The sequence below is a fragment of the Hemicordylus capensis genome, chromosome 2 (genome assembly GCF_027244095.1).
Source record: "Hemicordylus capensis ecotype Gifberg chromosome 2, rHemCap1.1.pri, whole genome shotgun sequence".
Lineage (NCBI taxonomy): Eukaryota > Metazoa > Chordata > Lepidosauria > Squamata > Cordylidae > Hemicordylus > Hemicordylus capensis.
Window position 1 is genome coordinate 260,818,346 of NC_069658.1, and position 142,064 is coordinate 260,960,409.

Below are 142,064 nucleotides of genomic sequence, written 5' to 3' on the forward strand. Positions count from 1 at the left end.
GAAACTAAAAATAAGGTCAGTCAAGCACTGCAGAACGGACGTCTCATTGACTCCTCTTCTAATTGTCTGTACTTACGTCACTAAAGTGAATTGTGCCTTACCATTATGAAAAGTTCTTCTCCACTCATTTGTTTGCAGCAGGGCTTATGCCTCACAGAGGAAGTTGGCCAACGTTCTTTCTGTCTGGCAAGCAGTTCAATGGTTTGATGGCTGAAGATCAGAATTTCTTCAATCATCCACTTCACAATAGACAACATCACCAAGGCATTCAGTCTTTCCTCTGCCATGGTATTTTGCAGAATATCCGCTCTGCTTCTGCTGTTGCCGTTGGCGTGTGGTGATCAGGATTTTAAGCAATGTGTAGCAATGTGTTTGCTCCAAAGTGGTCTCCAGATTGCTCTTCCCATAACCCCTGGCCACTGTGGCTAGGGATTATGAGAGCTCAAAAACAGCTGGGCGGCCTAAGTTGAGCAGGCCTGAGGTAGAGAAACTCAGCATCATCTTCCAGCAGACAAATAAACCCTCCTGCTGCTTGGAAAGCAGTGTGATCCAGCTTCCAAGCATTTCCTGGAAACATTCAATCAGTTCCAGTCTCTTCCCAAACACTGTTTTTGAGACGCTGCAGCCAGAGCTAGGTTCCTAGCCTGGCTGGGAACGGTCTCTCTGCCTTTTCAAGCAGAGAAAGGTGCTCCCTGCCATGCTGCAAACACAGAACTGGCAGAATTTTACTGGCAAACAGAGTGTGCGGCCCCATTCTAGCGTGTGGGAGTAGGGAGGTCTGTAGGGGACCGGACTTCTGCTCGGATGTCCAAGGGAAGGGCACTCCTGGGCTATCTTCTCATCCTAACTCATTCTCTCTTATACCTCTTCCTCCTGCAGGAAAGCCTGTAGTCCGGGAAACCTCCAAATGCAGCAAATAGGTGTAACCTTATTCGAAATCTAGCAAACACAGAACTAATTTAATCCCAGCATATTGTTTAGCAGTCGCCAATCTCTCCATCCGGAAGGCTCCATGCAAACTCTGTGCTCAGGGTGGACTCTACTTAGCAAAGGGGATAATTCATGCTTGCTACCACAAGACCAAATTGCCTCCCACTACCCTTGGAAGGGAGGGTAGTTCTTCAAATACAGGGCAAACCTGCTGCAGGGAACATCATACACGTGACAGTTCTGCCTCCAAGGTCACAAATATTTCACAGTAAGCAGATCTAGTTCTAAAGAAAGCTGTGGTGCTTCTGTTTTTTGAGCAGGGGGAGAGCGACTGGCCGTATCCAGCCCCAGCACAGCATCTATCCAGTGGCTGTTGCTGGAGTCTATCTTACGTTTACAGATTGAGTCCTTTGGAGACAAGGATTCATTTTTTAATTATTTTTATTTGGAAACTTTTGTTGAAGAACTTGAAAAGTGATATATAAATATTTGTTGTCTTCGCATTCATATTTGTAGAAGCGGTATATAGATATATAATTTTGTTGTTGCTGTTGCCAGATCTGCACCATCCTTGTCATTGCATTTCTTTCCATATGTACCAGATCCTTAAACATCCTGATGCTGCTGGTCTGTGCATAGAAATAAGCTGACTGGGTTTTCAACATTCATTCCAAAGATGTCTGGATTGTAAACCAGACAATGTTTTATTGTCTTCTCTCCGGTGTTGTTTTTTAGAATTGGGGGCATGGCAGCTCAATATGGGGACTTTTGCAGTGCTGGTTTTAAAGCATTCCAAGGCTCCAAAAAGGCTCCATGGTGGGTCCATGCTCGAGTTTTCCTTCTGCTCATCAGGGGTGTAACTATAATAGTGCAAGGGGAGACAGTTGTCTGGGGGCCCACTGCCTTGGCCCCCCCCAGGCAAGTCAAATGACTGACTCCCCCAGCTGTGCACCTTCCCCGGGGTTCCTTCAGTTGTAGTCATCCTCTGAAACTGATATGAGTGTTAAGACCTGGAGCTACCAGAACAGCATGTCTTTCTCTAGTGCCATTAAATGACTTGCATCATCCACAATTTACAAAAGCTTTTAAAAAATAATTTAGGGTGATGTTTCTATTGTGGCACATATGTAATTTTACTCTGCTTTTTGTTACTACTATTCAGCCTCATTTAAGATTTCTTTACTTCATGAGCTGAGCTTCAGTGAGGTGGGGGCATTTTAAAATCTTCTCTCTGGGCCCACTCCAACTTTGCTACGCCCCTGCAGCTCATGGCTTTGATTTCTTGCCATCAGCTTCTGAAGAGTGCAGCCTTGTTCCTCGGAATCCTCTTGGGTCAGATGAGGCAGCTATGGTATGCGTGTGAAGAGGTGCACCTAGTTAATTTGGGAGCCTGAACCTAAAGGCCTTTGGAGCCTCCTGCCTCGGCTGCAAGTTGCACAGTATTTTTAACACGTGGGTTCTTGAGGGCACAAGCAGCTGGAACTCACAAGAATGTAAGCATATAACGCAGCTCCCTGGGCAAAGAGGCACCTTTTACCGTGGTGATTCTCTTTATTTAGCAGGGGGGGAGTAACTAGCCCTATCCACCCACAGCACAGTACCTCCAGTGACTGTAGCTGGGGTCTATCTTACGTTTCTTTTTAGAATGTGAGCCCTTTGGGGACAGGGTTCCATCTTATTTGTTTGTTATTTCTCTGTGTAAACCGCCCTGAGCCATTTTTGGAAGTGATTCCATGGAAGTGGAATCACTTCCATTTGGAAGTGATTCCTGATTCCATTTTTGGAATCTTTTTCTTTGAAAGAAATTGAATTATTATTATTATTATTATTATTATTATTGCAAATATGCATTAGCAGAAACATTTCAACTCACAACTTAACATATTCCCACATATTTCTTTCCCCACTCCCAGTCTCTGAAGCACCCTAGTGCAGGTCACAATAGCTGCTCCTGGGCCAGCAGGGACCACAGCACCCAGGACAGACTAAAGAGGATTCAGGGACCCCCAGGGGGTGTGGAGGCCCTGCACTTCGGCAAGAAATCCCGGAGTAAAAGCGCCACTGTGTGTGTCCGTGTTGGACTCCCCACCAGCACCCCAACACCCCCTTGCCTGAGGCCACCACCTCGTTGAGAGGCAGTCCCTGAGGCTGGGGGGCGGGGGGTGGGGGGGGTGGAAGCAAGGCTCAAAAACGCAGGCAGGGAACGGGATCTGCATTCCCCGGCGGCTGAACTAGTGCAGTGATCTTCATTGCGCGGGCGGCCGAGTTGCCTCTCCCTGTGCCCGCCCCCGCCAACCCGGAACTTGAGCTCCCGCGCGCCTTCTGCCCTGTACGGTGCTCCGACCGCCAGCACCTTCTGCGCCGGTCCTCCCCGCGCAGCCGCCGCTGGGAATCGTACCGGTGGCAGTGGTGGCGGCGGATGGCAAGCTGACAGACCCGCCAGAAGCGGGTGGGGGCGAGCCGGTGGGGAGCAAGCCGGAGCCTAAGCCGTCAAGATCACTGAAGTGACACACAAGGGAGGGGAGAGAGTATACTCACAGCAGCGAAATATAATCTTATTCCAAGGACTATCCGTGGTTTCGCAAGGCGTCAGATAGTAGGCGGGTACTCCACCCTCGAAGCCGAAATAGTAGCTCGCAGGGACAGGGAGGATACGTGAACGCCGCCCTGCCCCGAAGCAAAGGCTCTGGGAATAGCCCGAGGAGGAGCAGGGCATGGTAAAGAAGTCCGTGGTGGGCGAAATAGCGGCACCCCTCCCGCCCCTGATGGGTCGCGCAGGATTAGGTGCTCTTCCCTCGCCAAAGAAGGCGGGTGTTGCTCCTCAGAGCGGAAGAAGGAACATTCGAAGTCTACCCTGTAAAGTGTTAAATTTTGAGAGCATAAAAGGGATTCTTCTTGATCGCAGCCAGGATCTATCTCCATCGGCTCTTCCTCATCGCAGCCAGGATCTATCTCCATCGGCTCTTCTGGACCAGCTGCTGGTGCAGAGGCGTAGTTACAGTTGAAGAAGGTGGGGCAGCAGCCATTGAGCCCCTGAGGGGGGCGTCGAGCCCACCACCGGCTAGGCAAGATCTTGCTCCTCCTCACTCTCCTCCTCCTCCTCAGAAGAAGATGAGAGGGCCAATCTCCACTTCTTGTCCCAGGGCGCGCTCCAATTTTGCTAAGCCGGTTTAGGTTTCTGTACCTCCTGGACGGACCAAAGGACGGGCTGCCCTGGGGAACACAGGCATGTGCTGCTTTCCACAAAGCACAGGCTTTGGACTTGACCGGCATTTGGTTCGCTTTCTGTGGCTTCACTTCTTGTGCCAAGGTGCACGTCAGTCTTGCTGCAACCATGGCTGAGTGGCTCTTCTTCTTCGCTTCTACCATAGACGCTGCCAGAACCTGAGGGGTATACTCGTGAGTCAAATGGGCCGTAACCCAGAATTTGGTTTAAAATAAGCCAAATCTGGCAAACCTGCTGAGTCTTGCCCATTTATACTACATTCACTCTGGGTGGAGCTACCCTTGCCAATCACCCATTGGTGATCTTCAACAGTGCCACCTACCAGCACTTCTGCTTTTTTTGAGAGAGAGATGCTGCGATCCAGAGAGACAGCAGAAGTAAGTTCTTTTATTTTTGAGCCTCCTTAGACTTGAAGAAAGCAGAAACTTAATCATCCCCACTCCACAAAAGCACAATGTACTGTACATATAAAAACAGAGCAGGAGGTGTGGGGTGGGGTGGAGGGAGGGTACTGAAGGATATTCTTTGCTATGGGATGTTGTGATGGCTGCTGGCTTGGATGTCTTTAAAAGGGGCTTAGACAAATACATGGAGGACAGGTCTATCAATGGCTACTAGTCTGGTGGCTGTGGGCCATCTCCAGCCTCAGAGGCACAATGATGCCTCTCAGTACCAGTTGCAGGGGAGCAACAGCAGGAGAGAGGGCATGCCCTCACTTCTGGCCTGTGGGCTCCCCAGAAGCATCTGGTGGGCCACTGTGTGAAACAGGATGCTGGACTAGGTAGGCCTTCAGCCTGATCTAGCAGGGCTGTTCTTATGTTCTTATTGTTGAATGAAAAAGTTTAAAGAACTTCCTTTCACTTCCTCTCTCCATTGGAAATAACTGGCAGAACTTACACAGTGATCTTGAAATCCTGTCCTGTCCCCCAACACACTGCGCTTAACTGAAAATACATTTCAATATGCATTTGAGATCCAGTGTGGTGTAGTGGTTAGAGTGTTGGACCAGGACTGGGGAGACCTGAGTTCAAATCCCCATTCAGCCATGAAACTCACTGGGTGACTCTGGGACAGTCACATCTCTCTCAGCCTAACCTACCTCACAGGGTTGTGAGGATAAACAACCAAATACACCGCTCTGTGCTCCTTGGAGAAAGTGTAGGATATAAATGTAAAAATAAAATAATAGCAGCTTTAAAACAGCGAGCATTTACACCATCAGTGATTTAATTGTAGATATGTCAGATTGTACTTTTCCTGACACAATGCTGGCTGCATAACACACATTGCAGTGATGGATTTTTTGCTCGCTCTCTCCCAAGGAGGCTGGAGCAGAGTTTCCTGTTTCTTTGCAGGATGCATACAGCACTATCAGAAGTAGTAATACAGGTGTTGTAGGCCAGCAATGGATTTTATTACCATTCTTCCATCTTCTGTTACAAGGAGTATTCTCTGCCCTTTGTGGTTGACAATCTCTAGACTGATGTTCTGAGTGATTAATCACATGAGATCCAAGCTCTGTAGGATAAGGAAACTAACCTTGACTTCTTGTAACAGACCTCCACCTCCTCTCAAAGGTGCATAAGAGGGCAACCAAGATGATCAAGGACCTAGAGCACCTTTCTTATGAAGCTAGGCTACAACACCTGGGGCTATTTAGTTTAGAAAAAAAGACGACTACGGGGTGACATGATAGAGGTCTATAAAATCATGCATGGTGTGGAGAAAGTGGATAGAGAGACATTCTTCTGCCTCTCCCATAACACTAGAACCAGGGGTCATCGCATGAAATTGATTGCCAGGAAATCTAGGACCAGCAAACGGAAGTACTTTTTCACACAACACATAATCAGCTTGTGTAATTCTCTGCCATGAGATGTGGTGACAGCCAACAACCTGAATGGCTTTAAGAAGGGTTTGGATGACTTCATGGAGGAAAGATCTATCAACGGCTACTAGTCAGAGGGCTGTGGGCCACCTCCAGCCTCAAGGGTGTGCCTCTGAGTACCAGTTGCAGGGGAGTAACAGCAGGAGAGAGGTCATGCCCTCCACTCCTGCCTGTGGCCTCCAGGGGCATCTGGTGGGCCACTGTGCGAAACGGGATGCTGGACTACCTGGGCCTTCTTGGGCCTGATCCAGCAGGGCTGTTCTTATGTTCTTATGTTCAGTGAAAGAGTTAAGGGCATGATAGTTAAAACTCTGTGGTGGCTGGGCTGGCCGGGGTATCCCCGACAGCGACAGTGTCTGGAACGGGCACCCAGGCAGGCCAGCTGTAGCAGCAGGTCGCAGCTCTGCCCAGGAGGGGCCCATCCCGTTTCCGTTCCTCCCACCCCACCGGAACTTTTGGCAGGGAGAAAGGGGAAGGGGAGCCATCTGCGCTAAAGAGGCTCCAAGACAGAAGACTCTTCTTCTTCTCTCCCCAAATATTTGGGGTGGAAACCTGGAAAGTAAGTGCTGAGGACTGTGTCTAAATCCTGTTTAGGGAAAATGTGGTTTCCCTCCACCCACCTTCTTCAAAATACTGCCAATAATTAAGAGGCTGCTGGAATGAAACAAGGACAGGGAGAGGGAGAGAAAGGCACTGAGATGGGGTGGGCCAGAGCAAGAGTGAGAGGGCATGCAGTGGAGTTAAAACCTAAATGGAAACATGATCTCAAGTGGCTCCAGTTGCAGCTTCTTAACTTTTTCGGCTTTGGAAGATTCCCTCACAAAGAGAGGGGCTGGTTCCTGGACCTTTGATTACACTGGATCAGAGGCATCTTTTTAATCTCACAAAAAAGGCACCCAGTTCAGATGAAGAGCTGCCTTAGGTAACATGAGCAGGCTGGTTAACTAACTCCTCTGCCCCTTTCTCCATCAATTAATCTAACCCAGGACTCTTAAGATTCAGCAATAATGTTCTGTTGGATTACCTTGGCTGTTATTAATTTATGTACTGCTTTTCAAGTTATCAAACTAGTTTACACAGCAAAAAGAATGAGTTCTTCCCCAATCTTTTGAACTAGGAAAGATTGTCATACATTGCAAACAATTAACTTCAGTGCAAATGTAAACATGTGAATTCATAAATATTTTAAAACTAAACAGAAGCTAATTTCTTAAAAAATTAAAGAAATATATTAAAGATAAAAGGAAGATATCGTAAGGATGAGCAATCCTTGTGAAGTTTATACATATATTACAGTTTATGTTTAAGTTCATTATTGATGAACTCCTACACACCAGTTGTAAATAATTTACTTGTAATAAATCCAGTTTTCAACAGAAGGACTTACATTCAGGTAATATGTTTAGAAGGATTGTAAGAGATTATAGCGTCTGGATTTCTTCTTCTCTAAACAGAGAGGGCTTAATCCAGACAAAATTAAGCAATTTTAAGAAGCATTTATTTCAAAGGGAGAGAATTAAGAATCTTACCATCCCACATTTAATATGCTCACCATCCTACATTTAAATAACTCAAAACTGCTTCATTTTGCCTAGACTAGTTTGCCCCTAATGCTGTGATTGGCACTTTTAAAATGCTGCATCCAAACATGTAGGATTCAGCATCCAGCATTTCACTAAGATGACACACACAGAGAAAAACCACAACTTCATGAGCAACCCAATCCTGTGCTTGTCTACTCAGAAGTGCCACTGGGTTCAGGGGGCTTACTTCCAAGTCAGGGAGTATAGAATTGCAGCCTTACTGTAGACAGTCATAGCCTTATCAATGGCTACTAGTCTGAGGGCTTTAGGCCACCTTCAGTCTCAGAGGCAAAGAAGGTGCAGTTATAATTTTCATCTAGTGCCCTAATTTGTTAATTAAAAGATAAATGAGCTTGGCTTGTATGTTTGAGCTGATATTATGGTAAAGTTATCTGAAAGGCGGGTGACACATCTGGGTGTCAGATGTGGACAGGGGCGCAATTTCAGTGCTTGCCCTGGGCACTATTTTCCCTAGATACACCTCTATACTGAGCTAGATGGACCAAGGGTAAAAGAGTAAAAGATGCTGCCATATACGGAGTCAGACCATTGGTCTATCTAGCTCAGTATTGTCTTCACAGACTGGCAGCAAATTCTCCAAGGTTGCAGGCAGGAATCTCTCTTAGCCTATCTTGGAGAAGCCAGGAAACTTGAAACCCTCTGCTCTTCCCAGAGCAGCTCCATCCCTTGAGGGGAATACAGTGGTCCCTCTACTTACAAACTACTCGACATCTGAATATTTTGACTTACGAATGAAAAAAATGGCCGCACGCTTACGAATTTTTCGACATTCAAACGGTTTTAGTTTTGGCGGTTTTAGATGCGGTTTCCTCGACTTACGAATTTTAGATGCGGTTTCCTCGACTTACGAATTTTTCTCGAAAACTGCTTCTCCCATGGTGTTTTGTGTATGGGAGGCTTTAAAACCCCTGTGCCATGCTTCCAGACCTCTGTGGGTTGTACGAGGCGTGGAGTGAGAAGGTGTGGAGCGGCGTTGGAGAGAGAGAGAGAGAGATTTGGAGCCAGTTGGAGCCAGCAGTTCTCTATTGCTGGAAAGGTACTGTAGGTTGCTTTTCCTTCTCTTTACTGTGGGGGTTGCGGGGGGGGGGGTCTTATGTGTGTGTGTTCCATGCCATGTGTAAAATTTTTATCCTTGCCTGTGGTCCTTGCACCTTGATGCTAAATTTTTCAGGCTGGCCATGAGGTTGTGTTTAGGTTTTCTGAGCAGTTTTAAGGCTCCTTTTTGCTTTCTGGCCCTTCTGCAGTTTTAAGAGTTTTTTTGGTTTCTGCTCTTTGCTTTCTGGCCCTTCTGCTGTTTTAAGAGGTTTTTGTTTTTTGTTTTTTTTTGGTTTCTGCTCTTTGCTTTCTGGCCTTTCTGCTGTTTTAAGAGGTTTTTTGGTTTCTGCTCTTTGCAGCTTGATGCTAAATTGCATGTCTGGTTAAACTGAATTTTTTTCCATGCCATGTTAAAGTGCACTTTCTGCCCTTTTATCTTCAGGATCCTAATGATGTTTTTTTTCCTTCCTAGTGTTTGTGGCGTCATGGCACCAAAGAAGCCAGCAGAGTCCGGGAAGCGCAAGGGGGAGCTGATTCTCTTGGAGGTCAAGCAGGACATCATCCGCAAGCATGAGCAAGGCATGCGAGTGGTGGACCTTGCAAGAGAGTACGGCAGGAGTGCTTCGACCATTGTGACCATCCTCAAGGACAAGGAGAGGATTATGGGTTGTGAGACAGCCAAGGGTGTCACGATCCTTACTAAGAAGCGCCCTGCCATCATGGACGAGGTGGAGAAGTTGCTGCTGCTGTGGATCCGCGAGAAGGAGCGTGCAGGGGACACTGTGACTTCGGCAGTCGTGTGTGCCAAGGCCAGGGCCTTGCATGCTGAACTGATCGCCCAGCAGCCAGGAACTTCGCAAGAAGAGTTCAAGGCAAGCCACGGGTGGTTTGAGAAATTCAAGATGAGGTCCGGTATCTGCAGCGTCGTCCAGCACGGAGAGGCTGCAAGTTTGGATCTGCCTGCAGCGGAAGAATTCGCCACGGAGTTCTTGGAGACCGTGACTGCTGAGGGCTACCTTCCGGAGCAGGTCTTCAATTGTGATGAGACTGGCCTCTTTTGGAAAAGGATGCCAAGGAGGACCTTCATCACACAGGCGGAGACCAAGATGCCTGGCCACAAGCCGATGAAGGACCGCCTCACCCTCCTCTTCTGTGCAAACGCCAGGGGTGATCTGAAGGTAAAGCCTCTGCTGGTTTACCATTTGGAGAACCCCCGTGCTTTCAAGAAGCACAAAGTCAACAAGGAGAGGCTGAGCGTCATGTGGCGGTCCAACGCCAAGGCCTGGGTCACACGGGTCCTGTTTGTGGACTGGGTGCACCAGGTGTTTGGTCCAACAGTGAGGAGGTACCTCCAGGAGAAGAACCTGCCCCTGAAGGCCATCCTCTTGATGGATAATGCGCCTGCACATCCTCCTGGGCTGGAAGAAGACTTGGCGGAGGAATTCAAGTTCATCCGAGTCATCTTCCTGCCACCCAACACCACCCCCCTCATCCAGCTGATGGACCAACAACTGATTGCCAACTTTAAGAAGTTGTACATGAGGGAGCTGTTCCGGCGTTGCCTGGACATGACGGATGGCTCAGGCATCAATCTGGCTGACTACTGGAAGCACCATTTCGATATCGTGAGCTGCCTGCAGATCATCAAAATTTCGTGGGACAGTGTCAGCCAGAGGAACCTCAACAGTTGCTGGAAGAACTTGTGGGCAGCCTGCGTTGCCTCCACTGAATCCAGCACACAGGAGCAGGCCGTGGTAGAGGAGATCGTCTCCCTGGGGCAGACCATGGGCCTGGAGGTTTCAACACAGGACGTGGAAGAATTGGTCGAGGGACACAACCTTGAACTTTCCACCGAGGACCTGTTGAGCCTGCAGGAACAGGAGAAGCAAGGGGTGCAGCCAGACACACCTGAGGAGCAGGAGGAAGAGCCAAGGCAGTTGCCTTCGTCGTCTTATAAGAGGGCCTGCAAACTGTGGGGAGAGCTGCAGACCTTTGTGAACGATCTCAGTGAGGATCAGGCTGCAGCCCAGGAAGCTGTGGAGTACTTTGATAATGTGGTCGTTGCCCCATGGCGAGCAATGCTCTGCAAGAGACAGAGGCAGCAGAACATGGACCGGTTTGTGCTGAAGCAGGCAAGGCAGGAGGAAGAAATGTTGGCTGAGGATGAGGCATGTTGAGTGTGCCTGCCTGCCTTTAAAGTGCCCTGAGGTGACCCGCATCAGGTCCCAAAAAATGATAAAGTGCTGTTGTAAATGTTTATTGTTGAAAAGTAATGTTGCTGTGCAGTTTGCATGCCTTTAAAGTGCACTTGATAAAGAGTTTTGCACAAAAAACTGGGTGTCTGGGTCTTTTTCCTAGGCTCCGGAACGAATTAATCAGTTTCCAATGCATTCCTATGGGAAACCGCTTTTCGACTTACAAACTTTTCGACCTACGAATGTGCATTCGGAACGGATAAAGTTCGTAAGTAGAGGGACCACTGTATCTTACAGTGCTCACACTTCTAGTCTCCCCTACCACAAGACTCAGATCTCAGAGGCAAATTTATCCGAGGTTATCAGTGGCAACCCTTGAAAAATAGGGGGCATGAGGCAGGCAAGGAGATGGTAGAGATAGCTGATCCCTACTTGATAAGGTTTGAAGAATATATTCAAATATCTATGTTATATACAAAAGACCACTTTTGTAGATATCCATTAATTTAAAATACCTAACTAAGCAGCAGATCCATTTATTCCACATGTCAAAAGAGGAGAAGGAGCCACTTTTCTACAACTTCTTTAGTCACTTGAATAGAAGGGCAACAGAGGCATTAAGGCCACAGCTAGCCCGCATCACACAAACTGCAGCAGAGCCTCGTTTCGAAAATGAAAGGTACTGGGGCTCAAACATAAAAGGAAGCCACGCGCTCCCTGACCGAGAAGCCCACTGCTTACAAGTCCCCGATGTGCACGATCAGATCGCAATCCATAGTGATGAGGGAAAGAAAGCCTCCTGGCACGTGCCCAGAGGCTTCTTCCCGTTAGTGCTACTTGACCGTTTCCAGGGCTGAGCCCTGACACAGGCAGACAATACAGGTCCAGAGCCGGAGCCTGGCTCCTCGTACCTATCCACCCCACCCTACCCTCTGGGCACTTTAATATCAGGGAAAGGCGCGAGTGACGCCAATGGGGGGCGGGGTCTGACTCAGTATGTGGCAGCTTCCTATGTTCCTATGCCCCTGTTAAAACTTGATGGCCCGGGGGATTTGTGGTTAAAATCCCGCCCACCTCCCACTTTGTGTATTGGATAATTCCTCTTTAGTGTGGTGGAGAGAGTAGTCAATAAAGCAGCACACTCCCTTTTCCTTTGATACGCAGAGCAGAGATCTGTAACCACAGAGCAGTTTGAGACCAGGTTTTGGAAGGGATATTCATTCATTCATTCATTCATTCATTCATTCATTCATTTCCCAAATTTGTAGACTGCCCCAAACCTCCATCTCTGGGCAGCCCACAACAACATCAAAAATTAAGACCTTAAAACAATTAAAAACTACAGTCCAGTTAAAAAGCTTGGGTGAAAAAATAAGTCTTTAGAGACTTTAAAAAACTTGTCAGAGATGGCGAGGCTCTTCTTTTAGCAGGGTGCGCATTCCAGAGTATGGGGTAGTAGCAACTAGGGATGTTCATGAATTGGTTGTGTCCAGTCGCTTCAGCTGAAGCATGAGTAAAGCAGGTCCTTACCTGCTCTTCCGTAGCCCCCCCACAACATTTCCTGCTGTGGCGCTGTGCCACTCAGAAGTCCGCATGCAGCTGTGGGGCTGCACCCAGCAACCTGCCCATGGCAGCGGGATGCTCAGAGCCGCCATGCATGCTCAGTGGACATGTGCATCCCACCACCATGTGCTGGGTGGAGCCACATGCAGACTTCTGAGCGACACAGTGGCACAGCAGGAAATGCAGTGGGGAGCAGGGAAGGACCTGTTTTACTCATGCTTAAAAACACAGCTCCCCACCCCACTGAAATGATTCATACACATCCCTACTCAGGGCCCAAGCTGTTTAGGGCTTTATAGGTTATAACCAGCACCTTGTAATCTGCCCAGAAACATATCGGGAGCCACGGTACTTCTTTTACTATAGCTGTTATATGGTCTCTCCAAGATGACCCAGAGACCAACGTGGCTGCTGCCTTCTGCAGTTTCTGGATTAAGTACAAAGGCAGCCCCACATAGAGTGCATTGCAGTAGTCAAGTCTGGAGATTACCAGCATACACCAGGGCAAACTGAGACTGAATCCAGATAAGACAGAGGTACTTATTGTGTGAGGACGGAACTCAGGAGGTGGGTTTGATCTGCCTGTTCTGGATGGGGTCTCACCTCCCCAGAAGGAACAGGTACACAGTCTGGGGGTGCTTCTGGATCCAAACCTCTCCCTGGTGTCCCAGGTTGAGGCCATGGCCAAAGGTGCTTTTGATCAGCTTTGGCTGATACACCAGCTGTGTCCATTTCTTGAGATTAAACGACCTCAGAATGGTGGTACACCTGCTGGTAACCTCCAGACTTGACTACTGCAATGCACTCTATGTGGGGCTGCCTTTGTACATAATCCAGAAATTGCAGTTGGTCCAGAATATGGCAGCCAGGTTGGTCCCTGGGTAATTTCAGAGAGATCATATTACTCCTGTGTTGAAAGAGCTACACAGGCTGCTGATAAGTTTCTGGGCAAAATCAAGGTGCTGGTTATAACCTATAAAGCTCTAAACAGCTTCGGCCTTGGGTAAGAGTACGCCTTTACCTCACTGCCCACTGAGATCAGGAGAGGTTCATCTGCAGTTGCCACGGGCTTGTTTGGTGGCAACTGCTGAAATAGGAGCATCCCTGATGAAATAGGAGCCTCCCTCTGACAACTTTTTAAAAGGCAGTCAAGATGTATTTGTTCACCCAGGCTTTTAATTAGATTTATAGTTTTTGACAGTTTTTGAACATTGTTTTAAATTTTAAATTATTATATGTTTTAACCTTTTTATTTTGTTGTAATTTGTATTTTTTTAATTGTAAATCTCCCAGAGCCCTAAGTTTTGGGCAGTATACAAATATGTGAGTGAGTAACAGTATAGCATTGTTCTGAGGTCATTTATCGATAGAAAGCACCTTTGACTACTGCCTCAACCTGAGACATGGGGAAAGGTTTAGATCAGAAGTCCCCCCCTCATACCTGTTCTTTCTGGGGAAGTGTGACCCCATCCGGAACAGGCAGATCAAAATCACCTCCCATCCCAAGTTCTAACAGAGCATAATAAGTGCCTCCGTCTTATCGGGAAAGGGAAGCAAAACCAAACATCCATCTTATTTGACGGGAAATGAAACTGAAAATCTGAAGAGCCCACATATGAATTTTACCTGAAATGATGTATTGTTGAGGAAGTAATGATGTTGCAGCACCCGAGAGACCCGTGGGGAGGGGGGCAGGGAGCGAACAGGATGCTCCCCCCAGGTTTGGGGAGAACAACTAAGGTAGTAAAACCGGTCTCTGTTCTTTTCTAGCAGCCGCCCTCGCCCATGTTCCCTGCAGGGATTTTTCCTAAATGCAGGGAATTCTAGCTTCAAAAATCAGGGAAAAGGGAATCCCACCTAAAAAGTGGTGAAATGCAGGGAAAATGTAGGGAACAATTCAGATGATGCAGGAAATTTTAGACAAAATTTATTTTCCTGTCGTTCCTTTATCTGACTAGAGGAGATTATTTCTCTCCTTTTGAGCGACTACGTCTAGACGCCATGCTGTTGTGAACCACTTTCATTTTCATTTCCAAACTCCTGACGTAAGTAGGTATCATATGATTGCGTATCCGTATTTGCAACTGCAATACTTTCCCTGTGGGAAAAAGAACACTTCGACTTGCATACACCGGAGGATACAAAACACTTTAAGGCAGGCTAAGGGCCATACTTGGAACGCCAGCGGCAGGCAGGCTTTAGTATGAAATTCAAAAGAGCCTTCTCTCCCGTGCTTAAAAGGCGGCCACCACAGTCCCGCGATCGAAACCTCTCCCCAGCCAGCCCTTGCCATTTCCTTGACGTGCGCGTTTCAAGCAAAACAAGCAGCCGCCTCCCCCGCTCCCGCCCCAATAGCTGCTATCAGAGGAGTAGTAGAGACAGAGAGCGAAGCGCGCGCGGGGGGGGGGGTTGTGTGTGAGCAGCGGAGTCTGCCTGGGGGGGCACAGAGCGCCCTGATTGGGACCCCCTAACCACAGCCCTCATCAAACAGTGGCCATGAGTCGGATCACGGTGTTTTACGTTTTATTATGTTGTCGTACAACGCTGCAGTCCTGTGTACACACTACCTCACAGCAATACTACTAGTAGTAGCTTCATTGTTTCAACCGTAGGTCCGAATAAACAAGAGACACAAAAGCCAGACAAAAATGGCGTGCTAATAAAATAAAATAAAATAAAATAAAATAAAATAAAATCTCACAACTCTACCCGATAGTAAAACCCCATTGAAGCAAGCGGGAGTTCTCTTCGAGTAAACACGCCTAAGAAACGCTGGGGGACAACAGCGGGGCCCCGCACAATCGCCCGCCCGCTGGCAAGGAACGCTTCTGCGGAGGTTTCCCCCGGCTGTGGGCAGCGGGAAGAGAGACTTCCTAGTTGGCCTGTTTATATTGTGCAGCGCTCCCCCTTGCCTCCAAAAGATTCAACGGATCTTTTAAAACCAGCTCTAAAGCAGCAGTATGCTGAAGTTTCATTCATTCATTCACTGGCGAGATTACATCCATAGATTGCACTGACTCCTAATTCGCTGTGCTTTGGCTGTGCCAGGTGAAATAAAAAACCAAAGCCCGGGAAAGGTGTGGGCAAAGCAGGGGGAGTGGAGAGAGGGAACTCTTGCCTCTTTTTTAAAAAGTCACAATTTAATGTACATACATACTAGTTATTCAATGTTCTTCCAGCTGTCCTGCTGCTTCTGAGACCAGGGTTGGAAAGGTGCCTCAGTAGGTGCGAGATACATAGGTGGCAACGGAACATTCTACCACACAAGTAGCTCAAACCCTCCTATCCTATTGCTGGACTCCTGTGGGCATGGTGAAGGAAATAATTCCAAGCACTTTTCTGTAGTTTTATCATTGTATATTAAAATATCACTCTACAGAACAATTCCTCAGGGCCCATTTCCCCACGCAGGACAATGTTCATCCACTCCTGGTGCTGATGATTCAGGTTTTAAGGGTAGCTGCAAGAATCGGAGATGTTTGGCAAGATATTGAAGCTGCAGATTTTGTATGCCAGGCAACTGAGAAGGTTTTCCTCCCACACCACTACCCCATTTAAATCTCCCCCTTGCTTCCTTTTCCTTTTCCCACAGATCACAGAATCGCTTGATCAGAGTGGAAAGCAGGCTGTAGCAGAGAATATTTTTCATCTCAGTGCTTGAATAACCACAGTTGGCCTCCTCAACAGCAGCCCTGGGGTGGCGTTTCAAGGCAGTTCCAGCACCTCCCCCTGATAACTGAACCCTGGGTCCCTGCCACCACCTGAGAATAGTCTCAGAGCACAGATCCACAGTCTGTATTTGGGCCATCTGAAGAAACATGAGCAGAGACACACAAAGGGATCCCATCCAAAAATAACTTTCGGCTGCAGCATTTTATTCTGTTACAATAGTATATATTCAGAAAGGTTATTTACAAATATAGGCTCCCACTTCTTTGTTGCACCCACTTGTTCTGCTCCAGACCTAATGGCACTGGGTGCGGGATAGTACCATTTGAGTGGTTGGATTTATCTCCATTTGTCCATTCTAGCATTTGTCAGAAATGGGTGCATTAAACAAGAAGTAAAAAGAAGCTAATTCCAATAAGGGTGTTTTTTTATTTCACCAATCCATTGGTACCCTGCCCAAAAGGACTGATCACAGCAGCTTAGCCTCAGCAGTACTACAGCCTTTTGCTGTCCCCAAACCATTCAGCTGCACAAGTGTGGCTGCACTTACAATAGGGACAACATCATGCCCCACATCCCAGCCTTTACTGCTTCCTGAAACACTGCATTGGGCACACCACTCTTTCCTTACCAGCATTCATTCAGTTTAAATGCCTTTCCGACCAGAGAGAATTGCCGGCTGGTGACAACTTTTTAACCACTTCACTGCTTAATCTGTAGCTCTCAGAGGCTTTTCATAGTTTTTAACTCCCCCTTCTTGGGTGGAGAGGAAACATCAGGCAATCCCCACTCAGCCCTCTACTCTTCACAGAACGTGGGCATACTCTCTTTGGGTTACCCATCCAAAGTTATGAGGGGAGGAGCACAATAGCCCCCCCACCGCAAGAGAAGGGGGATCTGGAACGCCAAGTCAGGAACTGTGTTTCTGCCGCTTCCAGAAGCGCTTGACGTCTGAGTGGCCAGCTGGGGTCACCACCATGAGCCGCTTGGCAGGATTTTCAAAGACAAGAACCCCAAGCTCCTTAGCGTGGTCACGGAGCAGCTCAAAGTCCACCTGGGACAGGAACTGGTTGTAGAGGACACCTAGGAAGGAGCGGAGACACAAGAGGGTGCAGATGTATCATGGACCATGGGCTTCTGGGGGCAGGAGGCTAAGTGGGGCAATTGCCCCTCTCCCAGGTTAGCCAGTCTCATTTAACTCAAGGGGGTTTAACTCCCAGGTAAGAGGGCGTAGGATTATAGCCTTTGGCCCCTTGTCACCAAATATGTCCTGCAACCGCTGATGCACCAAGCCAGGAGTCAACCCTGGTTGCATGTGATGTCCTTGAGTCTTGGGTGCAAGCTGTTCCTCTTTGCCTTTGTGGGTGAAGAAGGACTCTACTTCTAATTCTAGATCAGGACAAGCCAGATTCTCTTGTTATGTCAGAACAATCCTGGCTCATTTTAGCCGGTGTTTCAAAGTAAACCAGGATCTGAAACTGGGATTGTATTCCAGCTTCAGATCCTGGTTTATTTTGAAACTCTGGCTAGAATCACCCATTTTTGCATGCTTATGTCCAGACCAGCCCATAGTGAAAAGGGCAGAAGTAGGAAGCTCAGTGACTACATGGTGCAGTGGTATCTTCTGGGCTATACTGTACCCTGTACTAGATCACAGTGCAAGCAGCTTCCCCAAGGGCCTGCAGAACCTTGTCTTCTGTCACCAGACAGGGACCACTAGATCCCAAGGCCTTATGAAGAGGACAAGTAACCCATGGTCTTTGTGAATGTGAAGAAAACACACCAGTTAATAATTCTTGACAGTACTCTGGAGTACTGTCTACTCCTGCAGTAGAATGAGGTGGTAGAAGGGACTGTACCATTCCAGATCATAGAGTTGTGTGTGGGGCTGGGATGGGGGTTTGAATTGTTGAATAGTCTCCTATGTGAATGAATGAATGAATGAATGAATAAAAATCTTCTACTAAGTGGAAAAATAGCATTGCAAGGAGTGGGCTGGCCTAGAACCTCTCTGTGACATTTTTGTTCTTGCAAGGAGTTTTCACATGGAGAAACATTCAGAAATGGTATCTCTCACCTGAAACGTGTGGTGTAATCCATTCTACAGCATGTATAAACCAGGCCTCATCTGGTGGCACAGATAAAGTGGCTGGGTTTGCAGAAAACGTTGGCAAGTGTGCAGAAAGTGTGGACAACTCAAGCAACACATGTTGAATAGATAGGGGGAGCATTGCAAGACGCACACACAGAGCCTTCCCCTTAAAAAAAAAAAGTTTTACGTGGCCGAGGGTTGGCTGCGGGGGGTGGGGGGCGGAGCAGACCGTTTCCCTTTCCCCCTTCCCCCAGCGGTGGTGGGGTGGTAGCGGGAGAAACGCTGGCTCCATCTCTTTGGGCCAGCGTCTCTAAGCAACTGTGAGGTGCGCCTGCACAGTTTAGAGATTGCCGCAAGCCCGTGTCGTGGACTTGCAACGATCACAACTGCACAGGCACACCATGCAGTTTTTTAAAGACGCTGGCCTGAAAGGATGGGGCCAGCTTATCTCCTGCTACCACCCCACCACCGTGTGGGGGCAAAGGGAAATGGGCTGCTCTGCTCCCCCCGCCCCGCAGCCAACCCTCGGCTGCGGTAAGACTTTAAAATAAACCCGGAATGTGGGTGGGGCGGGCACAGGGTGGCTCAGCTGCTGGAGGCTCCCGGCCTTGGCCATTTGGAAGCTCCCCCAGACTTTGGAGGACCGGACCAGGTCCCCAAGGTCCGGGGGTTAGTGCGCCTCTGACTGTGGATCACCTGGGAGCGCACTTCTGTGTTCCTCAAAGCTTCTTCTTGCTCGTCTGGGAGGGGGGAAGGTGAGTTGGACACTGTCTCCCCCCACCACTGCCTGGTCACGTGAACAGCCTCAGTGGAAAGAAGGATGCGAGGAACAAAGGAAGAAGAGCAGAGGAAGAAGAAACAATCTGGAAGAAGAGCCAGGAGGAGGCAAAAAGGAGGGTGTGAATGATGTGATGCAAAGAGGGAGAAAGTGGCAATGAAGGCAGGAATGTGGAAATAAGGTGAGAAGGGGAGCAGGAAAAGCTACTGGCGAGGGGAAAGAAGGGTATGTCAAAACGTGCAGACCTGTGTGATGGAGATAACCTCTATACCCTCTCGTCACATTTCCCTTTCCTCCCCACCACCCTCTTTTTCTTCCGTGGACACTCACCCTCAGAGAAACGCAATCTGTCCCGTTCCAGCTCCCACAGCCGGATCTGATCTGTGATGGTAGGGGGCAGCACTGGGGTCTGTTAGGAGTAGATCAGAGAATGATGGGCACATGGCAATGCACACCTTTCCCAAAGTGCAGAAGAGCATGAGCTCTTCCTATAGCTAAAGCAGCTGTGCCTTGGCCAGCCCAGAAGCTCTTCTCCCAATAATAGGCCTTTCCATCTCCTTGTGGGAGATGCCTGACTTACAAGAACCAGAAACTCTATTATTATTATTATGAATATTTATATACCACTTTTCAATTTAAAAGTTCTCAAGGAGGTTTACTTAAGCCAAAAAAATGGAAGTGATTTCCAGTTCCTAAAGACTTACAATAAAGAAAAAACCCACCCCAAAACACTAAGGGAGACACCAATAAGCAGCCACTGGAAAACACTTTACATGCCAGGATGAAAAGGGAGAATTGCATATCCCCCTGCAAAATAAGGACACCATTACTTGAACTGCCTAGAGCCTTTGAAGTCAGGTGATATATAAATTTAATAAAATAAAATAAAATATTTAAAATGTGCTTTTTTGCGTGGTTAGGAAGGGATTCACCCTGTTATTTATTTATATTCTGCCCTTCATTCTAAGCCTCCAGGGTGGTTAACAAGATTTAAAAACCCCAATAAAAACCTGAACACAGATGAAATACAGCTAAACATTTAAAAGGAGCAAGTCACAGCTCATTGGCTAAAAACCTGAATAAAAAGGGCAGTCTTCACTTTCCTCCTAAAGAAAGGGAGAGAGGGAGCCATGCGGGTCTCAGCCGAGAGTGAGTTCCACAGTCTGGGGGCAATAACTGAGAAGGCCCTGCTCCCCGTGCTCAACAAACAGGCCTCAGCAGGTGTTGGCGCATGGAACAGTGCCCTCCCAGCTGATCTAGGGGAGCAACATCAGGAGAAGGCATGCCCTTGTCTGCCTGTGGGCTTCTCAGGAACATTTGGTGAGCCACTGTGTGAAACAGGATGCTGGACCTGATGGGCATTGGGCCTGATCCAGCTGGGCTGTTCTTATATTCAGCTGGGAGCAGAGGATCCCTAAAGTACCTGGTTCCGGTCCTCCTAGGAGGGTTGGGTCCAGAAGGTGTTGCTGGGGAACAATAACTCATTTTTATATGCTCTAATCCACAGGGTATCCCCCTTTCCTACATAAAATCTGGAGTCTCATCTCTTTAACCCAGTCCTCACCTGTTTCAGCATCACCAAGTGAGCTCTAGTACGTAGGAAGTGAATGATCTGTAGAAAAGAGAGAGAACACAATGAATGAACCAGAGGTATTCTTACACATTTTGGATTATAACGTTACTTGAAAAACTGTATCATTCCCAATGGAGGTGGTGACCAGGCTGAGAAACATCCAATGCGGAGCCCCCCAAAAGAAGAAATGTACCATCCCAGCAGACACAAGCAAACTGTACCTCCCTCCCGCCCCTTAAAACTGGCTTGCTCAACAGCAAGACAATCAATGGAGTTTTAGCTGCCTCCCCCGGTTCTTACCTGATCTGCTGTGATGCCATTGGCAATAGCCTGCTGCACGCTCTCCCGTGTAACTTGAGCCACTACCAAGTTGGGGAAGCGATAGAGCATCTCGGAGAAGAGGGCAATGAGCGCGATCTGTAGCTCGGAGTCTGGAAAGGGAAGCAAAGAGAAAAAGTATCAACTTTTTATTTCCAAAACAGGAAGTGAAGGGAATGATCAAGTCTCCCTAGAAAGCATGGCCTCTGACCTAGAAGACCTTCCCTAAAATCCTGATTTAGAGTAGTGAGAGAAAGGAACTCTGCACATGCTCAGATGCTCATGTGTTTCATGGCCAAACCCAGGAAATGCACGTACATTCTCAATTGTGTTCCAGCAAAACTTGGTGTAAAGAGATTCCAGAAAGGGGAGAAGGAAAGGAGAGAGCCTGGATAATTAAGGGCTCTTGATATGCTCTTGTTTCATCTCAATTTAAGCAGACTTGCATTACAGCATCAACGTCAGTCTCTTGGATTTGCAGAGGTGGGTTGTAGGTCAGCATGCTGAATTGTGACTCAAGAATGATTCAAGATAAAAAACAAAGGAAAGATAAGTTAAACTATATGAACGAAGCCAGTCAATAGGTCAGACCTGCTGCCTTTGGCCTCTGACCTGTGTATGCATAGATCCTGTAGTTAGTCTCCACAACAATGAAGCCCTGGTTGTGTGTGTCCACCGTGGTACCCGAGATGCCAGAGGAAAGGTTGATAGCCAGGCGGGTGGGGTAGTAACGTCTTGATTTTCTCTGGAAGAGGGAAGGACAGACAATGGTAGCAAGACCCTTGCCGGCTTCAAATTCCAAATCACTCCACATCTTACCTTCCTCTGAAAGACCAGGCCGAATTCCCGAAGGTGCTGAAGGAAGTTCAGCAGAGAGTCGCTCATCCCTTCTACAGAATAATCCTATAGGTAGGTAGAAAGAAAAGCAGGTTTTGGATCATTCATGTGGGTACATGATGAGATTACACAATATTTGGTAATTGTTTTTTTAGCTTAGAAAAAATGATGACGGACAGAGTATGATTGTGGTTTGTAAAATTATAAATGGTGTGGAAATTATGAATAGAAGAGTCATCCAATACACTGACTGGCTTCGAGGAAAGTGAAAGTACTTTTCATTACAACATAGAGTTATAAAATCTACTTGTTCCTCCTCCTCCTGTCTGTTCTTAAACAGGTTCTGCTTAAAGAAAGTTGATCCATATATATATTTCTCTAAGGCATACCCATTGCTAATCCCATGCGTGGCAGCTCTCGCAAGATTTTGTGAGCAAGGGGAGGGGAAGAGGAAGGCGAGCGGCCAGTGAGAGAAAGCGGCGGCCCGACCAGGTGGCTGCCGGGTGGCGAGAGGAAGCGGTGGCCAGGCCGTCCGTCGAGGGAGAACGGCTGAAGGGATGGGCGGGGGAGACAGGGAGAACTAGGGCGCAGATGCTCTGTGCCAGGTCAGCTAGTCGATATAAGTTTTTCTCCCTCTCATAACACTAGTACACAGTTTTATGGGGGTTATCCCATGAAACTGATTGCCAAGAAATTTAGGATTGGCAGAAGGAAATACTTTTTCACACAAACAACCAATGGAATTCTCTGCCACAAGATGTGGTGACAGCCAACAGCCTGGATGACTTTAAGAGTGGTTTAGATAAATTCATGGACAAGTCTATCAATGGCTACTAGTCTGGTGGCTATAGGCCATTTCCATCCTTGTAGGTAAGATGCCTTTAAATACCAGTTGCAGGGGAGCAACAGCCAAAGAGAGGGCCTGAGCTCAGCTCTTGCTTGTGGGCTTCCCAGAGGCATCTGGTGGGTCATTGTGTGAAACAGGATGCTGGACTGCATGGGGCTTGGGCCTGATCCAGCAGGGTTTTTCTTATGTTCTTAAGGTTCTCTTTCTCACCTTGCCGAGAGTAGAGAAGCTGAGCTGAAAGAGGAAGGAAAGAATCTCCACCAGATCCATGCCCCGGGTCTGAAGTGAACAATGCAGAGAAAGAAGAGAGTCAGACATAAATGGGAGACAGACAAGAGCGGCTGAGGTGGTGGCGAGCAGTCTCCTTTTCTGCTCACCTCAGCTGACTGGAGATATTGCAGCATGAAGTACCAGAGCTGCGACGAGGTGTCCAGCAACAGGAACTGGAAGCCGGAAGAGGTGATGCAAGGTGGTTCTCCAGGTTCACTGCTGAAAAGAAAGGGAAGGCATGCAGGAACTAAATGCAAACAGCATTACTTCAGGAGGATGTTTGTCTGTCTGTCTGTCTCTACTGAAACAGATTTTCTTACTTCCAGAACTATTCTGTCACACACAGGCCTATTCACATATTCTGTTCAACTCTCATGCAATCTGTGTTCACAAGTACAGTTATTCACATGTGATGGTAAACACGGGTATAGCAGCACACTTCCATCTGTATCCTGTGTTTCAGGGGGCTTCTAACCAGGATTGCTTTTAAAATGAACACAGATACAGTCATTCACGCAAAAATCTGTACGTATGTACAGACATCTCATCTGGTTGTTGACTGTAATACAAGCTTCTTCTTCTACAAAATAATGTCTGAATAGGGCTGAGATCCCAACACTTCCTGCTTTCAAGATGGGAAGTATTCCCCTTCGTGGTGAATATGCTAGAAAGGATACTCCTCTGGAAACATTCACGTGAGTTCAGGAGTAGAGAACTCTTTTCAAGGGCACAAATTCATATTCTCATGATCTCTTTATTTTAACTCCCTTCCAAGGGACAGAATACACTTTGGGCTGCAGAGAAGCCTGCTTTACATTGTTTGCTCAACTTGAGCCATCCTGCAGCAGCCAGTACTTCCTACACTGGCCAGGATCCAGAGCTTCTATTCCTCAGACATGGGGATGAACTGTAGGTGTTATCCTTCAAGGGTGAAAAGGAGACCCATGACCTGAAATGCCCTTTAGGACCAGGCTCCACTATAGCTGGAACAACAAAAGCAATACTGAGATTCCTCCATCCATGATTCATTTCCAGTCTCTTAGCCCTTTCATCCATCCTCTTGGTCTTCTACTTCCTCTGTCCTTTGCCACTTACCTCTTCATTAACCCAGCTTCAATGAGCAGCTGAGCCAAGTCTTGACTCACGGCTGCACTTGGAGAGCCCACCATAAAGTGTAGGATGACCTACAAGGACACAAGGTGGAGAAACAAGAGTGGGTCTTAATCTCTTAGGCTCCATTCGCACCAATACATTTCAACAAGTCAGCTCAGCACTGGCTACTCACCTGGGCACATACACAGTAAAGCCCAGTTTTCCATCAGCTGTAGTCCTACTCATAGGGCTGAAACCAAGGAAAGTGAATCCTGACTAAACACTACTGAAACCGATGATAAACAATGTCATTAATTTCAATGGTGCTTAGTCAGGATCCACTTCCTTTGGACACAGCCCATAGCAAATGGTCATGAAAACAACAAATCTAGGAACATAGGAAGCTGCCATATACTAAGTCAGACCACTGGTCCATCTAGCTCAGTATTGTCTACATAGACTGACAGCAGTTTCTCCAAGGTTGCAGGCAGGAATCTCTCCCAGCCCTATCTTGGAGATGCCAGGGAGGGAACTTGGTACCTTCTGTTCTTTCCAGAGTGGCTCCATCCCCTATGGGGAATATCTTACAGTGCTAACACATCTACTCTCTCATTCATATGCAACCAGGGCAGACCCTGCAAGTCATGCTTGCTACAAGGCCAGCTCTCTCCCCATGTAAATGCCCAGATTGACTGAAGAAGTAGCATAACAGAGTCCTATGACTGGGCCTGAGGGATTCTATACCTGAAAGTGACAGCCGCTCTGGGGCAGGCTTCTGAACCAATCTGCAGTTGCAAATCAGCATTGATTGCTTTTCAGTGCTACAAAAGTGCCTCATAGGTCAGTAAGAAAGGTAGCTAGAAAAAATAACTCCACCCAAGGACTCATAATCACAAAGCAATTAAGAGGAACACGGAAAGGTGATCCATCCTGAGTGAAGGATCCAGCAGTATCTATTATATTAATTCTCCTAGACGTGCCTCTGTGGGGATGCGTCCCTGCAACCCAGCGGATTCGCTGGGCGGTGGAGACGCTGGATTGGCTGGCCACTTCAGAAGTTGCTCGCTAGAGGGAGGGCCATGCAGGAAGGAGGCGGCTGAATGCTTGGCAGCCTGAGTCCGACACTGGGGACTGGAGGAAGGAGGAGGCAGCAACAGCCAGCGGGGAAAACACAAGCAGGCTAAAAAGCGTGGCGGGGGGAGCACGAATGAAAGAGAGAGAGAAAGAGAGAAAGAAAGAGGGGGAAACGGAGGAGGGAGCAAGAAGGCGGCTTGGGGGGAAGGGAGTAGGGCAGAAGGTGGGGGGAGTGTACAGAGTGAGAGAGAGAGGCGCTGTGGGGGGGGACAGAGTGGGCGAGAGACTCACATGGGGGGAGAGACAGAGCGAGCGAGAGAGGCGCTGTAGGGGGGGACAGAGCGAGCGAGAGAGTCACGTGGGGGGAGAGAGCGGGCGAGCGAGAGAGGCACGTGGGGGGAGAGAGCGGGCGAGCGAGCCGCATAGAGGGGAGAGACAGAGCGGGCGAGAGAGGCGCTGTGGGGGGGGACAGAGCGGGCGGGCGAGAGAGGCGCTGTGGGGGGGACAGAGCGGGTGGGCGAGAGAGGCGCGCGGGGGGAGAGAGCGGGCGGGCGAGAGAGGCGCGCGGGGGGAGAGAGCGGGCGGGCGAGAGAGGCGCGCGGGAGGAGAGAGCGGGCGGGCGAGAGAGGCGCGCGGGAGGAGAGAGCGGGCGAGCGAGGCGCGCGGGGGAGAGACAGAGCGAGCGAGAGAGGCGCTGGGGGGGACAGAGCGAGCGAGAGAGCTGTTGTGTGTGTGTGCGGGGGGGGGACACAGAGCGAGTGAGAGAGCTGTGGGATGACCAGCTAAACGAATTCTCCCAACTAAACCGAAAAAGGAAGTGAACGACTGCACAGATGCTCTGTGTGGGTTCAGCTAGTAGTGTTTATTTGGTGTTCTCCATTAGGAAAGAGATAGTCTCAGGGACACAGGTCTGAGGGCTGGTGGATGGGGGGTTGGGGGAATCCTTAGGTTTCTCCTTTCCTTCACTTCTCCTGAAAAGAACCTAATAATCTTAGGCAGTGAGTGAGTGCAAACAGCAGTCTGAGGGTTTACTTGAGGCAAGCTGTACAAATCTCAGTACCCAAAAGGGTACACTTTAAACTCACCAGAACACAAAGACAACAAATAAAATTGCTTACCTCCCACCTCTCCTCAGCATATTTATCTAGAGATGGGACATCCCGGGCATGCTTATCTGGACCTAGTTGGCTGGTGTCATCAGACCAGGCCTTCCCTCTACAGAGATAAACAAGGGCAAGATAGGATGAGGAGCATGAAATGCAGTCAAGTAGTTCCAGAGCAGATATCAAGGCAGAAAAGGGATCCTCTCTCTCAGAGACACCAGTCTCAGGCTAATATAGGAGGGCAAGGATTCTAAAACATGGTCCAAATGGCCTCCTGTAGGTATGAGTGAAACAACAATGCCCTCAGCTCTGACGAAGAGCCAGAGGGCAGTCTGTGGCTAAGTGGGAAGGGAAATCTATGGCTGTGAACTTTGCTCCAAAAGCTTCTACATTTAAGACTACCATAAGCTGCATTTTGTAACACAAACTGCCAAATCCCATGATCTTGAATGATCTACTTAGCTTCACGTGACCATGGGGGAGTGACAAGGAACACACAGAATGCAGGCCCCAACCTGCATTGTGTTATTTTATTTTTTTACCCCACTTTTCCGTCTAGATTGGCTCTCAAAGCAGCTTACAATTCAAATCCACACCAAGGTAGACAGACATTGGTGTGTGTTGGGGAGCTCCAGTCTTTCTTGCTCCCTGACAGTTGTGACACAATCCAGGTTGCAGAAGGAGCTGCAGAGAGACTCAGGAACTGGACAGTGCTCAAGATGAGAGCCAACAGAAACAGCCTATCTATCTATCTATCTATCTATCTATCTATCTATCTATCTATCTATCTATCTATCTATCGCCAAACACAAGCATCTCACGGTGATTTATAGTTGGTTAAAAATATCTTTAAAACAATAAGAACAGGTACAACCAGATAATTAAAATCAAATTTAAATTTCAGCTAAAAGCCTAACTGAACAGGTGGGTCTTCATGCTCTTCTAAAGGCCATCAGAGATGGTACAGCTCTAACTTGGACCACGAGTGTGTCCCACAGCACCAGGACAACTACAGAAAAGGCTTGCCACCCGTGTGCCCTGTATCAGGGATGCCCAGATGTTGTTGACTACAATTCCCAGAATCCTCAGCCAAAGGCCATTGCAGCTGGGGATTCTGGGAGCTGTAGTCAATAACATCTGGAAATCACTGTTACAGAGAACCCTGCTTGCCACTGAGTTTGATTCATTAGAAGTAGTCTCACAAGGAACAAGAGACTCATTTAAGGTACAAGAAGCTGTTTGTTCAAATCCTGTGCCTGGCCTTCAGCTGCTGGGGAAGACGACAGTTGACATCTCAACTGGGAATGAGGCTGCAGCTGAGTGGAGGATCATCTGCTTTGCAGGGACATAGTCCCAGGTCCAATCCCTGACATTTCCAGGTAGGGCTGGGAAAGCCTCCTTTCTGAGACTCTACAGAGCTTACTACCTGTCACAGTAAATAATACAGCTCTAGATGGAGCAGTGGTCTAACTCTAAGGCAGCTTTCTATGTTCCAGGGGCTAGCTGATGGTAAAGATGTCAGTCCACAGAACCACCCCTATGGTTAAAGCGAACCATGAAAAGGAATGGACATTTGCCCACGAGAAGAGTGGGAGAATGCAAGACTTTGCAAAGTGTGGTTTTCAAACCACCCAACTATAGCGGCACTCGGCCATTATAAAAGAATATGTGATAGGATCTTAACACATTGCAATCAAGTGCAACTGCTACAGACTTTTCTTCAGAGGACGGAATGCTTTCAACCTCCAAGCCTTGATTCTCAGATCACAGTTATCCTCTGGGCTCTAACTTACCCTCCCAGCAGGGCAATGCGCAAGTTCTCTTTGAAGATGGGGTTCAAGATGATTCCCTGGAGTCCCCCTGGCAGCAGCTGGGTGTGCCAAAGCCTCAGCCCCAGCAAGACATCTGAGCTCTTCTCCTGTTCCCTAAAGCACAAGAGCCAAGCGTAAGTCAAGCAAGAGCACACCCCTTCTCTGCTCTCAAGATCTCAGGCCAGAAATGGAGATGGCCCAAGCAGGATATTTCCTCTTCAGAGGGAGGACAAGAGCATCAGACCACTGAGGAGATAAAATGGCACCCACAGATGCATATCATATACATTTGTGGCTTAGTTTACACATGGATTTTCCTGCATGTAAACTCCCTGCAAACAGAAAGCCAACTCAGTAGGCAAGTTTTCTGCAGGGCTAATTTTCTATTTCCAGGATGCTTATGTGTGGGGAAACACAGTATCTCTCACCTATGTTCTGAAGTGGTTCAGTTCATCCCACCACCTCATTTTGTAGATCCAACCTTCATTGTTTTCCTGGAGCCTTACAGACAACTGCTCATTGTGCAATTAGGACTATTTTATATGACAACCACATGGCAAATCCATTTCTGCTTACATTTAGGTGATTCAGAAGATTCCAGGGGACAGAATGCAGTATATTCCTGTCTCTCCATTCTAGAAAATGATGTGCTCTTAAGTGGGACTGCCAGAAGCTTCACTTGATGCATACTCTAAATTGAGACTAAGTTATTCAGAGCAGGAACCAGTCTTTTGAGTATGCTATTCAGCCAAGCATCTTGTATACTGATGGTGCTGTACAAATAATACTCAATCTGTCCTGGTGGGAATTGTATTCTAAAAGCAGAGTGTGCCAAAGCAGTACCTGCACCAGCTATTCTGGGCCCAAGGTGCCCAGAATAGCTGGTGCCCAAGATGCTTGCTTGGATTTATAAAATCTGAAATGGCTTTGGGAAGGCTTTGGAAATTGCTGCCTCTTCCTCTACCTCAATTGTAAGATTACAGCATGCTGAAGGCCAGTGTGGCATTGTGGTTAGACTAAAACTGCAGGGACAAAGGTTCAAATCCCTCCTCAACCAAGAAGCTCAGTGGGTGGTTTTGGCCAGTCACCATACTGAACCTAAACTACCTCAGAGTTGTGAGGAAAAAATGATGCAGGCAGGGAGTAATGTATAGCACCTTGAGCTTCTTGAAGAAAGCATGGGATAAAAATGTAATGCTGACAACAGCCACCATTAAGCAGGCTTGGAGACTTTTTCATGTTCATAGAGATCAGTTATTTTAATGCATTATTACTGTCCCTAGCCTTTAGGAGGGGGAAGGACAGAAATGGAAACCAGTAAGAACTTACTTGATGTATTCTTTCTTTACCCATGATGCCACAGCTGCCTGGGCAAGGGGCTGTTCTAGGAAGAGCATCCGCATGACATAGTTCTTGGCCAATCCTGGTAGCTCACTAAAACATGATAAATAAAATAAATATATACAAACATAAGAACACAAAGACAACTGCTTGGGCACTAAATGTTTACCTTTACATTTCATACCTTGAAGATGCCATAAAGGTTTAATAAGATCTCTCACGGCTTGGTGGCAAACTATTCAGTTTACGTGTCTATACCCCAGTCTTCTATGTGCAAAATCAGACAGACTAAAGTCCTAACCAGACATTATGTTGTATGCGTGTGCAGATGTCTGTACACTCATATGTGTTGTATCTGTGTTCATTTTAAAAGTGATGCAAATTCACAGTACAGATAGGAAACATTCTGCGTTCAACATAATGTCTGAATAATGCACAGATCTGTACCTGTGTACACTTACACTCCTTGAATGAGTGTTCAACATAATGTCTGAAGAGGGCTGAAGTTACTACCCATATATCCCTTATCTTCTCACATCACCACGATTGCCTAGGACAATTCTGAAAACTACAATAAGAAAATCCAACATAGGGAATTCAGGAATTTGAAAAAAATTGAGCCAGAATGAATTGGTTTTTAAAAAAAAAGCATACAGGATGTGCTTTAGTAAGAAAAACTGTTTTCAGAAAAAATCTTATTTGCCTTGGAAAATGTGGTAAGTGTGGCATTTAACTTGGGAAACAGTAATTTTCCCTATCAGCCTTTTGAACAATGGGTATTGAATTTGGATAATGGGTACATGTTTTCCTGTTGTGGTGAATACAGGTAGGCAAATACTAATAACACTGGTATGCACAAAAACATTTACCAGGGCAGCATTATATACTCTCAGTATCTTATTTAAAGCAGGTTGACTTGCTGATACATGTTGAACTGTGAATCAATGGTTAACTCAGAGTAGTGTTTAAATGAGGCTCAAATGGGCTTATGAGCTGTCTCTGCATCTTTATTCCACCTCCAGGAAGCAGAGAACAATTCCCCCATATTTGGGAAGAAGAGATTCTCACTTACTGAAAAACTGCTAGACAAGTGGCAGGATGGTTATAGAGCCGGTCCAATATTGCAGGGCTGAGGCCCCGCAGGAATTCATGGAGGTTCTTGCATTTCAGCTGCACTCTTTGTAGCTTCATCACAGAATCCATAATAATCTACAAGAATAAGGAGAGAGATGAGTGCTCAACATAATGTCTGAAGAGGGTTTAAGTTACCCAGATATTCCTTAACTTCTCACATCACTACTGCTGCCTAGGACAATTCTAAAAACTACAGTAAGAAAATTCAATGTTAAGGAACTCAGGAAAAAATAAAATAAAATACTAATACTAATAATTAAAAAAAGGCTGGACCCATGGGCAGGCAGTCAGGGCTCCTGGGAGAAGTGCTGGTCTTGTGGTGGAAAGCATGAATTGTCTCCTATGCTAAGCAGGGTCTGCCCTGGTTTGCATTTGAATGGGAGACTAGCAGTGTGAGCACTGGAAGATATTCCCCTTAGGGGATAGAACCGCTCTGGGAAGAGCATCTACATGCATACAGAAGGTTCCAAGTTCCCTCCCTGGCAGATAGGGTTTGGAGAAACTCCTGCCAGTCTCTGTAGACAATACTGAGCTAGATGGGCCAATAATCTGACTCGGTATAAAGCAGCTTCCTATGTTCCTATGAGGGATTCTAAGATTTTTCATAGAAGGTCACTGTAATGAGAAATATAAGATGTCAGCTTTAAAAAAAAACCGGATAAGAAATGGCTGACACACAGCAGCATGAATTTTCCTCCTTGAAATGCTATTTGCAGCCATGGCTGCACACCTAGAATATATCTTCAATATAAATATTTTCAGTTTTAGAGTCTATCAAACATTTAGGGAAAATGCAAGGGGTTTGCCCCTTCCTGATTTAAAGAAAAAATGACAGTAAATTAATAGTTTAAGTGTCCCACTTTTAATCAGTAATCCTGCACTGACTTCATCAGAAACTCCATGGTTTCTGATGAATGCTATCCTATTCTGATGAACACTATCCATGGTTTCTGATGAATGCTATCCCGAGTTCACCGTGAAGCCCATTTTGCTCAAATTTGGGGATACTTGCCCCAGCCCAATTTATTCTGCACTCTAAGATATCAAAACTGCCATCGGACTGGTTTCCCCCCCTGCAAGATGGTTACAAAATCCTAACTTTTCATTGCTACTACATGTACAGGGGATATGGATTTTTTTAAAAAATCTGCATTTTGCAGTCTGGTGGTATGGCTTAAACAGGGCTGTACAACTTTGGCCCTCCAGCTGGGAACTCCCACCATCCCCAGCAAGTGGCCAACAGTGAGGGATGATGGGAGTTGTAGTCCAACATCAACAGGAGGACTGAAGTTGTGCAGTCCTGGCTTAAGGAGACATTTTTATGAACATGTAGTTTGGCTTGCAGTCTTTGCCCACAGGGCTTCCAAACTATGCTAGACAGTAGTCCTCTTTATACATTATCACACACACCCAAATTCACTGAGGACAAGGAGAAGGAGAGAGAGAGGGAGAAGTATGCTAGTTTGTCACACCCCTGGCCATCGATGCTTTTCTGCAGATGCAAATCCTGAATACAAAAAGGCTAGAGGCATGGCTAAGGAGCAAGTCAAAGCAAAAAAGTGTGGCTAGTTGGTACATTCTCATTTCCCTCACCTTATGTTCTAATGTGGGGAGAATAGTGTATAGAGGCGGCTGGTGTCCAAGACTGTTACGTCAGCACTCTTGGGGGAACAGAGAAAAATTAAACAATAGGGATGGGGTAGAGGAGATATTGTGTAGGTTACAGTACAGGCAAAGGTACAGTCTAGATCAGGGATTCTCAACGTTGGGTCCCCAGATGTTTTTGGACTTCAACTCCCATAATCCCCAGTCAAAGGCCACTGGGGCTGGGGTTTATGGGAATTGAAGTCCAATAACATCTGAGGACTCAACGTTGAGAATCCCTGGTCTAGATAGCTGCCTTCTCATTGTGTGTGTGTTTTGTAAGAAAAGGTACCTCTTATTTATTTATTTGTATTTATTTAACACATTTGTATACTGCCCAAAACGCAAGTCTCTGGGTGGTTTTCTTGGGACGCTGCCTAGTTGGAAGTGTGTGTGTGTGTGTGTACACACACACACAAACGTGCAAGTCACTACATGGATGTTTCTCCCCCTCCAGATTCATCATGGCAGTCAAACTCTCCAGCAGGAAGAAATGACCTTAATCCTGGAAGCGACAACCCACAAAATAAGCATGACCTTTTTACTGCCTACTAGTAGAAAATCTCCAGTTGCATCCAATCAGGAATTTTTTTAACTGGGGTGGCGGTGTCAAATCTATAGGACATAAGGCCAATTCACATTCTTCTTTGTTCAATGATGCATTCTGGTTGTCTTTAGGGAGGGAGAGTATTGGACACGACATGCCTGTTCTACATTTGCAGTGACACTGTTGAGCAAACTGATTTTGGAAAGGCACAGAGGCAATCACATAAATCAGTGCATACAAATCAATCCTACAATGGGAGGAAAAAGAGGTGATAGATGCCTTAAAGGACACTTAAAGGCTGCTGGTGAGGGATCATGTTTTGGAACACTCCAGCAAAACTTTATTTCCGATGTGCTCATTTACTACATGCAGTTTTTGGTTCGGTTTTTTTTAAACTTGGGGGACGTGCATCCCCCATACACAAAGCATTCTATCAACTTACTGTATTAGGTTGCATGGATGTGTCCATCCGTTCTAATAGGTTTATACCCGGCACTGCCTTGAAACAGGAATGAGTACTAATGGTTAGGAAGTTCTATGTATTAATCAGACAGGAAGTCTGCCTCCTTTCCCTTTGTTGGCTTTAACTGCCACCGCTCCCATTACAATTGTTATTTCATGTAGCAGCACTTCTCAGTTCACAAAGTGCTTGCAGTCTTGGTGAGAAAGACCCTTTCCCGCACCCAATTCTCGGACTCCCATTCAAATCCACCGATTCCAGCAAGGCAGTTAGTTTTCTAGTTTTTGCAACACCTCTTTCTTTCTAGCCGCAGCCCCTACCCTCCCGCTTCTGCTGCTCTGCAATCAGGCTTGAACTTCTCCTCCCTTACCCTGTTAGCATTTTCGGGTGCTCTTCAAATCCCCACGCCGTCTCTCTCCGCCATGTAGCAGCACAGCCCTCCCCTTCCTGAGCTCCCGTCATGCCTCTCACCGACAGCTACAGGAAAGGAGCCATAGAGACGCTGAATGCTGCATGTTATTTCCTTACTTCCCTGGCTAGCAAAAAGGCCCCTTGTTTTGGACAGCCTCATCAGACAGTGCGCGTTTCTGCTCTTCTTTGCAGTCGAAGGTAAGCTTTCTGTTCTCCCTTATGACCCTGTTGTGCTGGGAGCCGCCGGACTCCTGGGCTCTGTGTTTTGGCTTCTCTGATTAAACGCTGGAGTGAATAATTGCCAGTTTCTCCTCCGCCTGGATCTTGTGCCTTTAATAACGGTGTAAAAAGCTTTTTCCGTTGCTGCATCTTTGTAGACGGAGAAAGCGTTACCTGTTGGTTTTCTGCTTGTCAGGCTGCTTTAAAAGGTAGGAGAGCTCGCCTCTGCTAGAAACCAACACATGTACGGATTGGTAATCATAATGATAGCAGAAGCGGGGGAAGAACGTGGAAGTTAGGGGAGCTCTATGACCGGATTTCCTTTAACTGGAGTTGCCAAGGTCTGAACAACGTAGGATCGTCTGCATGCAAAGCATTTGTTCTTCCACTGAGTTATGCAAATAGCCCCATGTTGTTCAATTAGTTGAGTGAGATAGGAACAGGAGCTAGCATAGGAAATTAGGCTTGTCTCACCAGTGTCACAAAGTGACCAGTCCTTTATACAGTGACCATGTATAGTCTGGGCTGGAAGGGAGAAAGAAACCAAACACTCTTACATAATGCAATGGGCTTTATTGAGTATAAAAGATCGTCAGAGCAACAGCAGTGCTCCTAACTACCATATGTGTGGAAGCCTGTCATCTCAGTAATTATTCCTATCTAGCAAGAGATGGAGAAACTGGAATGGAGAAGGGGGAGGGAGTTGCTTGGAAGGGGGAATAGTAAGGGTGTAGTAAGGGGCAGGAAAGTTGGAGGCAAAGGCTGGTTCTTGAGAGAGGCATATTACCAGCTCTTGTCGTGGAACAGCAAGTGTGCATAACTTGGGTCAGAGACTGGAGAGCATTGCAAACAGGGCTTCTGGTGGACTGCTGGTGCTGGGGTTCACAGAGAGAGTTCGCCGTTGATTCTTCGCCCAAAAGCAAGAATCACAGAGCAGTCTCTTGTCTGCAGGTCCCAGGCCTCTGCTAGCTCCGCAGCTAGGCAGCAGGCACTTGGGGTGCGCACGCACATGAGCAAGTATTGCTTGTTAGGCAAAGATCGCTGAGGCTGTGCCCAGAGAGCTGGATTCTTATAGTTGTTCAATCATTTGATCTCAACGTAAGAGTTTTCTGAAGATATCAGCATCCTTCATGAATCTCAAAGTGTTAATTGCTCATGACAATGTCTATTTGTCTGTCAGAGGAAGGTGGAGGAGATGAGGCCCATCTCCTGCATAGTGTCAGTCAGTCTGTTACCAGGAAACAATCTGCATCTCTGAGCTTTGCAGATGGGCATCCTCTCTGGTCTACAGACTTCTGGCGTTTCTTGCTCCAAAGAGTGTTTAAAAAGTCAAAAGGGGTTGTTAACCCCTTACGGAAGAAGCTAGGCTATATGTGTTCCCTTAAGGAAGAAGCTAACAATATGTGTGAGACAGCAATTAAATTACTTCTTGTGTACATCCACCTAGTGTGTAATTCTAAAAAACATTCCAAAGTAGCAGCAAAAGGACATATGTCTGAGACTAGTTAATCCGTGCATTTGACTAAGGCAAAACAATATAGGTGACATTAACATGGTAAACATCCTGTCAGAAGACATATAGGATTATCTTCCAGCTTGTCTCCTAGGAGTCAATCATTTCACTCAGTGATTCCTTGCAACAGGGAATCTCTCAATAGAATTGCTGGCAGAGACACAGGCCTCAGACTGGCCCACTGGGCTATGAGTTCTGATCCAATATGAGTGACCTGGGCCACAACACTGCCTTCTGCCAAGTTGGACCATTAGTTCACCTAGCTCAGTATTGTCTACACAGACTGGCAGCGGCTTCTCCCAGGTTTCAGGCAGGAGTCTCTCTCAACCCTATCTTGGAGATGCCAGGGAGGGCACTTGGAACCTTCTGCATGCAGATGTTCTTCCCAGAGCAGCCCCATCCCCTAAAAAGAATACCTTACAGTGCTCCCCATGTAGTTTCCCATTCAAACACAAACCAGGGTGGACTCTGCTTGCTATCACAAGACCTGCAATCCTCCCTTGATTAGGTTAACTCTTCCTACAATGATTCAGCAATAATTCAGCATAGAAACAGTGGTACAAATATATTGCTTTCACTCTTATTGAACATGAGACATCCCGGAAAGGAATTGAGCAGGCCCAGTTCTCTAACACAAGCATTCCCAAACTTGTTGGACTACAGTTCCTATCAACCCCTGCTCTAATTCATCAACAAAGAGTTCAGGTGTTGGGGTATGTATTCCAGCTTCCCTTTTCAGTGAAATCAGGATTTACAACAAGCATCGATGAACCGTCAGAAGTTTGTGAAACTGAAGTTACTGTTTATGTGATTATGGTCTTTCCCCCCCAATTTGTTGGTCTTGACTTTATGCAGATTCTGTTCCCTGTAAAATGGAAAGAAAATGTGCTTCTACTAGCAGTGTGTGACTGGAGTTAACCGAGAGAAATGCATCCTCCTTCATCTACACATGCATAAGAATTGACTGGATCCACTCCCCAACATGCTGTTGGCCAGATTTAATTCAGGCACAAACTGGCACCCTTGTTCTTTCTGCTGTGGGCTTCTCCGTGCTGAGAAGAAGCAATGGCATGTGCCTAGTAGAACTTGTTCTCAAGCAAACAAGCCCGAGCCAGAGAACCAGCTGAGGAAAATGGACCGTCTGAAAAACAAGGCTGAGAAAGAGAAGCGGCAACGGGAGAGGCTGGAGTCCATCGAAGCTGGGCTGGCTGCTGGGCTGAAGGTGAGGCAGCCTGTGGCAAGAAGGGACCTTGATGGCCAAACGTTGAGGAGTTTGTGATTAGGAGCAAGTTAAGATGAATGTGGCAGGAACTGTAGAGCACATGGGAGGGGGCAAGGGGGTGACCATGATGTAGCCTGTTTTTACGCTCTGCTGTGTAAGTTCTTAAATTGTACCAGTGCATCACTGTGAGTTGAGTTTCAGTTATGAAAGTGAGCTAATGCTCTTGGGTTTTGCTTTGGTTTAGGATGGCTTTGAACAAGCCCTTGCACTGAAGAGTTCTGGCTAGGGATGTGCCCAAAGTGTGCTTCGAGCACTTCTAGGGAAATTCGAAAGGGACCCTTAACAAAACAGAGCAGGTGCTTACCTGCTTGCCACCTCCCCTTCCATCTTCCTGCTGGGGTGGTGTGCATCCCTGCACAGCATCAGCATGTGTTCCTCTAGCATACTCCAGAGTGTGCTGGAGGGACAAGCTATAAATATTTTAAACAAACTTATTTGAACATATAGTTGCCTTGTACTGAGTTGACCCCTTCTGACTGGCTAACCTTTACAGGATGGTTCTTTGCTGTTTAGCAAGGGGAGTACTGTCCTTAAGAACAGCCCTGCTGGATCAGGCGCAAGGACCATCTAGTCCAACATCCTGTTTCACACACAGTGGCCCACCAGATGCTGCTGGAAGCCACAGGCAGGAGTTGAGGGCATGCCCTCTCTCCTGCTGTTACTCTCCTGCAACTGGAACTCAGAGGCATCCTGCCTTTGAGGCTGGAGCTGGCCTATAGCCCTCCGACTAGTAGCTGTTGATAGACCTCTCCTCCATGAAGTTATCCAAGCCCCTCTTAAAGCCATCCAGGTTGTAGGCTGTCACCACATCTTTTGGCAGAGAATTCCACAAGTTGATTACGCGGTTGTTGGCTGTCACCACATCTTGTGGCAGAGAATTCCACAAGTTGATTACGCGTTGTGTGAAAAAATACTTCCGTTTGCCGGTCCTAAATTTCCCGGCAATCAATTTCATGGAATAACCCCTGGTTCTAGTGTTATGTGAGAGGAAGAAGAATTTCTCTCTATCCACTTTCTCCACTCTATGCTTTTATAGACCTCTATCATGTCTCCCTGTAGTCATCTTTTTTCTAAACTAAAAAGCCCTAGGTGGTGTAGCCTTGCCTCATAAGAAAGGTGCTCTAGACCCCTGATCATTTTGGTTGCCGCCTTCTGCACCTTTTTCACTTCTACAATGTGGTGATTAGATGTGGTGACCAGAATTGTAAACACTACTCCAGGTGTGGCTGCACCATAGTTTTGTATAAGGGTGTGATAATATTAGCCGTTTTATTTTCAGTCCCCTTCCTAATGATCCCGAGCATGGAATTGGCCTTTTTCATAGCTGCCGCACATTGAGATGACACTTTCAACGAGTTGTCCACCCATGACCCTGAGATCCCTCTCCTGTCATCAACAGCTCAGATCCCATCAGCATATACTTGAAGTTGGAGTTTTCTGTCCCAATGTGCATCATTTTACACTTGCCAACATTGAACTGCATTTGCCAATTTATTGCCCACTCCCCCAGTTTGGAGAGATCCTTTTGGAGCTCCTCACAATCTGTTTTGGATTTCACTACGTGAAAGAGTTTGGTATCATCTGCAAATTTGGCCACCTCGCTGCTTACCCCTACTTCTAGATAATTTATGAATAAATTAAAAAGCAGTACAGATCCCTGGGGGACCCCACTTCCTACTTCCCTCCATTGTGAAAACCCTCCATTTATCCCTACCCTCTGTTTCCTGTCTTTCAACCAGTTAGCAATCCACATATGTAGTTATCCCCTTATCCCATGACTGCTAAGTTTTCTCAGGAGTCTTTGATGAGGAACTTTGTCGAAAGCTTTTTGGAAGTCCAAGTATACTATTTCAACTGGACCACCCTTATCCACACACTTGTTGACACTCTCAAAGAATTCCAAAAGGTTGGTGAGGCAAGATTTACCTTTGCAGAAGCCATGCTGGTTCTCTCCCAGCAGGGCCTGTTCTTCTAGGTGCTTTACAATTTTATCCTTGAGGATGCTTTCCATCAATTTGCCTGGAACAGATGTAAGCTAACTGGCCTGTAATTTCCCAGATCGCCCCTGGATCCCTTTTTGAATATCAGTGTTACATTTGCTACTTTCCAGTCCTCCGGTACAGAGGCCGATTTCAGGGATAAGTTATATATTTTAGCAAGGAGGTCGGCAATCTCACATTTGAGTTGTTTGACGACTCTTGGATGGATGCCATCTGGCCCTGGCAATTTGCTAGTTTTCAGTTTTTCCAGACAGTTTAGAACATTATCTCTTGTCACTTCTATCTGACTCAGTTCTTTAGCCTCCACCCCTTAAAAGTCTGTTTCGGGAACAGATATATGCTCAGTATCCTCTGCTGTGAAGACAGACACAACAAACTCATTTAGCTTCTCTGCAATCTCCATATCCTCCTTAATAATCCCTTTCACGCCCTCATTATCCAAAGGTCCAACCGCCTCCCTGGCAGGTTTCCTGCTTCTGATGTATTTAAATACATTTTTGTTATTCCTCTTGATGCTTTTAGCTAAATGTTCTGCCAACTCTCTTTTTGCCTCCCTTATTGTCACCTTGCATTTCTTTTGCCAGAGTTTGTGTTCCTTTCTGTTCTCCTCATTTGAGCTGGCCTTCCAATTTCGGAAGGAAGTCTTCTTCCCTTTTATGGCTTCCTTGACATTACCTGTTATCCATGCTGGCATCCTCCTAGATGCCTTATCCATCCTTGTATAGTATTTTTTTCAGTGGTTATTGCTTGTATCTCTCTTGGGTTTTGTCATGCTCTTTGGTAGTTTATTTGGCCCATAGACCTTTCCATGGCAACATATAGATAAAACAAATATCAGCAAAAATACATAAAAATAATGAACTGGGATCCAATTTTGATTGCAGCAGCAAAATAGAAGACTGTATTTTTGGTTACTGCTTTGTCCAGACTACCCAGTAAATATGGAACATAGAATTCTATTGTCCTCCCAGGGAGTGAGATTAATAATGGCATTGTAAATTGTTTCCTTACATTGATATAAAATTTACATTCTGATAAAATGTGTTCTGCTACTTCAAGAACTCTCAATTCACAAGGGCTCTGTCTTGGATCAAGAGAGATATTCTTAAAATTTTGCTCCTTAACTGCTGTAGGGAGAGAATTAAAATGAGCTGTAATATACGCTTTTCTATATTTGACAATAGTTAAAACATGGGGATATTTTGCTGGCAAATAATCTGCACTAAAGTGGGCCTCTTCTCCACTTTAATGGCGAGCAGACACTGTTTGTGTCTGACAGTGATTAACATGCTGTGCAGCAGTCTGTCTGCCTTGTAACAGAATGTGCACACAGTTGTGCAAGAGCGCTCTTACACAAAATGCAAGAATTGTAACTGCAGCTGCACAATGGATTTCCATTATTTCTAATGACTGTCCAACATGCAACTGCATTCACACAATTCTTACATTTTGCTCAAGAGTTCTCTTGTGCACCTGCGTGCACATGCTGTTACAAGGCACATGGGATGCTGCACAGTATGTCAGTTACTGTTTCCTGAAAATGGATGTCCATTTATTAATTTTTTGGTCCCTTAGCCTCTGTGTATTCATATCTCTTCAGATGGAGTAAGGATAACACAGTCAATTTGGTTTCATTGTTAAACCAGTTCCTGCCAGAAGAAGTTTTAAGTTTAATAACATCAGTGCTAGATAACTAGTGGAAGCTGGAGACAGTGGTGATTCTCTTTATTTAGCAGGGGGAGAGCAATTGGCCCTATCTATACCCCGCACAGCATATGTCCAGTGGCTGTTGCTGGGGTCTATCTGATGTTTCTTTTTGACATGGTGAGCTCTTTGGGGCAGGGATCCATCTTTATATCTATGCAAACCGCTTTGGGACCTTTGTGGGAAAGCGGTATAGAAATACGTCATTTTTGTATATAAACACTCAGTGCATACATCAAAAGCTAAGATGTTAACTGAAGCGATCTCAACTTCCAGTATTAATGCAGCACTAGCACTTGCAGCACAAATGTATAAACTCAAAATATTTTTCAGAATTTTCAACTGGCATTTTGCTATACCATAAGTTATACCCATGATGCAGAGTGGAATATCTAATTACCTTGGTTGACACCTTGGCTCTGTATACCGACAACACCAAGTAGGGATGTGCACAGAACCAGGTGTGGATGGCTTGATGGCAGGGGTGTCTCACTTTAAGGGGGGAAGGGTGCACTTACCCCTCCCTCCACTCCCCCCCTCCACTTTCCCCCCACTTGGGCCCCCTATTTTACAGGTCCTACGGGGCATACTTCCCTGCCGCCCTGTTTGCTCTTTGACCAGAAGTAGCTGGCGCGGATGAAATCAAGTACAGCCGAGAACAATCAGCTAGCCTCTTTCCCAGCACAGAGTGACTCAGGTATTTTTGTTTGTACACTTCGTTTTACCAAAGGATAGTCAGTGAAATCAGGTAAAGCCAAGAACAATCGGCTACTCTCATTCCCAGCACAATGTGACTGGTGCATCTTTGTTTGCAGACTTACTTTTCCCAAAAGACAGCCAGTGAAATCAGATACAGCTGAGAATAATCAGCTACTCTCTTTCTCAGTACAATGTGACTCGTGCATCTTTGTTTGCAGACTTCCTTTTGCCAAAGGACAGCCAGTGAGGTTAGGCAGGGCAGCACCATGTTCCCAGAAACACAGCTGAGAACAATCGGCTACTCTCTTTCCTAGCACAAAGTGACTCATGCATCTTTGTTTGCACATTTCCTTTTACTAAATTACAGTCAGATGCATGAGTCACATTGTGCTGGGAAAGAGAGTAGCCAATTGTTCTCAGCTGTGTTTCTGGGAACATGGTGCTGCCCTGCCTGACTTCACTGGCTGTCCTTTGGCAAAAGGACGTCTGCAAACAAAGATGCACGAGTCACTCTGTGCTGGGAAAGAGGGTAGCTGACTGTCCTTTGCCAAAGGACAGTTAACGAAATAAGGTACAGCCAAGAACAATCAGCTACCCTCTTTCCCAGCAAAGAGTGAATCATGCATCTTTGTTAGCAGACTTCTTTTTGCCAGCCAGTGAGGTCAGGCAGGGCAGCAACATGTTCCCAGAAACACAGCTGAGAACAATCTGCTGCTTTCATTCTCAGCACAGAGTGACTCATGCATCTTTGTTTGCAGACTTCCTTTTGCCAAAGGACAGCCAGTGAAATCAAGTACAGCCGAGAACAATCGGATACCCTATTTCCAAGCACAGAGTGACTCATGCATCTTTGCAGACTTCCTTTTCCCCAAGTACAGTCAATGATATAAGTTACAGCAGAGAACAATCCACTGCTCTCTTTCCCAGCACAGAGTGACTCATGCATCTTCATTTGCAGACTTCCTTTTGCCAAAGGACAGTCAGCTACATCAGGCAGGGCAGCAACATGTTCCCAGAAACACAGCTGAGAACAGTCGGCAACTCTCTTTCCCAGCAAGGAGTGAATCATGCATCTTTGTTAGCAGACTTCTTTTTGCCAGCCAGTGAGGTCAGGCAGGGCAGCAACATGTTCCCAGAAACACAGCTGAGAACAATCCGCTGCTTTCATTCCCAGCAGAGTGACTCATGCATTTTTGTTTGCACACTTCCTTTTGCCAAAGGACAGCCAGTGAAATCAAGTACAGCCGAGAACAATCAGATACCCTCTTTCCAAGCACAGAGTGACTCATGCATCTTTGTTTGCAGACTTCGGCCAAAGGGCAGTCAATGAAATTAGGTACAACTGAGAACAATCGGCTACTCTTATCCCAGCACAGAGTGACTCCACTGCTCTCATTCCCAGCACAGAGTGACTCATGCATCCTTATTTGCAGACTTCCTTTTGCCAAAGGACTGCCAGTGAAATCAAGTACATCCAACAAGAATTCGCTACCCTCTTTCCCAGCACAGAGTGACTCGTGCATCTTTGTGACCAGACTTCCTTTTGCCAAAGGACAACCAGCTGAGAACAATCGGCTACCCTCTTTCCCAGCACAATGTGAATCATGCATCTTTGTTTGCAGACTTCCTTTTGCCAAAGGACAGCCAGTGAGGTTAGGCAGGGCAGCACCATGTTCCCAGAAACACAGCTGAGAACAATCTGCTACACTCTTTCCTAGCACAGAGTGACTCATGCATCTTTGTTTACACATTTCCTTTTACTAAAGTACAGTCAGTAGATGCATGAGTCACATTGTGCTGGGAAAGAGAGTAGCCAATTGTTCTCAGCTGTGTTTCTGGGAACATAGTGCTGCCCTGCCTGACTTCTCTGGCTGTCCTTTGGCAAAAGGAAGTCTGCCAACAAAGATGCACGAGTCACTCTGTGCTGGGAAAGAGGGTAGCTGACTGTCCTTTGCCAAAGGACAGTTAATGAAATAAGGTACAGTCGAGAACAATCAACTACCCTCTTTCCCAGCACAGAGTGACTCGTGCATCTTTGTTGGCAGACTTCCTCTTGCTAAAGTACAGTCAACAAAATAAGGTACAGGCGAGAACAATCAGCTACAGTCTTTCCCAGCAAGGAGTGAATCATGCATCTTTGTTAGCATACTTCTTTTTGCCAGCCAGTGAGGTAAGGCAGGGCAGCAACATGTTCCCAGAAACACAGCTGAGAACAATCCGCTGCTTTCATTCCCAGCACAGAGTGACTCATGCATCTTTGTTTGCAGACTTCCTTTTGCCAAAGGAGAGCCAGTGAAATCAAGTACAGCCGAGAACAATCCACTGCTCTCTTTCCAAGCATAGAGTGGCTCATGCATCTCTGTAGACTTCCTTTTTCGAAAGGACAGTCAATGATATAAGATACAGCTAAGAACAATCCACTGCCTTCTTTCCCAGAACAGAGTGACGTTTGCAGACTTCCTTTTGCCAAAGGACAGTCAGCGACATGAGGCAGGGCAGCAACATGTTCCCAGAAACACAGCTGAGAACAATCGGCTACTCTCATTCCCAGCACAGAGTGACTCATGCATCTTTGTTTGCAGACTTCCTTTTGCCAAAGGACAGCCAGTGAAATCAAGTACAGCTGAGAACAATCGGATACCCTATTTCCAAGCACAGAGTGACTCATGCATCTTTGCAGACTTCCTTTCCCCCAAGGACAGTCAATGATATAAAGTACAGCAGAGAACAATCCACTGCTCTCTTTCCCAGCACAGAGTGACTCATGCATCTTCGTTTGCAGGCTTCCTTTTGCCAAAGGACAGTCAGCGAGGTCAGGCAGGGCAGCAACATGTTCCCAGAAACACAGCTGAGAACAATCCGCTGCTTTCATTCCCAGCATAGAGTGACTCATGCATCTTTGTTTGCAGACTTCCTTTTGCCAAAGGACAGCCAGTGAAATCAAGTACAGCCGAGAACAATCGGATACCCTCTTACCAAGCACAGAGTGACTCATGCATCTTTACAGACTTCCTTTTCCCAAAGGACTGTCAATGATATAAAGTACAGCTGAGAACAATCCACTGCTCTCTTTCCCAGCATAGAGTGACTCATGCATCTTCGTTTGCAGACTTCCTTTTGCCAAAGGACAGTCATCGAGGTCAGGCAGGGCAGCAACATGTTCCCAGAAACACAGCTGAGAATAATCGGCTACTCTCTTTCCTAGCACAATGTGACTCATGCATCTTTGTTTGCAGACTTCCTTCGGCCAAAGGGCAGTCAATGAAATAAGGTACAGCCGAGAACAATCGGCTACCCTCTTTCCCAGCACAGAGTGACTCATGCACCTTTGCAGACTTTTCCCAAAGGACAGTCAATGAAATAAGGTACAACTGAGAACAATCGGCTACTCTTCCCAGCACAGAGTGACTCCTGCATCTTTGTTTGCAGACTTCCTTTTGCCAAAGGACAGCCAGCTGAGAACAATCTGCTACCATCTTTCCCTGCACAATGTGACTCATGCATCCTTGTTTGCAGACCTCCTTTTCCCAAAGGACAGTCAATGATATAAAGTACAGTTGAGAAAAATCCGCTACTCTTTTCCCTAGCACAGAGTGACTCATGCATCTTTGTTTGCAGACTTCCCTTTGCCAAAGGACAGCAACTGAAATCAGGTACAGCCCAGAACAATCAGCTTTTCTCTTTCCCAGCACAGAGTGACTCCTGCATCTTTGTTTGCAGATATCCTTTTACCAGTCAGTAAAGTCAGGAAGGGCAGCAACATGTTCCCCAAAACACAACTGAAAATAGTCCGCTACTCTCTTTCCCAGCACAGAGGGACTCATGCATCTTTGTTTGTGGGCTTTCTATTGTCAAAGAAGGGCCAATGAGGTCAGACACTGCTGCGAACAGGCCACCATTCTCCCTTTGCCTTCCCAACACTTTAGTCTTTGGTTGTAGGCTTCCTATGTTCCAGTACTCATCAGTGAGGTCCGAGCAATTCTTTCTGCTAGTCACCCTTGAAAACAGTTTATCGTTCTCACTTTGCCTTTCCAGTACAGACACTCCCTTCTTGGGTTTCTTTTAGCTTTGTGCATCCTTTTGGTACAGAGAATCACTTCTTGTTGCTTTGTGAACTTCTTTGGAAACTTTTATTGAAAATAAGTTTATTAATATTCAGAAGTAATAATAATGTTGGTCGATCTAAGTTATTTTTGTCTACCGACCATGATCTAACAAGGCTTGTACAGGTACAGGGTTCTTTAGCTTGAATTGGGGAGATTCCAGGGGTTGAATATGGGGCCTTCTGTGAACGTGCTCTACCAGTGAACTATTGGCCTAGACCGTTCCTTGCAGGAGGGCACTCTCTACTCCTCCCGCTGAGTATTGGTGATCATAATTGTATTCTCCTTCAAAACAAAACCTGAATAACTGTGTGTTTTCTTTTATTAGAAGGCGCCTTGGAGCGAAGGCACGGGTCAGGCCTTGAAAAACATGGTTCTATACAAGATTCCCACTGTAGCTGGACAAAAGAAAGGTATGGTGGGAAAATGAGAATTTCTCGGCCTTCTCAGTGCCTGCTTTATACACACCTATTTATTTATTTATTTATCATATTTTTATACTGCCTGATATGTACAACTCTAGGTGGTGTACAAAATTTAAAACAATATAAAAAGTGACAGATTAAAATCCACAAGACACAATTAAAAATCACGTAAAACTGTAATTAAAACACATTATTAAAATTCTAATTAAAAGCCTGCGAGAACAGGTAAGTCTTGAGGGTCTTTCTGAAAACAAGCAGAGAGGGAGATGCTCTTATTTCAGCAGGGAGCATATTCCAAAGCCCCAGGGCAGCCACAGAGATAGCCCGGTCCTGGGTCACTCCCGAACGAGCTGGCGGCAACCGTAACCGTAACTCTCCAGAAGATCATAACAGGCTGCATGGTTCATGGTAAAGAAGGCATTGTCTTAAATACCTTGGACCCAAGCCGTTAAGGGCTTTATAGGTAATAACCAACATTTCTCATTTTGCCCGGAAACATGCTGGCAGCCAGTGCAGTTCTTTTAAAATTATTTGTTATGTGGTCCCTTCGTGTTGTCCCAGAGACCAATCTGGTCGCCGCATTCTGTACCAATTGTAGTTTCCCAACTATGCACAAAGGCAGCCCCACATAGAGTGCATCACAGTAGTCAAGCCTCAAAATTATCGGCATATGTACCACTGTTTTAAGGTCATTTGCCTCCAGAAATCAAAGTCGCTGACGTATCAGCCGAAGCTGATGAAAAGCGCTCCTGGCCACCACCTCAACCTGAGAAAACAGGGAGAGCTTTGGGTCCAGGAGCACTCTCAAGCTACGTACCTGATTTTTCAAGAGAAGTGTAACCCCATCCATAACAGGCAGATCTAAACTCTGTTTCTGGTCCCAACCCCCCACAATCAGTACCTCCATCTTATTGGGATTCAACTTCAGTTTGTTATCCCTCATCCAGCCCATTACCACCTCCAAGCAGGCATTTAGGGAAGATATGCCATTTCCTGATGAGGTCAACATGGAGAAGTAGATCTGGGTGTCATCAGCATATTGATAACACCCTGCACCAAACCTCCTGATGATCTCTCCCAGCAGTTTCATATAGATGTTAAAGAGCATTGGAGACAGTATGGAGCCTTGTGGAACTCCACGCTTTAGTTCTCGCTTTGCAGAACAGTCTCCATGCAACACCATCTGGAATCTACCAGAGAGGTATCAACAAAACCACTGTAAAACAGTGCCACCACCTCCTCCCGGTGGTCCAGAAGAATACCATCGTTGATGGTATCGAAAGCCACAGAGAGATCCAAAAGCATCAGCAGAGTCGCACTCCCTCTGTTGATAGCCAACTGGAGATTATGCATCAGGCCGACCAAGGCAGTCTCAACCCCATAGCCCATATGAAAACCAGTTTGAAATGGGTCTAGATAATCTGCATCATCCAAAACTGCCTGGAGCTAAGAGGCCACCACATGTTCAGTCACCTTGCCCAACCATGGAAGATTAGAAACAAGTTTGTAATTAGCTAACTCTGAGGCATCTTCAAAAGTGGTCTAATAATAGCTTCCTTAAGACAAGGAGGCATCCTGCCCTCCTTCAGAGAAGCATTTATAATATTTACCAGACCCTCTCTGATAATATGATTACCAGATGAGATAAGCCAAGTTGGGCAAGGGTCAAGAGAACAGGTTATAGGATGCACTGTCTGAAACAGTTTGTCCACATCCTCAGGAGTCACAACTGAAAATGATCCAGTCTAATCCCATAAGAGGAGTTTGCAAAAGGAAACTTATTGAGTACAACCATGAAACCTCTGGAAGGTGCTGAAGCTCAGTGGCAGAACACAAGCTTTGCATGCCGACGATTCCAGGTTTAGCCCCCAACTTCTGGTAGGACAGGGAAAGACTGGAATAAAGCCTAGAAACCTGGAGAGCCACTGCCAGACAGTTGTGATAATACTGAGTTTGATGGACTCAGTATATGACAGCTTCCTATGTTCTTCCTGAACCACCTAATGGCGCAGCAGGAAAATGACTTGACTAACAAGCCAGAGGTTGCCTGTTCAAATCCCTGCTGGTATGTTTCCCTGACTATGGGAAACGCCTGTGTCGGGCAGCAGCCGAAAGGCATCCTCTCATACTGCATTGTTTTCTAAGCTGACCATGGGTCGTAAATAAATATCTAATCTAATCTAATGTTAAACCCCTCCTGTATTCTACCAAAGACAACCACAGGGCTCTGTGGTCACCAGGAGTTGACACCGACTCAATGGCACACTTTACTTTACGTTCTTCCTAATATTTTCTTCCAAACTAGTACACCTGGGCTCAAAAAATGTTCTAGATTCTATACTAAGGAAACTTAAATTCTGGGATCAACATGAATTGTACTAGTTTAGCAGATGTGCAAGTTCAAATTTGTCTGGAATATTTTTATTTCCAGATGCTAGGTTTTAACGAATGTTGGTGAGTGTGGAGAGGGGAGTGGAGATGGATGGCCTGTCTGTGAGATGAATATGGTACTTTAAAGACTGACCTAAGCAAAAAAGAAAGATCCCTGCCCTGAGGATAATGCATTATAAAATCTGACAGTTGGGGTGACCACAAAGAGAGAGTAAGAGAGAAAGAGACAAAGGAAGTCCTACTTCATCTCCTTCCAGGACCTGAGACTTTGTTCAGATGTTTCCCAAATATTCTCAAGGAAGATACTTCTCTTCAGCCAGCTAGAAACTTGCTTATTAAAAACTGAAAGCTAAGAAATTCAGGATGCTGGTTTTCATTTGAAATTCTGCCATGTTACATATGCAATGTGGGATAGACAAAGTTCTGCTTTAAAATTTCATTCTCTATATTGTAATCTTCCCCACAGATACCTCAGGACCACTGCCCACCTCCTATAGCCCACATTATGTTGAATCTGCTTGGTACGCTTGGTGGGTGAAAGAAGGATTTTTCAAGCCAGAGTATCAGGTAGACAAATAACTCCAGTAGATTAATTATGTAGTAGATTGATTCTGTTGTAAATAGGTGAGATAGGGACATTTCTCTTTGCATTGATGGGTGGAGGAATGAGTTAATCATTGAATATTAGCTATGGTGGCTGTGGATTATGGGAGTTGTAGTTCCATAACAGCTGGAGGTCCGAAATTGTGCAGCCCTGGAGTGAAGGAGCAACAGCAACAAAATGACTAAGAATATGTTCGGTTTATAAAATAGTATTTGATATGGGACTGGTTCAGATGAACACAGCCCTTCATATGCAATAACTTTGGGGCCATGCTGAGAACATGCCTGCTTTGGCATCACCAGTAGATGTGCTGACACATTCTCAACCTGTCCTTTAAATGAATGAGAAAGGCATTTCATATGGCAATTAAAGGACGTGCCAAGGTTGTGTCAGCATATCTGCTGGTAACGGCAGAGCAGGCACATTATTGCCACGGCCCAGTGTTAGTGTGTGTAAAGATCTGTGTGCATTTGAAGCGGCCCTTGGAGAAAGCTGATGGAGAGAACTTTTTCTTCCCTCCCATAATGCTTGACCTAATTTCATTAGGCTAGACCAGGCCTGCTCAACTCCCCCCACCCTCAGCTGTTTTTGGACTACAACTCCCATAATCCCCAGCCATAACCAAGAATTATGGAAGTTGTAGGCCATCATCTGCAGGAGGACTGAAGCTGAGCAGCCCTGGGCTAGACCTTGCCTAATGAAATTGATAGGTGGTGGATTCAGGACACTGCCACAGGATGAGATGTGATGATGGCTGGTGACTTAGATGGCTTGAAAAGGGGATTGGGCAAATGCATGGAGGAGAGGATGATCAGTGGCTACTATCTGTGAAAGCTGAATGCAGCCCCCATGTTCAGAGACAATATGCCACTGCTTACCAGTTCCCAGGGAGCAGTGCTAGGAGAAGAGGGGTTAGGATAACTTCATGGAGGAGAGGTCTATCAATGGCTACTAGGCGGAGGGCTATCGGTCACCTCCAGCCTCAAAGGCAGGATGCCTCTGAGTACCAGTTTGCAGGGGAGTAACAGCAGGAGAGAGGGCATGCTCTCAGCTCCTGCCTGTGGCTTCCAGCGGCATCTGGTGGGCCACTGTGTGAAACAGGATGCTGGACTAGATGGTCCTTGCGCCTGATCCAGCAGGGCTGTTCTTATGTTCTTAAGGCTGTTGTCTTCATGTCTTGCTTGTGCACTTCCCAGAGTCATGTAGTTGGCCACTATGGGAAACGGGATGTTGGACAGAGAGGCTTTGGGAGCAGCAGGGCTATTTGTATGTTCTTCTGAATCTCCCAGTTAGTGATGTGCTCCAGTTTACTGACTGTCTTGCTCTGACCTCAGGTAATTGTAATCTCTCTTTTCTTTTTTCTTTTCTCAGCATCAGTTGCCCCATCAGAAGCCAGAAACATTTTCCCTCTCCATCCCCCCACCTAACGTCACGGGGTCCTTGCACCTGGGGCATGCCTTGACTGTGGCGATTGAAGATGCTTTGGTACGGTGGTAAGTGATGTCCTGGAGGGCCTGGGAAATGGCTAGGTTGATGTGCTTGTGACTCCAGCGGACACCGGGGGCCCTTGCAGCTTTGTGGTTACTGCTGATGCATTTATTTTATAGTCTCCAAACCCCATAAGGCTGGAGGTGCTTACAGTAAACACATATGGACAGTATATAGAGACATGAATCGTTGACCCTGAAGCCCTTGCAGCCTAACAGGAGGAGAACACAGAATTAATTATAAAATCTTCATCCTTTTAATTATTTAAGAATGTAGATCCCCATCTTTCAAGGTCATCACTTTGTTACATTTCATGCACATCTGGCAACTCAGAGGCAAGCTTTCTCTGTAGCTGCTCCTCCTGGTCTGTGGAATGCATGCCCGGCAGAAATCCGTAGTTTGAATTCATTATTGGTTTTCAGGAAAGCCCTTAAAACCTGTCTGTTTGGCCTGGCCTTCCAGGGTTTTTAAACTGTTGTAAATGTTCGGCCTAGTCCTCCAGGGTTTTAAAACTGTTTTAATTGTTAATTGGTTTTATGTTGTTTTCATAGTATTTGGTTTTAATTATTTTAATGTAAATCTTCCTGAGCCATTTTTGGAAGGGTGACATAAATCAAATAAATAAATAGATAGATAAATGCTCTTTAGAACGTATTTCTAAATGTTCTGTTCCCATGCCACTTCAATTTTGACCTCAATTCTCCTTTTCAATCCTCCATTTTGACCTTGACTCTTAGACTCTGGAGCAAAGGCAGGGGTTCTTCACTGCTGCTCCCCTGTTGAACTGTAGAGTGTGATCCTCAGAGCTCATGGCATGGTTCTAGTCCTTCCAGCAATTTTGAAGCAAAAGGGTGCCAGTAGTGGGGCTATTTAGTTAACTTCTAAAGATACCTGCCCTTGCTATCCAAAGTCCCAGTTTGCCACTCTCCCCACCACTATCCCAGTTTGCCACTCCTCCCACCTCCTATTTCCTGCCCCGATTCCCTTCACCAGCTCTCACCTGCCAGCTTCTCCTGGGCCAAAGTATCCACTGCAACTCCCTACCACCAGTGTTCCCTCTAACAGGGATTCCCAGATGTTGTTGACCACAACTCCCATAATCCCCAAGAAAAGGCTATTGCAGATGGGGATGCTGGGAGTTGCAGTCAACAACATCTGGGAATACCTAAAATTGTCTTGCATGTCAAAGCAGCTGCCCCTCCATCCTGCTGCCTTCACATCCCCATCAACCAAGTCTTTTTCTCCAATGGTTGTGCCCCCTCACACTCCACATCCTTACTCTGCCCCCATCCCTGCTTGCAAATGCTGGTGAATTGCAAGTCCCACCCTCTCTACATGTCTTAAAACCTTTGCTGCTCATTTTAATTGAGATGGGGAAGAGGCTGTTGTGAAGACCCAACAGAGTAACTGCTTTTGGGAGGTCAGCCATACTGCCCTACTAAAGGCCATTGCCTAGCCTTGATGGTGGTTCAGTGATTTGTGTGTGGGAGGAGTGTTGCAGGCCTCATCTGGACCTCATATTTGACAGCCCTGCTTTAATGGTGATGGCAGGGATTGAATCTGAGACCGTTTCCTTTCAAAGAACGGGCTTTGTCATTGGCTGTCATTTCTCCCTAGGGAGTTGGGGCTGAGAGGCAAAGCCTCTCCCTTTAGAGCTGCTAGTTCTGATCTGGCATAATATCAGTAGGTCCAGCTAGCTGTGTACATGTTTAATAACTATATGATAACGATACTTGTTCAGCTTCCATCTGCTCAGTTCGTTGTGATGTTGTTGTCTACTTGGTATGTTACAGGAAGCGGATGCAAGGCTATAAGGTTCTATGGGTACCAGGCTCAGATCATGCTGGAATTGCCACTCAGGTGAGAATGATCAGTTGAAACATCTTTATTCTACGTCATTAGAGTCTGAACTTGAAAGTGCCTCCACCACCCCACCACCCCCAATATACTGAAAATATTGATGAGATTAAAGATCTAGTCAAGTCTCCCCTATCCAGCTTTTCATTTCCTCCAAGTTCTTCTCTGGTTTGTTCAGGCTGTGGTGGAAAGAAAGATCTGGAAGGAACAGGGAGCCTTGCGACAAGACTTCACACGAGATGAATTCCTGCAGGAAGTCTGGAATTGGAAAGAGGAGTAAGTGTGCATGGAGATAGGCCCATAGCTAGACATTGGGTGGTGGGGTCCAAGACTAGTTTTGGGAGCTGGGGGAAGTTGTCCTGCAAGGTGAAACCTAAATACCCATACTCAAATATGTTCATAATAAAGGCATGGGCAGGTTTACTTCTTACTGATTAGATGAGTAAACTATTGCCTGGATTCCACACACACACACACACACACACACACACACACATCTCTGCAATAAAAGTGGCTACAAAAAGGAGCTGATAATACAGGAGAACCTCAGTTTTCGCGGAGGTTCTGCTCTCTGCTACTACTGCGGATACAGAAACAGTGAATACTGAGCAATTGGAGTAATAGAAATCTGGGGGTTAGGTTCCCAGTGGTCGGGAAAATGTAAAAGAAAATGGGGGGGGGAGTGGGTGCGTTAAATGGCCCTAGGAATGTGGGGGGAAGTGGCCTACCATGCTCTGCCAGTCCCCAGCAGTCCAGCAAGACTTCTCCAAGAGTAAAAAAAACCAGCAGAAAATCATGGGTTTTGGTGGAGGAAATGAGCCATAAAATGGCTCCCAATCTCTCCCAAACTCAAAATGGCAGCCAGAAATGACCTCCAAGGGTTTAACCCTCTTTAGGCCTCCCCCACCCCCACTTATACCAGGATCGGGTGTCCATTACCTGACCACGGATACGCAAAATCGTGGGTGCTAGGCCCATGATAAATAAGGTTCTCCTGTACCATGAAGGGTCCTGGAATATCCTTGGTGGGAGCAGACCCTCTACTGTTGCATGGACTTAAATGAGTGTTATCTAGGGACATTCTGCAAGAAGCCAGCTCTTCACAAAATCCTTATGTTTTGTGGAGATTCTCTACAAAAATTAGTTGTGTCAGGGCAGAAGTATTGCCAGCTTGATTTTCAGATTTCAGTAAGTTGTGTTTTTTTTCTTTCCCCTTTTGAAATCAGAAAAGGAAATGAAATATTTCAGCAGCTGAAGGTGATGGGAGCATCGCTGGATTGGGACAGAGTCTGTTTTACCATGGACTCTGTAAGTAATAGATACTGGAATATAAACATATTTCGTGTCCCAGGGTGTCTAGGTTCTGACCCCCAACCCCAATTCAAAGAGGATATTGTCTGGGCTTTGGAATTGAGGAGGGGAGACAAAATTCATAAACTCTGTCGTTAGGTGTGCCACTGAGTTGCCCTGAGACCTGGAGCAACTTCTTTCTTCCTTTCACACCAGGTATAAAGTGTGGTTAATTTCCTCCTTGGTAGAATCAGTCGAAAAGACCCAGTGTGAGTAAGTGACTGTAGTGGTGGATCTGGACATGGGAAAATTCAGGTTCAATCCCCTGGCCCTTAGCTCAGTGGTAGAACATCCACTTTGCTTGCAGAAGGTCCAAGACTCAGTCTCCAGGTTGGGCTGGGAAAGAATTCTGCCTGGAAACTTGGAGAGCCACTGCCAGTCAGAGTAGACAGTACTGAGCGAGATGGGCCAGTGGTCTGACTCAGTATAAAGCAGCTTCTTATGTTCCCCTGTCAATAATGAAACTCACTGACTGGCCACTGTCTCTTGGCTTGTCATTGTTGTGAAACGAAGACATTTATCTTTGGAGGAACAGCAAGATAAATATGTAACGAATAGAATGCAACTTTTTTTAAAAAAAGAAAAGAAAAGAATTCCTACGTACAGTATGGTTGAAAGTGCAGCATTGGTGTCTTGTATTGGCCCTCTGATTGGCCTAGAAACTGACAGGTGAGGCTTCCGCCCTTCTTTCTCCTATAAATTGGCTTTAGCCATAATAGCCCTCTTCCCCTGCTCTTTCCTTTCTTTCCACAGGGCTTCTCCCAAGCTGTGACTGAGGCCTTCGTGCAACTGTACGAGCAAGGCATGCTGTATCGGGAGAGGCGCTTAGTGAATTGGTCATGCGCCTTGCGATCAGCCATTTCGGACATTGAAGTGAGTGGGATGAAGCTGGTGTTAAGTTGAGGGTGGGAAAGTCAGATGCTCTTTGTACAGAGGCAGCTTGCAGTTTTCTCTCCCGTGATAGGTGGAAAACAGGCAGCTGCAGGGACGGACAGAGCTCTCGGTGCCTGGATTCCAGGGCAAGGTGCCATTTGGAGTCTTGGTGACATTTGCCTACGAAGTAGAAGGAGAAGCAGGTGAGTGACAGCGCTAAGTGGGGTTGAATGAGGACAAATAAGGGGCGAGAAGAGCTGGCAACAACCTGGATCTAAACTTAAAGCCCTCTTCAGGCATTAATCTTTGAAGCGCCGTTCATGGTTACAGCCCCGAAGCAGGTGGGAAGTCCCGCCCTGGATCCGTCACTCACTCCCCTCCAGCTTGACTGCTCAGGGTTACAGCCCTGTTTGTGCGAAGGGGGAATGCTGTAACTCTGATGGCCAGCAACGTCAGGAGATCCAGGTTGCTGCTCATAGAAATGCCAGTCGTCACCATTACAGTGCTTCCTCCTTTACACAAACAGACGTGTCCCAGGTTGACGCAGTGGCCAGAGGTGCCTTCTATCAACTTCGGCTGATACGCCAGCTGCATCAGTTTCTTGAGACAGATGACCTCAAAACAGTGGTACATCTGGGGTAACCTCCAGACTGGATTACTGTAATGCGTTCTATGTGGGGCTGCCCTTGTACGTAGTCCGGAAACTACAGTTGGTTTGGAATGAGGCAGCCAGGCTGGTCTCTGGGTCATCTAGGAGAGACCATATTACTCCTGTATTGAAGGAGTTGCACTGGCTGCCGATATGTTTCCGGGCAAAATATAAGTTGTTAGTTATAACCTATAAAGCCCTAAACAGCTTGGGCCCTGGGTATTTAAGAGAATGTCTTCTTCGTTATGAACCCCACTGCCCATTGAGATCATCAGGAGAGGTCCGTCTGCATTTGCCACAGACTTATCTGGTGGCTACTCCGGGACAGGCCTTCTCCGCTGCTGCCCCGAGGCTTTGGAATGTGCTCCCTAGTGAAATAAGAGCCTCCACATCTCTGACAATTTTTAAAAAGTCTTTAAAGACGCATCTGGTCACCCAGGCTTTTAACTGATATTGTTTTGATTGTTTTGAATGTTGTTTTAGAATATTGTTTTAAAAATTTTTAATTGTGTTTTAAATTTCTTGTTTTTGTTTTAAACTAATGTTTTAATGTTGTTGTTATCTTGTTGTAAACTGCCAAGAGATGTAAGTTTTGGGCAGTATAAAAATATATTAAATAAATAAAATAAAATAAATAAAAAATAAAAACGTGTGCCAGCAAGCTGGAGCAGGTGAGTGACAGCTTCAGGGCAGAACTTCCAACCCGCTTCAGAGTTGTAGCCATGAAAGGCAAATCGAAGACCAATGCCTGAAGAGGGCTTAAATAGGATGGTGGTTATCCCATTTGTATCCTGACTTTCCTCCAAGGAGCTCAGGACAACATATATTGAGGCCAAAATGGCTGTTGCTCAGTGGTAGAGAAGATCCCAGGTTCAATCCCCAGGATCGCCAGGCAGGGCTGGGAGACCCCTGTCCAAAATTCCTGGAAAGCTGTTGCTGCTCAGTGTAGACCAGGGCTGCACAACTTTGGACTGCATCTCCCATCATCCCCACTCACAGTTGCCAATAGTCAGGGATGGTGGAAGATGTAGTCCAGCATCTGCTGGAGGGCCAAAGTTGTGCAGCCCTGGTGTAGGCAGTACTGAGCTAGAGGGACCAATGGACTGGCACGGTATAAGGCGGCTTCAAGGAATTTTGATCTCACCTTCTATTATTTTATTTAGTATATTTGTATACCATCTCAAACTCATGACTCTGGGCTGTTTACAACAAACACCTTTATCCTCACAACAACTCTGGAAGCTGGGACAAGAGATTATGACTCTTTCAATATTACCTGATATGTTTCTTGCCAGAAATAGAATTTTAATACAGAGTTCCCTGGTCCAAGACTCTTTCCATTGCTCTGCATACTGACTCTCAACCAGTTTGAGCCAGAACAATCTTTTGGTAGATACTGGGAATCTGTAAAACAACTCTCTGAAGAGAATTTTGTTTTCTAAAACTATCAGATTTTTCAATTGTGGCAAAGTTAACACCATACAGACTTATTCAAGAAATAACAAGTTCTAGTAAGAACTAATCAGCCTGCTCTCCTCTCTACATCTGTCTCTACATCTGGACTAAATTTGGTGCAAATCAGGTCCACAAGTTAGACCTCTTGCACCTCAAATGTCCGCCATCTTGGATCAGGGTGGATGTCATCATTACATACCGCACCATTGCGGTATCTCTATGTGTCCCTCACTACAGCTGCTCCAAATTTGGTTCAAATCGGTTAGGCGGTCCTCAAGTTAGTGCACTTGCGCTAACTGTAGCAAATTTGGTTCAGATCAGTTAGGCGGTTCACAAGTTAGCCCACTTGCGCCTCAAAAGTTTATGTGTCTGCCATCTTGGATCGGGTTGGATGCCATCATCACAAATTATGCCGTTGAGGTGTCCCTATGTGTCCCTACAACTGTACCCAATTTGGTTCATATTGGTCCAGGTGTTGCGAAGTTGGGGGTAGTGGTAGGGAGACACACGGACAGACACACAGAATGCCAGGTGATCTCATAATCCTACTAGAAAGTAGGCTAAAAAATAAGGTTCTTTAACAAAAAGAAGTCATTTCTTTGTAAATCTTATGAAGAGGTACAACTTCATTAGTGGGTAGTGTTGCAGTATGTCTAGGAGGTCTGCTGTTTGAAATATTCTATTACTCCATGATCAGTTGAGGCATGTAAGTGGTTTTCAAACTACATCCCTGGGCACTTCAGTGTTCCTTAAAAGCAGCAATCTGTCAGTAGCCAGTAAAACTTTATTGGAGCTATGGCTATAATGCTCTCTTAGAAGCTTAACAGTGGTTCCTCAGCAAGAAAATGGAAGACAACTTGTCTGTCTTTGTTGACCAGTATACAAAAAACAAGAGAGTATTGGGAAGCTCCTAAGTGCTTCCCAGTTTTTCTAGGATAACAGTGAGGCCTAAGAAACCTGTGTGAATTTAGGGTACACTCTAGAATGTGAGTACTAGAATCCTTTGCAACATCTGAATTTCAGTGGCAGGCACAGAGAGTTTCCTTAGCAGACAAATCAGTGTGGAAAGGGTTTCCTAAACATAGGAAGCATGAAAAACACTGGAATAAAGAGAAATGGATCGCTTAAGGAAAAGTAACCCTGGACAAATTGTCATAAACAGTCCTCCTTCACTTCCCCACCTTGTAAAGACTATATTTTTGACTAAAATAATTCCGTTCCTTTTCTTAAACTATTTTTTTCTGTCTGATTTTCAATTCCCTTGAGGGAGGATAGGTGAGGAATTGCCTGTGGCCACAACCCGCCCAGAGACCATGTTGGGAGATGTGGCTGTTGCTGTTCATCCAGATGACCCACGGTATACAGTAAGGCTTTTCTACCCTATTCCTCTGGTGAAGGGGCTATAGCTCAACAGTGGTGCACACACGCTGTATGTAGGAAGTCCTGGCTTCAAATTGTGGCATCTTCAGCTAAAAGGAGTCTTGGGTAGCAGGGCTGGAAAAGAATCCTTCTTTGCCTGAGACCATGGAGAGTTCCTCCTGGCTGGATTATTATTGAACTAGGTGAACTGCTTTATGTTGATATGTAGATGCTCTAGTTGCCTGGTTCAGTATAATGTACCTTTGTACTCATAAGAACAGCCTGCTGGATCAGGCCCAAGGCCTATCTAGTCCAGCATCCTGTTTCACACAGTGGCCCACCAGATGCCTCTTAGAAGCAAGAGGTGAAGGCATGCCCTCTCTCCTGCTATTGCTCCCCTGAAACTGGTATATAGAGGCCAGAAGCCTCATGGGTAGCATATTGCAACAGTTTGTAGGAAGGGGAACCCCTCTTTATTTTCTTGGGTGCTGATTGCATGGTGACCTGATTTATCCTTCTGAATGTTTCCAGCACCTGCATGGCAAGAGGCTTTGCCATCCATTCACCGGACGTCTCCTTCCTATCATTACTGACCCCATGGTGGAGCAGGATGTGGGCACGGGTGAGCACCAATCAGCCCTACCACACAGAAGCTGGGTGTTAGCATGGCATGGAAAGCTCTACAGTGGCCTCAGGCATGGGGTACTTGGCACTGAGAGTTGTTTCTCCTTTTGCACCATCTTTCAGGGGCTGTGAAAGTGACCCCAGCACACAGCCATGCTGACTACGAACTAGGCCGTAGGCACAGCCTGCCTTTCGTGTCTGTCATTGCAGAGGACGGTACTATGACAGCAGAGTGTGGGGAATGGCTTCAGGTAAGAATGCCCTTTGAGGCGCCTCCAGGCTGCTTGTATTTTGTATGATTTGCTACAGAATGTTACATAGGAATCTGTTGTAATCCACACATCTGCTGATCAGTCAGGTCAGGAACGGCTTAAGGGATGCAACCATCTAAGATGGCACATCTTGTGACACTGTAAAAAGAAATTGTTTTATTATGATTATAGTTCCACTATTAATGGCTACTAGTCAGAAGGCTGTGGGCCACCTCCAGCCTCAAAGGCAGGATGCCTCTGAGTACCAGTAATGATATGCCCTCAATTCCTGCCTGTGTCTTCCAGTGGCATCTGGTGGGCCACTGTGTGAAACAGGATGCTGGACTAGATGGGCCTTGGGCCTGATCCAGCAGGGCTGTTCTTATGTACTAATGTTGAGCTGGAGTGGGGAGCAGAGGTATTCCCCATAGGTGAACTGCACTTGCAAGCACAACACAACTTCAGGGACAATCCCTGCACAATCTGCAGTCCCCAGCTGGGGCTCCTCTTTCCACACATACCAGGCGGCCATGGAACCCTCGCTATGACAAGGGTGTGGAGTGGAATGATGAACTGCTGATTGGAACCTTTCTTTTTGTCTGAATTTTGGGGTTTTTTGTGTTCATGGGGAGGTATGCATCCTTTCATTTGGCCAAAAACATTAACTTTTAAAAAAAAACTTGATTGGCCCGAGATCACAATTTCTGAACTTAGTTTTGTATCATGTTTTCTGTGTGGAATTGATCAAGCTCTGTAGGTAATGCACTGACTGTGCAAGCATCTCACTGGTACATTTGCCTGAGAATGTTTTGTTTCTGTTTCTGTTTTCCCAGGGGCTGAATAGATTCTTGGCCAGAGAGAAGGTGTTGGCTGCCTTGAAGGAGAGAGGCCTCTATCGGGGTACAAAGGAGCATCCTATGGTCCTCCCTCTTTGCAGGTAAAGGTAGAGAAATTTAAAACACCACACTTTTGTTCCGCTCTCCTTCCTCTCCTCTGTTAGTTCTTTCCAATGTTTTTTCCAGGTATATCCAAGGTAGATTTTGTTTGGGATGTTTACCCTGAGTGTGCAGTTCTTTCTTTTTCTTCTTTACCCCACTTTTTCAAATTCAAAGACTACAAAAAGTATTCCTTTTTCACTGCCTCAGGTCACTTTGTGGGGCAATGAGTTCTGTATACTTGGTTGGCACACCTGGTCAAAAGCCTCTATTAATTACTCGTGGATTTTCCTTTTCAGTTCCTTTCTGTCTTTCACAGATGGAAACGAACGGGAGGCAAAATTCTGTGGAAAAGATGAGCTCAAGCAGCTTCTCATGTGAAACGTTTAGACTGTATGTTGTTCCAAGGCAGGGGCCTATCCTTGCTTATGTCAGTCTTATATAATACAAAGAGGGCTTTGGGGGAAATGACATTGCAAAATGAAAGGCAAGCCAGGAAATATGAATTGATCCTTTCACCATATCTTCACCCACAGCCGCTCCAGGGATGTGATTGAAAACCTCTTGAAGAACCAGTGGTTTGTCCAGTGTGAAGAAATGGCTCGCTGGGCTTTGGAGGTAATTCCTGTACTTGCTGAAAGGATCTCTCAGATCCCATCTATCATGTTCAAGCTTCACCTGTAGGAGCTGGTTACAGCAGATAGCAGCTGGATGAGCAGAGCTGAAGAGGATCTTAAATAGGATCAGGAAGTTCCTATTACTCATCCTTCCTCCTTTCAGCTGGGCATATTCTCCCATTGAGACGCCTCTACCTTGTGAGGAGACCCTTCCTGACCAAGCCTGCAGGCTGCCCGCCAAGCACTCTGGCACCACTCCTACATCTGGAATCGGGTTTGGTGGTAACATTCTTGGGGACTAGGTGGAGATGAGAGAAGTTCCACAATGGGCTAGGTCAGGAATTAAATCATAATAACTAGAGATGTGCAAATAGATTCGGGTACAAATAGGAGGAATTATCTCCAAAGCCCATGATTTGTACCGGAATCTAGCTGATTCAGGTGATTTGGAGACAGAACAAATCACCCCTATGATCCATTGGCTAGATTCGGGTCCAAATTGAGTTGCACCAAATTCGATTCGAATCAATTCGAGATTTGGATTCCTCCTATCATTTCCCCCAGAGTCCCAACTTTCTTTAAAAAAACAAACAGACAAACAAACTAAGCTGTATTCCTTGTAGAAGTGGAGTTATGGAGGAAAATGTGTGGTCACTAGTGTTTGCATTCTTTGCTGTATAATAACTTTTTCTCAATGAATCCCTGTGAGGATTCATTGCACACCTTCATTTCTTCTATTCATGTTGACTGTTTTTGGACTGTGACAATTGCCATGTGCCAACTACACCCCTTCCCACCCGCAAGGCAGTGGGGTACTACTCAGTTTATGTTCTAGGAATTTTTTCAAGTGTAGACTCTTTGGTGTCTAATAACCTTTCCTCATAATGAATCCCTATGAGGATTCATTACACACCAAAGAGCCTAAACACCTCAAAAATTCCTAAAATATAAACTGAGTACCCAGTGGCTTGCGGGTTAGGGGTAGTTGGCACATGTGATGCCACTAATTCCCCACCCACAAAGCTGTGGGATCAAAATGAGCAGAAGAAATCAAGGTGTATAATGAAGACACAAAGGAATCTAAACACCTCAAAAATTCCTAAAAAATAAACTGAGTACCCCTGTGCGGGGTAGGGGTTGGGGTTGTAGTTGACACATGGCAGTTGACAGTTGGCACTGTCCAATGACAGTCAAAATAAACAGAAGAAATGAAGGTGTGTAATGAATCCTCATAGGGATTCATTATGAGGAAATGTTATACACCAAAGAATCCAAACACTTGAAAAATAGTGATGGCACATTTTGCTCCATAACTCCACTTCTGCAAGGGCTGGAGCTTAGCTTTAAAAAAATAAATAAATAAAGCTGAGGATCCATGTTAGAGTTAGGATTGGGCGACTTCGAATCCCCATTATTTCCTATGGTGGAAATATACAAAATCAGTAAAAACTTTTTAAAAATCATTAAAAATCAACCAAGTGCCCCACTAGATTGAAATTTGAGTGGTACGTGGCATCCATGGGTACCTAGCCACTACCCAAATTTGGTGCCCCTAGGACCTTTATAAGTGGTCTGAATCAAATCTAAATAGAATCTAGGTGATTCGGGGGAACAGATTCAGACACAAAACAAATCAGGTGATTCAATTCAGGCACAAATTGAATTGAAAAAATCGATTCGTGCACATCCCTAGTAATAACAGCCCTGCTGGATCAGGCCCAAGACCCACCCAGTCCAGCATTCATATAGCAGCCTACCAGATGCCCCGAGAAGTCCACAGGCAAGAGGTGAGGGCATGCCCTCTCAACCTGCATCCATCTGTTCTGGGTATAGGGGTTAACTTCCTCATCCAAGCTCTTGGTTTGGTCAACACTGAGTTAATCTAGTGCATCTCCTCTTCTTCTAAGGCTGTGGAATCTGGATACTTGAAGTTCACTCCTAAATTCCATGAGAAAAACTGGAGGACTTGGCTCTTGAATACCAGGTGAGAGGGAGGCAATTCTTCAGTGATCCTCTCTTTGTCTTCCAGTCTTGACAGCATGTCCCATGACTGGTCAGTCAGAACGTGCTTTATTGAGAGGCTGTTTGAATTATCCATGTTGGTGACTTTCCTGTTGCTTAGCTCCTGAACAGAGTTGTGTTTTTCTGTGTGTATCACAATGGTACCTCACCCTTCATGTTTTCTTCATGGTGAAGGATAACATGAAGTTATCCATTTTGTACCCATAATAGCTATATTTTTAAAATCTCTGATTCCGTTTTTGCTTTGTACACCGCCCTGAATCTGTGGATTGGGTGGTATATTAAATCTTTTAATAAATAAATAAATATGAGTTAATTGTTGCAGAAAGTGTATGGGTAGAGGGCACCAATAATCAGCTTTCTTAAGTGTCATTTGATTGTTTTCACAGTGACTGGTGTATTTCTCGCCAGCTATGGTGGGGCCATCAGATTCCAGCCTATCGGGTTACGCTTTCTGGGTCGCCTGACCTAGGAGAGGTGAGTGCTAGCACTTCTGCTTTTATGTCATCCCACAGCTGGTGGTGGTTGGGAGAAGGATCTTTAATTCCTTTTTGTTTGAATTGAAGGAGAATGATGGATTATGGGTAGTGGGCAGGACAGAAGCGGAAGCTCGGAGAAAAGCAGCAGCCATGCTGCAAAAATCGGAAGAGGATCTCAAGCTTGTGAGAGGTAAAGCGGTGTTGCAAGTACTCACCATTTTGGGAGAGAGGGTGGTGGTGTGTCTGGATTAATATAGGAGACTGCCTGAACTGAATCTGTAATAGGCTGTAAAGGCCTATGTATTATTATTCCTTACTAGCTGGGCCGGGCACAGAACATCTGCGCCTCTAGTTTTGCCCGCCTGCCGCTGCCGCTTTCTTCCCTCCCGCTACATTGTTTCCTACCACCATTGTGTTCTTCTACCTGCCCGCAGCCATTTTCCTCACTGCTGTTTTGCTGGCTGGCCAGTTGGCCAGCCATCACCGTTTTCGCCCGCCCGCCAGCCACCGCTGCTGCTGTTTTGTTTCCTGCCTCGCCCACCACTTTCTTCTCCCTCTGCCAGCAGCTGCTCGCATACTCTTGCTAGAGTTGCCACACATGGGATTAGCCATGGGTATGCCTTAGAGAAATATATATAGAGAGATTTATATCATGTCCTTCTTCCAGGACAGCATACAACATTCTTCCCTTTCCCATTTTATCTTTTCAATGATGCTGTGAGATAGGGTAGGCTGAACCTGTCATGTTCAGGGTCCTGTGCTGCATGGCTGATTGGGGATTTAAGCCTGAGTTTCCCCACTGCACCACACTGGCTCCAATGCAACCTGTTCTTAATAACAAAAAGTTCTTAAAGTGGTTTATATTGCAAAAATAATTAGAAATTTGTCCCCTGTCCCAAATGAGCCCACAGTCCAAAAGGAAGCACAGGGGAGACACCAGCAACAGTCCTGGGAGGGACTCTGTCCCCAAAGGGCTCACAGTCTAAAAAAGAAACATGATATAGACATCAGCAACAGCCACTGGAAGGATGCTGTGCTGGGGTTGGATAGGGCCTGAGAAGTCCCCATCTGAGGACTCCCCACCCCCATTCTTTGCTGATGTCCAACCACTTATCTCTGACATTTCAGAGTTCCTTCCTTAACCAAAATGGGCACTGCAGACTTACCCTATCTCCCTTTCTCAGGCCTTCAAAGCTAGGAAAGGCAACCAGGATAGCCCTCAGGGAAATGTGGAGCCCAGGTGATAGTGTTGCTTAACTCTTTCCCTGCTACGGAGAGCCCCAGTGAAAAGTCCCTGTACCCAAATAGGTACATATAGGAATCTGCCTTATATCGAGTCAGACCATTGGTCTATCTAGCTCAGTATTGTCTACACAGACTGGCAGCAGCTTTTCCAAGGTTGCAGGCAGGAGTCTCTCTCAGCCCTGTTTTGGAGATGCCGGGGAGGCAACTTGGAACCTTCTGCATGCAAGCAGGCAGGTGTTCTTCCAAGAGCGGCCTCATCCCCTCAGGAGAACATCTTAGAGTGCTCATGTGTAGCATCCCATTCAAATGTAAATCAGGGTGGACCCTGCTTAGCAAAGGGGACAATTCATGCTTGTTACCACAAGACCAGCTCTCTGCCTTGGCTCCTTTCCATTCCTCTGTTTTCAGCGCTCTTCCCTGTCTTTAGCACCCAGTGTGTGTTTGTTTTTTTAAACCCAGAGGATTTCTTTTTCAAGAAAGAATTTGTGTTCGTTTTCCCCTTCATCAGATGCTGATGTCTTAGACACTTGGTTTTCCTCTGGTCTCTTTCCTTTTGCCGCATTGGGTTGGCCACAGAAGGTGAGTAGTCTTTGGGGGAGCAGATTACCAACAATATAAACTAGATATAAAAAAGTGCTAAGCAAACCCAGTGGTTTGAACCTCTCACACTGCACACGCATGTGCTTGGAAAGTGGCAATTGGGGGAGGAAAAAAATTGTTAGCCTTTTTCCCCCCTGCATGGGGTGCGGGGGGAGCCGCCGCTGCCTCCTGTCCTCCTCTTCCTCCCTCCCTCGCCCCCACATCCCCAGCTCTGGTCTCTCTGGGCTGCCAGGGTGAGGGGAGCCACTGGGGAGCCACTGTCACCTCCCTTCCTCCTCCAGCTACTCTGTCTGCAGCTTCCGGGGGGAGAGCCGCCTCCACCTCCTGTCCTCCTCCCCCCAGGCCCTCAACCCTGGTCTCTCTGGGCTCTGTCTGGCTTGGCTGCTGGTGGCGGGGGTGGGAGCTACCACCTCCCGTCATCCTCTTGCTGCTGCAGATCTTGCGACATCTGCACAGCCAGAACTAGAGGAGGAAGAGGAGGCCCGGCTGGCGGTGGGGGGGCGGCGGGGGGGAGAAGGAGGCATCTGTGGCAATGTGGCCGGAGAGAGGGGGGAAGCACGGTAATGCTTCTTGGCTAGGGAGGGTAGCAAACGGGGTGCCTGGCACTGGGTGCCGGGCAGTTGGGCAGCATGGCGTGGGCCTGCATGAGGGTCTGGGAGTTGGTGCATGCGCACACGTGTGCACCTTAGAGGCAACACAGCCCTCCATCTGGTTTTGGACTACAACTCCCATAATCCCCAGCCACAGTGGTCAGGAGCTAGGGATTTGCGGAGTTGTAAGCCAACATCTGCAGGAGGGCCAGAGTTGAGCTGCCCTGGTATTGACCAAGGGTTCCCAACTTTGGGTCCCCAGATATTGTTGACTGAAAGCTCTTGTGGCTGGGGGTGATGGGAATTGTTTGGATTAATATTAAATTTGGCTCACAGGGTTCTTCTGAAGGCAAGTGGAATAAAGATTATCAATTGCTTTGTACATCAAAAGACAATTCCTCTCTGTATTGTGGAAAGTTTAAATCCCCAAGCAGCCATGAAGCACATGACCCTGGAGTCTGGACCATTGTTCAGCCTAACCTACCTCACAGCGTTGTTGAGAGGACAAAATGGGGAGGGGGAGAACCTTGTACACTGGAAGGACATGATAGAAATATAAAGAATAATAATACATAGACCTTTACAGGCTATTACAAATTCAATTCAGGCACTTCCCTATATTAATCCAGACACAACACCATCCTCAGCAACAATCCAGTTGTCTGGTCCAACAAGAAGGGCGGGAATCCCTGATGAGCTAGACCAGGCCTACTCAACTTTGGCCCTCCTGCAGATGTTGGCCTACAACTCCTATAATCCCTGGCTATTGGCCATTATGGCTAGGGATTATGGGAGCTGTATTCCAAAAACAGCTGGGGGGCCAAAGTTGAGCAGGCCTGGACTAAATGGATCAATGGTCTGATTGACTAGAAGGCAACTTCATACACGGTTGGTAGTTGTCTAACAGAATAAGTGTATCCTCACCACCAGCAGGGATAAGTAAGATTATTCTAGGGCCTCCAGCAAGACCGTATTCTGTTTTCTGTTCGCTTCCTGCCAGTCATGGCCACTTATGCGGGTGGGGCTTGAAGGAACTGAGCAGCTGCTGTGACATTTTAAGTGGGAGCAACACTTTCTCATGTGAATCTGTTCAACCTACATGTTACAGAGAGGGATCACTTTTGATGTACAAAACCATTTATAACCTTTATTCTCTTTGCTTTCACAAGAACCCCGTGAGTCAGGTTTAATGTTCTTGTAACCATGTTACAGTTGTGGAATTGAGCTTGAGAGGGTAACTGGAGGTCACAGAGTGTTCTTAAGAGGGCTTTGGAAGCAGGTCTCCCAGGTCCATATCAAACACTGGGTTTCAGTTTGACAAACAAGTGGTTGTTCAGTTGTATTGAACAAGTTGCAGGGGAGTAGCAGCAGGATGGAGGGCATGCCCTCAACTCCTGCCTGTGGCTTCTAGTGGCATCTGGTAGGCCACTATGGGAAACAGAATGCTGGACTAGATGGGCCTTGGGTCTGATCCAGCAGGGTTGTTCTTATGTTCTTAAGTGATTGTTGAATTCAATCACTTGCTTATAAGATCAATCCAGAGGCAAAAGGGAGATGGTGTGAAGGGAGGAGGAAAGCAATTACGGTCAGAGGTCGGTATGTCATGTGATGACTTCAGGGGTATTTGTATCTTCCCTCACAGACAGGAGACTTCCAGCAGTTCTATCCCAATAGCCTGTTGGAGACAGGAAGTGACCTTCTCTTCTTCTGGGTGGCCCGGATGGTGATGCTTGGCAAACAGTTAACTGGAGAATTACCTTTCTCTCAGGTATGAGCTAAACCACTGAACATAGTGCACATTTATCACCAGAGGGCATTGTGGCAAGACCCATGGGACTGCTGGAAGCAAAGTATATGTAGATAGTTATTTGCACTTGTACTTCTTGGTCAGCAAGTATCACTACCTAATCTTGTCTAGAGCAGGAATAGAGCCTCTTGGAGAATAACTGGTAATCTGCATGTTGTTTAATCTTGTTGATGAATTTGATATTTCCAGGTACAAATTAAGTGAAAATCCACTATTACAAACTTATTACGTGTGTGTGTGTGTGTGCTTTCAATACATAATGACAACTTTATTGTGAATTCTGGGTTTGGGATGGTAGGTGTGTAAATGTTATAGGTGAGGGATTAAGATTATTAGCAGAGCTGTGTGTGTTTGTCTCTGCTGCAGGTTTTCCTTCACTCGATGGTCCGTGATGCTCATGGCCGGAAGATGAGTAAATCTCTTGGGAACGTCATTGACCCCCTTGATGTTATTCATGGGGTTTCCCTGCAGGTAATTCTCTTGCTATCTTGGTAACTTGTGCTTGGACTACTGCTTCCATTCCCTGGCCACAGTGGTCCAAGGCTGGGCGTGATGGGAGTTGTAGTCCAAATACATGAAGTTACCCAAATCTGTGATCAGTTAAAGCTTGAGACACTTTTTATTTTTCCTCAGAGTTGTGGGGTGAGGGATTTGGATCAGAACTGCAGTCTGGGAGAAGGGGGTTTAGCCCTTTCCCCAATTATATGAGTTTCTTTTGGTTGTATAGAAAAGCTAGCCTTAGGACTCGGAACTTATTTTGGAAGCAGGATCATGTGATACAGCTTTTCTTTTTCTAATATATTTATTGGAAAATTTTCATAACATAACATTAAAAAGAAGAAAAGAATGACAATACAAGCAAAAACAAATGCAGAATACAAAGCATTCCGGTCACAATGTTATATAATTGCAGTAATTTATCAATAGTGGGTCTAGCATTTATATTTTCTGTATGTCTGCTACATTTATAATATATCATTTGCTTTACGTGTGCTATCAGTACAAAGTAAGAATATGGTCTCAAAAAGCATGAACATTTCTGATGCCTCCTGTCCCAAAAAGAATTTTGACTGGAAGGTGGTCTTGGATAATCCGGCATATTCTTGACACGACTAATAAGGCACACCATGTAAAGAGCTTATGTTCCTTGATAATTCCTTACGTGCTGTGTGGGTTTTTTCTGTTAACGCAATTGCCCATATTCTAGTGTACCATGTATTCCATGACTCCATGTTAAAGTGTGCCGTCAAGTCTATTTCAACTCCTGGCGCCCACAGAGCCCTGTGGTTTTCCTTGGTAGAATACAGGAGGGGTTTACCATTGCCTCCTCTCGTGCAGTATGAGATGATGCCTTTCAGTATCTTCCTATATCACTGCTGCCCAATATAGTACCCGCAGGGATTCGAATCAGCAACCTTCTGCTTGTTAGTCAAGCATTTTCCCGCAGCACCACTTAAGGTGACTGACCCCATGTTACCCATCCTTCAATGCACACCAGTTTCCATTCTAACTGCTGCCAGAAGTTGTAGAATTAAATATTTGTGGAGGAGGTCTGAATCTAAATGGTCTTGCAATTGATAGGAGAGCTAATTGGGGGCCTGGAGAGAGTTTTTGTCTCTTAACAGTTGCCACTACATGAAAGACATCCTCCCAGTATTTTGTGACCATTGGGCATTCCCACCATATATTAAAAGTAAGATCCCTTCAGCCCACGCCCTCTCCAACACATAAGGCAGATGGATTTACAAATATGAATAGTGGAATTATGAATAGATTTGTGTAAATATGAATTAATTAGTGTGAATACGAATTGTGAACTTGAGGGGCTAAATACCATCTGAAAGTTTTAAGTGCGTCTTCTCTTAATTGGGATGACATATATCTCATAATGCAGCTTTTATTGGGCAAAGGTGATGTGGGGGGATCTCATATCTGAATGCTTTCTCTGAAAAGAATTTGCATTGAAAACTAGCACCTTATTGAGGGATGTTTTAGCTAGCCTTCTCCCCACCATCCTGCTTTTCTATATGTGGGGTGTTCTTTTTCTCATGGGGAAGTGTTCAAACTTGTGATTCTACCACCTGCAATCTGAAGTGATACAGTCTGGAGGCAATATCGCATAACCTTACTGGGGAGAACAGTTTAGGTACATGATTTCTTCAACTTCCCACTTTGAACTTTTAGTCAACTTGTATAAAAGATTTCCTTCACAGCCATGAGATCAAGACAAAACAAGCTGAGATTCTTGTAGTATCGAATTCTACCTCGATTCCCCCCCCCACGCCCCGTGTGTGTTGTAGCCCTGTGTATAAGTACAGAGTATACAGCTAGTGCTGTCTGTGATGACCTATGAAGGGAATTGCTTGTGGGGAAGATCCTAGAGAGAGAATTCCCTACCTCTCTGTCCACTTCTCTTAACTGAATCTTCCTTCCCATTTCAGGTTCTACAGGAGAAGCTTCAAAAAAGCAGCTTAGATCCTAGAGAGGTTGCCATTGCTATGGAAGGCCAGGTGGGTTTTCCTCCCTCTCTGGACCACTCCCATTTAATTCTGTAGCTCCTGACTGTTCTAATCTCTCCCTGTCTCTGACCCTTTCCAGCGGCGAGATTTCCCTCAAGGGATTCCAGCATGTGGCACTGATGCTCTAAGGTTTGCCCTCTGCTCTTATTGTGCTCAAGGTGAGAAGCTGAACCATTGGGGCTTTTTCTTCCATTCCCTAGGGGGGCTGTCTGTAATGTAGTCTTAAATTAAACAAGGATAAGTGACTGTCTAAAGGGAACCGGATATGGAATCCTTTCCCCCTGGTTACAGTATGCCCCAACTGCAGTAGAGTTTACACTTGAAGTGTGGTGCTTGTGGTATGATGTTACTCCAGCAATCGTTTTGTGTGTTACGTCCCACCCTTTCCCCCAAAGAGTTCAGGAATGGTGTGCATAGGGTAAGTACATGTGCTCACAATAGGTAGAGGGGAGGCAAGGAAGGGAGACTGGTTGACTTGTCCATGGCAGTGAGCTTTTTGGTTGAGTGGGGATTTTTATTTACATATATATTTATTTAAAATGAAATATTTTTATTTTAAAATATTTGAAATCTGTATATATAATTCTCCTAAACGTACCTGTCGCTAATCCCATGTGTGGCAGCTCTCACAAGAGTTTATGAGCAGCTGCCTGGCGGGGACAGGGAGAAAATGGCAGCAGTGGCCAGACAGCAGGGAGGGAAATCTCCCCCAGCCCGGCAGGGAGGGAAAGTTCCTGCAGTGCAGCCTGGCTGGTGGGGAAGGAAAGTACCAGCCATGCCAGCTGGCAAGGGAAACTGCCGCTGGTGGGCAGGGAGGGAAAGGAAAGCCAAGCACAGAATGGACTGGGCCTGAAGGGAGGGGGTAAAAGGATGGAGAACGGACTGGGGCTGAAGGGAGCGGGGAGAAGGACGGAGAACAGACCGGGGCTGAAGGGAGCAGGGGAGGATGGAGAACGGACTGGGGCTGAAGGGAGGGAGAAATGGCAAGGAGAACTAGGGGCGCAGATGGTCTGCGCCAGATCAGCTAGTATAAAATAAAGTATTATAAAATATTTAAACCTGCTAACTGAGCAAAGACACACCTTCTTAAAAGTGGCAATTCTCTTATATTTAGCAGGGGAAGAGCAACTGGCCCTATCCATCCCCAGCACAGCATCCCTCCAGTGGCTGTTGCTGGTGTCTATCTTAGGTTTCTTTTTTAGATTGTGAACCCTTTGGGGACAGGGAGCCATTTTATTTATTTATGCATATCTATGTAAATGCTTTGGGAACTTTTGTTGAAAAGCGGTATGTAAATATTCATTGTAAAATGTTTATATCCCACCTTTACATCAACTTAATGACATTACAAAAGCACAACACAATTACAGCTCAGGATAATAACAAAACATTAAAACTAATAAGGAAAAGCAAGATCATCAACTATAGTTGCTTCCCCAAAAGCTGTACAAGAAAGTAAACTTTTAGCTCTCCATCCAAAACCCATCCACAAGGAAGCCAGGCAAATCTCTCTCAGGAAGGAGTCACACCATCTAAACCACGTGTTGAGAAGGCCCTGCCTTGCATAATCTCTTCCCTCGCCTCAGATGGTAGAGGGATGCAGACCAGGGCCTCTGAAGATGACTGAATCAGATCTCCGCAGATCAATAACAATTCTGTGCATGTATACTCAGAAGTAAGTCCCATTGTGCCCAATAGCACTTTTTCTTCATAAAAATTGTGTTTGAGGAAATTGTAGCCATTCAGAACACACTGGCTCTAGTTTGGTGCTTTTCCTCGTGAGGTGCCTGAGGGGATCACTTCACATGGTTCCAGAATAGAATGTTCACTTCTATCCTCCTGGGCATAGATAGTTACTCGAATTGAACTTTCAAAGGCAGGACCCTCTATACTGCAGTGTAAAGGATGATTCTGGCTCACACAACAAGTGGGGTGGGTGGTGTTGTGGGAGGCAGGGGGTAAAGTATAAAAGAAAAAGAGTAGTATCTTGTTTTGTTTTAATTTCTCCTTGAAGGGAAGTAGTTTACTGTGAGAGTAAACTTGAGAACATACTTTGAAGCTGAAGAATTCTATGAGAACATAAGTTGATTCTGAAACGGGGAGCTATCTAGCTATGGGGGAGTGGAATACAGTGGCCTTTCCTTCATTCCATTCAGCTTTATAACGGGTTTAGGAGTAAGACTTGCTGACTTAGAAATCGAGACTAACACACACACTCCTGCCTCAGGTGACAGCATTAACCTGGATGTGGCTGCCGTAGAGAATGCCAGTCGTTTCTGCAACAAAGTTTGGAATGCCCTGAAGTTCACCTTGGCAGCTCTGGGGGAAGGGTTTACCCCAGTAGATCCAGAGGAGGTAATTGGGAGCATTGCGGGGGGTGGGGGAGAGGCATGACTCAGGCAGATGAACTAGGGCAGGGGTTCTCAACGTTGGGTCTCCAGATGTTATTGGACCAACTCCCATAATCCCCTACCCCAGTGGCCTTTGGTTGGGAATTATGGGAGTTGAAGCCCAATAACATCTGGGGACCCAATGTTGAGAATCCCTGATCTAGGGTATAGATAATGTTTGAGGATTGGACTGACATTATATGGGTAAAAGTCATACTGCAAAATAGAAGTCTCCTGAGGTTGCAAACATGTCCTTACCTTAAGAAGGAGCATTCTCATATTTCTGTGTGATCTAGGTCGGGGTTCCAAACTTTGGATCCCCCGGTGTTTACTTTTTAGATTGTGAGCCCTTTGGGGACAGGGATCCATCTTATTTATTTATTATTTCTCTGTGTAAACTGCCATGAGCCATTTTTGGAAGGGCAGTATAGAAATCGAATTAATAGTAACAACAACAACATCATCATCATTTGGGGATCCAGGGTTGGGACTCCCTGATCTTACACATAAGGTTCCAGGTATTGAGGACTTAAGGCTTAGAAGGATGTTGACATGTGTCAAGATGCTGCCATTTATGGGTCATGTGTGGGAATTATAGGACAGCTGTATAGCTTGGAGATACATACTGTACATACCCTATGTATGACAAGTTGGGGGGGAAATAGAAGTTTATAAGAGTGTGATTCTAGAACAGAAATCATGTGAATAAAGGTTTGAAAGTACTGGGGGAAAGCCTAGGAAAAAGGATTAAATTAAAATATTATTGCAGGGTAGTGAATGTGCTGAGCATTTTCAAATGTTTTTAAAAGGATGTCATTGATGTGGAATATAGCTCAGCTGTTAATTTTGTATAGGTGAAGAAGGAATCCATTTAAAATATAAGTACACATAGACAACTAGAAGATGCACTGTTTGTCAGTGGAACACGTTCCCTAGAGTAGTTAGGGCATCTTTTCCCCTTGAAGATTTTCAATAGGCAGCTCTTAGGAATACAAGCTTGTGTATCCAAGGGGCAGGAGCGTGGAACACAGAGAAATAGGAGGAAGCTGCCTTACACCGAGTTAGACCATTGCTCCATCTAGCTCAGTCTCATCTACATTGACTGGCAGGAGATCTCCAAGAATTCAGGCAGGTGTCTTTCTCAGCTCTACCCAGGAGATGCCAGGGATTGAACTTGGAACCTTCTGCATGCAAAGCAGATGCTGTACCACTGAGCTACAGCCCCATTGCCCATGGGGAATGTCTTATAGTAGACAGTGCTCACATGTGGTCACCCCTCCAAAGAAAAAACAAGGTGCTTTGCAAAAGGGACAATTCATGCTCCCTACTGCAAGATCTAAAGAAGAGTCCTTGAAACTCCCAGTTTCAGATCTGTACCACAGGGAGACCAGGCCTACCAGAAACTCCCTGCAATGCATGTATCCTATCAAATGCATGTGTTCATAAGTAGTACATGTTACAATATGATCTATGCTAAAAATGTAACATGAAGAAGCTCTTAGGGCAAAGATGTTTTGGGTTTTTTTATTCAATCATCTGTTGCTACCTTTCTAATGCTAATCCTATGTCTCTGCTGGGTGTGGTTGACATTATGGGACAAGGCAGAAGGGGAACAACAAAGTAAAAGCTTTAAAAAATAATTGTTCTCTGGTGCCCCTCTTTACAAACTCCTCTAGGTTTACCCCAGCTCCCCCATGGACCGGTGGATCCTCAGCCGTCTCTATCACACAGCAGAAGATTGTGCCCGGAAGTTTGAGGAGTTTGAGCTGCACTCTGTCACTTCTTCAATTCACCTTTTCTGGCTGTGTGATTTCTGTGATGTCTACTTGGTGAGCTTCCTGTTAGTTGCCACTGTTGGTTCAGGTCCCAGCTGCCTCTGAGCGTGTGAAAAGCTGGGCTAGATCTTGGCCTAAAAAGCGAGAGCATCCAGGTCTTGATCAAGGGAGAGGCAGGAATATAAGGATTTGGGATTTTTTTGTTAGATTCTTGCCATAAGCAAGGCTGAGTAAGCACTAAAGCATTGAGAGACGCAAGTTTCCAGAAGAGTCTCCGCTCCCCATGAAATCATTGTAATATCACTGTCTCTCTCGACACAGGAATCAATCAAACCTATACTGAGAAATCGGGATCCAGATCGGCTCCTCTCCACTCGTCAGACCTTGTACAGCTGTGTGGATCTGGCCCTGCGTCTCCTCTCTCCCTTCATGCCTTTCGTGACTGAGGAGCTGTGGCAGCGGCTTCCCAGGATGGACTCCCGTTCTCCTCTCAGCATCTGTGTGGCCAGATACCCAACCACTGAACACCTGGTGAGTCCATTTCTGAGGCGGGTTAAACTGTGAGACTGATATTTGAAATTGCCCTCTATGAACCCCACCACCTAATAAGATTTCAGGGCAGGTCTGTCTGAGGGTGCCGCCAGCTCATCTCAGAGGCAAGTCTTCTCTGTAGTCGTTCCAGGACTGTGGAATGCACTTCCTGCTGAGATTAGAGCTGCTCCATCCCTGTTGGCTTTTAGGAAACAACTAAAGACACATCTCTTCAGCCAAGCGTTTTAGCTATTTAGCCGTTTTTATGGATAGTTATCTGAGTTTGCACTTTTATACATTTTAATTGTTTAACATTTCTTGGTTGGTTTTGTTGTTGTAAACCACCTACAGACTTCAGTAGTGAGCTGTATACAAATACGTTAAATCAATAAATAGCTCTTCCAGAATAACTCTGGGTTCCCTTCATGTACTTTCACAAGCCAGGCCCACATAAGATTTGTTTGTAAACCTCCACAGATGTTCCTTGTTGCACCTATTCTGAATTTCTCATTATGAAGAAATTACAGTGTGTTAGCATCGATGTTCCCTGTAACAGGGATTCCCAGATGCTGTTTACAACCTCCATAATCCCCAGATGCAATGGTCTTTACTGGTTATTGTATTCTCTATGCCAGGGATTCTCAACGTGTGGGTCCCCAGATGTAACTGGACTTCCAACTCCCATAATTCCCAACCAAAGGCCACTGGGGCTGGGGATTATGGGAGTTGAAGTCCAATAGCATCTGGGGACCCACACATTGAGAAACCCTGCTCTATGCTAGTCTAAGAGTTGGGGTGGGGAATAAGAATCTTCTCAAGGGCTCTTCTCCACCTTTTCCTTTCCAGACCCACTGGCATAATCCTGAAGAAGAGGCAAACTTTCTGTTAGTACAGGACATCATCAAAACAGTACGCAGCCTGAGGGCAACATACCAGCTTACCAAAGTTCGGCCTACAGGTGAGGCCTGTTCATCTGTCTGCTGTGGGGGATTATTTATTTTCTGCTAAAACGGAAGGGCTCAGAGAGCCAAGCTGGTGATCCAGGGGAGGGCATTGGAACAACTCCCTAGTAAACTCTTACACAGTCCTTTTGTATGGAGTTACGCAGCAAGGTAGGACATAACTGCAAGCCCACTGTTACTATTGCCACTTAATGTTTACTTAAATTGTGTCACTCCATATGGCTGGTGTGCATACTGGGTTGTTTTTACCATGGTTACAGGTTGGCACCATTAGAGTTTTTTCTATAAATGGAATGTCCCCCATTTTTTAACAGGAACCTTTCTCCATGAAGTGAGTAATTTCTGTATTGTTAACTGTTTTCAAAAATATGATTCTCAAGAGCGCCTCCCTTGCAGGTGACAAGGGTGGGCAAGCACCCCCTCAGAAAAGCAGTTTCTCCCCCCACACCTGCCCCTAGTTCTGTTTCAGAAATCCAACATGTGGGACACAGCTCGCCCACTTACAAATTGATTTGCCCCTTCTGTGCCCACTGCACTCTCCCCCCAAACTCTGATGCTAGCACTGGTGTTCCCACGTGATGTTAAAGAAACACCACTATGGAATTTGGTCTCCTGGAAATAAAAGGGCCAATGTCCATGCTGGGTGTCTCTTTCTCCAAGTAGGGGTTGCATCCCATAACAAGAACAAGGCCTAACTTCAGAGCAGGTTCTGCTTAAAGAAATGATGGTGTACACTCATCCTTCAGTGTCTTCCTTTAACTGTACCACTATGCAATGGTTGTCATTCTGTTGGAGGAAATCTGTCATGAAAGGCAGTTATCTTGCTGTAGCTGTCTTGTTGGAGTATAATTTGCTCTCCCAAAATTGCAAAACATGCAAAGTGCTTAATATCTATAATCTTGATGTAACTCTTAAAACCATTCTGTTTAAGTCAGTGGTATTGTCCCCATATTATTGCTGAGGGAGGGGGCTGAGGCTGGGAGGGAGTGGCCTGCCTAAGGTCACTGGGTGGGTTTATAGTAGAGGTGGGGTTTGAATCTGGGAAGCCCTGAGTTGCAGATCAGTTACAGCATGACAGCAGCTACTTAGCCAGTCCTCCGCGTCTTTCAGCTCTCTAGTAATGCCCTCTTACAAATCTATGGTGTGGCCACATCTGGAGTACTGCGTACAGCTTTGGTCACTGTATTTTAAGAAAGATGTAGAACTGAAAAAGGTGCAGAAGAGGACAGTCAAAATGATCTGGGGCCTGGAGCACCTTCCTTATGAGGCTAGGCTACAGCATCTGGGGCTCTTTTACCTTGGGAAAGAGGCGACTAAGGGGAGACTTGATCGAGGTGTATAAAGTTATGCACAGAGTGGAGAGGGTGGACAGAAAGAAATTTTTCTCCCTCTTACAACGCTAGAACCAGGGGTCACCCCATGAAACTGAAGGTTGGGAAATTTAGGACCGACAAGCAGAAGTACTTTTTTACACAGCGCATAATTAATCTATGGAATTCCTTGCCATGGGATGTGGTGATGGCCACCAGCTTGGATGGCTTTAAAAGGGGCTTAGACAGATTCATGGAGGACAGGTCTATCAATGACTCCTAGTCTGATGGCTGTGGGCCATCTCCAGCCTCAGAGGCATCATGCCTCTCAATAGCAGTTGCAAGGGAGCAACAGCAGGAGAGAGGGCGTGCACATACCTCTTGCCTGTGGGCTCCCCAGAGGCATCTGGTGGGCCACTGTGTGAAACAGGTTGTTGGACTAGATGGGCCTTGGGTCTGATCCAGCAGGGCTGTTCTTATTTATTTATTTATTTATTTTTGCATTTTTATACCGCCTTTCGTTAAAATATAGCCCCAAGGCGGTTTACAAAAGTTAAAAACATACAATAAAAACACAATAAAAACAACATGCTAAGAGTATAAAAACATATAAAAACAGGCATAAAACAATACAAGAAATAAAAACACCCAGAAGCAGCAGTAAAAACGATTATGTAAAAGCCTGGGTAAAAAGCCAAGTCTTTACAAGCTTTCTAAAAGCCATGATGGAGTCCGAGGAGCGAATGACCACTGGGAGAGCATTCCAGAGTCTGGGGGCAGCAACAGAGAAGGCCGTGTCCCGAGTGCACGACAGCCGGGCCTCTCTCATTGTCGGCACCCGGAGCAGGGCCCCCTCAGATGTCCTCGTCAAGCGGGCAGCAACCCTTGGGAGCAGGCGGTCCCTCAAATACCCTGGGCCCAAACCGTTTAGGGCTTTAAAGGTCAAAACCAGCACCTTGAATTGGACCCGGAAACGAACCGGTAGCCAGTGCAGCTCTTTCAAAATGGGGGTGATATGTTCCCAACGGGCAGCTCTGGATAACACCCTCGCTGCCGCGTTTTGCACTAGCTGCAGTTTCCGGATATTCTTCAAGGGCAGCCCCACGTAGAGCGCGTTACAGTAATCCAGCCGCGACGTGACTAAGGCGTGGGTAACTGTGGCCAGATCTGCCTTCTCGAGAAAGGGACGCAGCTGGCGCACCAGCCGAAGCCATGCAAAGGCACCCCTGGCCACCGCCTCCACCTGAGCTTCCAAGAGCAGAGCCGGGTCCAGTAGTACCCCCAAGCTGCGTACTTGCTCCTTCAAGGGGAGTGCAACCCCATCCAGAACTGGTAAAATCTCCACATCCCGATTGGCTCTCCTACTGACCAACAGCACCTCCGTCTTATCCGGATTCAGTTTCAGTTTGTTAGCCCACATCCAACCCATCACGGCCTCCAGTCCCCGGTTCAGGACATCCACCGCCTCCCTAGGATCAGATGACAAGGAGAGATAGAGCTGAGTGTCATCCGCATATTGCTGACAACTCAGTCCAAATCCCCGGATGACCTCTCCCAGCGGCTTCATGTAGATGTTAAACAGCATGGGGGACAAGACCGAACCCTGCGGGACCCCACAGGCCAACGGCCACGGGGCCGAGCAGTAGTCCCCCAGCACCACCTTCTGGACCCTTCCCTCAAGAAAGGACCGGAACCACTGCAACGCAGTGCCTCCGATTCCCATACTCGAGAGGCGGCCCAGAAGGATAACATGGTCAATGGTATCGAACGCCGCCGAGAGGTCCAGCAGAACCAACAGGGACACACTCCCCCTGTCTAGTTCCCGGCGTAGGTCATCCACTAGAGCGACCAAGGCAGTCTCAGTCCCATACCCGGGGCGGAAGCCAGATTGAAAAGGGTCCAGATAATCCGTATCATCCAAGACCCTCTGCAGCTGGGACACCACCACACGCTCCATCACCTTGCCCAAAAAGGGCAGGTTAGACACAGGTCTATAGTTGTCCAGGCTGGAGGGATCAAGGGAGGGCTTTTTTAATAGAGGTCTTACCACCGCCTCCTTAAGGCACGATGGCATCCTGCCCTCCCTTAATGAAGCATTAACCATCACCTCCAGCCATCTGCCTGTCCCCTCCCTGGCAGCTTTTATTAGCCATGAAGGGCAAGGGTCAAGAGCGCACGAAGTCGCCCGCACACTGCCCAGGATCTTGTCCACATCCTCAGGCCGCACCAACCGAAAAGAATCCAACACAACGGGACCAGATGGTACCAAAGGCACGTCTGCCGGAACTGCCAAAACTCTGGAGTCCAGGTCAGCACGGATGCAAGCGACTTTATCTGCAAAGTGACAGGCAAACCGATCACAAAGAGCTGTAGATGGCTCCTCCCCCATTGTCCGGGGGGATGTGTGGAGCAATGTTTTCACCACACGAAACAGCTCTGTTTGCCTGCACTGAGCAGACGCAATGGAGGCGGAGAAAAAATGTTTCTTCGCCGCTCCCACCGCCACAGCGTAGTCCCTAAAATGGGTTCTAGCCCGTGTTCGATCGGATTCGTGACGACTCTTCCTCCAGCGTCGCTCCAGCCGTCGTCCGAGTTGCTTCATCGCCCTAAGCTCCGAGGAAAACCAAGGAGCGGAACGGGCTCCACTAAGCCGGAGAGGGCGCTTGGGGGCAACCGTGTCAACAGCCCGGGCCATCTCTCCATTCCAGAGATCAACCAAGGCGTCGACAGGGTCACCAGCTCTGGACACTGGAAACTCCCCGAGGGCCGTCTGGAATTCTTATGTAGTTATTCTAACAGCAGGACCCAGTTCGGAGTCAGGGATGGAGAGGGGTAGGGTCATTTTGCCTTTTGGGGAACTATACCTTTGTGTATGTGTGTCTGTAGATAGATATAGCTGCAATATTGGAAGACCCAGCCAGTAAGGGGTGTTATTAGTGGGTAGCCCGTGGGGCATGCGCCCCCAATAAATTACCCAGAGCCCCAAATCTCACCAGCCACCTACCTCTTCCAGAAAGGAAGTGTAGCAGTGGCAGCACCCACACTGAGCACGGGAGAGAGCTCTTGGCCCCACCTAGCTCTTTGCTGCTTCCATTTTCATAGGTGCTGTATTATAATATTAGGGACTTTAAAATGTGTAGTTAATCTTGTGGGGTAATGGTTGAGTTTAAAGTATCAAAGGGGGATGTGTGTGCTGTGGGCCTTGGCCCCAGATCTTCTAAGTACCCAACAATGCCCCTGCAGCCAGAGACAGAGACTTTCCATCATGCACTGAATAGACCTAGTGATTTACCCTCAGGTGCCTGATACTCCTGATTGCCTGAGCAGTATCTGTATTTAAATCTCTTCCTAGTGTACCTGGTTTGCCCAGAGCTAGTTCCTCGTGGAGTGTATGAGAAGTATCGGGAACCACTGCAGACTCTCTCCTTGGCTGGCTCTCTGAGACTCCTCCCAGATTCTGAAGGGACAGAGCCACCTGCAGGCTGTGTGGCTGTGAAGGCAAATAGTCATGCCGACATCTTTGTGGATCTGGAGGTAAAGTCCTATGTGGATCTGGACTGGGACATCTCTGGGTTCAAGGGAACAGGTTCATGACCAGGTGAAATGGTTGTGGAAAGATCGTTACGAATGTTGATATCCTACTTCTCAATCAAAATGTTCTCAAAGCAGTTTACATAGAAAAAAGAAATAAGTGCCGTCTCCTTTCAGGTGTCAAATGATAGGCAGATTGTGGACTGGATTGGTTTACCAGGGGGCAATGGTAACAGGACAACCCACTTGTGGGAGGAGATCAGTTCACACCTTTTTGCGTAGACCAGGCACTAAACCAGACTATCTATGGTTCTTTTCTCACCGCAGGGGCTGGTTGATCCCCAAAAGGAGCTCCTCAAACTGATGCCTCGGCAACAGAAACTGGAACGACAACTTGCAGGCCTCACAGTGCAGGCTCAGGGGACCAGATATCAGGAGCAGGTCTCCCCAAAAGCCAAATCGTATCACCAGCAAAAGGTACTGACTGCCTTTGGCAGGGAGAGAATGTCTCTTTGAGGGTCAGTAAGTAGGGTAGGGCTATGCCTAAAATACTGCTTGTTCCAGAAAAAATGGCTTTATTTTCACGTTTAGGCTTTCAACAAAACAAAATCCTCGTTGTGATTTCTTTTTACACATTTTTTTTATACCCCGCTCTTCCTCCAAGGAGCTCAGAGCGGTGCACTACATACTTAAGTTTCTCCTCACGACAACCCTGTGAAGTAGGTTAGGCTGAGAGAGAAGTGACTGGCCCAGAGTCACCCAGCTAGTATCATGGCTGAATGGGGATTTGAACTTGGGTCTCCCCGGTTCTAGTCCAGCACTCTAACCACTACACCATGCTGGCTCTCAGATTTCTTTCTGAGAAGTAGATTTTCAGTCATAAATATTTTCTTGGGACAGGGGATAAATATAAGAAGCTTCTGATGGCACAGAAAGTTAGGAGAATATTTTCCTTTTTAGCAGAAGATGGAATTTTTAAAAAGGCTCACTAATAAGAGAGCTGAGAAAGATCTGTCTGAAAACTTGGAGAACTGTTGTCAGTCAAGAATACTGAGTTGGATGAACTAGTAAAAAATTCATTTTTTGATGAACCTTAATCAACTTTTGATTAAGGTCTCAAGTGCATATGGATTTCATATCCCTGTGATAGGTAGGGTGTGAGTGTAAGTAACCTGAGTTCTGTAGAAATATGCTTACCCACAGCAAACCATACAATAGCTAATACAGAAACCTGTGATTTTTCCATTTTTATTTATTAAAACATCAGTTTTCTATTAGGACAACTTGTAAGCATGTGCTTTTTGTCTCACTGCCCAAGGCTCAAAAACCAGGCAGATCTTAGCCCTATTTGCATGTTGCGTTCAGCGCATGTACAATCTGTGTACACATGCACAGATGTATATGCATGTACAGTTATTTAGACATTATGTTCAGTGCATATACAGCAGTACACTTCCTACCTGTACACTGCATTTGTTTGTACCCAGGTTCACTTTTTAAATGAACACATGTACTCACACAAAAACATGTATGTGTGTACAGACACCTGTATGTAATGTCTGAGTAGGGCTCTTCTGTGTGGGCATTATGTCCTCTGCATGTATGATATATCTAGTAGATAGCATGTTGAAGTTGGACTCAGTAGGACCAGAGAGATCTGGGTTCAGATCCCTGCTCAGCTATGAAGTTCAGTGGGTGACCACTTGGTGGTTGTGAAGGAGAGAAAAAAAAAGCGGGAGGCAGGGGTTGGGGGAGGCACAATAGAAACTTCTTTGAGTACCTTGAAGGAAGAATTTTGCACAGTCACACCTTTTAAAAATCCACCTATTTAACCTTCACCTTTTAAATCACAGATTTCCTTGCTCCATTCAGAGCTGAAGCGGACAGAACAGGCCATAGCAACCTTCCAGAAGATGGCTGTAAGGCAAGGATTGTCTCCTGATAGAACTGAGTAAAGAGAGCTGGTAGAGCTAACTCTATACCAGGCAGCTGGATTGACTGCAAGGCCCAGGAAGCTGAGTGCTGGGGGCAGATGTTGGGAGGTCTGTGAGGTTCTGAGACATCATTCTATGATGGAGCGGTCCGCACCGTGACTTGATTTTGGACACTAGGAACAATTCACCAGCTGAATAGAAGTATTAGGGGGCTGATGGGCATCATGAGGCATAGCGCACCCATAGAAGAAATGTTTTTTTCTTGAACAGTGCTCAGTGCTGACCTTTATTGCTGCAGGATTTGTGGACCATTACAATACATAGTATCCTCATGTGGCCACCAAGAGACACTCTTGTCCCACAGCATAGCCACACACCATTCACACTTGGATGCTATGCACCATTTCACATGTTCAAAATTTTGTCAGTCTTCAGGCAGTCTTCGCTGACTGTCCTCGGGGAAGCACTCATATGGCAAGCATATTCTGTGACCCTTACTGCTCACAGGAACATCCGCAAGTATCTGCAAATAATTTGCATAATCACAGAGGCTGGAGATATGCTGCTGTGGTTGTGGAAAGAGCTGCTGGGAAACAACAGCTGTATCTGTGCCTGCCCAGTTTTTCATGTGCCGTTATCGATGTCCGTGCACTATAGGGACTGTCAATCACATCATTTGGAGGACCCTGGAATGTCTGAACTGGCCTTATGATGACTAGTCACTCCATCCATTAATAAAAAGAAAAGGGCCACGGTGGTTGAGCTTGTTACTCTAACCAGCAACAGAAACTGCTTTTTATTATTTGAGGTCGAGGGCAGAGTACATCTCTGCTGACAACATGAACTCTGTAGACTTGAAAGACTTGTATGCCAGAGATCCAGCTGTAAAATAATGTTGTTTGAAATTTAATCCTCTATTAAAAGACTTGGTAAGCAAATTTAAATCTGGAGTGTGTTTACATTTTACTCTTGAGAATTTTCAGGATGTAATGATAGAACTGACCACATCTAAATACTCTCTGCAAGCAAGAATGAGAACTACAGCATGATGAAAGAGGCAAAGCGGGGAGAGAAGGCTGTTTTTACAATTACTAATATATACTTCTATAGGTATATATACATATATACACACACACACACACGTATACATATGTATATGTGTGTGTACGTACAATATCTGTACACAATCTGTAAAAAAGAAAATTCAATTGTCAAAGGGAATTTGACAGGACTGTCTGATTTTTTTACAATAGCATATAGATGGGGAAATGAATACTTCATCCTTTATTTCAGAATGGTATTTAAGGATATGGAATAGAGCCATATTATTTATACAGACACATTTAGACACCAGTCTATTCAAAAATTGATTTTATTAATTATATATTGGAATACTACCGTTAAATAATCTGTACATCATTTTATATATTTTTAATACTTAGGGATGCACAAAGCAATTCACCCACAAATCAATTTGGGTTGAATCAGAGGTGATTCTGTTGTTCTACCCCAAATCAAATCACCCTGAAAACAAAGGGCCAGAGTCAAGGTAGAACAGAATCACCCCCGATTCTACCCAAATAGATTTGGCACCATTTTGAGGCCCATTTTGCTAGGAAAACAGGCCTCAAAATGGCACTTCTTTCCGGGGAGAGCTGGTCTACCCATTGGGATCAGTCCAGAGCGGCGGGTTGGTCTACCCACTTATCCCAATTAGTAGACAAGCTCTCTTTGTTTTCCAGGAGATTTACTCACCCCCTGCAGGGGCTGCGGGGAGGTTTCCAGAGGTACCCCACCCCCCCGGTCTCCGTATATGCCCAAATCACCAAGTTCAGGCGGTCTTTGGCCCGTTCCGGGCCTGCCCTCCATTGCAGTGTGTCATTTTAGAGGCAGCATTGGCTGGATCGGGACCTGGCCATGCAGGCCCATTAGGCATGTGTGGTGGCCTCCAAAATGGCCACAGCAACGCAGGACCTGAACGGGCTGAAGACCGCCCAAACTGAGTGATTTGGGCATATACGAAGGCTGATGGGGGGAGGGGTACCTCCAAAGACCCCTCCTCCCATGGCCGCGGCAGCACCCCCCAGAGGGGATGAGTAAATTAAAAAACATATTTTTTAAAAAAAGACCCGCCCAACCAGGCTGGGGGTGGGGTTCAGCCTGATGAACCAAGCCGAGGGTGGGGGGTCCAACGGTTCAACATCTGATCGAACCAAACCGGTTAATGTCGAACAGGTTCGGAATTGAACACACATCCCTACTCTAGACAAGGGGTTACAGGATTTGGATCCCAGATCTTGCAGCACCCTCCTCCCTTTAATTTGGTTTACACCCCTACTGGAATGTTTGGCATGGTTGACACGTGTCTGTGAGGGAACAGTCTAGGAATAAGCAGTGTTTTAGCACTGGAGTTGCACTAAAGAGGGAGAAGCCTGTCAAATGCATTTTATTCCCAGGAGAGTCCTGGTCCGTTTTTAAAATCAGACTGACTGTATGGTTCATTCCCAACAGCCTGAGACTTCACCCAGATGCAGTCTCCATTGCTCAAACCCCTCCAGAGCAAGTTTGCAACATTCCTGCATCCGGGTATCTAAATGGCCCAGTTTCTTCTTGGATCCATTCTGTTGCCCCAGGGAGATTGGCTCTTTTGTCAACCTCCATCTCCTGTACGGGTTTTCTGGAACCTTCTGGGAGCTCTTTTTGCCCATCTCTGGCCCTCATAGTTTTATTTATTTATTTATTACATTACATTTATATCCCGCTCTTCCTCCAAGGAGCCCGGAGTGGTGTACTACATACTTGAGTTTCTCCTCACAACAACCCTGTGAAGTAGGTTAGGCTGAGAGAGAAGTGACTGGCCCAGAGTCACCCAGCTAGTTTCACGGCTGAATGAGGATTTGAACTCGGGTCTCCCCGGTCCTAGTCCAGCACACTAACCACTACACCACGCTGGCTCCTATTTCCTATTTCCCTATTGGATTGCCCATTAACCATGATAGCTAAGCCACTCACCCCTCCTTAGGAGGTAACTGCCCAACACCAGTATTTTTGGTCATCAAGGTAAATCTGTTTCCTGCCTGGCAGCTTTTAACCCCATTCTTCCTATTCCCTGACACAAGAAGCATATTGAAGTGTTCAGTGACTCATCTGGGCACATGACTCGGACCCTATTTAAAAAAGAGACTTTCAAGCCCCACAAGTTCTCTCTGATCCTAGTAGTACACCCCATTTTGGCTCCAGTACATCTCACCTGGATAGGTAACTGTCTTGATTCCCCTTCCCCTCCCAAGCATGCCTGAACATGTTTGTTCAGTATGTGAGTGCACACTGCATGCATGCATGCATGTATGTGTGTGCACAAACAGACACATTGCTCTTGCAATGCAACGGCCGGTCCTTCAGAACTGAAGCTAGTCTTGTGTGGAGGCTCCCTTTTGCTAAGCAGCGTCTGCCTTAGTTCCCATCTGGATGGGTGCCTACATGTGGGTGCAGTGAGATATTTCCCTTAGGGGGCGGGGCGGGGGCTGCAGCTCAGGGTTAGCACCCCTCTGTTGCAGGCAAAAATTAGAAGATAGAAAGCTGCTGTGTACTGAGTCAGGCCATTAGTCCATCTCGCTCAGTATTGTCTGCACAGACTGGCAGCGGCTTCTCCAAAGTGGCAGGCAGGAATCTCTCTCAGCCCAAGCTTGGAGATGCTGCCAGGGAGGGAACCTAGAACCTGGATGCTCTTCCTGGAGTGGCAGCTCCATCCCCTGAAGGGAAGATCTTATAGTGCTGTTCTCCCATTCATATGCAACCAGGTAAATGAATGACTTGCTTAGCAAGGGGGACAAGTCAGGCTTGCTGCCACAAGACCGCCTCTGCTCTCTAGGTCCCAGGATCAGTCTCTAGCAGGCTTTCCAGATAGGGCAGGGAGAGAAGACTCCTGCCTGCCACCTTGGAGAAGCCGCTGCCAGTCTGTGCAGACAGCACTGAGCTAGATGGACCAAAGGTCTGACTCAGTATATGGCAGCTTCCTTCCTCTGGGCCCAGGTCCTCAACTTCCTTCCCTCTCCCCCACCCTGCTGGTCCTGGCTCCCCCCTCGAGTAGGACCCAGGAGTCCTGCCTCTCCCGCTGACCCCATCGCGGCAGCCCCACCTTTGCCCCACTCGCTTGCCCACCGATGAAGTAACGTTGCCTCCCTGCACAATGCAGGCGGATCCCATTCGGCGCCGTGTTGTCCTGGCCAGGGAGGAAGCCCTGGTGGGTCTCCAGCTGAGGGGGGAGGAGAGCAAGGGGGGAATTCCAGTTCTGTCCTCCTCTATGCCAATATGTCCCAGGTCCACTAATCCTGATTTCTGTGGGGCCAAGCCATGGACCACCACCCCCTCCCCACGCAGCTGCATTTTGGTGCTCTCTGTTCTCAACCGCTGAACTCTAGACTGTAAGCTGTTTGGGGCAGTGGCCTTTTTTGTCCTGATGATGGCCATTCTGCAGCAAAAGCATCTGGGAGACAAGGGTATGAAAGCAAAGGGCAAGCAGAAAGGCCAGGGGCTGGATCTTGCCTCCCCCCACCCCGGGCTGGACTTCACCCTCCATGGCGCAGCTCCCCAGGCATGCAGCCTGCTCCCCATAGGAACTCACGCCTGTGGGGCAGAAGGGGTTGTGCCAGTGGGTCTTCACCTTGACAGAGAAGCCATCTGCATACCCAGAGGGGCAGAACTCTCACCGCCCCCACACCCCTGCAGTGCCCCCACTGAGCATCGCGCAGTAGAGGTGCCCCAGGGGCCAGGCAGGCCAGCAGCAGCAGGCGGCCAGCAGCCATGCCGGGGGAGGCGGAGGGGACAGGCTGGCAAGTGGCTGGCTGCACCTGGTGCAGCAGGGCAGAATTATACCCGGGCTGGGCTGGGCCTCTGCGTGGCACTACAGATGGCCAGGGCAGTGGGGATGCAGGGGGAGGAAGAGCCCCACCCTGGCAGGAGCAGGCGGCCAGCCCCCTGGCAGAGCGCAACCATTCTCCCCCACTCTCGGCCGACATCTGCTGAGTGTCTCCCCTGCTGGAGGCCTGGCAGTCTCCCGGCGTGCTTCTGCTTCAAGGGACTCAAAAGCCACAGCGAACCCTTTCACACACCTCAAGAAGAATGACATAGGTTTTGAAAAGGGCCTGTCATCCTAATACAGTCCCTCTGAAGGCGAGAGAGCCTGGAGAGGCCAGGAGCTCCCTCCCCTGGGCAGGCGCCTTCACGGCTGCGTTTCCCTTCTGGAAGAGGCTGATGAGACCCAGGCCTCTGAGCTATTCTTTGGGGGCCTGTGGCCCATAGGCCATCCCTTAGTGGTCTTGTGGTAGCCAGCACGACCACTTTGCTAAGCAGGGTCTGCCCTGGTTGCATATGAATGGGAGACTTGATGTGTGAGCACTGCAAGTGATTCCCCTTAGGGGATGGAGCTGCTCTGAGAAGAGCAGAAGGTTCCAAGTTCCCTCCCTGGCAGCATCTCCAAGATAGGGCTGAGCAGGGGCGTAGCAAAGTTGGAGTGGGCCCAGAGACGAGATTTTAAAATGCCCCCCCCCCTCAAAGTCCAGGGCCTCCGCACACCCCAGGCCCCCAAGGATTTAAGTCTGATATTTCAAAATAAGTATGCTGCCTGGAAATACATTTCACTGAATACACACACACACACTTCACAATACATAGTGATATACATTGAGTACTATATATTTGTGCTACTTTTAATGCCTAGAACACACTAGAAACACTAATTATTAAAATGGGCCCCTCGCTGCAGATTAGCAAAGAAGACTCTCAACCATGCAGGGTGAACCTATGTCTGTTTTCTCAGAATTCTGAACAAATTCAGTCAAGTTTGATTGCAGGAGGTTTTTCACAGGAGGCTTTTAATGCCCTTTAACACACATCTCCTCTGGAATAGAGGTGCTGCATTCACATGTTGGCCAGATTTACCCTCAAGTCCCTGCGAGTTATTGGGGAGCAGTTCACACACAAGAAAAATAAAATAAAATAAAAGCACCACACATGCTTCACAGTTCTCACTCAAACCTTCTGGGTTGCAAAACAACTTGAACATAAGTGCATTTATAAATGAATGAATGAATGAATGAAATATAATATTGTTTGTTCCAGAAGTTTTTGTAATTTTCTGACATGAAACAAGCCACTTATAGGCCTTTTAAGATAGTTTTTGTTTTTAAAGCCAGCAAATTTTCCAATCTGTTTTAAATTCAATATTCAGAGACTTCTCAGTCTCCCCCCACTCCATATCAAAGCCCTATGGCAAGCAGGTCCCTATATATCTGGGGTGGGGGAGTGGGTGGGAGATAACCACAAAAAGGAGTTCACATTCTACCTGGCAAATGCTGGGCGGGCTGGGCTGGGCGGCAGAGGATCTGCTGCAGAGAACTGTGGGGCCACTCTGCCTGCCTCCTCCCTTGCTTGCTTGGGGCCTGCAAGCCTACTCCAGCTTCAGGCTTCACTGAGGCCTTCCCTGGAAGCCCCGCCCACCCGCCAATCAGCAGAGAGGTGTGGAGAAAAGGAGCTCCTAGCTTGCCTGCTGCTTAGATTGCAGGCCAGGAGGACAAGCAGGAGAGAGGGTGAACAGGGCAAGTGGCTGAGGGGACTTGAGGCTGGGCAGGGGGCAATGGGGAGTCATGTGAGGTGTCTCTGGGGGGCTCCTCCAGGCAGTGGGGCCCCCAGACAACTGTCTCCCCTTGCCTAATGGTAGTTCCGCCCACTCAGTCTATGGCAGCGTCCTATGCTTTTGGCAGCTCCCCGTCCTCGAAGAATCCACAATTCTCGATGTGGAGATAAATACAATTTGACAATCTTATGAATTTCAAAGCCAAATAGGCCAATAACAGGTCAAGCCCAGACCGTGGTATGAGTCAATGACTTCTCTCCAGTGGTCCTCATGATTAAAGAAGCAGAGGGAAGAGGAAGAGGAGGGAAGCAGCCAGAGAACGCAGCCAGCCTTGGTGCATGGAGGGAGGGAGGGCCCAGAGAAAAGCCGAGCAACCCTGACGGGAGGGGGGCCACTGATGAGGCCTGCCTGGGCTGCGATGTGTAGAATACGTGGTTGTTTTTATCCTCACAACAACCTTGTGAGGTAGGTTAGGCTGAGAGCTACATGACTGGCCCAGAGTCACCCAGTGGGTTTGAAGGTTGACTGGGGATTTGAACTTGGGTCCTCCCGCTCCTAGTCTAACACTCTAACCACTATGCTATGCTGGCTCTTATGCAACAGCCCCTTCCCAGAGCTCCAACTGCCACTCAAGCCGTGGGACAACTTGAGTGGCTGCCTCTACCCCAAGTCCCTCCCCCAACAATGCCCACTCTACCAACCAATCGTAAAGCTCTCATCTGCATCCCACTCAGGCTATGGCCCTTTGTGGCATATACATATAAAGTTTTAAGAAAAAACACCTCTTTAAATGGAAAACCAAAAATTCCGAGATATGTGAATGATTGTGGATGTTTATCCCGCCCAGCTGTTCTGTGCTGTTCCTTCCCAGCGCCCATTTAGGAGGTGTATCTTCAGTTGAAACTCCTGTACTCCCCATCACCTGCAGGTCTCAGGCCTCCGGCTCATTTAAATAGCAATGTAGAACTATTATCTACTGGGTATGGAGGTCTCTGCTGGCAGCGCCCAGCTGGGCAGGGAGGGGAATCCTCCCCCACTGAGAGGGGTCCCCTGCAGCCCGCGGCAGCAGCCCTGGCCTGGCCCTGTGGGGTGCCCGGGATCTCCGGGAGGAAAGTCCCCCGTCCATACCGCCTTTTTCAAGGGATGAGGAAGAGGGTCTTGGTGGGGGGCTCCCCTGCAAGGGATGCAAGGGGAAGCCAGACCTGGCCAGTCTGCCCTGGTTGCATCTGAATGGGAGACTGGATGTATGAGCATTGTAAGAGATTCCATTTAGGGATTTAAGTTTTAACTTAGGGACCCCAGCCTTTGTCTTCGAGCAAGCCCTCAAATCATTCCCTCCATGCTTCTCCACAAACCAAGGCTTCTCCCCAAATCTTTCCTGGTAGATAATACACTGCCACCACACACACTTATCAAGAGCTTTTTCCCCCCATCATGGCTTGGGTGACATTCCAGGGAACTCTCCTTCTCTTTACTATTGGAAAAGTACAAGAAAACCTCCATGTACAGCATAGTCGTGGTGAGAAGCCTGGTAGAGTTGCTGAACAATCAAAATTTAGACTCTCCCAAGTTAAAAATCCACTCAAGAGGCTTATCAAAATTGCAAAGAGCAGAAGGAAAAAACTTTATTCACAAACACTACAGACAGTTTCCATCTGAGGCATTCGCAGCTTTTAGTTACAGGTAAAAGAAACACTCAGTAGTTGCAAGAGTCCTTCAAAAAGCACCCCAGTTGCAGAAGGCTCCAAGTTCCCTTCCTGGCAGCATATCCAAGATAGGGCTGAGAGATTCCTGCCTGCCGCTGCGAGTCAGTGTAGACAATACTGAGCAAGATGGCCCTATGGTCTGAATCACTATATGGCAGCTTCCTATGTTCCTAGTGACACCCCTGGCAAGCTCCCCTTTCTTTTAGGCAGTCTCTAACCTTCCCCTGCAAGTAAGTGTGCAGCTGAAGCGCTGGCCATCTGGATTTCACGAGTGGCAATCCATTGCTGAGATTTCCCCAAACTGGGGCACATGTGTGGGGCATGAAACTGAAGACTGCAGTGAGGTGGAGGGCTCCGGACCATCCGTGGTTTGGGGTGGGGGGAAAGGAATGGAGGCTGATCAAGTAATGCGTGGGGGTGGGGAGCGAGAAGGTGGACCAGGGTTTTCTTCCTCGGAAGACTGGAGCTTGGGGCCAGCCAATGAGACTGGCAGCAAAGGCCTCCAGCACACAGCACATGATGATGGATGGACAGCACTCCCCCACCCTCCGATCCCCACCAAGATGTGCGGATCAAGGCCTCCAGTCTTGAAAAGGGGATGTGGCAAACTCATGGAGGAAACTCATCTGTTTCTCAAGGCCAGCTAATGTGCCCATGGACCACACCTTGGCCAGCGGGCCTCCCTGGAGCTTTCTGGATCCTGAAGACCGCTGCAAACCCTCCCCAACCCCCCTCGCTGCATTGTCCAGGTTGGGACGGCTCCCTGCACCTTAAGCCATAATTCACTGGAAGGAGATCTTGGCCCTGGCCTAAAATGCACCCCTGGCCATCAATCCTTTGGCTACAGCAGGGCAGCTTCACAGGCACCTCCCACAGAGATGGTGCTTGGGGGGGGGGTCTCAGCCTCACTGGCTCCGCCAGCCTGCATTTGCAAGCAAAGGTGTGGCCAGCCCCTTCTCCCCCAGGGAGGGGAAACACCACACCACCCCTCCCAGTCTCAGTTCCCCACCACAAAGTCTGCTAGCCGCTCCCCACCACTTCACCTGTCCTAGTTCCAGTCCTAGCACCTCCCCAGATGCCCTGACCCACTGTGTATGCAGGTATGTGTGAGTGTTTAAGGACCACTAGGGTTGCCAACTGTCTCACATTGCATGGTATGTCCTGATTTCCTGGGGGGAAATGCTCCCATTCGGGATTCAATTTCTCCCGCTTTTGGACTATTTTTATTTTTACTTTTAATTGACTTTTAAAGCCGCCGCTGAGCTCTGGTAACGGCAAAGGCACAGTGGGGACAATGGCGAGAGCTCCACCCACCTCCCAAACTATGACAGGCGTGTTGGAGGCAGGCGGGAGAGACGGGGGTGGTGGAGCTCCTCACTTGTGCCCGCCTTTCTCCCAAATGAGGCAGATCAGGCCCATTTCAGGCCTCTGTGCACACACGTGCATGCACAAAGGCTGGCAGCCTGGCTACACCCTTGCCCCATGGGGCCAAGCCCCACCCCTAGGTGGCCCTGCCCCCCAAACTCCCCCCTGCCCTCTTCCCACTTGTGTCCCAGATTTGGCCAATGTAATGTTGGTAACCCTAAAGGCCAGCCAGCCTAGCAGCTTTTAGACTAGAATAATGGGAAAGGCCCTTGTCCCTTGAGGAGTCAGCCAACTCCTCCCCAGGACAAAAGAAGGGTCTCCATCGGAACGCTCAAACCAGAGGGCTGCCCCAGGAGGCATTTTAGAAGCTTTTGCTCAGCCATAGGTACATCCCAGCCAAATCTCCTGGAAAGGATTCCAACCCTGTGTCTTTCTCAGTTTTAAACAACTCCAGTCACTTATCCCTCCAAAACAGATCCCAGCAGTTTAAATCTCCACAACTTTGCTCCAGTCACCCATCACCTTGCTGGTGGCCCCCTGGCCACCTAGGGACAGCCACCTCCACCTATTTTTGCCTCTGGCTTTATCCAATTGCCTCACCCTAGAACAGCTCAGCAATCCTTCATTCCAGATCCATTTATCTCCAGTCTTCTCAAGTTTATCTAACTGGTCTGTCTCCCCCTGTAACTTCTCACTGCTTCCTTAACTGGCCCAATCTATCTGCTTCTCTTGTCTCATCTCTGTCACAGATTGATCTACATAGTCTAGACCTGTCCCTAACTAGGAACCTGCTAGATTTCCTTGGCCTCCAACTCTGCTTTTCACTTAACCCTTGCCATTGTTCCATCCTTCTTCTCTGACACTGTTTTGCACCTAGCTCTTGTCACTCTTTCTTTGTTTCAGTGAGTGTTACAGATATGAGGAAGAGGAAGAGAAGTACAGTATAAATGACTACTGGTATTTCTGATTCCTATGAATGCTTGTAACAACAGCTTGACCTGCAGGAGCTAGCTGATGATATGTTTATCTCGATGCTGTACTAAGTTTTATCCGACACTCTCCAGATTTCAAGCTGCTGTTTAAAAAAAGCACAAGAACAAGCCAGGCCTTCCTTTCTGGCCAGTTGGCAACGTTAACTGAACCACTAGGTCTCACAGCCCCGCCCCTCTCAGCAGCTACTAAAGAGTGTAGTGTGCGTGGTTTCGCTTTCTCTTCCATCCCGAGTCCCGCCTCCTTTGTGTGTTGAGAAGTTCCTCTCGCCCGCCGCCGCCATGGCTGCTAAAGCAGCTCAAGCTTTGCAGGAAGAGCTCTTCTGCCCCATCTGCTTGGATTACTTCACGGACCCGGTGATCCTGAGCTGCGAGCACAACTTTTGCCGGGCCTGCATCTCCAGGTTTTGGGAAAACTTGGGCAACAGCTTCCCCTGCCCGCAATGCAGGAAACGGTCACGCAAAGAAAAGCTCCGGCCCAACACCCAGCTGGGGAAAGTGGCCGAGAGGGCCAAAGAATTGGCCTCGATTGCTGACCAGGCTAGTGCTCCTGAAGGCCCGCCGTCGAGGGATGGCAGCAGCAAGGCAGCAGGGGCCGCCACTAGAGAAATGTGCAAGCAGCATCTGGAGGGGCTGAAGTTGTTCTGCAAGGACGACCAGAGTTTGATCTGTGTGGTTTGTGATCGATCCCTGGAGCACAGAGCGCACACAGTCATGCCTGCAGAAGAGGCGGCCGGGGAGTACAAGGTAGAACAGAAAGCGGCAGAGGCAGGAGCGGTGCGGGGAGGCTGGGCAACTGTGTTTGGGTTAACAGATGCTTCCGTGATTCTCAGTGACTTCTGCTCCTGGTGAATTTTGTCAGTCCTCCAGGGTAGGCCTGGAGTCACCCCTGCTAACTGGGCAAAGAGGCACCTTTTAACGTGGTGATTCTCGTTATTTAGCAGGGGGAGAGTAACTGGCCCTATCCACCCCCAGCATAGTACCTCCAGTGACTGTTGCTGGTGTCTATCTTGTTTCTTTTTCGATTGTGAGCCCTTTGGCCCAAGAGAAGGAGATGAAGGCCGGTGACGGGCAGCGAGGGTGGGGGGCATTTTAAAATCTTGTCTCTGGGCCCCAGCCAACCTTGTTACACCCCTGCCTTTGAGGACAGGGAGCCATCTTATTTATGTATTATTTCTCTATGTAAACCACCCTGAGCCATTTTTGGAAGGGCGGTATAGAAATTGAATTAATAATAATAATAATAATAATAATAATAATAATAATAATAATCAGCGTCAATTTCCAGGAGAAAATCCTGGAAATTGGAGTGGCACTGGCTTGATCCTGTGAAAACATATTAACATATTAGAAGGACAAGCTCCGGGAATAGCTTCAGTCATAGCTGGCATGCATAAGCCGCTGCCACTCTTTGGTCATGGTGGAGAGCAGGTTTTAGAAAAACAACTAATCCAATTCAGATCAGATCAGGGCCAGTTCAGACAAGACACCAGGGACTCTTACACACAGTGGGCTTTACTGTGCAGGGAGACTTTACTGCGAACTCGAAGTTGTCTCCCAAACCGGACACAAATAGTGGATTTCTTTACCCTGAATATAAATCGGGCTACACTCTAAAGCACAGCAAAAATGAACTGCTCCTCAATAACTCACAGGGCCTTCAGAGTAAATCTAGCTGCTATGTGAACGCACCCCCTCCATTCCAGAGGAGATGCAAGTTAAAGGGCTTTAAAAGCCCTATATGAAAAACTTCCAGAAGTAGCGACTTGACTTTGGGAGGGTGGGTGTACATTCACATATCTGCCAGATTTATCCCGAAGTCTGTGTTGCATATCCATATTGGAGAGCACTCCATACACGATTGGGGTTTTTAACTGTATATTGGAACTTAGCTCGATTTATGCAGGGTTTAAAAATAAAATAAAATCCACTTTTTGCATCGAGGTCTTTTGGGCAAATGTGAACTCGCAGTTGTAGTATTTTCCCCTAGGTAAGGTTGTTAGGCATGCTTACAACACAACAACCAGTCACTCTGCTAGACATTGGGCCTGAAGGAGCAAGAGATGAAGTAGGTTTAGAATTCTCCTGTACAAACAACCATTCCCAGGATAGACAAGATGTCAACAAACTGAGCAGCTTGCACTTAGAAAACAGAAAGCTAAGCCACATGCAACCAAACACACACCTCATTTTAAAGAGTCAGGACATATATACTACAGCAGCGTTTTCCAGATTACACACAGCAATGTACTCACATCGTATCCTCTTAAGTTCCCCTCCATATTGCTTGTGTTTCCACATCGGTGTCACTGCGTTGTCAGCAGGATGCGTTCACATTTCCCATGCCTTGATTTGAATTTTAAGGATGCGTTATTGCCCTACAACCTTGTAAATGCGCTGCAGGAAAGTAGCTGTATTTGTATTTGCCCTGTGGGCAAAAGCCATTGGGAGGGGAGTGTGTTTGGGAGTGGGAGGGCATGTACAACCCCTCTTCCAGAAATATGTTACAAAATCTATAAAAGGACTCTTGGACTAGAGTATTGTTGTACACAACTGTATTTAGCTTGTTGTTTGGCTCTTAAATCAATTGTCTGTCTGCAATCTAGTCCATTGCAAATGTCCAGCTGCCTGACATTTGCAATTTAAATTGCTGTTTTCCCAAAGGGACGAAGGATCAGCATGGGCAGCGCAGTGATTCTGATGCTAAAAGCCCCATGCTCTTTTCTTAGAGGAATGTGGTGACAGCCAACAACCTGGATGGCTTTAAGAGGGGTTTGGATGACTTCATGGAGGAGAGGTCTATCAATGGCTACTAGTCGGAGGGCTGTGGGCCACCTCCAGCCTCAAAGGCAGGATGCCTCTGAGTACCAGTTGCAGGAGAGAAATGGCAGGTGAGAGGGCACGCCCTCAACTCCTGTCTGTGGCTTCCAGCGGCATCTGGTGGGCCACTGTGTGAAACAGGATGCTGCACTAGATGGGCCTTGGGCCTGATCCAGCAGGGCTGTTCTTATGTTCTTATGTTCTTATGAATGTTTTGCAGCTATCTGCTTCTTTGAGCAGTAAGGTTCAAGAGCAACCCCTTACAGGGACACTTGAATGTGAAGAGTGTACAGGAGTCATGATGTATACAATTTGCTTATTTCCAGATATATACACCAGGGTTGATAAAATGGATTTTAAAAATTTAAATTGGATTTTTAAAAATTAAAATCAGATTTTAATTTTTTTAAACAATTTATAAAAAAAGAATCTAGGTCAAAGATATCATCATGAATGTTAATCATAACTCCTAATTATGTTCTGTGAACTTGTTAACAGCAGTATATGGGGATGAGAGATAACAGACCTGATCAATCCTATTCTGCAGGTGGTGTACATGCAGCACATGCACACACACTTATACCCTTGTCCCCTTCTGTCTCTAAAAGTGCAAAGACATAGAGCATTCACATATTATGTTCACTCATACAATGAGTGTACAGTGTACACAGGTACAATAATTTACATGTTATGTTGAACACAGGTACAGCAGTACACTTCCTTTCTGTACTATGCATTTGAAGGGCCTGCATCCAGGTTCACTTTTAAAATTAACCCAGGTGCAGTAATTCACACAAACATGTAACCCAGGTACAGTAATTCAAACAAATCAAATCAACCCTGATACACACTGGACAAAGCACACTTAATGGGCAAGCACTCACACATACTGATAAATATTAAAGCAGAGTCAGTTTGCCAAGAAGCAAACCTATGCCTGTCCAGACACACCTGCCTGGGCCTTGAGATCAACTTCAAGCCCTACTCGGGTGTGGAGCCAGCTGAACGGTGGACTGTGTCTGGCCCCGCTCGGTGACCCCTCTAGTTATGCCCCGTGTACGTGATGCCATGTGCATGGGGGCGTGGCTTGGGCTCTGGAAGAGCCCCGAGCGAACTCCCCACACCTGGGCTCTGGAGAGCCCTGAATGAGCTCTCCCTTGTCCTTTTCAGGAAATGGATGCTGTCAGACAGCAAGTGTTGCCTGAAATGATAGGGGTAGAGCTTACTGCTCTCCTAAGCCACGCCCCCGTGCACGTGATGTCACATGCAAAGGGGGCTTGGGATAGCCCAAGTGAGCTTTCCCCTTGTCATTTCAGGTAGCGCTTGCTGCCTGACAACATGTATTTCTCTTTCTCTCCCTTGCTGGATGAAGATAAAGGGAAATACATGCTATCAGGCAGCAAGTGCTGCCTTAAAAGGACAGAGGAGAGCTTGCTCAGGGCTCACCGGAGCCTGGGCATGGGGAGTCCACTTGGTTCTCTTCTGTGGGCTTTGGCGGCCCTTTTCATTGGTGGCCCAGGTTCTTTGAACCTGTTCGCACAATGGTGGCTCTGCCCCTGGCCCTACTAGTTGGCCCTCCATCATCTCCATTTTATTTAGCAATATACAGAGACAGGTTTTTAGTGGAGGCTCTGCAATTATGGAATGCCCTCCCTGTAGCACGCCACCAGTTCACACTACTTCTTTGTTCAAGAATAAAGATCTTCCTCTTCCACAAAGCTTGAGTTGTTTAGTCTGCTGAAGAAGAAAAAAAGCTCTAGTAACTCGGTAGTTTGTTACCTCGGGCATCAGGCTATGGGGCACCAAAGACACAGAAAAATGCCCTCCAGTCCCACCCCCCTTAAAAAAGAGAGGGAGAAGAGGGACCAGCATTTGTCCCTCTGCCTCAGGCACACAGAGATCTTGGGTGTCTACCTACTAGTGCCTAGGTAAGAGTGTGCAGCTTCCAGGAAAGCTGGAGCTCCTCTTGCCCCTCTCTGCAGTGCTCAGAGATCTCATAAGAGCTACATGTTACCTGCTGTACCTACACAGGGAGTCTGTAGCAGAGGAAAACGACTGGAGCCCGGAGTGACTCGCTCCCTGAGCTGTGAATATCATCTCTTTGTTGCTGTTGGCAGGTGCAGCTGCTACACCACTTGGCAATGCTGAAAGATGAGTGGAACAGCAGGGAGATCCTTTCCATTAACCAAGGGAAGAGACTGAAGATGCTGGTGGTAAGTTTCTTCTTCATTGAAAGGCTGTGTGGCAGTGCTGCAGGGACAAAGTCCCAGTACCTTTTCCTCTCCAGGATCTCAGCAGGGACATAGAGCCCTTGGCTTCCTACACTGGAAATAATGTGCTGCTCTTGGTATTCCAAGTGTTTATTACCATTCTTCCTGCCTTAGGAACCTAGGAAGCTGCCATATACTGAGTCAGACCATTTCCCCATCTAGCTCAGTGTGGTTTCAGGCAGGAGTCCTTCCCAGCTGTTCCTGGAGATGCTTCTAGGAACATGGGACCATCAGCATGCAAGTCCTACGGTAGACTAGTGTTAGGACATCCTAAAATGAATGACAGGGAATGTCCACTGAAATGCACTGGTCCCTTCCAATTGGCCATGCAATGCATTGAATTTTTGAATGGCCACCAGCCATTCAGAAATCCCATGCATTCCTATGGCCATTTGGAAGGAACCAGTGCCTTTCAGTGGGCATTCCCTGTCAGTCATTCTAGCACACTCCTTAGAGTCTCCATGATCATTGACTTCTTGTAACAGAGCCCTCTCAATTACTACATCTATCTAAGTTAGGGGTGTCATGGTGGGTGTGGCTATGAGGGCTGTCGTGGAGAGCACTGGCACTTCTGAATTTGTGACTACATCACTGCTGTGTGGTTCTAGCCTTCCTCTTCAATGCACAGTTGTGCCGTCGAGGAAAGGTTGTACCGTTGTGTCGGTGTCGACTTCTGGCGACCCCAGAGCCATGTGGTTTTCTTGGGAGAATACAGGAGTGGTTTAACATTGCCTTCTCCCACAAGGTATGAGATGATGCCTTTCAGCACCTTCCTATTTTGCTGCTGTCCGAAATAGGTGTTTCCCATAGTCTGGGAAACATACCAGCGGGGATTTGAACCAACAGCCTTCTGTTCTCTAGGCAGGTTGCTTCCCCGCTGCACCATTAGGTGGCTCAGTGCACAGTGCCCAGAGAGGTAAAGGCAAAGTGTGCCGTCAAGTCGGTGTCAACTCCTGGTGCCATCAAGTTGGTGTCGTCCACAAAACCCTGTGGTTGTCTTTGGTAGAATACAGGAGGGGTTTACTATTGCATCCAGCCACACAGTATGAGATGATGCCTTTCAGCATCTTCCTATATCACTGCTGCCTGATATAGGTGTTTCTCATAGTCTGGGAAACATACCAGCGAGGATTCATACCAGCAATCTCTTGACTTGCTAATCAAGTCATTTCCCCACTACACCATTAGGTGGCGCATTGCATAATTTTCACAGCGCCACCTTTTGGCCAGCCTTTGCAGGCCAAAAGCTGCAAAAGCTTTCCCCAGCCACCACCAAAGTTACTGGCTGAGTTCTTTTCACAATGTAAGAGTTGGCTGGCAGGTGGCAATGTGGAAATTATGGGAGGTTCTTCCTCTGCATGTGCTGGGATTGAGATCTCTCTCTAGGAAGGTGCGTGGAAGCTGACATGAGCATGTGATCTGTGAGTAAGATAGTGTTTGAAGCTTGTGCAGAAGCTTTCTCAATTTCACACTTTATTGTTGTCTGGAAAAGCCCACAACTGAATGTATTTTAGGCTCTCTCAGTTCAGGAATGGCAACAATCTTCTCTTGCAACTGTGTGTTGTAGAGGAAGATGAGTAATGCAAGACTCCTCTTAAATGTACAGCTGCAAGAGAGTGTTAAGTGTATTCTGAGCTGCACTCAAAGAGTTAACGTTCCTTCCTCTGCAGGACCGTGCAGAAGCCGAGAAGCAGCGGACTGCTCATGTGTGCCAGCAGCTGCAGAAGCGCTTGCGGGACAGGGAGAATGAAATGCTTCAGGGGCTCTCAAAAGTGGCCAGTGAACTGATGAAAGTACAGCAGCAGAACGACAGCAGAGTTCGGCAGGGGACACCACTTCTGCGGGGACTGATAGCGGAGCTCGAGCTCAAGTGTCAGCAGCCAGATAACGAGCTTCTGAAGGTAAACGTTGACGTCCAAGAAGGAGGAACAGAGGAGAGAGAGAGAGAGAGAGAGAGAGAGAGAGAGTGTGTGTGTGTGTGTGTGTGTGTGTGTGTGTGTGTGTGTGTGTGTGTGTGTGTGTAAAAGAAAGAGAGAGAGAATATGTGATTTTAATGGGCATGGCAGGACTGATTCATCACAGGGAAGTCATCCGTGGCTAAACGTGTAGAGACAGAAATGTAAAGATTCTACCTTCGCTCCCATTGCTTGCTTCTGATTGGACAATATGACATAAGATTTTCTATGAGAGCTGTTAGCTGACAGGGGCATATTATTTTGGAATCATTCTTTGGGCTTCTTTTGCGGGGGATGAGGAGTGATGGTGGTGGTGGTTTTACTTTTACCTTCCTAAATCTCAGTCGTGCTCCTGCAGCCAGTCCCTCCTGAATTTAAGAATGCTTTCCAAAAGTAAAACTATCAAAAGTACTGGTCATTGCCACCAGGGCTGAGCTGAAAAGAGAGCAGGATGATTTTCATAAACATTGCCATTTGCACTGAAAAGTGTTAATGAAAAGCATTAATGAAAAAGCATTGGAAGGAGATGAAATGCTTCACCTATTGAGGAAGCATTGCCCTCACTCTGAATGGACTTCTTATGCTCGCGATGGTACATAGGAAGCTGCCATATACTGGATCAGACCATGCATTGGTCCATCGAGCTCAGTATTGTCTACACAGACTGGCAGCAGCTTCTCCAAGGTTGCAGGCAGGAGTCTCTCTCAGCTCTGTCTTGGAGATGGCGGGGGGCGGGGGACTTGGAACCTTCTGCATGCAAGCCTGCAGGTGCTCTTCCCAGAGTGGCCCCATCCCCTAAGGGGAATATCTTACTGTGCTCACATGTTGTCTCCCATTCAAATGCAACCAGGATGGACCCTGCTTAACAAAGGGAACAATTCATGCATAAGACCACAAGACCACTGGTGTCAGCATGTATCAAACTTGATTAGCGACATGGCACTCCACACTATCCTTTTTTGGCTGGGATCATGCTAGGAAAGGGAATGAAGTACTAATCCGGAAAAAATTACACTGCAGCAGCAGGTTGTGGAAACCTCTGTACTTTAACAGGATTGGGAACAGCATTCCCTCTAACAGGGAATTCCAGATGATGTGGGCTGCAGCTCCCAGCATCCCCAGCTGTGATGGCCTTTGGCTGGGAATTATGGGAGTTGTAGTCAACAACATCTGGGATTCTCTGTTAGAGGAGAACAGTGATTGGGGAAAGGTGGGCTTTCTCTCAAATCTAAGGGATTTTGGGAACATAATTCCCTCCCCCGAAAGCAGTAGGAACATAGTAAGCTGCCATATGCTGAGTCAGACCATTGGTCTATCTAGCTCAGTATTGTCTACCCAGACTGGCAGCAGCTTCTCCAAGGTTGCCGGCAGGAATTTCTCTCAGCCCTATCTTGGAGATGCCAGGGAGGAAACTTGGAATCTAGATGCTCTTCCCAGAGCATCTCCATCCCTTGAGGGGAATATCTTCAGTGCTCACACTGCTAGTCTCCAACTCATATGCAACCAGGGTGGACCCTGCTTAGCTAAGGGGACAAGTCATGCTTGCTACCATAAGACCAGCTCTACTCTCCCACCACCTCAATTCAAAACCAAAGTAGATGCACATTTGGTGCCACAATAAATTATCCTACGGCATTACACTTTGTAAGTTACTCATAATCATGAGCTATTGCTATTTTCACTCCCTTTATGGAAAATCTCCCTGCCTCAGAGCTCTTCAAGAAACTCACGCTTCTCTCCAAGATGGGAGGTATTTGCAGACCTAAAGAATGCTGCTCCGTGAAGATGTGTGCCCACTTGGCAGCTGACCAAACTTATACATGGGTAGTATTGTATACAACAAGAAGAGCATAGGAACACAGGAAGCTGCCATATACTGGCCATTGGTCTATCTTGCTTAGTATTGTCTTCACAGACTAGCAGCGGCTTCTCCAAGGCTGCTGGCAGGAATCTCTCTCAGACCTATCTTGGAGAAGCCAGGGAGGGGACTTGGAACCTGGATGCTCTTCCCAGAGTGGCTCCATCCCCTAAGGGGAATATTTTACAGTGCACACACGTTTAGTCTCCCATTCATATGCAACCAGGGCAGATCCTGCTTAGCTAAGGGGACAAGTCATGCTTGCTACCACAAGACCATCACTGCTGGTGAGAGGATTGCTGGTCTTGTGTCCCTAGAAGATATTGGCATTTTTCTCAGAGGACACCATGCATGCTAACAATCCATGGAGTAACTTCTGTTGGTCCTGCAGTTTTCTCTGTTACTCACTTGAATGACATTTAGAGGACTAGCTGAAGTACACATGGACTGCAGGGGTCAGTTGCAATTGTCTGGATGCATTTTATTTCCAAGATGATCTCTACCCCCAGTGCGTATGCTACCTGGGGGGAATGGTCATCGTCTTCTCCTCCCCTCTACAACACTGGTGATGTGACAGGTGAGCTAGGCTCTCTGTGCTTGGTTGCATGGATACCATACCAAAAAAGGAGGAAGAAATGGTTTACAGCATCCCCACACAATGGAGCCTCAGTCTAGTAAGCTCACAGCTGAGTGGAGTAACCTTGAATGTATGTTCATACATAGAGCGTGGTGAGGGACTGCCTCCTTTCCCTAAGAACTGTGCTTTCTCACCCTAACTCTTCTTCCCTTTCAGGATATTGGCAACCTTCTGAGCAGGTAAGTAGGCTTTGGTTTGTAGTTTCATTCTATCTGGGACACTACTGGAGTTATTAGAGAGACCGGCAGCCAACAGTCTGACCGGCAGCCAACATTCAAATCCACCACCACCCGGGCTGCAAGGTCCACAGCTCCTCAGCCTCCAAGCATCTTTGTCTGATTACTCTCTTCCTACTAGTAGCAGCCTCTCTGCTCCATAGGCGCTGCATGAGGTTCTCCTCAGCTCCTTTCTCATGGATCCCTTCCTTGCATAGTTCCTCCTCCTGCCTCTTCCCCCACAGAGCCCTGTTCTTAGCCCATGGTCTGCTCTGTTCCCAACTTCAGCTACTCCACCTTTGATTTGACCTCCTGGGCCTTCTTCCCACTCAGCTTCCAGACTTTGGCCTCTTTGCTTCGATCTCCCCTAGGCATGTGCAGGAACCTGTTCGGGGGCCCTTTTACGGGCCTCCGAACAGGTTTGAGAACCGGGTGGTTCGAAGGCGGTGGGGGGTTGCACTTTAAGGGTGGGGGAAGTTGCACTTACCCCTCCCTCCGCTTTCCCCTGGTTTTGCTCAAGTCCTACAGGGCAGCAGCATACTTCTCTGCCGCCCTGTTCGCTCTTCGGCAGGAAGTGGCCGGAAGTAGCTGGCACGTGTGCCAGGGGAAGTACGCTGCCGCCCCGTAGGACTTAAGGAGAACCGGCATCGGCAGGGGGAAAGCAGAGGGAGGAGTAAGTGCACCCTCGCCCACCTTTAAAGTGCAACCCCCCGCCGCCATCGAGCCACCCGATGTGGTTCCGTGGACATCCCTAATCTCCCCACCTGGCCAACAGAGCCCTCTTTTTTTTCCCCCTAGGCCCTGAGTGATAATTTTATAGCCAGCCAAGGAAATTTTCACTTTCCTTGAAACTGGAAAGCCACAGCTTTCCAGAGGCAGAAGGTCACAGTGGGCTTGTGTGATAAAAGGAAACAGACAATCACCTCTCCGTGCAGTTACAAGCGCTACATATGTGGTACTAGCAAGGATGAAGAAATGTTGGCTCAGTTTATCAGCCAGACAAAATATTTTACTCATCAAGCGATATTGCTACATTGCTCATTTGGACTTCTTTCACTCGTCAGGCATCATTTTTCACTTGTAGACTAGTGGATTTCTGCAGCCCTGTGTGGTAGGCTTAAGCATCTATGACATGGATCCCAATTGTCTGAATCTGACAAACATCATAAGTGCCCAGCTGCCATCTAATGCTGTTCTTTGTTCTTTTTCTTTCCCCTGTTACTCTAGGTGTAAAAACTGGACCTTTCCAAAATGGGTGCCAGTGTCTACTACTGAACTGGAGGAGAGAATTGTCCATTTCTCCCGGAAGAAGACAGTACTTTGGGAGCACATGTCTGGGATGCAAGGTTAATATCAATGGGGTTGTATCACAGACATAAAATGTGAAGGGATAGAAGGGATAACTGCCTCGATCTTTTCACAACTTTCAGTGAATGAACTCAGGCAGTCACAGAATTTGGCAGGGGAGGTGTTGAGGGATGTGAGGAGATACATTGGAGTCCTCACACAACAGAGTATGCTCTGGTGGTCAAGACGTTTAGCCCAAGAGATTATCTGGAGACCAGAAGTTGAGTTCAAAAAACCAGTAAAGATTTATTAAGAAACTAAAACATCGCATATTGAGAGAGAGACAACGAACAACAAACACAAACAGGCACTAGCCTTCAACAACCGAACAGTTCTAACTGATTCTTAACTGACCATGAGAGACCTTTTAACTTGGGGTATGCACAAACCGGGCTGCAACTAACCAGGCTGGTTCAGCAGTTTGATCATGAACTGAACCGGCCTCCAGGAGAGGCAATCTGATCCATGATTGAACCAGACCAAGCCCGGTCCGTTCTGGACCACTTTGACCCGGTTCAACAGTCTGAGGGGCTAAGCTCATAAAGAGGGACCCAGTGAAGATTCCCCTTTAAAAGCAAAGGGGAATCCTGCCTTTAAAAGGCTTCTAAGAGCAGCCAGTGGGGCGGCAAGAGGGCACCTTTAAAAGTAGGTGCTTATCGATCCGGCAGTGGCTCCTGGAAACCCAGCACTCCCCTCAGCAGCCCTTCCATGTGGCAACAGCGCAATTCTGGCCTCCATGTATGTGGAGGCCATTTGCGTGGAGGTCACACAAATGGCCTCTGTGCATCTGAAGAGGCCGAAACCACACTGCCACCACCAGTGTTCCTTCTATGGCAGGCATCCCCAAACTGCGGCCCTCCAGATGTTGCTGAACTACAACTCCCAGCATACCCAGCCACAATAAATTGTGGCTAGGGATGCTGGGAGTTGTAGTTCAGCAACATCTGGAGGGCTGCAGTTTGGGGATGCCTGTTCTATGGCATGTGCAAGTGCATGCGCTCACAAGGTATTTTGATGTCCACTCAGTTCATTTTAGATCCCACTCAGGTTGAATCAGGAAGGCCCCACTCTGATAGCATGTGGGTACACACTGCCTTGATACTGCCACCCAGAACAAAACTGATTCCGCAACACTGGCCACCACGTGTGCAAGCTGCTGGGGTGAGTGCCGGGGTTTCCAGGAGCTGCTGCAGCTGCTGGATCAGTAAGCACCTGCATTTAAAAGTGCCCTCTCCCCCACCCGCCACCTTTAGAAGCCCTTTAAAGGCAGGATTCCCCTTTGCTTGTGAAGGGGAATCCTCACCAGATTCCCCTTTTCAAGCATAGCCCCTCGGACCATCAAATCGGTTTGATAGAATGGACTGGCCACTCGAACGCGTTTGTGGACCAGCAGTTCAGTTCGAATCCAGTCCGTGCACAACCCTACTATTGATATCACATGATGCTTCTAGTGGCCAAAAGAGGTTACTGCGGTGCTAAGAGCAATGCTTTAGAATTCTCACATCTAGCAGGCGGAACTGGGAGCGAGTTATTATCAGGAGAAGTTAGGAGAGGGAGACAGGGATCACAGTACCAGTTTGGAGAAATCTTAGATAAACATAGCTTTATCCAACAGTTAATGCATGCATTCTAAGAGTAGAACTATCAGCATTTCATTTGTGTTGTAGGGGGCAGTCATGCTTTCCCCAAAGATCTGCCGCACTAAATAATTACCAATGCATTTATAATATATTCAGTGCCCTATTCCATAAATAGAATGGGTTAATATTTATTCTGTTTATATCCTGCTCCATCCCATAAGCTCAGAGCAGCTCACAACATTTTTTTCTTCTAACCCTTTCCCCAAGGGACTCACAATCTAAAAATGTCCTTGGAGGAGACTTATTGCTCTCTGTCCTTATTACAGAAATCTTGACCCTGGATCCTGATTCCGCTCACCCCAGCCTAGCCATTTCAGCTGACCGGAGGACGGTGAGCCACAGAGGTGTTTGTCCAATGCACCACAATTTGTCTCGAAGATTCTATCCCTCCTTCTGTGTGCTGGGTTCTGAGGGATTCACATGCGGCCGTCACCACTGGCTGGTGGATGTGAAGGGCCAGTGTGGTTGGGCTCTGGGTGTCGCTCAAGAATCTGTGGATAGGAAGAAACCCGTGGTCCTGGATCCGGAACGTGGAATTTGGGCTGTGGAGCTGGGTCCATACCAGCTCCTTCCTGCAGCACCGGCCTCCAAGGCAGCAACGGACATTCCAACCCGCAGGTTTCTGGTCAGCCTAGACTATGAAGCAGGGCAGCTGACGTTCTCTGACTCTAGTAACGCAGGACCTCTCTTCACCTTCAGGACCTCCTTCACAGAGAAGCTTTACCCATTCTTCTGGCTGTGGTCTCTTGAGGCTTCTATCACATTGTGTCCTTGAGGCTAGAGAAAGAGATAGGCCCGGACCTGACATTTGCCATGGTGGTCATTAGTGATAAATGGAGACGGAAGTTTGGGGTAGCATACAAATTTGATAAATACAATTAAAATAAATAAAAGAAAAGGCAGTCTGCACTGGCTTGCACATGGTCTCTTAACTATTCTCATTACCACAAATACCTGCTTTGAGCCTTATCATTTAAACAGGGTCTTGTGCGTCAGGTCAGATATGTGCATGCCAGGGCACTGTTGTGTAATTTCTGTACCACCTCTCCTTAGAGTCCTGTGTTAATATGAAAGCTTCCATACTAATGACATTATCTTGGCCATCACATGTTTCCAAACCTGTATGTGCTGATACAACTTATGGTGCCGTTGGATTTTGAGCAGAGGAACCCGGTTCAATTCTCCACTCAGCCACAAAATGTACTAGCTGACTAGTCACTTTCTCCTGCCTAACCTACCTCACAGGGTTGTTATGAAGATACATGGGAGGGGGCAAGAAGTTGTGTACACTGCCTTGAGTTCTTTGGAGGAAGGATGAGATGATGATAAATGTGGAGGTTGAGAAGGATTGATGGGCGTACCTATTCATTCTCTGCAAATGTCATGGGCTATATTTTCCCAACTGGGCTTACTTCATTTCATACTCTGACTGATTTAAAATGGCCAGGGTTTCATACTGTGGCTGAGGAAAACATGATTTTAAATGGCCAGGGTCGGTGAGGGGGAGAATTACGGGGGAAACTGGTGGTCAGGGAAAGGGTTAAAGTCCCACGATTGCTGCTGATTTCCCCCTGAAAAGTGCTCCTGTTACATCTTCATTTGTCTTAATGAGGGCAACACTGAATTGAGACACCATGTCCCGCCCTTAAACTGATAAAAGCAGCCCATTTAATCTATCTCACCATTATCTATCCCTGTAATTCATAACGTAGCCAGTAGGTGGTGGGATTGTCCTGAGAATCCAAATCCTGGACTATAAAAGGAGTTGCTCCAGTGTTGCCAATTTCCACATTCACAGCCCAGTTTTAATTATTTCGCTTTCATATTGTTGACTCCCATTTCCACTGAAAGACGCCATGTTGACTTTTGAATCAGATAAGACAATAATGACAACTCCTACTTGGCCCCTGTGGGCAACATATGCCCCCAAATAGACAAACAAGAAACTGGGAATTGGTTTCCATGTTTACCAAATGTACATGATGGCCTGGTAATGACTTTATTTAAGACTAGCAGCCAATAAAGATGATGATAGCTTTTAAAGATTCCATTCAGGGCAGAGCTTCTCTCCCCCTCCCACCTGTTATAGAAGAGAGACTTTTCTCCAATTACTGCAGATGTGATCAGAGAAGTACCTGTCAAGAAATCTCCTTTGGTATATTAAAGGCAAATGAACCTTCCCCCAGATGTTCCAAAAAAATAATTCCTACAATCCTCTGAGAGGTGTGCATTGGAGCAAGGTGAAAACAAATGTCATGGTCATGCACTCTGAAAATTTTTGGTTTGGGCTACTGTAATGTGGGGTTATTTTTGAAGAGCAGCTGAAGCAGTTTGGTTAGCCACAGGGAGCATGGCACACCTATCCTTGCAGAGCTCCACTAGCTTCCAGTTTAAGGATTCAAGTTCTTGGTCCTGACCCTTTAATGACCTGTGTAGTCCTGCTAACTGGGCAAAGAGGCACCTTTTACCGTGGTGATTCTCTTTATTTAGCAGGGGGAGAGTAACTGGCCCTATCCACCCCCAGCACAGTACTTCCAGTGACTGTTGCTGGTGTCTATCTTATATTTCGTTTTAGAATGTGAGCCCTTTGGGGACAGGGAGCCATCTTATTTATTTGTTGTTTCTCTTTGTAAACCACCCTGAGCTATTTTTGGAAGGGCGGTATAGAAATCGAATAAATAAATAAATAAATAAATAATAGCCTAGGTCAGAAGGGAAGATATTTTCCCAATCCCATTTTCTCAGTTCAAGAAATGATGCCCTGCTCAGATTTCCCTGACCTTTGGAGGTGATGTCATTATGAAGAACAGCCTTTTTAGTGGTGGCACCCATTCAGGGTTGGTTTGAGAGGGCCCTCAGAAAACCTTAGTCAAAAGAGTCTCCTATCTGGGTGGCTCCACCAGGGTTCATGGTAGGATTTACTTTCTGTGGTGCTGTGGGTATCTTCCAGCACCAAAAAACTAAAGAGCACAAAGACATTGTTGCTGTCTCCTCTCGGAACACCCCTTCCATATCTTTTTAACTGAAAAGTAGAGTTTAAATATTTTAATAAATATGTAAAATAAAAGCTTTTGGAGAGTTGAGTTATGATGGCACATGAGGACCCCCTGATATTAAGCATAACGGGCACACACCATTACATTCTCCACTGGGAAGCGGGGACATGTGAAATTTTGCAAGGAGCAGAGGTACACTGAGGCATACAACAGACTGATTTAGAGAACTCAAAGAGGACTTGAGAACTTACGTGAAAGATGAATTTGAATCCTTTCTGCCTCAGCCTAGGCTCCCATTGAACTCCATACATAATGGGTTTTCTTCACTGTAAAGAAACGTCACCCTCAGGTAGAGGAGGTGGCCAAATAATTGCCAGTGCCAGCGATTGTGAAATAGAATGCCAGATTCAGAGATCACACAGATTGGCTTCCATCTGTCACACCCTTGAGGCAGCACACAAACAAGCTGCAGCTTCCCAAAGGACTTACTGGGGCATCGTCGGGGAGAAAGGGGTGCCTGGGATGCGTTGGGAAAGGGCTTGCTATGTAAACAAGGGCTGCTGAATGAAGGGAATAAAGAAAGGGCAATTGAGAGAGAGAGAGGAAGTTTGCGTTTTGGGCGGTATAAAAATATATTAAATACATAATAAATAAATATAGGGTCAAGAAGTAGATGTGGTATGTAAGGATAACACAGTCAGTGATGAGGTGCTGTAACCAGACTAGAACAGGGCTGCTCAACTTTGGCCCACCTGCAGATGGAGGCCTACAACTCCCATAATCCCTGGTTATTGACCACTATGGGATTATGGGAGTTGTAGTAAAAAGAGGGGGGGGGCAAAGTTGAGCAGGCCTATTCTAGAGTAAGCTTGGGAGGCAAGTAGCTTTGGGAGGTGAAGGCTGTGGGTTCTGGAGCCCTTTCTCTCCCAGCTCTGAGACTCAGCTAGGCCTACAACCAAAACAGTAGAGGCCTGCAGTGAGGCTATCCATTACATCACCATCCTCAGTTTTATAAAAGCAAAGATTGCCTATGGCCACATAAAATATCCTAGGTCAGGGTTTCTTAACCTTGGGCCCCCAGATGTTGTTGGACTACAATTCCCAGAATCCCCAACCACAAAGGCCATGTCTGGGGATTCTGGGAGTTGTAGTCCAACAACATCTGGGGGCCCTAGGTTAAGAAACCCTGTCCTAGGTAACATAAGCCCTATTCACACCTTATGTCCAATGGTCATACAGCAAGTGAACAGTATGCACAGGTACAGATTTCTACGAAGGTACAGTTCTCCACACATTATGCTGAACGCAGGTACAGCTGTACACTTCCTATCTGTACCCTGCATTTGAGGGGTTCTGTACCCAGGTTCACTTTTAAAATGAACACAGATGCAGTCATTCACTCAAAAACAGGTGCAAGGATACAGACATCGATACTCTCATATAAAAGAATGTTGGAATAGGGCTATAGTGAGCCGACAAACTAGATCTGGAATTAATGTAATACTCGCTCTGTCAGCGAACACAAAAGGTAAGGAGGTGCCATAGCTCAATGGGAAAGCACAGGGTTTGATTTGTGTGCAGAAGGCTCTCAGGTTCAGTTCTTGTCACCTCCAGGTAAAAGAGGTTCTGGGTAGCAGGGCTTAGAGAGACCCCCATCTGAGACTATGGACAGCCACTGACAATCAAAGTAGGTCAAGGTTGCACAATGCCAGTCCTCCAGCGCTGTTGGACTACATCTCCCATCATCCGCAGCTACAGTGGCCAATAGTAAGGGATGACGGGAGTTGTAGTTCAACAACAGCTGGAGGGCCAAAGCTGTGCAGCCTTGAAGCAGCAGACATTATTCTTGAGAGTCTAAGTAGACCAAGGGTCTGCTGCCATTTTCTTGGCACATTCTAGGCTCTGCAAATGTCCATGTGACACGACAGCAATCTTATACATGTGGCTGGAGCTTTATTTTCCCATTGCATGGAATTCTTCCCTACAGGGAGGCATACATGTGAAAAGAGAATGTTTAAAAAAAATAAATGACTGCTTCGCTTGACAGCACTCCATGCCTGCTTTTCATTGGCATGCAGTGGCATGTGAAGGCTAACCACAGACACAGTACCCCCTTGTACATATGTGCCTTCCTATGTGCTTGGGGCACATCATGCAGAAAGTTTGGTTCACGCCAAAATAAATGCATCTGTAAAGCATCTCCAGCTATGATCTTGCATGTTAGTGCAGGACTTTGCTGTTTTGTATCCCTCTCTAGCTGCTGTTCTTGGGAACAATCCTGCCATCATTAAACGGACCTTAATTTCAACAAGCTTAACTTTCCCGTTGCAACTTGTGGGAATGACTACTGCTTAACTTTGTCTAGATCTGGTGTGTCTCCCCCCGCCCCCGCGCCTTCATCTGCTGCACTTTTAAATTTTGTTCACCACTTTGTGCATTTGTGAATGGAATGAGTAGAGTATGCATTTGAGAAACTGATCAATAAAAGTGGAGGTGATTTGGGGAGAGGGTCCAGACAGCATATTTGAGCACAGAGGTAGGTTGGTGAAAGTACTTAGACCCATCTGTGGGTTTTTATTATTTAACTTCCGCTTTCCTCCCCACCAGACGATGCAGATGAAGCAGTGTCTCTTGCATTTCCTAGAAAGGTTTTATAGAGAGGGAATGAAAAAGGCAGACAATAAAAATCTGGCAAAATCTGGCTTGAAAGGCTTTGGCCCAATGTGAAGCCAGGAGGTGTGAAATCAGCCGCTGGGGAAGACTGTTTGCTATACGTCACCAGCCATATTTTTCTCACTATCCGTCACCTCTTAACAAGCTCCCATGTCATTAGGCAGGAGCATCTCCATTTTTAATGGGAACACTTGTCCGTATTGCAGGAAGCCACACGTCCTCCTTCCCATAAACCTGTCCAGTCTGGTCACTGGCACTCCTGCCACTGGCAGCCGGTGTGATGGAGCCGGTTCCGGCTGCTGTTTGGAAGATCATCTTCCCAGCAATCTTGTGTCTTGCAGAAGCAGGTAAGGCTCTCCTGGACTTACAGCCTGATCCATGTTAACTCAGAAGTAAGCCACTGTGCTCAGTGGGGTTTGCTCTCAGGGAAACATGCCTAGAATTGTAACTTTACGCTGTGATCCTATCCTAAACATGTGTACTCAGAAGCAAGTCCCATGGAGTCCAATGGTTTGTATGTTTAGGATTGCAGCCTCGATCTCTGGCTGCTCAGATGGGATCAAAAAGCAATTTGCCAAGACAGCATATGGAACAGAGGCCCAGAAATGGTGACACATGGCAGGAGGACGCGAGCAGTTTGAGGCTAATTCAAGGGCAGAACCCAGTGCAAAAACTGCCTATTCTGAGGTGTCCAACAATAGTAACAGCTTTTGCACTGAAATCACATTCTTGCTTCCTTTCAGTCAGGTTTTGTCGGGGTTGCATCAGATTCTCCTTGCACAGGGGAGAAAGAGCTCTCTCTCCTCCCTCGAGAGGAGAGCTGGTCTTGTGGTAGCAAGCATGACTTGTCCCCTTAGCTAAGCAGGGTCTACCCTGGTTGCACATGAGTGGGAGACTAGAAGTGTGAGCACTGTCAGATATTCCCTTCAGGGGATGGAGCCACTCTCGGAAGAGCAGAAGGTTTCAAGTTCCCTCCCTGGCTTCTCCAAGATAGGGCTGAGAGAGATTCCTGCCTGCAACCTTGGAGAAGCCACTGCCAGTCTGTGTAGACAATACTGAGCTAGATAGACCAATGGTCTGACTCAGTATATGGCAGCTTCCTATGTTCCTTATGGAAGAAGAGCTGGTCTTGTGGCAGCAAGCATGAATTGTCCTCTTTGCTAAGCAGGGTCTACCATGACTTGCATTTGAATGGGAGACTACATGTAAGATATTCCCCTTAAGGGATGGGGTCCCTCTGGGAAAAGCACCTGCATGCTTGCATGCAGAAAGTTCAAAATTCTCTCCCTGGCATCTCTAGATACTAGGGTTGAGAGATGACTGCAACTTTGGAGAAGCTGCTGCCAGTCTGTGTAGATAATACTGAGCTAGATGGACCAATGGTCTGACTCAGTATGTGGCAGCTTCTTATGTTCCTTGCTGTTGTGTACTTTCTACAACAAAGCTGGCTGGAGGGAGGAAAGAATGACTTTGCCTCTTGCTGTTTAAATTTTTTGCTGGCAAATACCTGCAGGCAATGTCAACAAGAAAAACATGTTTGTGTATGCGTGTGCATGTGTGCATGTGCATATGTATGTGTGTGTTGTATTTGTCTAATAGATCAGGGCTGCACAACTTCCACTCTCCAGCTGTTTTTGGACTACAGCTCCAGTCATCCCCAGTCACAGCGACCAACAGTTAGGTAGGATAGTATGTCCAGCAAAAACTGGGGGCCAAAGTTGTGCAGTCCTGATATAGATAGAGACTTATAGACTGACATTCTGACTAAAATACTTGATGGAAGTCATCTATCTATCTATCTATCTATCTATCTATCTATCTATCTATCTATCTACCTATCTATCTAACATATTTCTATACTGCCCAAAACTTGCTTCTCAGGGCAGTTTACAATCAAAATCATAGAAACATTAAAATCATTAACATTAAAATCATTTAAAACCATTAAAAACCTAACATTAAAAGTATTGTAACTAATTAAGCAGTCCTTCGCAGGGTTTCTCAACATGTGGGTCCCCAGATGTTATTGGACTTCAGCTCCCATAATCCCCAGCCCCAGTGGCCTTTGGCTAGGAATTATGGGAGTTGAAGTCCAATTACATCTAGGCACCCAACGTTGAGAATCCCTGTGAGGAACGCCAGAGTAGTATTATTGAGTAGCTTAATCTGGATGTCAGCCATATTCAGTATGCTTGCCTGGCTAGCTAGCCACTCTATACTAGCTTGCTGTTCGTTTAATTATCAGCACAATCCAATGAATACCTGTTGCATGGAATAAGTACAAAAGAAATAGAGAGTTTTACAGGAGAGGCATGTTGATGTTGGCAGGGGGGATCCTACTACTTGTTGTTCTTAAACAGATCCTATTACCACTGTGGGAGCAGCTGAGAAAGTGAAGATCACCCTTCCAGCTGCTAACATAAATGGCAAGACTGCTACTCTGATGATGTCCAGCCCCCTGCCATTCACAGTAGCCGTAGAGATTACTTATACAATAACTTCCAGCTCTGGTGATTATACATTTGGAATCTCTATAGAGGTTGCCGCTCCCAATAAAAGCACAGTTACCGCTGCTGGAGGAGAAGATACCACTACTATGACCCCTAGGGCCACTGTGCCTGTTCCAGAATTTGGAAACACCACTGCAACTGTCAGAGATGCTACTGCAGCTGCCAATGAACTTGAAGGGACCATTTCTGGAAGTGCAACTGCCGTCAGCACAACACCGCCTAGTGCCTCCTCCTATACTGTTTCTGACATTGCCACCAAAAATGCTCCTGAAAATGTAAGCGCCACCATTTCTGAAGAGACTCCTCCTGCTACAGACACAATTTATGCGGCTCCTGGAGATGCTACAACCAAAAATGGAGTCCAAACTGGAAATAGAAGACGTGACCCTGGCCCCCGTGAGGAATCCCACACCAACTATGGAGATATCACCTCAGCAAATCCTCCTGGACATTTTACCTCTTTTTCAACAGGAAATACTATGGATGCTATCCTTACAAAAACAACCACCCCAGGCCATGAAGATACCACCCCCAAAGCCATGGCCACAGATTCCGGAGATGCTGTACCCAACGCTAATGAGTTCACTGGCAATGTTCAAGGTAAATAGCAACCAAATAGCAACCGCTATGTAGCTAGATAGCAACAGCTGGGGTTGCTTGCTTAGGAGAGGATTACACATTAGCTCTGCAATGCAGGTTCCCAACGAGGCATTTGTACTGTTAAAGCAAAGGTAAGCCAGGGTGGGGTGGGGGGAGGGGGAGTCACCTTAAGTGGCGCAGTGGGGAAATGCTTGACTAACAAGCAGAAGGTTGCCAGTTCGAATCCCCGCTGGTACTATATCGGGCAGCAGTGATATAGGAAGATGCTGAAAGGCATCATCTCATACTGCGTGGGAGGAAGCAATGGTAAACCCCTCCTGTATTCTATGTAAGACAACCACAGGGCTCTGTGGTCGCCAGGAGTCAACACCGACTGGATGGCACACTTTACTTTAAGCTGAACAACAGTAACTTATCAAAGCTATGACTTTCAACTTTAATGTTCTCAGCAACGATTTGATCCTGAGTCCTGTCCACTGTGATTTCCCCCACACAGCACCCATGCAACACTCTGTGGGGTATTCCAGGTGGGAAAAATTGCAAGTGACAGTTGCTGGTTAGAACAACGTTGTTCCTGCTACTCTTGGTCTACCAAGAGTGTGTGTGAGGGGGAAACGGACTGTCTACTGCCACTGTAAGGGGATGAGGCCCACCCAGGTATGAGGGGTCCCAGAAAAGGTCATCTTGCTGAGGGGCCCCTCAAACCTGGAGCCAGCTCTGGCTGTGGATGTATAATGTGGATTTGCCCCCAAAGAACCAGGAATATTTTTCCCATCTTGATTATGAGGCTATCAGTCTGGTCCAAATGTATTCTTTATTTGTCTTTTTCAGGGAACAATGAATGTGTTTCCAACTGTGACGTTCTCCCAGCTTGGGCTACTGTTCTTCTGTGCTTGGCAACTGCTTTCTTCATTTTCTTGCTGGTTGGCCTTCTGTTCTTGGTAAGTTTTAAAATAGTCAGGATGGACTGTTGTAGTAGTAACAGAGAGTTGGCTTGATGATTCACCTGAAAGTTGTAAACCTCATCAACACAGAGAAATAGAGGTTGTTCACATAACCCAGTGTGGGTGGGGGGGGTGGGGGAGAGAGGCTGGTTTATTTATTTTATTTATTTATTCAGTTTCTATTCTGCTCTTCCAAAATGGTCTGGACTGGGGTTCCCCACAGTGTTGGAGGAGGGGATCTTTTTCCTCTGCCACAGTCCTGGTCCAGATTGTGTGCACACATTTACAAACCACTGATAATTGCCTTAGGAGAACAGGAAAGGTGGCAACTTCCCCCCAAGGGAAAATAGAAGCCGCAAGTGAGGGCTGTGGCAAGGGCAAAGGACCAAAGCCTCCCTCCTCCCATGCTGCAGGCAATCCTGATCTGGATTAGTTCCCCTTGCAGTTACTATTTACATTAAAATGCACAAGCATTCATAAAGAGCCAAATAATGTGGTTAACATCTATGCCCCTGGATGTTGCTCATCAAATATTTTGGAAGTGCCATGAGTCATTACCCCTCCTTATGTTACTCATACGTAAGTGTGTCTCACTCTCTTCTTTTCGCAGCTTCCCTACTGCACAACTCTGAGACGCCCTACGACTGTGTCTTGCAGCTCGTCGCCTAGATACTCCGCTTAGCAGCTTTCAGGGGGGAGACACTTGTCTGAAATTGCAGATGAAGTTGGCTGTATAGCTGGTTTTCTAATTGATGTGGCAGGATTTTGTTGACTTGGTTGGGCAGCACCATCACATCTGCTTTGTTGGTTGTTGTTGTTTTTTAATTACTTCAGACAATGGGCCATTTTTCAAACATTTTAATGAAGTAGAATGCATGAAAACCAACCTTCCTTTAAACCTTAAGTGGCCCTATCCACCCCAAGCACAGTACCTCCAGTGACCATTGCTGGTGTCTTATCTTATGTTTCTTTTTAGATTGTGAGCCCTTTGGGGACAGGGATCCATCTTATTTATTTATTATTTCTCTGTGTAAACCGCCCTGAGCCATTTTTCGAAGGGCGGGATAGAAACAGAATGAATGAATGAATGAATGAATAAAAGTAATAAAATAAACCAGGGCTCCTCATGATCAAGCCTTAGAATCTATTTTTAGTGCCAGCACAGAGTCCTGGAACATGTGAAGTCATAACAAAGGAGAAGGTGCCTGTGAGAACATTTAGAAGCTATTCACATGACACGAGCCACCTGGGGTAACCCAGGCGGTTCGTGTCATCAGGAGTGATGGGAGTCCTCTGCTCCCAGGTGTTCCAAATGTGGTAACCCAATATTTTAACCCGGCATTTAGCTGAGGTTAAACAACCCTGCAGTTCATTTACCTTGGCAGGCAATTGTGAGCATGATCACCGATAGGTTACAAGGCTTCCACACAACCTGCCACCATTTCTGGCAGCATGTTGGGGGAAGGACCGAGTGCGGTAGCTGTTCTAATGAGAGCAGCCACCATGCTCGTGGGGCAGGGCACTCTGGGATGTGGAGGGGGAAGTCATCCTGCTCCCAGCTTTTGCCTTCATCACACTGCCACTCATGTGGGCGTGTGGAGTAGCGAAGGGAAAGACGATGATGCTCATCTGCTGGGGCAAGCAAGCTCCTGCCTTCTCCACAGACCTCCATGAGCAGTAATGCGAGGTCGTGTGCTCAACCTCATAGAATGCTCTTTCACCACTTATGAGTCACCATAGCAAACGCAGCTCCTATTGTGGTCCACTTGGGATTGGATGAACTTTCTGTTTTATGCATGACCTTCAACCCCAAATTAGGGTTGTCCAGAAAACCAAAGAGTGGTCTCCCCTCATTGCCTTTAACAGCTGCTTGAGCCACAGAAGTCTACAGGTTTACACTCATGAAAATGAGCATTATTGTCTGCTAATATCTACATGTAAAGTTCCTGTTAAAGGCATGGGAGAAGGAGCCAGTAAAAAAAAGTTGGGAACTGGTTGTGGTTATTTCAGGCCTACAAAACCCGTGACTCACTGTGGGGGTTAAATATTATTCTATTTAAGTACAATCCAGTCCCCAGACTCCCCCTCGCAGGGCTCTCAACAGAGACCTGCAACAGGTTCCCTCCTAGTCTTTCACGGGAAGAAAACCTGTTGCAGGCCTCTATTAGGAACCCTGTGAGGGAGCTGTATATAATCCTGCTCATGAGCCAACAGCTGTGTGAAACATGGATCAGTAGTCAATACATAACTCACCAGGCTGAATGCAGGCTACCTGCCACTTTTTATGGTCTGCAAAAACAGGGGAGTTGTCAAGCACTTTGCAAATGAAAAATCATAACTAATAGATAAGACTACATAATTCAGTCTGATGGTCTATGTTGTGTAGGCCTAGAACAACCACAAGCAGCCCCTGCAGCATATTTATTTTCAGGGTTGATATCCTGCCTTTCTATAAAATCCAAGGTGGCAATCAATCAATTTAAGACAATAAAAATAAGCAATAAAATAGCATCCATAACCACACAACAGCACTAAAAGCATTTAACCAAAAAGTTATGCCTTCACTGCCCATTTGAAGACGCTCGGGAAGGAGGCCTGTCAAATCTCCCTGGAGAGGGCATTCCAAAACTGTGGCACCACCACCAAAAAGGCTCGGTCTTGGGTAACCACTAAATAAATTGTCATCAGCAGCACCAAAAACAGGCCTTCCATAGCTGTCTTAAGACTTTGAAAGGCTCATGTGGAGAGCGGCAATCCTTAAGGTAGGCAGGTCCCAGACCCTTTGGGACAATAAAGAAGACTAAGGCAAGCACTTTGAATATATTCTGTATGTTACTGTTGCTTTAAGGCCAGCTCCCAGAGGACCAAGTTAAGTCATAACTCTCAAGTTTCACTCTCTCACCCTCTAGTGAGCAGATAGGCATCTAGGCTTCCTGTTTATCTGATGCATTTCCTTCCTTTACTTAGAACTTTAACTCCATCCATTAATTAGCGCAGTGCCCTTCTTACTTCTGCGCTTCTGTTGCTGCTGGGGCAGAAGAATAATTGAACCCCTTCAAACTCTTAACAGCAGAGAAGGCAAAGCAGAGGACTAGGGAAGAAGGGGCCAGTTGCTGCTCAGTGGATAAAGGGAGGAACAGCAGCTCCTCCTTTTCTACTATCGTATCTACAATTTAAACTGTTTGTTTTTATTATGTGAAATGGTTTTAATTGTTTCTGTTCTGTTTTGTATTTGTTGTGTTTTGAATTGTGTACACCGCCTAGAGAGACACAACCAGGTGGGTGGTATAGAAATATAATTAATTAATTAAATAAATTAAATTAATTAAACAGCTGGAGTGCCACCAGTTGGAAAACCCTGGACTAGAACAAAAACCAGCCTGGCTTGCTCTTGGGCCTTTAAGAGGAGCAGGATGAGGAGAAAGCAGCAGGTGATGTGTTTTGGAGCCGGGAGATAAACTTACCAGTGTTTGCATATTATGCTACTGTTAATGGCACAGCTACAGTGGCCAGTTAAAGAGCTCGCAACACTACATGAATAATATTGCATGGATAGATTTGTGGAGGGTGTTAGTTTCCCCCAAACAGCCACCAAACTGCTAGTATTGCTGGGGTGCCATTTCAACCTGGGTACCATTTGTGCTGTGGGGAATCAGCACCGAGACTGGGGCAACAGCTTGTGGATGTCGGGTGTGCCAATGTATCACAGTGGCGGCAGTCTTTTGAAGGATGAGTTCCCTTGTGAAGAAAGAATACTGAATAGAGTTTTTGTAATATTCATTTATTTATAAATATACAAGCTGAGCAGTGAAGAGCAGGCTGACCTCCAACAGAGAGTGGTCGTTGTTAGAACAGCATCAATTCCCCCCACAAAACCACTGCATTCCCTTTCAGCTCCTCAAAGCTGTCCCTTGCCAGCTAATGGCAGTGACTGAGAGTCTTTCCAGGCAGCACTAAACTGCTGGATGTTCAAAACTTTCATGCAATTTAGAAGCGCAGTTTTACCCATGTGTATGGGGAGTAGGGATGTGCAAACAGGTTCGGAACTGAACCAGTTCAAAGTCGAACCGATTTGGTTTGAAGGCTCAGGGTCAAGTAAAACCATCCTCGGTTCAGCTCAACCCCGGATCGAACCACACCCCCCCCCAGTGCATTCAGGGGGTTTGCAACCTTTTTATTGAAACAAACAAACAAACAAACAAATACTTTGTTTAAACTTACCCCCTCTGGAGGGGTTCTCTGAGGTGGCGGGGGGGTCTGTGAAGGTCCCCCCTCCCCCGCCAACCTCCCCTCCTTCAAAAATGCACCCATTTGACTGTTCTTCGGCCCATTTGGGCCTTTCCCCCCACGTGGTGGCCATTTTGGAGTATGCCGCACCTGCGCAAGGGGCCTCTGCATGGCCTGGGCCAAAGAATAGCTGAATGGGGCCATTTTTTAAAGGAGGGGAGGCCGGTGGGGGGGACTCCATGGACCCCGCCGCCACCTCAGAGAATCCCCCCAGAGGGGGTAAGTTTTTAAAATGGTTTTTAAAAATTAACAAAAAGGTTTGTGGACTGGACCAAATGGGGGGGAGGGGTTGAGGGGGTGTCGGACTGAACTGGCCAAGTCCAGTTTGTGTCCAGTTTGGACTCGAACCGGACTAGACCAGCTGGTTCCATGCACACCCCTAATGGGGAGTAAGATTCTTCTAGAAGAACCCACCCCTTTTCATTACTGCTTTTGTGGTGATGGGGTGGGGTGAGGTCAGTTCTTCTCGGTATGCAAGAGCTGGCCATCAGGTGCCACTGCAAAAAACGATGAGAGATCCCTGCTCAGCATGTGCATAGAGGATACTGTGCTCGGAAGTTGAGCAGAAACTTGCAGCAACATATGTGTGGAGTGGAGTAAGACTGTGCTTGGAACTTGCACAAAAATTTTGAACATTGCATAGTTTATTGCCATCTAGAAAGATCCCCAGATTTCTATCTGCTTTGCTGTTTGCATTCAAAATGCAAACTGTTTCTCTCCTGCCATGTACACATAGGCAAACACTGGCTGGTTAATTATGATCTGTAGTGTAAAGAAGCCACAAGCCACTGGCGGCTGGTAAGCAAACAATTAAGCTATATAAAAGCTTAGAGGGGTGATCATCTCTTCAATAGACAAAACAGGTGTCTCATAATGCCTCCATTATGGAAAACAGCTAGAGGGATTTCAAGCAAACATTATTCTTGCTCCCTCTACTGGTCAGTGCTAATTATTACATTTCTAAGTATGTCACGTTTAGTCATGCACAGTAACCAAATATATATATTTTAAATATCAATATAACAATGCAAACCTGTTTATTGTATAGGATTTGTGGATGATAGGTTGACATTGAGCGGGGAGGCAAAATAGCAAGGAGTTTATTCTCTCTATATATAAAGCTGCCTGGGTCTCACTAACTGACATGAAACTCCTAATGCAAACCATGAAAGATAGAAACATGCAGTTTTACAGGCAGGTTGCAGACCTTGCCTAGTCTATGAGAAAAATAAAAAAATCCCAGAAAATATATATTAATTTGCTGAGAAATATGGAAAAACCCTCCCATTGGAAATGCATGGGGAATGATGTTGCAACAATGTTTTAATTGATTTTAAATGATTTTAAATTGTTTTTATATTGTTTTTAGCACTGTGTCTTAAATGGTGTGTGTTTTTAAATTTGTTGTACACCACCCAGAGCCTTTGGATGGTGCGGTTTATAAATGTAATTAATAATTAATAAATAATAAATAAATATTTGGCGGTTTTCTCAGGTACTGTTTGAGACAGAAAACCTGGACTTTCACTGAATTATGAAGCAATGAACAAGCTATAGTTTTTTCAGTTTACTGCTTTTCAATCTGTCTCACATTTCCATGAAAATTGCTTAGAAAATTGACAAGCATGAAAGAGCTTAAATGCTGGAGACAGGAATACAGTGTTCTTAACAGACAAACTCCTCTGGGCATCAACTAGCAACGAGTGAAGGAAGAGTGCATGGTCATTTTGTCCTATAGGAGGAATGCTTGCAAACTGCAAGTCCATTTACTAGGACTGTACGATATAAGACAGCCAGCAGAATGCCACTTACCTGGAAAAGGTAATAGAAGTGGCCTTTTTATTTAATGTGTGTGTGTTTTTTCTTTTAGCTTGCAAATATACAGAACATTTGATAATTTTGCTTGCATCTGTCTCTGGAGTGGAGCAACTGGCAAACTGTAATACGCAAATACATCTTGGTGATTCTGTCCACCTGCTTCCTTCCAGAAATTCTTACAGGTATCCTTTCTTAGACCATCCATAACCAAAGGTAGATAAATGTGCTGAAGCATGGTAATATCCTGGAAACAGTTTCAAGGAAATGTGCCCGATTACAGTGTTTAGTAGGTGATCAAAATGTAGAACATTGCGTGATAGATGACCTAGGAGAGGCAGAGAGAGAGAGAGAATCAGTGTTATATTCAGTAAAATTATGAGCTGGTTCACACGTATAATTTAACTGCAGTTAACGCTAACTGGAGTTAAAAATCTTAACTCCAATTTGCGCTGAAGATGTCCAGAAGACAACTCCAGTTAGCCCAACTGGAGCTGAAGGAGAGATTCAAGGCTGTTGCTGTGAAGGGTATGGGCATCATGAAATAGTAGCTGTTTTTCTGAGTTTTGAGAACAGTTTGCAGGCTTGCTGGGATGACTCAGAAGTAAATGATTCCATTCAATGGGCTTCCTCTTAAGCAAAAGTGGCATTTCTTTCTCCCTGCCCTGGACTGCTCCGTTGCCTTGCACAGAAATAAATGATTTAGTTAAATGGGCTTCCTCTTAAGAGTGCATAGGAGTGCAGCTGTAGAAGTGTGGTTTGCTTTTAGAGGTGTGTCTAAAATGATTTTACTTTACTGGGAAACAAAAGACTACAGTGCCTTGCAGCAGGATTTAGTAGGAGGTTTGTGTTTTGGTCTCTTTACATTTCATGGCATAGGTCGCTGTTGCCAGACAGAACAGGGAAGAGAGGGGGAAATGGGGGTGGGGCTGAATCTCAGAGAGGTGATTGCGGTCAGACAGAGGTGCTTAACTCCAGTTCGGGATGGGTCTGGATTTGGGAGCAATGCTTCGGCAGTATAACTGCAGTTATCGGCAGCAAACCATAGGAAAGATCTCGGGTACAAATTGGAGTCAGTCAGGGCAGATTGGAGTTAACTTTTGAGGCTTAACAGCGGCTTTCCACGTTTGGACGTACTGCTGTTACAAACACTGTTCGCTTTAAATGCAGTTCAACTGTACGTGTGAACTGGCCTATACAGTCAGTGGTAACTAAACTAAGATACCACTGCTCCATCTAACTCAGTATCGGCTATACTGATTGGTAGTGGCTGTAGTCTCCAGGGTTTCCGATGGGTATTTCCCAGCCCTATACAGAGATGCTGCCAGGGACTGCGACTGGAACTCTCCATGCAAAGTGGATGCTCTTCCACCAAGCGACTGCCTTTTATTCTGACACCCAGCTCCTTCCTTCTGTTCTAGAAGGAAGCCGCCTGGTTGTGCTGGATATTGGGACTAGGGCCTGCAGAGGTATAGTGCAGCTTCTCTCAGAGTCGGGAAAGGGCTGCCCCTACCACAGCCAAGTCCTTGGCTGACCACACCTTCCCCCTCTTATGGGCCAATGGGAGTGTCCCCCTGGGCCATCATAGGAGTGGGTGAGTGGGCAGGCATGGGTCCTTGGGCCTCAGCCTGGCCTGACTCACCCCCATGACACTGGCCCAGCCTAGGCACCACTTTACCTCTGCGTTTGACAATGCTAATTCCCACCACAGAGCCAGAAGTATGTATTCTGCACATCTGTGATTGCACCATGCAGGTACTAGATCCAGTATCATCCACCATATACGTCAGCATCCTGAATATCAGCTTGCTTTCTTTTCTTTTTTTAAAGCAAATTTCTAGTCTCTTTGGTGTTTATTCTCTAGTTGTCATCCTTGGTTAATAATAATAACAATAACAATAACAATAATAATAATAATGAAGAAAGAAAGAAAAACAAGTCAAAATAATTGACATAGCAATACCAGGGGATAGCAGAATAGAAGAAAAAGAAATGGAAAAAAATCACAAAATACAAAGATCCACAAATTGAAATTGAAAGGCTGTGGCAGAAAAAGACCAAAATAATCCCAGTGGTAATTGGCACTCTAGGTGCAATTCCAAAACAACTTGAAGAGCACCTCAACACCATAGGGGCCACAGAAATCACCATCAGCCAATTACAAAAAGCAGCTTTACTGGGAACAGCCTATATTCTGCGACGATATCTATAACAATTGACAATAAAATTCCACCATCCCAGGTCCTTGGGAAGGACTCGATGTCTGGATAAAACAAACCAGTCAACAACACCTGTCTGACTGTGTAAACAAGAAATAATAATAATACACCGAGGGCTGGATTTAGGGGCAGTCGACTCAGTGTATTTCAGTTATTCTTTAAATGTTATGATTTTGTAATATAAGATTTTGTTTAATGCTTATATATGGCAAGAATTAGTACATATTCACAGATCCATGCATGCAGAGGCATCAGCTTATATGACAGGGATGAATCATGCCTATAGATTTTCTGCATCCATGTCATGAAAGAGACTACAAATGCCAGCTGAGATCTCTGCGGGCTACACAGGGATGCAAACTGCCACCCCAGCTGTGGATCCACCCCCTCCAAGGGTTGCCTTGCTTATTCAGGAGGGAGGGAGCAAGGAAGGATGCATTTTTCATCTGCTTAGCAGCCATTCTGCACAATCCCCAGCTATTGTGCCAAAGGGTTCCAAATCTTAAAAGCAATATTGTCCTACGAACCACCGGAGAACACTTCTTTTGGGGTGCCCATATAAATAGTTTTTCTAGCTGCTGTTGTTAATCCTGTGGAGGGCCTGTCCTTACCATGCACAGCCCAGCAACCAAGACTATTGTGACTGCAATGCTGATGAGCACGATGGACCAGTATGGCAGAGGGGTCGCTGCTGCAAGAGACAGGAAAAGGAAAGACCAGTCATTTAACCTCTGCTGGCTCACTGACATTTCTTTCAGAGTCCGGGCTTGCCCTGCAAAGGCTGGAGGGGGCCCAGAGACAAAATTTTAAAATGGGCCCCTCGCTGATACACACACACTCACTTCACATATGACTTGCCTCTGGGGCGCCCCTCGAGGCGTGGGGGCCCCCAGGCAGCCGCCTCCCCTTGCCTAATAGTAGTTACGCCCCTGTTGCCCTGGGCAGGCTAGGCAAGTACTCCCCCTCCTCACTCCCCAGTGCCTTTGTTCAGTCTTGGATCATGTGAAGCAATAATGAAACTCTGGATGAATGCAGAGCACATTTCAGTCATCATGTATAAATCATCCCTAGGGCTGTATCCAGTTAGCAGCTCCCTCACCCACCCTGTGTCCAGTTAGCAGCTATAGCCCTATCCTGGAACAGGGAGAAAAGAGGTACCAGCTTTCATATCTGTTTTGTGCACAAGTTCCTATTTTGGACTGTGCAATAGTTATTGGACTCGCTAACCCCTAGTCTGCTTCTCTAAAAGCGCAACAGCATTTCCCGCTCCTTGCTGCTCCTCCACACCATATATCTATACAATCAGCAGAGCGAAATAACACTTGTCCTGGACTATACCACAACATGTTAATGTAGTGGGAGGAGATTGCATATTTGAATCCTCATGGATAATATTCCCTGAACATAGAAGACTTGCACATTGGGGGAACTGTTCAGCACAGCCTTCTCCCCATCATAGTAGTTTTTTATAGCCAGGATCATATATTCGTTCAGATCTAGGTTTAATGTGGGTTACCAGCATTAATGCGATTGTGTGAACCCACCCCATGGTGGTTTATGGCCCAAGATAAATCTGAGATTCCCACCTTGGTATGGGTTCACACCATCACACTAATGTCATTAACCCACATTAAACTTAAGTCAGCACTGACAGAACATAGATTTACCTCTTACTTACCTGAGTGGATTATTTCCCCTCTGGACACTAAATTTATTTCTTGAAGTTCAGTCATGGGATCTCCTTTAGGGACAGGAACAAAGGGCATGTTCTCCTTAGGTACAGCAGGGGAGGCCTCTTTATGGGTAGTAGTTGCATCTACAGAGGCAGTGGTAGAAAACTGACCAAGAGTGGTGGCTAGGCTTTCTCCAGAGGTGGCAATGTCAAAGGTCTTTGATCTTTTCCTGTGAATAATTGTGGAAGTCTCATATATGGCAGTGGGGGTTGTTTCAGGGGTATATCCAGGTTTGACAATAGCCAATTCTCTTGGAGTGCCAATACATGTCTTTTCTAGAGCACCTGAGATGTCTTCATAGGTAGCAGCACCTCTCTTACTCCCGGCACTATGGACATCTCTAGTGGCCTCTCTGGATATAAAAGCAGACATTGCTTCAGAGGTGGCAGTATCGAGAGTCTTTGATCTTTTCCTGTGAATAATTGTAGATGTCCCATATATGGTAGCAGCTGAGGTCTCTTCAAAGGTAGTGGCACTTGTCTGGCCTCTGGCAGTATGGACATCTTTAATGGTCTCTCCAGCTATAGCAGCAGGGTCCTCTCCAGGACTGGTGACTAAGGTCTCACCTGGAGCTAGGGGGGTTCCTCTAGAGGAGAGGTCAAGGGCCTTTTCAAATGTGGTGATGTTTGTTTCTCCAGTGGTGGAAGTGAGGGTCTCTTCTGGGGCAGCTGAAAGTTTTCCAGAGACAGGGGCTCTGGTCTCCCTTGTGTTCATAATAGTCTCTGGCCTGGTGTCAGTAGTCTCTCTTGATGTGGCAGTGATTTTCCTTTCTTGAGTGATAATGAGATTTTCTCTCAGGGTAGTTTTAAGATCTCCAAGAGTGCTGGCACTGCTCTCTGCCGTGTTGGCATCAGCAGTCTGTCTGGGTGTGGCAATGGAGGTATCTTTTGTGGGGTCTCCAGAGCAGGGGTAAGGCATTACTATAATGGATAGAGTATGAATATGCTCTTTGGGGTCAGTGGAAGTCTCGGGGATGGGATCTGCTGAAGAGGTGGAACTCAAGCTTAGATCTGTTGATTTCTCTGGAGATCTTGTCTCCCTATGGGAAGTGATGGTTTCACCAGTGAGAGTGACAGGAGCAGCATCAACTCTAGGGATCAAGATGGCATCCTCTTTAAGGGCCATGGGCCCTGAAGTGGTGTTGGAGACATCTCTGTAAGTAAGATTCACTTTAAGCATGGATTTAGCTTCTGCTATGGGTGTCTCTCCGATGGACATGTTTGCTGTAGGATCAGAGTTCTGGTTTGCAGTGTCTTCAAGAATAGCTGTGGTGATCTGTCCAGAGGTCACTATTCCTCCAGAAGTAGTGATGTCCTCAAGAACAGAAATAATATCTCCAGGGGCAGAGATGGAGTTTCTTCTACAGGCTGTCATGGTATCATTTCCAGTATTAGTGATTCCATCTATAGCTGCTTCTCCTGTGTTATTGACAGCTTTAGAGAAGCCAGTTTCAAAGGTTTCTCTGATGGCTAAATTAGCCATAGGCATACAAGAGATTTCAGGAGTGGGTGTTGCTCCATAGAGCCTTGCATGGCTGGCAGCGGAAGTTTCACCCCGGCTGCTGGTGTCTTCAAAGATGGAACCTGAGGCCTTTCCAAATACAACACTCTTTTTTAGGCTACTGGTATCTCTGGAAGTGTTGGTAGCATCACCAGAGGCAGTCATAGTGGTTGTGTGATTGTCTCGAAGGGCAGTGGCTGTGTTTGCATCTTTTAGAGCAATGGTATTAGTGGTATCATCTCCAGGGACTGTGGCAGTGGCTCCAGAGATAGTGGCAGTGATAGCTCCAGAAGGTGTGGTAACAGTAACAATGCATTTGGCAACATTGGTGCCTGTTGCATTACCTTCATCTGACATGGCAGTGGCTTCAGTGGTGGTGTGTTCAGGGACATCAGTAGTAACAATCCCTTTGGAATCATTGGTGTTTATTCTTGGAGTGGTAGCATCTACAGGAGCAACGGTGATGGTGCTAAGATCTTCCAAGGCAGCAATGCTAGTTGTAGCTCCAGGTGTACTGGTTTCTACAGTCGTAATGGATAGGTCAACTCCTTGGGAAAATTCAGTAGGTGTGATAGGCTCTCCAAAGGCAATATGCATCCCAGGTATCCTAGAAGTATCCCCTGTTGATGAAATGGTGACTAGCTTTGAAGTTATTGATTTGTTTGTGTGCTCTGTGTTGTCATGGATGGTGCTGGGCAGAATGCTGAATGGCACAGCAGAGGCAATCACTTCAATAGGAGATTGTCTGCTTGGATGGGCACAGGCTTCTCCTATGGGTGTAGGCATGTTTCCAGCATTTCCAGAGAAAAACCTCCCTCCTGAAGGCTCTGTCTCCCGAAGGGCAGATGCAATTGTGTCAAATTGGGCAGATGCAACAGTATTTGTATTTCTAGGGCTGACAGAGGGGCCAGTGATGCTGTCATGTTCAGGACTAATAGCGACTATGTCTTCTGGGATATTAATCATTGGGATATCTCCAGCAATAGAGTGGACAGTTCTTGCTTTGGATGTGGAAATGGTGGTGACATTTTCTCCAACAGAAAAGGAGGATGTACCCGGAACAATAATGGGAACCTCACTGGTTTTAGTCTGATTCTGGATACTGATGCCTACAGGGGATGTGGACATATTTCTACAAGTTAAAATTTCTTCAGGGCTAGCGGTGATTTCAAGCAAAGAGATGACATTATCATCAGTAGAAATAGTATCACTTAGGATATTGATAGTATTAGTAGTGGCTGATGAATTTGTAGCTATTATGGATTTGTAGTAATTGGAAAGATCATTGCTATGGGTCTCTTTTAGAGTAACATTAGCAACAGGGTCAGAAGTGTCTTCAAAGGTTAGTGTCCCTCCAGAGGACCTTGTCCCCGAAATGATGTTAATGTCTCCAAGGAGAGTAGGTGCAATCTTTTCTGAGCTAACTATTTCAGTCAGTTCTAGGGCATCCTCCAGAGTAATCGTAGATTTGTCACTAGTGACAGTGGTAATATCTCCAGGAAAAGCTTGGATAGCCGTGACAGTACCTCCAAGGGCAGAAACAGTGGCTGTGGCCTTTGTGGCAGTGGTGGTGGTGATGGTGGTAGCATCTCTCAAAAGGATGGTGACTTGGGCAACATCTCCTGAGCCATTGGCAATAGTAACCTCTCTGGATTTGGTGGTGGTGGTGATATTATCTCTAGAATTTGCAATGATGGGTATGTCTCTTCTGGCAACTATGGAGTCAATGCCTCTGATAGAAATGGTCTGTCTGGCATCATCAGATGTTTGAGTGACTTCAGATATTCTAGAAGTTACTGAAGTTGAACTGGTGTCTGATGTTAAAGATATGTTTAAAGGTGCAGAACCCTTGTGGCTGGCAATGTTCTGAGTTTCTTTTGTCATAAGAGGAATGGGGCTTTCACTCCAAAGGTTGCTGTCACCAGAAGAGCTGGTAACATTTTCTGTTGGGATTTTCTCTTTTGTGGAGTTCTGTTGAGGCTCTCTCTGTTTGGGTTCTCTCTGTCCAGCAGCCTCCCAAATGATGGTGGTTTCATCCAAGTTGAATGTCTGCACAAGTGTGTTAGGCATCTCCATACAGACATCTGCCTCTCCAAGCTGTATGCCCTCTGAAGTACTGGTGGTATAACCAAAGGTCATGGTGATGTCTTCTGGACCTGTGCTAGTCTCCTGAATACAAGTTCCAGTCAAGAATGAAGAGTTAGGAGTGGATATAAGGTCAAGGACTGTGGTGTGTATAGAAGTGATTTTCTCTCCATAGTACATGTCCTCAGGAGTATCAGTGGAACCATCTCCACAATTAGTTGTTTTGATTAATGTAGGGGCAGATGTGCCCTTGGTAACGTCTTCCAGAACATCAGTGCTGATTTCTTTTGAGAGTAGAGATATAGGAGTAGCAGGTCCAGGGCTTGGTGGGTCACCCCCAGGAGCAATTGTGATAATATCAGAAAGCATTTTGTTGTCTCCAGAAATAGTAACATTTGGATTTGTGTCCTGTGTACCCTTATGGGTAGAAGTGACATCAGGGCTGACAAGTTCATTATGGGTATCTCTATGGGTACTAGTGAATTCAAAGGAGGGCTTCCTTCTGGTAAAAGTAAATGCCCTAGGAGTTATATCAGTTGACAAAGTGAGGCCTAAGTCTTTGGATATCAGTTCTTCTCGGGGTGTATACCTATCATGGCCAGTGCTGGCAGTTTTAATAGTCACAGCAGAAGTGGCAGTCTCAGTAAGTGTGGGGCTTCCTTCAGAGCTCTTCATCTTTCCTAAAGGTGTGCTCACATGGTCGATGCTAGACTGTCCAGAGACCAGTGGCTTTCCAATGACAGTAGCAACCGAATCTCCATGAGCAGAAGTGAAGATGTGATGAGCATCTCCTGAGCCAGAGGTGCTACTGACAATATCAGGCATATTGGTGGGAATAGCAGGATTACTGCCAGCAAAGTCTTCCAAGCTGAGAGTGCCTTTGGAGTCTTTAGACAGGACGTTGGCCATGCTCTCTCCAGAATGTCTGCTTGTCTTGTCAAGAACAATGGACATCTCTTTAGGGACAGTGGCCAAAACTTCTCCTGCAGCAGAAATAGGAACATGACAGTTGATGACATTTCCAAAAGCAGTGTTCATAATATCGTCACTGGTGGAGCAGGTGGTATCTTTAGGGGCTAAGGAGGTGACGGCTGTGTTGCTACAGAAACTAGAAGAGCCAGGGATAGTAGCTGTAGTTATGGCACACTCGAAAGGAATTGCATTCTCTCTAGATGCCACAGACTTAATAAGAACATCCCCAGAAGTTATAGTGGCAGTGATTTCTTCTGAAGTTGTACCACCTGTGTTATGAAGGATGGTGTTACAGTCTTCTGAGATGGGGACTGTGTTTCTAGTGGTAGCCTCTGTCCCAGCTGCAATGGTTGCAATATTGGTAGACGTTGTGTGGGTGAAATCAATGGAGGCAGTTTCTCCATGAGTAATGGCAGCATTTCTAAATATTGTAGTGGTCTTGCTTGCACTGGTTCCTGGTGATTCCCCAAATACTGTTTTGGCAGAGTATCCAGTGGTATCTTGAGAGGAAATGGTGGCAGTAACATATTCAGAAACATTTACCTTGGTAACTTTGGCTGCAGCAAATGTTTCCCCATAGGCAGTGGTAACAGCAGGACCAACAAGACCAGAATTGCTAATCTCCTTGTTGGGCATGGTACCTGCATAATTTCCAGGGATGGTGTTGCCTCCAAAGTCAGCAACAGTGGCCTTATCTCTAAAGACAGTGCTGTTGTCAGAAGTGGTGCTAACTGCTCCTTCAGAGACAATGGTGAGCCCAGAGTTAGTGGTGACATTTCCAACCACAGTACTGAATATATTTCCTTGAGTGACTGTAATTCTAGTGCCCATAAATACAGGGCTGGTGGCAATGCTTTCTTGGACAGAAGAAGTGGTGTCTTCTGTGGTGTCTTCAGAAGTCTTGACAAGGGTAGTGTTGAGGATTTCTCTGGAGATGATGTTGGTGCCCTGTCTAAGGACAGTGGAGGGTTCAGTTTGCTTGTCATTTTCTGGGGCAGAAGTAATTATGTTTTCTCTGGTTGTGCTGTCTCTAGAATCTTTGATAGCAATGTTTCCAGTTGCATTCAAATTCCCAAAATCAGTAATGCAGTCAGGAGTAATGGGGGAATTTTCAGAATCAATGGTTGGTTTCTTTCTAGGGTTGGTAATCATATCTCCCAAAGATTGTACAGTATCAGTTGCTCTGGGAGGGTTGGCACTGGGGTTTTGAGTGGTTGTGGAGGCTTCCATTGTGGCAGTGATTGATATCTTTCCACGAGCTGTGGTCATGTTTTCAGGGGTACTATTTGCCATTCCTCTGGTACCAGCAATGTTAATTACATTTCCAGGAAATATGAGGGAAGGTGTCTTAGTGGTGGCAGTGTCTAAGCAAGTGGTGACATTATTTCCAAAAGCTGTGACATTCTCACCAGTAAAAATAGAAATAGTATTTCCAGATTCTGTTGTGGCAAAATGTCTGCTGGTCTCCACCGTGGCACTCATGATCGTAATTCCAGAAGTATTCACACCACTATCTGTTGACATACTGTAAGTGTTCCCAGATTCAGTGGTTGCCGTAGCAGAGGTAGAACTCTTGGCTTCTCTGGATGTGATGTCTGTTTTGTTTCCTTTGATAGGACTGCCTCCTGAATCAGGAATTGTGTATGTGTCTTCAACAGTTGTGTTATTGCCATCAGAGGAGATACTAATAGTGTTTCCAGCTGAAAGCGACTGAAAGGCAGAAGGGAAAGTATTGGTAATGGTTGAAGTATCTACAGTGAAAAGGTTGGTAGTGCCACTCTCTGAGAAAACAATGGTGACTTCAGGGTTAGAGGGGGATGGTTCTTCGGAGGTGGTTTGGGAAGTCTTTCTAGAGTCAGATAAAAGTCTAGTACTGTTGGTGAAATCTTCAGGAACTACAGTAATGTTGCCCTCTTTAGTGGTGCAGTCCTCGGGTCTTGAGACTGAGTGATTCCCATTGGTATCCATAAAGACTGTAGTGGAACCACTGGTGTTGGTACTGATTGCAGCATCTCTAGCAGGTAGAGCATTGAGGGCATCTACAAAGACTGGGCTGATAATTTTTTCTCCAGAAGTGACATGACTGATGTCTCCAGGAGAAAGCACAGTCTCCTTTGAAGCAGGATTATTGCAAATGTCTTCTAGGACAATTGTAGGAATGAAGCTGGCTCCAGGAGTGGCAGTGATGGTGGCATCTGTGTTGTCTTCATCAATAGCCATATTTCTAGGAGTCATGCAAAAAGCATCATCTGTAGTGGTGGTATTTCCAGAAAATGTGTTGGTCTCTTTCATAGTAGAGGTGGTGAAGTCACCACAGCTTAAGTTGATAATGTATTTCTTGTCAGAGGTATTTCCAGATGCAGTGGTATCAACATTTCTAGGAGCACTCAAGGTGACATCCTTAGAAGCAGCAGAGGACTCCGCGTGTGGCACAGCAGCATTTGCAGAAACTGACTTCTGTGTCTCCCCAGAAATGCTGATGTGTTTATCTCCAAAGGTGACATGACCTCCATGGCCAACTGTGCTGGCTGTTTCTCTCAAAGTAGTACTATTGCGCTCAAGGGTGGTGCTAATATGGTTTTGATGGGTGGTGGTGAGACTAGGGTGGGACTCCGTGATGTAGTCAGAGGTAATTCTACATGTGGAATGGTAAAATGGAGTGGTGGTGTCTTCATCACTTGCAGCCATGCTCTGATGTGGAGTGGCCATTCTGGGAACTGCAGTTCCATAAGTCACAGCAGATGTGTCCACTGTAGTGATTTCAGCCATATTGACTAGTGGGATTGTAGTGTTCTGTTGGATGGAGACTATCCCATCTTTGGCCATTTTTCCTGTTTCTGCTGCCTTCATTTTCTAATCTTCAAGAATAAGATCAGTGATAACAATACCTAGGAAAGTACAGCAAAAAAACAAAAACAAATAAAGCCAACACTCAACTTTATTGGTCCTTTAACAGAACAACATTTTACTTTTCTTCTGTGTGTATCAGCTGTTAACATCAACCAGATGTCAGTGATCACCCTGCAGTTCAAATTGTCCAATAATTTCACACTGACAGCACGCCAGATATCCACACTCAAAGCTGATTCATCAGAGGAGGCTCACAAGTAGAAATTCCTTTTTGTTTGTTTTCAGTGCATTTAAAGTGCGATCTTTGTCAAGGATGTGATTTTTTCAGGGGAATACTTAATAAAGATCAAGGGAAGATCAAGGGAATACTTAACAAAGATCAAGACCATTGGCTTTACAGACCAGCTCAGTCGCAGACCTGACAGACCTAGTGTTAGTTCATCAAAGGTTTTCCATTTAACAGGTTTGTAAATATTCCTTTGACAGAGATAATATTTGAAAAGTGTTAGAAACTAATTAAAAAAGGAATATCAGTCCCAGCAGCTGCATTGTTTTGGGGTTCCTGTTGTGAGTTGCATCTGCCTTGAGCCTGTTTGAAGGTCCCAAGCAAGCCACGAAAGTGCTGGTCTTTGTATATGGAGGCTCCATTTATTATCATGGCTAATAGCCAGACTTATTCTCCATTTTTAAAAAATCACATCCTTTTAAAAGCCACCTGTAATAATAGCCATCACATCTTGTGACAGTGAATTTTTCGAGTTATGCAGAAATACCGCCCTTTGTAATTGTATGCAGAAGTACCGCCTTTTGTCATTTCTAAACTTCTCCAGCTTAGTATCATTGGGTATCCTAGTATTTTGAGAAAGAAGGGAAAATAATAGTAACAATGGCTGACATCCAAATTAGCATTGCAGTGGAGTGGCTGACATTCAGTGCTGTTGTGCAAGGGGTGATTTTCAGTGATTTCCCCTTTCCTCTGAAGTCCACTGTGCCTCTCAAAAATACATCCCTGGGGGCAGATGCCCAGAGGCACAGTGGACATCAGAGAGAAAGGGAGATCATAGAAAACTGTGCCGCCCTCACACGACAGCACAGCGTTGGTCTTGACGTCAGCCAATAATATAATTCATATACTGCTTTTCAACAACAACAACAACAACAACAACAACAAACCTTCTCAAATTGGTTTACGTAGAAAAGGAATCGTAACAGCAAACATATTGTGCTACCTTATGAGGGCAGAGCAAGAATTTCATCCCCACAAGGAGTGACTTAACTAACAGTGTAGTGAGACTTGCTTTTCAGTACTGGGTGGGCAGAGGGGGAGGGAGAAGTGATTTTTGCTTCTCTCCCTTCTCTGCAAAAGTCCTTTTTGTATCCAGGAATATGTCTATGAGGGTCACGCAGCCCTCTTGGACATATTCCTAGGCACAAAAAGGGCTTGCGAGGCAAGTATCATGTACTATTAAGTTGCTCCTTGCAGGGGCAAGGAGTTGAGCCAAGCAGGACACAGAAAAGCAGGGCACGGGCTGCCCTCAACCTTGCTACACCACTGGCTCCTTGCAAAGTTGGTACTCTTGCTCTGCCTTCATAAGATTATACAGCATGTCAGCCACTAATAATAAGATGACTCCCTGTCTGCAGAGGGCCTACAATCTAAATAAAACACAAGGCAGATACCAGCAATAGCCACTGGAGAGATGTTGTACTGGGTTGAACTGGAAAGTTACCTTATCTCTACACTGTGCATAGTTTAGCCTCTATCATCATGTCCCCCCACAATTGACTCTTTTCCTAAACTAAAAAACTCCAAATACAGTTTAGCCTTTTCTTAGAAGCCCTTTGACCCTGTAACACCCCAGCCTGCTTATCTGTTATTTATCTACTGTAGAGTTATTCGCACATTGTGTTTTACACACATGTGTACATATTTTTGTGTGAATGACAATATAGGCATTCATTTTTAAAGTGAACCTGGAGGCTAGATCCCTCAAACCCAAGGTTTCAGTTTGCGCATACTACCATTTATATAAATATTCATAATAGTAGTCACAGTAGTAGTGTGTGTCAAATATAATGTGTGAATAATTGTAAGCATGTACAGATCAACAATCTGTGTACGCTGTGCATACAATGCATACTGTACAATGTGTGAATAGCCCAATGGAGAGGAGAGTTGGTCTTGTGGTAGCAAGCATGACTTGTCCGCTTAGCTAAGCAGGGTCCACCCTGGTTGCATATGAAAGGGAGACCATGTGTGAGCACTGTAAGATATTCCCCTCAGGAGAAGGTTTCAAGTTCCCTCCCTGGCTTCTCCAAGATAGGGCTGAGATAGATTCCTGTCTGCAACCTTGGAGAAGCCACTGCCAGTCTGTGTAGATAGACAATGCTGAGTTAGATAGACCAATGGTCTGAATCAGTATATGGCAGCTTCCTATGTTCCTATGTTCCTTCATTATTTCTGGAACTGCAGATTATATTGTGGTTTGGTTCTGAACAAGCCAAACATATGCATGCAACCAGAATAAAGCATGAAAAGATGATGATGATGATGATGATGATGATGATGATGATGATGATGATGATGTATTAATAGCACTTAGCATTTTTTTGCCTCCTCATCTGCCCCATATCAAAACCTAATTGCATACCACTTAATTCACTCACATTGCAATGCCCTGCCTCTTCATCTCCACATTCACTTCCTAAGGGCTTCTTCAAAGCAGACACTTTGGTGACACACCTTAGTGCCCTCCAGGAAACAAACTGAGCTATTCTGTTCTGAGCTATTCTTCCCGTTGCTGCAGGGGAAAAACTAGCTGGAGTTTCTTCAAAAACTGTTCCAGGGCTGTTAGCAAAAGCCTCATGCAGGCATCTAAAGGGGCAGGTGCTGTGAAACAGTTTCTTCAAGGGTGTGCAGTGGAAAATAAGACGGCACAGAAGTTTCTTCATCCCCTTTGGATTTAACTACTCATTGGAAGAGAAAGAAGGCTCTAACAGAAAACTACTTAGTTTGCAGACACAGGTTGGGGGAACATATGAATCTGCTTTTTGGATAAGGTGTTCATTGCTAATAGGCTGATGGATGCTGATTCCAGACAACACAGTATCTGTTGAACAATCAATTCATAGGGGCATGCCCATATTTCAACTGATCTTCACTACTGTATTGTAAATGATGATCTATTGCAAATACGTACATGCGAGTATAAGGAGTTTTTCTATAAAAAGTAGGAATGGGTCATGAGAAAGGCGGCAGCAGATAACAATATTAGCAATATTAATAATAGACTGCAACATAGTTATTTGATTGATGAGCATTTGAATACTAGGTGATGGATGAGTGCATAGACTGAAGTAAGAAATCATACTGATATTAGATTAAAATATATATTGACAGGGGATAAATCACATCAAAATATAAATGAAAAATAGAGAATCACATCAACATATACATGAAAAAGAATATTCGTGTTTTATTCTTATGTATCATAGGGAAAAGAAAAAAAATCTTGAATTCCTAGGTGAAAATGTTTTACAATTGACAGATATGAGACAGAAAGAAAAGATTGGATGGAAATAAAAGGCAAAAAATAATTAGAATAATACTATAACATTTACTTTTTTCAAGTAGTGGTTATAACCAACAATACTGAACAGATAAAAGATCAGCAGTAAAACAGATGTAATAACACATGGCATCACTGTATGACATACAAGATAGATAGATAGATAGATAGATAGATAGATAGATAGATAGATAGATAGATAGATAGATAGATAGATCAGACACATACATACATTCAATTTTCCAGATGTCATTCAGTCTGGAAGCAGGAGTGGAAATAGGACAGTTCTTCAGTGTATCACCTAGATATAAATGAGATGCAGCCTTGTTTCTCCTTAAATAGAAACTGTTCATCAGAGGGATTATAAACCAATTATCTCAAGCACCCTGTATTTTGTCTCAGTGACCCCCACCAAGGGTGGCACATGACACATGAGAGGAAGGGTAACATGGAGGTGGGTCATTTACAAAAAGAGGCAGAATCACTGAGCTTCCTAGATCAGGAGTTTCTCAAACTCTGTCATATGAAGTATGCCCTACTGAAGAAAGTGGGATTTATGTCTGATAAATTATGTTTAGGATTGGTCTAACATAACTATATAATAAACTAGAGGAAATTAAAAAGGGATTTTAAAAATTCTTCCAGCCAACCCCATCCTCACAATTCTTATATATCAACTCACTCAGTTCAGAGGAGGGTGGGACAAAATTGGAAAGCAGTGAGGCAAGTTTTTAATGGCTCAAGGAAGAGAGACAAGCCACACATTGCTGGGGAAAGTGTATCCCCTTAGGACTCCAAATACAATGATCAGTCAGACCCCCAGTTTGAGCAAAATCTATCCATCAGTTGTTGCTTCCTGTTCAGGTGGGTCAGAACAAATGAGCCAGGTCATTTCCAACGTAGGTTGATCTAATTTTTTCCTGTAACATGTGAAGGAATTTGCATGTTTGAAAACACCAATCAACATATATTTAGGTGTGCTCCTCAGTAGTCTCTTCAGCCAATCACAGTTCAAGGGTGGGGGTGTCATATTTGCTGCATTTTTTCAGATATGCAAATACTTTTCAAACCATACAGAAAATACATGATCAGCCTGTGGAGGTAACGTGGAGACCTAACTTTTCTTAAACATGTGAAAATAAATTTTCATTGAAAATAAAAAGGCTAATATTATAATGCCCTTATACAAATCTATGGTGCAGCCACATTTGGAGTCCTGCATACAGTTCTGATCACCATACCTTAAGAAGGATATTGTAGAACTGGAAAATGTGCAAATTGAGGGCAACCAAGATGATCAGGGACCGGGAGCACCTTCCTATGAGGCAAGACTATAGCATCTGGGTCCCTTTAGTTTTGAAAAGAAGCAACTAAAGGGAGACATGATTGAGGTGTATAAAATTATGCATAGACTAGAGAGAGTGGACAGAGAGAAAGTTTTCTCCCTCTCTCACAACACTAGAAGCAGGGTTCATCTCATGAAACTGAAGGTTGAGAGATTCAAGACCAAGAAGAGGAAGTACGTTTTCACATTGCACATAATTAATCTATGGAATTCTTTGTCATGGGATGTGGTGATGGCCACTAGTTTGGATGGCTTTAAAAGGGGCTTAGACAAATTCATGGAGGACAGGGCTATCCATGGCTACTATATGCGTGTGCAGAGAGACCCTAAATGGGCCGAAAACAGCCTGATCTGTCATTTGGGAGGCAGGTGGGCTCAGGGAAAGAGCTCTTGCCACTGCCGCCTCCCCCACCTTGGTCTCCCCTTGAGTAGCTGCCCCTGTCCCTGCCTTACAGCAGTTGTTGAAAATAGTTTTTTAAAAAAAAATTAACTTGCATGGCAGGGCAGTGGCATGGGGGAGCAGCGGGGCGAGTGCAGAGCAGCAGTGGGGCTCTGGGGAGCCCCCCCTGAACAATTGGAGGCCCCCACAAAACAGGAGGCCATGGACCTCCTGTCTATGGTTCATTACGCCTCTGCATCTGGTGGGCCACTGAGTGAAACAGGATCCTGGACCAGATAGGCCTTGGGCCTGATCCAACAGGGCTGTTATGAAAAATCCTAGGACATCCCTATATGATCCCTATAAAATATAATTGCGCAAACCTTTCTTACACAGCGTCAACTCTGCCATGGCAGTCCAGATGGAACTCATAGAAGAAGATAAAGGGTTAAATGCCAGGTGTTTGCCCTTTAATTTTTGTTTGTTTGTTTGTTTTAAAAATCTTAGATGCTGTTCTTGTTTGTACACTGCCCTGTGTCGTGTGGATTGGGCGGTATATTAAATCTCTTAATAAATAAATAAAATAAAGAAATAAAGAGGGAACTTCCCTCAGGGATGTATGGGGAGAGATGCTAGGAACAGATATATCCTACCTTCTCCCCCTCCAGATTGCTGCGACTACAATTGATCTTCAGCTGGTGCGTTGTGGCCCACAGGTGAGTCATGCCTCATCCTAAAGAGAGTAACACCAGTAGAGGCATCACCATCATTTTCTTAAGATGTGGGGGTGGGGGAGAGAGAGGGAGGGGGAGAGAGGGAGAGAGAGACGGTGCGGGGGGGGCGTAGATGTAAGGTTACAAAATGTTTTAAAGTAGGCCGAGCCACATATTAAAGCTTAGAATTAAAGGTGAGCCCCAGGTCTGTAGAGCTTGAAGATGACAATTCTATAGTGATAACCCTTTAGGGAGCCACTTATTCATTCTATTAATAGGATTGTTTTTGCATAGCCATCAGCATCTTGTAAAACATTTTTTAAAGAGTTTCAACAGGGAGGAGGAGCCATCAAGGTTAATCTCTTAATTAGCAGCCTCAATAACTTAATAGCATATATTGAGGCGGATGTTGTTTTTATACCTCTGGCTGAACTGGCTTCCTAACTGAAGCTAAGCAGAACAAGGTATGCTCAGCTCTTGGAGGAAAGATTCTTTAAGTGTTAGAGCAGGTGAGTCAATTTTATGTTGCTGCTCATAAGCCTTTGCACCAGTTAACCTACAGTGGTCAGAGTGCTGGACTAGGACCAGGGAGACTCAAATTCAAATCCCCATTCAGCCATGAACTAGCTGGGTGACTCTGGGCCAGTCACTTCTCTCTTAGCCTAACCTACTTCACAGGGTTGTTGTGAGGAGAAACTCAAGTATGTAGTATGTAGCTCTGGGTTCCTTGGAGGAAAAGCGGAATATAAATGTAATAATAATAATAATAATAATAATAATAATAATAATAATAATAATTATTATTATTATTATTATTATTATTATTATTTTAAAAACCCAGTGAGGCACTACCTTGGCGTGGTTGTGGGGCTTGCGTGCTCTGAGGAAGGTGAGAGCTATGCCAGAGGTCCAACCATACTGGACAGGTCTCACCAGAGGAGCCAGACAAAGAGTGCCTCTCCCATCAACAATATGGTGAGACGTAACTTCAATAAATCTATACCGGATCAGTCTTCACCCGGGTCAACAAGGAGCGCGCCAGGTGCTGGAGTCCCTGGACATCTGGTGGCAAGTGGGCAACAGGACTCAGGATCTTCAGTTGAGCAACCAGGGCTGGAGACTGCAAGGTTGCTGGAAGAAACGTCACTTAACCGAAAAAAATATACGAAAAATGCCAACAAGGAAATAATGATCTGCTATTACAAGTCTAGTCCAACTAGAAGAGGTTATTTTAAAAGAATGTACCAAATTTGGAAAGAGAAGCATCCAGATACAAAAACAACAGAACAAAGGCTAGCAGACCAGAGAAGATTCACAGGAGTTGAGCTGGAAGAACTGCAAAGAGCAACACAGGCTCAAGATATGGAAGAAGAATTACCACCAACTGAAGAAGTTGCTCAGGCGCAGATGGAGGAGGTGTTGGAAATAGAGGATGCCACTGTTGCTGAACTGTTGCAAAATCAAAACCAGGCAACCTCCCCTTTGTCCTCACCTCAAAAACCCAAATGCCGTTTAACAGAAAAGCAACAAGAACTAAAGCAAAAAATAACTGAGCGCATGAACCAAACAACCACCAGGGTTCGACTTCCAGCTCTAAAAATAGTTGCCAAAAAACAACTTACTCAGGCATTAAAAATGTCAATGCTGCACTTGCAGAAATAACAACCAATAATTTGCAAGAAACAAACCAACTAATGTACAGTGCAGCAACAATAACAACACAAGAGCTTGGATATAAGATCAATGGACCTGTAAAAAAAGAAAGCAGTACATCACCTACATGGGAGATTAGATTAGAAAATAAAATCTCCAGGCTCAGATCAGATGCTAGTAAATCGAAAGATATGAAAGACAAGAAGCTGAAGAATGAAAACACCAAACAGTATCTGATCCAAAAATACCACCTCGATTCAAGGAAAATTAGAGAAGTCCTGGAAATAATAAAGCAGCAAATAACAGCAGTGTCAAAGAAGATTAGCACATATGAAGCCAGAACTACACAACACAGGCAGAATCTCCAATTCCAGTCAAATCAGAGACGTTTCTACCAAAGCATAGAAGGAGAAACTGCAAGAAACATAGAAACACCAAATAAAGAAGAAACAGTGCAATTCTGGGGGAAATTATGGGACAATTTCAATAGATTATAATAAAAAAGCAGGCTGGATGAAAGAGGTCAAAAATGTAACCAACAAATGCAAGATCGAATAATAACACCAGCATTAATAAGTGAAAGAGCAAAGAAAATTAAAAATTGGACTGTGCCAGGCGACGATGAACTGCATGGCTTTTGGCTTAAACACCTAACAAGTCATGCAACACTTATTAACTAACAAACAGCTTCCAGTTGAACAGAAAGGAAATTGCCTGAACACCAGAGGCACAAAAGACCAGCTGTTGATTGACAAAATGATTTTAGAAAATTGCAAGAGAAGAAAAACAAATCTAAGTGAATTGACTACAAGAAAGCTTTCGATTCATTGCCTCACACATGGATACTAAAATGTTTAGAAACAACTGGTGTCAGCAAAAACATTCAGATATTTATTTAAAAAGCAATAAGCATGTGTAGTACACAGTTAACAATCAATGGCGAGACACTTGGACAGGTTAGCATTAGAAGAGGAATTTTCCAAGGGGACTCACTATCCCCTCTGTTGTTTGTAATCGCCATGACCCCACTTTCACAAATACTAAACAAAACAGGCCTCGGATACCAAACATCTAAAACATCAAGTCAAATCAACCATCTGCTGTACATGGATGATCTGAAGTTGTATGGAAAGTCCCAGTCAGAAATTGAATCACTGCTAAACACTCTCAGTATATTCAGTAGCGATATAGCAATGGAGTTTGGTCTAGACAAGTGTGCTGCATTAATAATGAAAAGAGGGAAAATAACAAAAACAGAAGGAATAGAACTACCCAATGTAAGCAAGATCAAGAACCTGGAAGAGAAAGAACATTACAAATACTTGGGCATTCTCCAGGCTGATAACATTGCACACACTGAAGTGAAAAGAAAAATGGGAAGTGAATACATCAGGAGAGTTAGAAAAATCCTCAAGTCCAAACTCAATGGTGGGAACACCATACAAGCCATAAACACCTGGGCTATACCTGTTATCAGATACACTGGACCCAGGCAGAGCTAGAGACGCTAGATCGTAAGACCAGGAAAATCATGACCATCAATCATGCTCTGCACCCCCGCAGTGATGTCGATAGGCTATACCTCCCTCGCAGCTCAGGTGGAAGAGGAATGCTGCAAGTCCATCAAACAGCAGAGGAGGAGAAAAGAGGCCTTGAAGAATATATCAAGGACAGTGAAGAAGATGCACTTCAAATGGTCAAGAACACGAAACTATTCAACACCAATGAAACAAAGCAGGCCTACAAGAAAGAACAAGTCAAGAACTGAGCAGAAAAATGGAAAAATAAGCCCCTGCATGGTCAATATTTGCACAATATAAGTGGAAAATCAGACATCACCAAGACCTGGCAATGGCTTAAGAATGGCTACTTGAAGAAAGAAACAGAGGGTTTAATACTGGCTGCGCAAGAACAGGCACTAAGAACAAATGCAATAAGAGCAAAAGTCGAAAAATCCACAACAAACAGCAAGTGCCGACTTTGTAAAGAAGCAGGTGAAACAGTGGACCACCTAATCAGCTGTTGTAAAAAGATTGCACAGACTGACTACAAACAAAGGCATGACAAGGTAGCAGGGATAATACACTGGAACATCTGCAAAAAATACAAGCTTCCTGTAGCCAAAAATTGGTGGGACAATTAAATTGATAAAGTTGTCGAAAATGAAGATGTAAAAATATTATGGGACTTCTGACTACAAACAGACAAACATCTGCCACACAATACACCCGATATAACTGTAGTTGAGAA

At 46.1% G+C, this 142,064-nt stretch overlaps 4 protein-coding genes and 1 long non-coding RNA gene across 14 annotated transcripts; 3 read left to right on the forward strand and 2 right to left on the reverse strand.

The window, feature by feature from the left end:
- Positions 1 to 3,296: 3,296 nt before the first annotated feature.
- On the forward strand, positions 3,297 to 16,249 carry LOC128344864 (tigger transposable element-derived protein 1-like). Of its 3 annotated transcripts, XM_053295824.1 has the most exons (3): positions 4,399 to 4,533; positions 8,574 to 8,684; positions 9,156 to 11,009. In XM_053295824.1, the coding sequence occupies exon 3, from the start codon at positions 9,169 to 9,171 to the stop codon at positions 10,858 to 10,860; it is 1,692 nt and encodes a 563-aa protein (XP_053151799.1). In that variant the 5' UTR covers positions 4,399 to 4,533; positions 8,574 to 8,684; positions 9,156 to 9,168; the 3' UTR covers positions 10,861 to 11,009. The 3 variants fall into 3 exon arrangements, 2 of the variants coding, with proteins under 2 accessions (XP_053151799.1, XP_053151800.1); XR_008316106.1 differs by lacking the exons at positions 8,574 to 8,684; positions 9,156 to 11,009 and adding an exon at positions 16,034 to 16,249 and having other exon boundaries at positions 3,297 to 4,533; XM_053295825.1 differs by lacking the exon at positions 8,574 to 8,684 and having other exon boundaries at positions 4,401 to 4,533.
- Positions 16,250 to 16,295: 46 nt separating this feature from the next.
- On the reverse strand, positions 16,296 to 33,524 carry GTF2H4 (general transcription factor IIH subunit 4). Of its 3 annotated transcripts, XM_053295828.1 has the most exons (15): positions 33,402 to 33,469; positions 31,974 to 32,041; positions 30,319 to 30,455; positions 29,235 to 29,339; positions 27,888 to 28,019; positions 26,110 to 26,206; positions 23,921 to 24,009; positions 22,933 to 23,044; positions 22,766 to 22,834; positions 21,691 to 21,774; positions 21,484 to 21,616; positions 20,854 to 20,984; positions 20,545 to 20,592; positions 19,311 to 19,389; positions 16,296 to 17,193 (listed from the first exon to the last, which is right to left on the reverse strand). In XM_053295828.1, exons 3-15 carry the CDS (start codon positions 30,447 to 30,449, stop codon positions 17,021 to 17,023), a joined length of 1,383 nt encoding a protein of 460 aa, XP_053151803.1. In that variant the 5' UTR covers positions 30,450 to 30,455; positions 31,974 to 32,041; positions 33,402 to 33,469; the 3' UTR covers positions 16,296 to 17,020. The 3 variants fall into 3 exon arrangements, with proteins under 3 accessions (XP_053151803.1, XP_053151804.1, XP_053151802.1); XM_053295829.1 differs by lacking the exon at positions 31,974 to 32,041 and having other exon boundaries at positions 22,933 to 23,041; positions 33,402 to 33,524; XM_053295827.1 differs by lacking the exon at positions 31,974 to 32,041 and having other exon boundaries at positions 33,402 to 33,524.
- VARS2 (valyl-tRNA synthetase 2, mitochondrial) lies at positions 33,499 to 82,473 on the forward strand. 6 transcript variants are annotated; one of them, XM_053295818.1, is made up of 30 exons: positions 33,501 to 33,640; positions 36,030 to 36,396; positions 45,291 to 45,375; positions 48,245 to 48,345; positions 49,754 to 49,875; positions 51,664 to 51,730; positions 51,906 to 52,003; positions 52,954 to 53,035; positions 53,831 to 53,950; positions 54,042 to 54,153; positions 57,321 to 57,418; positions 57,945 to 58,035; positions 58,161 to 58,288; positions 59,122 to 59,225; positions 59,760 to 59,841; positions 61,748 to 61,824; positions 62,252 to 62,339; positions 62,429 to 62,531; positions 64,095 to 64,165; positions 66,419 to 66,544; positions 66,950 to 67,054; positions 69,025 to 69,093; positions 69,182 to 69,260; positions 71,330 to 71,457; positions 73,169 to 73,321; positions 73,589 to 73,798; positions 74,645 to 74,756; positions 79,423 to 79,604; positions 79,929 to 80,078; positions 81,455 to 82,473. In XM_053295818.1, the coding sequence occupies exons 2-30, from the start codon at positions 36,157 to 36,159 to the stop codon at positions 81,554 to 81,556; spliced, it is 3,285 nt and encodes a 1,094-aa protein (XP_053151793.1). In that variant the 5' UTR covers positions 33,501 to 33,640; positions 36,030 to 36,156; the 3' UTR covers positions 81,557 to 82,473. The 6 variants fall into 6 exon arrangements, with proteins under 6 accessions (XP_053151797.1, XP_053151793.1, XP_053151795.1 ...); XM_053295820.1 differs by having other exon boundaries at positions 57,330 to 57,418; XM_053295819.1 differs by having other exon boundaries at positions 49,760 to 49,875.
- Positions 82,474 to 92,466: 9,993 nt separating this feature from the next.
- Positions 92,467 to 106,368, forward strand: LOC128341597 (E3 ubiquitin-protein ligase TRIM39-like). The gene is made up of 6 exons (XM_053287915.1): positions 92,467 to 92,976; positions 97,167 to 97,262; positions 98,990 to 99,220; positions 101,926 to 101,948; positions 103,212 to 103,330; positions 105,238 to 106,368. The coding sequence occupies exons 1-6, from the start codon at positions 92,512 to 92,514 to the stop codon at positions 105,744 to 105,746; spliced, it is 1,443 nt and encodes a 480-aa protein (XP_053143890.1). The 5' UTR covers positions 92,467 to 92,511; the 3' UTR covers positions 105,747 to 106,368.
- Positions 106,369 to 120,378: 14,010 nt separating this feature from the next.
- On the reverse strand, positions 120,379 to 124,977 carry LOC128347634 (uncharacterized). The gene is made up of 3 exons (XR_008317630.1): positions 124,694 to 124,977; positions 123,627 to 123,706; positions 120,379 to 121,124 (listed from the first exon to the last, which is right to left on the reverse strand). It is a non-coding gene; the product is annotated as an uncharacterized LOC128347634 (long non-coding RNA).
- Positions 124,978 to 142,064: the final 17,087 nt, after the last annotated feature.

Excerpts from the sequence above, each read along its gene's own strand:
- VARS2 (XM_053295818.1), top strand. The coding sequence starts at position 36,157 with ATGCTGTTGGCCAGATTTAATTCAGGCACAAACTGGCACCCTTGTTCT. Across the intron at positions 73,799-74,644 it reads ACCCAACCACTGAACACCTG|ACCCACTGGCATAATCCTGA; the intron begins GTGAGTCCATTT and ends TTTCCTTTCCAG. Across the intron at positions 74,757-79,422 it reads TACCAAAGTTCGGCCTACAG|TGTACCTGGTTTGCCCAGAG; the intron begins GTGAGGCCTGTT and ends ATCTCTTCCTAG.
- LOC128341597 (XM_053287915.1), top strand. The coding sequence starts at position 92,512 with ATGGCTGCTAAAGCAGCTCAAGCTTTGCAGGAAGAGCTCTTCTGCCCC. Across the intron at positions 92,977-97,166 it reads AGGCGGCCGGGGAGTACAAG|GTGCAGCTGCTACACCACTT; the intron begins GTAGAACAGAAA and ends TGCTGTTGGCAG. Across the intron at positions 97,263-98,989 it reads AGAGACTGAAGATGCTGGTG|GACCGTGCAGAAGCCGAGAA; the intron begins GTAAGTTTCTTC and ends CTTCCTCTGCAG.
- LOC128344864 (XM_053295824.1), top strand. The coding sequence starts at position 9,169 with ATGGCACCAAAGAAGCCAGCAGAGTCCGGGAAGCGCAAGGGGGAGCTG.
- GTF2H4 (XM_053295827.1), bottom strand. The coding sequence starts at position 30,449 with ATGGATTCTGTGATGAAGCTACAAAGAGTGCAGCTGAAATGCAAGAAC. Across the intron at positions 20,593-20,853 it reads ATGGCATCACAGCAGATCAG|ATCATTCACTTCCTACGTAC; the intron begins GTAAGAACCGGG and ends TCTTTTCTACAG. Across the intron at positions 17,194-19,310 it reads CAGATTGCGTTTCTCTGAGG|GTGTCCTCTACAACCAGTTC; the intron begins GTGAGTGTCCAC and ends GCTCCTTCCTAG.